This window comes from Brachycentrus maculatus, unplaced genomic scaffold, assembly GCF_059751285.1.
Source record: "Brachycentrus maculatus isolate JH-2025_06_01 unplaced genomic scaffold, ASM5975128v1 h1tg000103l, whole genome shotgun sequence".
In the NCBI taxonomy this organism is placed as follows: Eukaryota; Metazoa; Arthropoda; class Insecta; order Trichoptera; family Brachycentridae; genus Brachycentrus; species Brachycentrus maculatus.
Window position 1 is genome coordinate 144579 of NW_028280857.1, and position 144179 is coordinate 288757.

The 144179-nt window shown below is 30.5% G+C and overlaps 1 protein-coding gene across 1 annotated transcript; it reads right to left on the minus strand.

Annotated features, from left to right (window-relative positions):
* Nucleotides 1-37404: 37404 nt before the first annotated feature.
* LOC148310249 (uncharacterized) lies at nucleotides 37405-115775 on the minus strand. Its single transcript, XM_088258765.1, has 6 exons — nucleotides 115559-115775; nucleotides 60079-60287; nucleotides 50075-50210; nucleotides 41820-41953; nucleotides 39123-39651; nucleotides 37405-37846 (listed from the first exon to the last, which is right to left on the minus strand). Exons 1-6 carry the CDS (start codon nucleotides 115620-115622, stop codon nucleotides 37737-37739), a joined length of 1182 nt encoding a protein of 393 aa, XP_088114891.1. The 5' UTR covers nucleotides 115623-115775; the 3' UTR covers nucleotides 37405-37736.
* Between the last annotated feature and the right edge of the window lie 28404 nt (nucleotides 115776-144179).

Genomic DNA, 144179 nt, shown 5'->3' on the forward strand with positions numbered 1-144179 from the left:
ATAAGCTCTAAAAAATAAAAATAAAATATATATTAAATTAAAAATAAATTATGTAGCTCCATAAATAGCAGACACATTTGTTTAGTCTAATACTTATTGTTTCAAAGACATACCTGTACAAGTACATGTTTTTAATTTAATAGTAATTTTAAAATAAGAACTTTTTAAAGCTTATTTAAGGACGTTAAACGTTTTTAACCACATGATTAAAAACGTTTAATGTCCTTGTAAGCTTTGATAATTTCTTTTTTGAAATTTAATATTAAATTAAAAATAAAATATGTAGCCCCATAAATAGTAAACACATTTATTGAGTTTAAAATTTATTTTTTTCAAAGAGATGCTTATACGAGTACATGTACCTACTATTTAACCGTTTTAGCCTTTCGAATTTTCTTAAAAGTTTTACAAAAGTTTTGAACCGCATTTAGGAGTTTATCGTATGCCATGTGCATAATGATTCCAGATTACGTAAACTGCAATGCATTCTTAAAGGGAAAAACATATCAGCAAGTACAATCTAGGGTTCACCCCCGAGGCGACCCATTGATCACTTTTAATATCCTAATGCGCCACTCCACCCAATAAGTTTGGGCACCCCTGTCTGGCAAGAGGGATGAAAGGCGATTGAATGCTATTAAATTTCAGTACCTTTGACTAGGCCTGGCCAAGACGTCGATTACGGTCCAATGCCAATGGTGTGGCACCGAGGAATTTAAGGGTGAAAGCGTAAAATAAGTGAAATGTAAAAGCAAAGAAGGGGTAGTTTTTCAGCGTTTTAGTGGACAAAAAATAAAAGATAGAATAGTCTACCTACTGTATATTTAAAATTAGGTTTTTTAAAGCTTATATGAGTTTTCTTTCCATTGCTACCACTTTCATTTTCCTATCAATCATTCCTTCTCCATTTCTTTTATTGTATTATACGAGCTCTAAGACGCTACGGAATGTAAAAACGTATCCTTGTATAGGAGCAATTAAAACCAGTTTTAATTTTTTTTTATTAATTTACATATCCAGAAAAAAAGTATTTTTGAAAACATTTCGAGTATGTCCAAATACTTGTTCACAAACTTAGGTTTTTTCCACTTTTGATTTATTTTTACATTTTTGAAAAGAATTTAGAAGTCTGGGTATTTACAGGGTTTATGACCTGTCCTAGGCTGGTGAAGAGATCACTTTACACATGTGCAACATTCACCATTTTGCCCATGATTGACAACTACATAACTCAATTTTTGAAATTCCTTCATATATCATCTACTTATTTTTACTACTATTTAATATATATTTTTTTAAATTACAAAAAATGAAATAACAGGCCTAAATGTTTTGCTTATTACATCCCACTTTTTCTTGAAATCTATTACAACATGTGTTTTGATATTTATACGCATATTTTATTTGTGGCTAATTAATGTTTTTAATATGTTTCAATTGTCCGCCTCCGTAGTGTAATGGTCAGCATGCTCGCCTAACGTTCTGGAGGTCCCGGGTTCGATTCCCAGGGGGGTTTAATAAATATAAGTGATTTTTTCACTCTAATATTTATTCAATATTACACTGGACTGGTACCTGGAGTGAAGGGCTGATCACCTTTCCTTCATGTGTAATCGATCGAGATAACACTGCGTTTATATGAAGCAGTGCCCTATGCACCATTGGGGTGCGGTAAGGGATTTATTATTATATATTTAAATTAATAAATAAAAACTACTCATATTTGGAGAAAACCCAGATTTGTGAACAAGTATTTGAAAGCACTCAAAATTTTATATGTAAGGCATGTAATTGAATACTCAAGTCTTACGAAATAGAAAGACAACTACGTTGTCTTATTGTGAATTTACACACATAAAGTACAGTATGAAAAGGTTGCGGATGTTTTGTGCTAACGGACGAATCTGGACATTACAAATCCCCAGTCAATTTGTTTGAGAGCTCTGGCGACCACAAGATGCTCACTCCTTAATCCTTTCACTTCGTGAATTTATTCAAAATAATTTGGCAGACACTTTGTGGTAAAATGTATCCATTTTAAATTAAAGTTTTACTTGGAAATTGTCACATATTCTTAAAATCTATTGTGACACGTGTTTCGATGCAATCCGCATCATTTTCGGTGTTTTAAAAGTGATTGATACGTTGTGTGAAAATGATTCGGAAGGCATTGAAAAACGTGTCACAATAGATTTTAAGTAATAGTGTTATGCACCTAGAGAAATTAAAGTTAATGAAAGTAAGTATGTAAAAAATTCAAATCTCATGAAATACGTGGGAGGAAAGGCAAAATGAAAATGATTTAATTTTTTTTTTTTTTGTAAATAAAAAAAAATACGTATTTTTCCAAGAAAATGATTTAAATTGGAATTGTTTTTGTAAGAGAGAAAAATATTTCTTTAAGCGTTTCTACCTGGTTGAATATTTGAATGAAATGATACCAATGCGAGTTGAAAAAACATTCATTTTTCATAAGGAAATTTGAAAAATTATGAGTTTTTGTTCTTCACTATGGTTAAATCAACATTAAGTCGTGATAAAATGTGTAGAAGGTCATGGATCTAAAAATAATGAGATTGATATAACTTGAAAAATATTTTTATTATTTATTGATTTGGCAGGAATAACAAGTTGATTATTTTTAAAACGAAACACTTTTTTTATATTATACTACTTATTGAGTTTTATTTCATTACACAGGACTGATTACAAATTTTTAAATACCTTACAAAAACTATAGTTGTTTTCATCAACAAGTTATAACAAAAACTTAAAAAAAATAAAAAAAAAAAACAAATAAAAAATAGAACAACCGTAGTCTTTGTAACTATGTAGTAATAAATAGATTGCAATGAGTGATATTATTTTTTAGAAAATATTTGATGAATAATATCTTCAGGTTTGATTCATGTTTTCAGGTGTCTGCTAGTATGTAAAATAATTCGAGAAGAGTCTTACACACATTTCATTAATGTCTGCGTAGCAAATAAAAATACTTTACTCAAACATATATGGTGCAGAGAAATCACACATGAATGAAGATGTCAATTATTGGATATGTATAATTTCAAAAATTTGAGTAATCACGAGTAGAATGGTGAATGTTGCACTTGTGTAAAGTGATCACTTAATCAGCTTATGACAGACCATAAGTCCTTTAAATACCCCGTCTGCCATATTCTTTTCATCTTTGTTGCAATGTCAATAATGTTCAAATAATTCTTATGTGGAGAAAACCCAGATTTATGGACAGTATTTAGACACACTCAACATGTTGTGAACATTGCTTTTTATTTACATATTGTGTTTAGTTATGTGGAAAAATAATGTGGTGAAATAACGAAAAAATGTAAGGCTGAGATAATCAATATCGATAAAATTAAGAAAGGTGTGTTGAGATGGTTTGGACATGTGGAACGTATGAATGAGAAAAGAACGGTTAAATAAATTTATGGGTCAAATGTAGTTGGAAAATAAAGCACAGGAAGACTGAAGAAAACTTGGCACAGTCAGGTATGTAAAATAATTGAAGGCAGCCGGTTCAGGATTAGAAATTATCAGCGGAGATGACAATAACGTATGAGGAGATGCATGAATGTGGAAGAGGTGAAAAATGTTTGCAAAGATATTGTGGTATGGCATTCTTATCTCTTTGTTTACCTTAGCAGGGTAGTGGCATGATGGTTTGTTAAATAGTTAGTTTAACAATTTGCAATTATTTTTTTTACATTTTTTGGTTAGTTAGTCGAAGTTTCCGCCAAAATCATTATTTTGACAATATCCCTCCGTACATTCTTTCATCCATTTTCACCAGAGATTTCCCTTTGTTTGCCACCGGGACAAGATAGAATAAATATTGCAGAAGAATGAATTGTCTACTTCCCCTTTTATATTGTGGAAACTCTAACCGTCTAACGAAATCTCATCTGGCGATAGAAAAGAATATTTTATTATCGGCCACGATGATAACGTAAGGAAGACTGGAGAATATGTCACGCACTCATACATATATGTATGCAAATTTGGTATTAGATGTATTTATTCAAGGGCATACCATCAAATCATAGTGAAAATATACCTTAAAAATATATTAAGTATGACAATATTCATGAAAGTATTACAATATTCATGAAATCAGTTATAGCAAATAAAAACCTATTAGCGAAAGCTAAACTGGCAGTGCACAACGGAGTCCTGGTTCCAACTCTAATGTATGGAAGTGAAACATGGAGTTGGCAAAAGAAGGATGAAAGTAGACTGAATGCAGTCGAAATGCGATCTCTCAGAAGAATGTGCGGCAAAACAATGTATGATAGATGTGCGAATAGTGAAATAAGGAAGGAATGCAAAGCTGAGATAAGCATTATCGATAAAATTAAGAAAGGTGTGTTGAGATGGTTTGGACATGTGGAACGAATGAGTGACGAAAGAACAGTAAAACGAATTTATGAGGCGAGTGTTAGTGGGAAAAGAAGCAGAGGAAGACCGAGAAAAATATGGAACGATCAGGTATGCCAAATACTTGAGAGTGGTCAGGTTAGGAGTCGTAACAATCGGCGGGTATGTATGAGGAGATGCATGAACATGGAAGAGGCGAAGAATGTTTGCAAGGACAGAGTGGTGTGGCGCTCTATTCTCTCTGCCTACCCCTGCGGGGAAGCGGCGTGATGGTTAGTTAGTTAGTTAGTTATATTCATGTAATGTATTTTTCTGTTTAGCTGTGTATTTATACATAGATTTGGCGTTAAATTGGTAGAAATCAATTTCGATTTAAATATGAAAATCAAACACTGATTTTTAGAGTCTTCTTAACTGTTTATTATTTGTGTCGCTTGCATTCAAAATCCGCCAGATCCAATTTTCTAAGATTAAAATAAATACTCTATTGGAACGCCAATTGTGGGTTCTATTGTTTAAATTATTTATATACTCGTACTTGAAAACCCTGCTAAAAAAATACTTAAAAACAGCGTTGTATTTCAAATGTCGCTATATTAATGGAACTTGCCTTCTGACCCGTATCGGCCAGAGAGATCAGAGAGCGGGGATAGGTCAAAAATTAAGGTGACGTCATTATTGGTTTGTGTCTCGTGTTTTTTTTTTAAATACTGAAAAAAATCGAAAAAAATGGTAAAATTCTCTATTTCATAATATTTTATCTAAGGATAGACAAATCTTTGAAACATAAACGTTACCCGGAGAATTTAGCATTTTTTGTAAAATCGACTTCCATGGACCTAGTGGATTTTGGAAGAAGGCGACACATTTCATTAATTGATTCGGCAGTAACTTTGCGGTAAAATCTATCCATTTTTAATTAATGTTATTATTTGAGGTTGCTACGCAATGCATAGTAAAAATAACATTTAGGATTTTTTACGGAGTGTGTGGAAGTTTTTGTTAAGGTTATTGAATTAATTAATTATGAGTATATTAATGTATTTAATATTTCAGAATTTAATAGACCCTGATGATGGTCAGCACGCTGGGCTACCGTACAGGAGGTCCCGGGTTCGATTCCCAAGGGGGGGTTAAAATAAATGTAAGTGATTTTTTCACTCTAGTATTTATTCAATATTACCCTGGACTAGTACCTGAAGCGGAGGGCTGATCACCTTTCCTTTATGTGTTGACGATCAAGATAACACTGCGTGTATATGATGGAGTGCCCTATGCACCATGAGGTGCGGATAAGGGTTTGAAGAAGAAGAAGAAGATGATGACAAGGTTCTTGTCAAAACCTGTAGGTGTACTTATAATAAAAAAAATGGTTTAAACAAAGTTGTTTTATTTTGTAATGCTTAGACATATTTATTCAATAGTATGCGATCAAATAATTGTGAAAATATCACAAACATTTAAAGAATAAATTTTACCGGAATATATATTTTTTCGATTATTATTTTCCTTTAAAATGTTTTGGGTATTCTAACTAGCCCATCTTAACCTTTTTTAATATTTCTTGAATTTTCTATACGTGGGCTAGACATATCCATAACAAAACTTGTTTTTCAAGTATTTTTTCAAGTTTTATAAATAAAGATGGCTTTGTGTATTTTAGAATAAAATATTCTTGTAGACTTACCCTTAAGTTTGTAAAATAATTAACCATCAATAAAAATACAATCAAGAGCATAAAGAAAAAGTTTTTTCTTTTGTAATTTTTATTTCTTCAAGTAAATCATTAAAAAAAAAATTCACAAACCAATTAGAATTAATTTTATACGAACTAATAAACGTGAAATAAGTTCTTTTGGTTCTAAAGTGTAATGGTTACCGCATTTGGCTGCCATGTCGGTGGTCCCGGGTTCGATTCCAAGGGGGGTTAAACTAAATATAAAAAATGATTTTTTTTTCACTTCATATTTATTTTACAAACCCTGGACTAGCACTTGAAGCGTAAAACTGATCACCTTGCCATGATATAATTAACAATCAACCTCATATTGAATTAATAAAATTCAGTACCCTATGCACCATTGCGCGTTGATAGATGAGAGAAGAAGAATAAATATGTATATAAATAAAATAATACTTACATTAAGAAAGGAGTGTTGAGATAGTTTGGACATGTGGAGCAAATGAGTGAGGAAAGACCAGTAATACAAATGAATGAAACGAATCTATTTGGAAATAGGAACAGAGGAAGACTGAAGAAAATTTAACATAATGAAGTATTTCAGACACTCAGAGTGGACGGGTCAGAAATTGCAATAATCGGCGGATACGTATGAAGAGATTCATAAATGTGGAGGAGGCGAATGTTTCTAAAAACAGATTTAGCGTTCTTTTATCTCTGCCTACCTCGGCGTTGGTTAGTTTGAAAAAAAAATTAAGGGCGTCATTTTGTTTTCAATTCCTTGCGCTAATAATAATAATAAAATATTTAATTTGCTGCACGAAACCATAAAGAATTCCAGAAGTGATCATGTCTTTAAGAACAGTGTCCGTCGATGGTTGCTTTTCGTTGGAAGGGACAAGGTAGAAAGTAAGTTAATTAAAGTCCAGGTGTAATTATTTTATTGTAAAACCTTTATACTGTAAATTTTTAATAAACATATCTATTGTATGTAATGTATTAATATGTAAATATTATATTTCGGCTCAATACAGGCCATGTATCTATGAAATAAATAAATACATAAAAAAAATAAAAAAAATCCATAACTGGGTAACTGTCCATCGGTGGCGCACCTCCCCTACTTCTCATAAGAATTTCATTAGTAAAAACACGATCAAAAATCTCATTGCTTCTCAGAACAATCTCGTATTGTGTATCTTATGGGCCGCATAGTTGAGTTGTTTACCACTCCACTGACAACAATTCCAGAATTTCTCTTTATTCATCAATACAGGCCCCAAAAAGTTCGCCGTTTTACATTTCCCAACTTATTTCATTGAACTTTGTTCAAACAGCGACTGGATTCGGAATAGATTAAATTCTTCGCGTATTTAAAATCGTATTTCTCGGAGAATTTCCAGGAAAAAACGGCAATCAAACGCGACACCTCAAATCAATCTGTCTTCAAAGGCGCTCATTTTTAAATCAAAATTCAATGTGTACCCTCGAGTCTCAGTCTAAAGAAGGTTAGACAATTTTATGGGCTCCTAACGTACCAACCTAACGTTGCGAAAACCACAGCCAGTATCCAACATAGTAAGTGAGAGAATAAAGACTTATCAAACAATATTTTTTTTAACATTATGAGTGTGTCCAAATACTTGTTAAAAAATCTGGATTATCTCCAATTATAGGAGTTACTTTTCATATTATTTTGACATCCCATCAGAGATGAAGAAGAATATGGAAGTCTGGGCATTTACGGGGCTGACGACCGTCATAGGCAGGTTTAATGGTCACTTTACACACGTGTAACATTGAAAATTTCATATTATTATATGTGATTTAAAAAATTCAAGAACACATGTATGGTGTTATTTTTTCGAATTTTTGTGTGAATCTTACGAAAGTTTCATATATTTATGTGTGATTTCAAAAAATCAAATACACATGTACAATTGAAAGCTGTCCAACTGCATTTCCAGATCTGATACAGCAGCATTTAGGTTTCCTGACTGACTATCTCTATCAAAACAATTAACTTGCGAAATTTATTGAAAATGTGAAATAAATTTGTATCCTGATTTTATTGTGAATTAACATTTCAAAGCTTTCAATATCCCTTTACAGTGTAATTTTTTCAACATTTTTTTAAGCACAGTTATCGCGCAGGTGAGTCGGCACGTGTGAAGGGAGCCTTAGGAGGGTGGAGTTATTTATACTGCTTATGTTGTATGACGCAAGCCCACATTTCCCGGGGCGGGTCGCTCCTATTCCCACGACAATTCGGAATCTATCTACTTATCGGTAAATAAAGATTTTGCGGGATAATCAAATTACAACCTACATAAAAGGGTGGTTTACCCAAAACCTTTTTGCGAGAATTCCGTAGTCGGTTAGCGTGTGGAAAATGGCGGAAGCTCAATATGTAAATAAGCTTCAAAGTGCTGTAAAATATTTCGATAATTTGGCTTCCCAGATCGAAGTGATAGCAATAATTAATGAACGATATTTATCATGATACCCTGGTAGAATTTCCATAAATTAACAGCGAAATGTTGATACTTGAGGGGAATAATTGAGTACAATAATAATTATTGGGGATGTTTTTACTAGATTAAATGTTGAAACAGTTATTTCGCTGTGAGTCCGGCCAAATGTAAATTATTCGAGAATTCTTATGATTATTTAAGCAAAATATCCAATATTATAGTAAAACCTTGATATAACGGACCATCTTTTAACTAACTTTGGATAAAACGAAAAAAAATCTTGGTTGATATATTTTTTTTAAATGAAGAATAACCCGCAAAGCCTCAACTTATAGTGGCTTGACTGTGGGTAGGATAGTAAGGATAGGGAAGGTTAATGTAAAAAAAATCTATCACAAACACCCAGACCAATTGAAAATAAATCTTTCTAAAATAGCATTGAAAACATAAAGGCTTAAATTCAAGTGTCGACGCATGTTATTAATTTTAAGCGGCAATGATATAACGCCATACGTCTAGCATTAGAATTTGAAATATAATGCCATCAACAACAACGTTTTTTTCGCGTTCAACGACAATAAACAGAATTTCCTTTGTGTTTTGTATTGTTTATCATTATCTAAATACAGTGTTTTTACAATTTAACTACATTTATCTTAAACCTTTTTTTATATAATAGACATTCGGCTTAAACGCACATCCTTTCTCCCCAATGGTCCGTTGTATTGAGGTTTTACTGGACTAATATTTAACGCATTTACTTTTTGGTTAGTCATTTGAACATTTATTTCAATGAAAATGTCAATAACGAATCCTTACAGAGATTTTTGTCGACCGGTTTCGAGAAGTATCCGTCTCTCCGTCAGGACAATCACTACACCAGCATGTAAACAATACTACAAGTGTACAATATTTTAAGTGATTGAATAGTTTTCATAAAATCTTAATTTCTTCTCTTAAGAGGTATTTTAAATTTTTCTTATTTAAGTCGTGTGTTTGTCAATAATGGTAGAATGGTGAATTTTGGATTTTTATATATTTTTTTTATTTAGCAGAAACCCTTTTTTGTGTGTTTGCAAAATCCGAACTCTGGATTATTTTTACATGCTGGGAATCGCTTATAATTTGACCAGTTATTTTTACAACATTTTGAGTGTTGAAAAGTATTGGGACACAATCAAAATATTGAAAATATAAAATTAAAACTTATATGGAAAAAGAACAGCTACCATAACATATTTCGGTAAAAAGGAATTTCTTGTCAAAAGAATTGAAAATCGAAAAGGATAAAAATAAATTCACGAAGGAAATTGAAAGGAATTTCTCTAATTAATTTAATTAATAAAGAATTTCATTATTTTCAATTAAAATATTTTTTAATTTCACCTTGTTAAGAGTTCTTTTAAAATTCTAAATAGTTTATTATCATTAAACTCCGATAAAGCTTTAAATTTATTTTCAGTTAGCTTTTAAATTGCCTGATTAATTAAAATCTTTAATTAAGTTTGAGAAATAGTTTTAAAAGCTTAATATTTACCTTAACTTGAACAGTTTGCTTTTAGATAAATAATTTGTAACTGAAATATAAATAACCCTTTCTTATATAAAGCCCTCATGTAAGCGCTTTAAAAAAAGCTTAATCAAAAGTGCTGCCAAATTGTTCACAAAAGGATTTATCTTAAAAATTTGTTAATATGTAGTAAGTTATTTTATTTTATTTTATTGGAAGAAAGAACAACAGTTACAATATATGATACATACAGAATACAAAAAATCAAATCATGAGTACCAATTATAGTTCTTCACAACTATACAAAAGAGAGGTCTATATAAAGGAAGAGACATGAGACAAGGATGGGATAAAGAGAAAAGGAGATGGAGTGGTAGGAAAAGAAGAAAAGGAAAGGACAGGGAATAGAATTACCCTTTTAGGTTTATAAGATTTCGAACAATTTAGCGTTAAATTTTGAAAGATTGGAGTAAAACATATCAAGGTGGGTACAACATTCATTAAATTTTCCACAACTTCGATAAATAAAGGATTTCTTTTAATAATTCTTTGTTGGTGCTGGATTATAAAAGGTATGACTTTGTCTATTGGTTCTAATTGGACAGTGAAAAGGTATCTGCTCAAGAAGATAGGGGCTCTCAGTCATACTATTTATAACTTTATACAAAAAACATAAATCTGATATATTCCTACGTTTACTAAGTGAAGATAATTTATGGAAGGCTACAGATTCTTCGTAAGAGTTGAAACTTAAATGAAACTTACCATCCAACATTTTTAGAAATTTATTTTGAATACGATCAAGTTGAGCTATATATATAGCGTACTGAGGGTTCCAAACGACTGAGGCGAATTCGCGGTGACTACGAACATAAGCGTTATATTGAGTTACAAGAGAGGATGTATTTTTAAATGGTTTAGTGGTTCGAAAAATAAAACCTAAGTTTCTGTAGGCCTTATTAACGCAGGCTTCAACATGTGAAGAAAACAAAAGTTTCTCGTCCATTATGACTCCAAGGTCTCTTAATTCAGTTTTCCTGGTCAGCCGACTATTGTTAATGCTACAACATTTATTGACATTTAAAAAAAGCTGATTAAGATTACAATAAGACACTAGATTATCGAGATCGTTTTGCAACATGGAACAATCGTCTATAGACTTGACTCGTATAAATAACTTAGTATCGTCAGCAAACATGAGAAAATTTTGATTGATATATTTGTTAATGTCGTTTATATATATAAAAAATAATACTTTAATTACTTTATGATTTGATGATGAAAATGCTTAGTGGCTGTAAGAGGAAAACACGTTACGTTTGCGACTGATGTAATAAAGAACCATTGCGCCCAGTTTTTTTTAAATTTCTAAACACATATAAAATCTGTTTATTTCTAAATTAACTATCATTTTTAAGTAAATTGTTATATTTTTTGACACCTCATCAAAGATGAAGAAGAATATAGAAGTCTGGGCATTTACGGGGCTGACGACCGTCATAGACTGGTTTAAGTGATGACTTTACACATTACACACGTGTAACGTTTACTAATTCTACCCATTATTGACAACCACACTTCTAAAATTCTTATAAGTTCTATATATATGAACCAATTTCAAAACGTTGTTCTTGAATCTTTAGAACTACACAAGAGGCATCTATTGGTGAGATGGAAAGAAGCTTTTTTATTGAGCAGAAATTATTTTATTAGTATGTGAGATCCGAATCCTGAATTGTATTCACATACATGAGAAATGCCAAAAAATATCATATTCATTTTTTATTATTTTAGATTATAATTTGACCACTTTATTTATTTACAACATTTTGAGTGTATCCTATAATTTATATAATTGGGGATAATCCAGATTTTATGAACAAGTATTTGGACATACTCAAAATGTTATAATTATCATTTGTCCAGTAAATTGTAATATTTTCCATATTCCTGTAATATTTTTACAACGAAAAACAATTTATTAACCTACATATGTAATAACTATCCACCTTCGTAGTGTTATGGTAAGGTGAGGTGTCCTAGGGTGAGGACAGGGGGGTTTTAATAAATATAAGTGATTTTTTCACTCTAATATTGATTCAATATTACCCTGGATTGGTACCTGAAACAGAGGGCTGATCACCTTTCCTTCATGTGTTTTTGATCGAGATAACACTGCGTTTATATGATGCAGTGCCTTGTTCAACATAGGGTGCGGATGAGGGTTCAAAAAATATTGTAACAAAAAAAATATATATTTTTTAAATTTTACCAAAAAAGAAGAAGAATATGAAAGTCCAGGCATTTACGTTGAGAAGTTGATCATCTGTGATCAACTTAAGATAAATAACGTCTATGATTGGAGATAATCCAGATTTTTGTACAAGTGTTTGGACTCACTCAAAATGTTGTAAATAATATATTTTTATTAAAAAAATACAATTCGGAGGATCGAACTTATTTCACCTCGATATGTGAAGATATCTATCTAAGTTTACGGATGAAATTTACTCCTGCATTTTGAAAGCGCAACGTCATAGATTTTCGCTGTTCAAAGTTGTCTATTTGTTGAAACCTTTCTACTAAGTTTACATCCAATACAGCAGAACATAGGAGCGGAGTATGGAAATATGCTGGTATCACAGATTGTTATTATAATTACGACCCATATCTTGTAAGTATCGATGAAACTTAGAACTATCAAGGAAACTGGCAGCAGAAAAGTCTTTTGTGTAATCTATATCCTTCAAATGGCATAGTAAAACGATATTAACCCTTACTGGTCCAATGTCGAATCTCATTCGACATCGTTTTCTTCCTCTTAGGTCCCATGTCGGATGTTATTCGACATTTTTTTCATCATTAGTATTATTATTTAAATTGCAAGCTTACATTTTTGTCACTCGTATCTATTACAACAGCATGTGGAGCAGAGGAGAGAATTTTTTTTTCCAATTGGAATGTAACTGTCTAGATTTTTTTTCTAGATTTTTTTTATTTTTATTTTGGGGGACCGGAGAGGGTTAAAGTATTTGTTGATTTGTCGTTTAATTTGTAGAACTCCATTTTAATTTATATATTAATTGTTAAATCAAACACAGGTTTTTTGAGTCTATTAAGTTATATTTTATTGTTAAAAAATGTAAAAATTAATATTGTGACAATTGTTTCGCCTAGTTATGGCATTTTTAAACAAATATGAAGATTAAATGGACTGAATCTTCACATTAGTTTGAAAATGACATAACTAGGCAAAACAATTGTCACAGTATAAATTTTTGTGTGTTTTTAAAAAATAAAATATAACTTAGTAGACTCAAAATATCTGTGTTTGGTTTAACAATCAATACATAAAACGATATTAAAGTCATGAGTTTTAGTATCTCGATTCTATATATTATACTTGTATAGTAAAAATTTTAAGTGGCATTTATTGGAACACATTGCAGTACTATTAGAGATTTGTCCGATTACGTAGTATAGTGGCTAGCGCGTCCGGTTATCTTGCTGTTGGTTCCGGATACTGAGGTAAAAATCACAATACTTTAAGTGTGTCCAAAGCAAAAAACAGGATATGGAAATTTATTGCCCATTTAAAGTTACTGGACAGAATAAAAGTGAAATAAATTAGAAAATGATGATGAAAGGGGTGTCAATTGAAGTATTAATATCAAAAAAATTAAAGCGAAAAAGTACAAATGCTTAATAGATTTACAACATTTTGAGTGTGTCCAAATACTTGTTCACAAAATCTGAATTATCTCCAATTACAGGAGTTGTTTTCATATTATTTTTTGATATCTCATCAAAGATGAAGAAGAATATGGAAGTCTGGGCATTTACGGGGCTTACGACCGTCATAGGCTGGTTTAAGTGATCACTTTACACACGTGCAACATTCACCAATTCTACCCATTATTGACAACCACACTACTCAAATTCTTGGAAGTTCTATATATATGAACCAATTTAGAACCCTTGTTCATGAATCACTAGAACTTCACTAGAGACATCTATTGGTGAGATGTAAAGAAGCTTTTTTTTTTTTTTTTTTTTAAACAACTCCTGTAATTGGAGATAATCCAGATTTTGTGAACAAGTATTTGGACACACTCAAAATGTTGTAAATAAATTATCTGGTCAAATTATATGCTTAATAATAAAAATGAAAATGGTATTTTCTGGCGTTTCTCATGTGTGTGATTATAATCCAGGATTCGGATCTCACATACTAATATAAGAGTTTCTGCTTAATAAAAAGCTTCTTTACATCTCACCAATAGATGTCTCTAGTGAAGTTTTAGTGATTCATGAACAAGGTTTCTAAATTGGTTCATATATATAGAACTTCCAAGAATTTGAGTAGTGTGGTTGTCAATAATGGGTAGAATTGGTGAATGTTACACGTGTGTAAAGTGATCACTTAAACCAGCCTATGACGGTCGTAAGCCCCATAAATGCCCAGACTTCCATATTCTTCTTCATCTTTGATGAGATGTCAAAAAATAATATGCTTAATAGATAATATATTATTTAATAATTTAATAGATATCCGAGAACGGAGAATTCGCGTGCAAAAGGAGGTGACAGTTAAAAGATTATTACAATTTATGAAATTTGTTTAGTATTGTGGTCAATCATGAGTAGAATGGTGAATGTTACTCGTGCTTATAATAATCACTTAAACCATCCTTTTACAGGTAACAGCCTATAACGCATTACTCAAACTTTGGAAGTTGTATTTATTCTTCAATTGTCACTTTCATTGTAATCCAAAATCACAGATTCGTGAACAAAATTTGGACAAACTCAAAAAATACTTTTTTAAATAAATTATTAAGGAATCACTTGTCCCTTCATTTAGAGTCTGTTTGCAAGTAGAATAGGGAAGAACATCACATTGCCCAAAACAGTTGATCACGAACCTTTCTTAAATTTATTTTGCAATTGGCGGGAGTCTACTACCCTGTACAAGTGAGGAATAACATAAAAACACTACAATGCTCCATAGATAGACGTTACAACTTTTGAAGTTTGTGAAGTCAAACCCTTGAGTTTTGCGTATAAACAGTTGAGAAACTCTTTCAGGGATTCACGAGTAGCAACAGTAAGAGTCAGTTCTATACATTCGCAAATGAAATTCAAACGGGTCCAGTTCACGTTATGATAAATTTTATACGATATATTTACTTAAGAGAATAGATACGCACTGCTGTGCGAATGTATGAATCCCGAAACGAGCTTTTTCCTTCACAGTATTTCACAATACATTATTCACGCTTGTATCACTAACCGAGATTATAGGATTACAGCATTCTACCCTTGATTGTGCTCGCAACCCCGAAGAGTGATACGGAGAGGCTTTCACCAAATAAGGCTCTGCCGGAATACACATGCTCGTTAGACTGACGCAGATATGAATATGTAGCCTTGAATGTAACGACTGAACTTAAATTCTGAACAATGGTAAACGAAATATACTTACTCGGTTGTAATAATCGGAGAGGGTGCTTTCTTGCGTACATAAATTAAGATACATTTCAGACGAATTCGATGAAAAGTGGGTCATTGATATTTTATCTTTCGAAAATATATGTAAAAAATGTGTGTACAGAACCGAACACGTGATAAAAGTGAAGCTTCTAAAAAAATAAAGAATAAGAAATATTAAATCGACGTGCCCTACGTAAAGAGCTCTAACTACATTTTCGTCAATTTTGAGATATTTGGTGATGTTATCAACTGACCGTTATCTACAAATATAAACAAACAAAAAAATATATATAAAATTAATTCCACTAGTTTTCAGGCATATAAGACGCTATCTACATTGAATTTTCTAAATGAACTGAACTCCTAAAACGCTAACTATTTAATTTTGACAAAGCATAAAGTTTTAAAACGATTCAATACATTATTTAATTGTGTTTTTGAATGTATAATACTAGTTTAAAATTTCAGATAAAACTATTAATTAATAAAAAGAATACGTTGAAAAAAATCTTCTTAGCTCTCTCCTGTAAAGTAACAGATTTGCAGATGGAGTACTTTGAGTAGGGGCTGTCAAATTATATAAGAGACAGACAACGAGAAAGACAACATCTCGAAAGAAATTCCATACGAAATTTGCATAAAAATATTATTCTTATTCGATATTTACAGTCATTGATTTCCGCTTAAATTGGTGATACCTACTTAAATTATTGGTTTATGAATAGCTAAAATATGATATGAATATGCGCGATTCGATATTTTTGAGAAAAAGTAAATAATCACAAAACGCAATGTTAAATATTACATACACAACGCATGGTACCTCAACTGTTCAGATATAGCATCTGACGTAAACATTGACACTATATTATTATACGTCGTTATATTCATGGAGCCGAAACGTATAGTTCTCTTTCAATTTCACTCTTAAATCTATCTTCTTCTCTCTCATGTAACGAAATATGTTTAGTAAACATTAGGCATTGAACGAAAGTTAGATTATGGTTTAAATAATAATAATTTTTTTTTTTAAATTGTTTTTTTTTTAATGAAATAATGCCACAATGAACTATGTACTGTTGATATCTCAACAAAGATGAAGAATAATGAAGAAGCACTAGTATTTACATGGTTTACAACCTGTCATGCTGATTTGGGCCGACAAACTGGTTTAAACTTATTATTGACCTGTTAAAGTGATCACTTTACACACGTGTAACATTTACCATTCTACCCACGATTGACAACCATACTACTCAAATTTCGGAACTTGTATTTATACTTCAACTGTATTTTTTTTGACATGTGACTTCTCGGCGCCATATATGGTTAAGTTGAGTATTTTTTATTATTTTATTTATCAGAGACCGTCATGAAATGTATTAAATATTCTTTTCTTTTTATTTAACATACTAGGAGGCGATTGAAAACATGATTTCAATTTTTTTAAAAATTTAAATTAAGATTTCAATTAAAACGCTTGTTTTTTTACCATTTGAATATTATATTGTAACGACTAGTTTCGAAATCTAAAAATGCTGTCATTTACGGGTTTAAATGTAAGCTTTTTTGTGTTTTTTAAAAATTTAGTTATATCATGTCTTACCACAATGTAAATGCCGAAACAATAAAACAAAACTTATATTTTGGCCACTTATTTTGTTTACGAAAGATTGAGAGGATCACAAAATAATTTTTAAGTGAACAAATACAGATGTGTAAAAATAATCCAATCAAAATATTGTGAATTTTTAACTTAATATTTTTTGTGAAATTCGCATTGAAAAAATAATACATTTTACAGTTCCATAGACCTTTATTCAGAAGGAAAAATTTCTTGTTTCATTGAATAATCTCATTTAGCAATCGGGTGGAAAATACATTGCAAAGATTTTCACCCTTTCCACGTCTATTTTTCTTTCACACCAAGGAAACTGCTTCTATTGCGAACCGGAAATTGCAAAATTCAATACAACATCTGCACTTGAATAAGTAATATTCAAGGTAATAAGAATAAGACATTCTGTCCTCACTTCTCGCCTGCAGGTACCGGTGGACAGATTTTACCACCTTTTGTATCATTAAATTCAATCTAAATGTCTTCTACATTTTTTAATCTAGAAAGCTGTGATTTGTGGAAACATTAAATATTTTTTTTTGTAAATCAGAAATAAACATCAAATGAAATTCGGTAAAAATAAAAAATAACATGGAGAGACAGATTAACAAAACACTTATGATCAAACGAGAAGCTGAAACTGAAAATTACTCAATTTAAGTAACTTTGAACACTTTTGTTCAGTTATATTCTCTTATTTAGTTCTTTTAAACATGCTTCTTACTTTATGTATTTCGTATTTGTTTTTTTTTTTAAATGTTTCTCAGCCCATGTTTTTCATTTGTCTCTTTTCTCAATGTTTTTTACACGCTTTTTTATAATACCTGTTTATTGTTTTATATTTTGCCATGTTAATTTTTTTTTAATCTTTTATTTTACCTTCTTATTTGTGTTTCAGTCTTGTTAACCGAATCATATGGCTGATCATTACACTTCGCAGGCGGACAAAACGGAGGTGTTAATATAAACGCTTTAAATTTTATTTAGTATTTTACAAATATGTTAATTTTTACTGAATAAATTTAATTGAAATTGAATTGAATTTTTATAGCAATACAATTATATTTTAGCAGGCATAATGTGTACCTACAGTGCCCTGGAAGGTGCACTTTTCAAGATACGAGTGTCGAGTCAGCTCTCTACAGAGTACACGTGATGGGCCTTACTCTCTCGGACACTTGGCTTGCGCTGCAGCTCTTATTACGTCACTACTGCTGCACTTCACACGGGGGACACTGCAACGGATAACCTTTTTTATTTTATTTAAGGACTGTCACTTTTGCGATTAGCGATAATCTCAAAACATAAAAATAAGTTTCAACGAAAATTTACTAATTAAAACTTAAATAAAAAATAGATAGATTTAACCACAAATTGACTTCCGAATCAATTAATGAAAAAAATATGTTGTACTGATTGAAACATTTAAACTCGAATCAATGAAACTTCATTAAAATTAACAAACTTCATTCGGTGTTCGTCTAACTTTATAATTAACTAACTAACTAACCATCACGCTGTTTCCCCGCAGGGGTAGGCAAAGAAAATAGAACGCCACACCACTCTGTCTTTGCAAACATTCTTTGCCTCTTCCACGTTCATGCATCTCCTCATACATACCCGCCGATTATTACGACTCCTAACCTGACCACTTGCAATAAATAAAACACATTTTAATAAAATAATAAGTTGTTTTAATCAGCTCAATAATGTTGGAGTACAGATACAATGTTTTAAACACCTTTTTATTTGATTTATAATTTAAAATTTAAAAAAACATACAAAAAATGGCTATTCGTCGCACATCGCGTAACATTTTCACTGGAAGAATTCTACAGTGTACTAATATGAGATTTTCTTAGATTTACAAGTGAATTATGCACAGATGTTCTCGGCGTAACCTAGCCACTGTATCGCACACGGAAAAACCACGGTTCGATAATTCGACTTGCTCAAATTCAGCTACTGCTACCAGTCGAGTCGTGGTTATGACAAGAAAACTGGTTGACATGTTGATTATTAAACTTTTCAATGTAAAAAATTAATATTATTTGTGGTCTTTGCGTTTCATCTTATTTTAACATTAAAGAATGCTTCTTTCATTTTACATCAAATTTTTAATAAGAATAAATATTGATTATTGATTGTAAATATTTTTTTTGTATAAACATATATTAACATATCGATAGTATTCGTAATACAGTCTCTAATCATATAAACTGAGACAGCAATGTCTTACTAATGTCAGCAAACAAACTTTCGCTATTAGAAATAATTTGTATTTTATTAATTGTTTCGGCATTAACTGTGTGGTAAGACATGTTACAATGTTTAAAGAAAACACTTGTTTTTTACCACTTGAGTTTTATTATAGACTACATGTTTCAGAAGTTGAACTTCCATCCTTCAGGTCTGTATAATAACTGTTATTAGTCAGAGTCAGAGTTATAGGTTCGAACACACTCTACCTTAATTTGATACCTGTTTTTAATGAACAGCCACTTAAACTTACATAAATATATATGATAAAAACGAAGTATTTTTGAATTCGATCAAAGTTCTCTTTAAAAAAATTAGATTTTTAAGTCACACCCAACACATCACTGGCAGACTAATGTACAAAGTACACATACAATTTGAGATGTATTCAACATTTCTTCGGATGAATATCACCAGATATTCATATTCAAACATGAAACTACTTTTCTTGTCATGTGTAGATTCTGGTGCAGATATGTGCAAGGGGAGATGCACTTGAGAACGAGTGTACTCCAAGATAAGAATACCAATAAAGGGACATTTTCCAGGACTGGACAGTATCACTGATTTACGTATTTCCATGAATATGTCTCTAACAAGATATTTATCAAATAAATATAAAAGCTAAAACAAAGTTACGTTCAACAGATAGCGCTGCCATTGGACTCAATAAAGCTGTTAAAAAAACAACACAGATGTCTGTAAAACACAGGTGTAAAATAAAAAATGAAAATAAAAATTATAAAAATTTAAATGCAACCATTTCTGAAAATTTGAAAACAATCCATTAACTGCTGTATTTCTTTGAAGATTTTGAACAGAAGACCATTTACATGTGGTATTTTTTGATATTTACGTCTGCCTCCGTAGTGTAATGGTCAGCACGCTCGGCTACCGTTCTGGAGGTCCCGGGTTCGATTCCCAAGGGGGGTAAAATAAATACAAGTGATTTTTTCACTGTAATATTTATTCAATATTACCATGGACTGGTATCTGAAGCGGAGGGCTGATCACCTTTCCTTCATGTGTAAACGATCAAGGTAACACTGCGTTTATATGACACAGTGCCCTATGCACCATTGGGGTGCGGATAAGGGTTTTATTATTTTATTATTATATTTTTTGATTTGATTTCTAGATATTTTTTTTTTCATATTCGAAGTAATCCAATAAGAACACTGAACTCGTAGATTCACGGTATAAATAGAATGAATGAAGTATATAGTGAATTCATAATAAATGAGAAATATGAAAAGGCGGGGGAAAATCATAGAAGAACTTTGAATGGAGCAGTCTTCGTAAAATTTCCTGGAATAAAATTTCCCTTTTATATTTGAATACATGGTCCTTTTTCGTTTCTAAGAATATTATTCAAAAATGAAAAAAAAAAATTATGATATGAGAGTACCCAAATATTTCAATTCAATATAATTTTAGATATGCCCAAATGGCTTGCGTCTGAAAATAGGAATCAAGTTTGGTAGGGTGGGGATCGAAATATGCGGGTCTAATCATGACACTTTTACGTGACCAAAACGAAATTCGCATTTGACTATTTGTGAACAAAAATAACGGAAAAGATGAAAACAAGCTATACATATCGCTCACCCCTTTCAACAACGTCATGAATTAAAAAAAATACTTGATTTTTCGGGAGATGGTTTTTAATGTTTAAAAATATAATAAAATGTAAAAAAAATATTTCTTCAAAATGTAAAAACAACACTTTTTACCCTGTAGCGGGTAAATATTAAGTTAAAATATGCCGCTTTTGCTGGGATGAAGTACATTTTCTGGGCATTCTGAAAACATGCACTACTGAAAATTGATGATTTTTAATATATGACGTACAACTACGTCATATATTAAAAATCATCAATTTTCAGTAGTGCTTTCAACAAAGGAGTGAGCGATATATGTAACTCCCCTTTTGTACGGTAGGATATGTTTCACACTGTACCACGTGTACACGTGGTATTTTACACGATATGTGTATCACGGTATACCACGTTTTCACACGGAAATCAGTTATAGCAAATAAAACCCTCTCAGCGAAAGCTAATCTGGCAGTATACAACGGAGTCTTGCTTCCAACCCTAATGAATGGAAGTGAAACATAAAGTTGGCAATATAAGGATGAAAGATGACTTAATGTAGATGGCAATAGAAAAATTATTTAATGCAGTTGATATGCGATCTTTTAGACGAGTGTGTGGCAAAATGATATATGATAGATGTTCAAAATGTGACATAAGGAAGTAATGTAAAGTTGAGCAAATTATTGATAATAGTGTTTAAACTGGCAAATTCACTGCTGAATTAATCAATAAAATCACATTGTTTTAAAGTAAAATAACTCTCAAAGTGATTTGCGATTCAATTATTGAAATCACATTTTTAAAAAAAATTAAAATTACTTTTAAAGTGACTACCAAATCAATGATTGAAATCACATTTTTCAAAAATTGAATAACCTCCAAAGTGACTGCCAAATCAATTTTTATAATCACATTTAAAATAATTAAAATAACTTCCGAAGTGACTGCCGAATCAATTGAAAATTGTATTTTTTTTTAATTAAACTAACTTCCAAAGTGACTGCCGAATGAATTAATGAAATCATATTTTTTTTAATTGAAATAACTTCCAAAGTGACTGTCGAATCAATTATTAGTGTCACATTTTTTGAAAATTGAAATAACTTCCAAAGTGACTGCCAAATCAATTATTAAAATCACATTTTTAAAAAATTCAAATAACTTTCAAAATGACTACCGAATCAATTAATGAATTTTTTTTAAAATTAAAATATCCTTCAAAGTGATTGCCGTATCAATTAATGATATTATATTTTTTTACTAAAATTTATGTTAGTTTTCAATCCGTTGATTGGAATTTAATTATTGTTCAAATAAACTGCTCAGTTACAGTATTTTACCTAACGAATTTGGCAAATAATAATTGAAGTATTCAATATTTATTGGATAATTAAGTTTATGGACCATAAAATATGAATTGGCTAGCTAAATGTTAGTTGTTATTGTTTGAACATATTGAAAGCTCCATAAATACGAGAGGGTAGATATGTTTAATTACTGAATATACATAAATATTATTTATTGTATAAATAGTTAATTTCAGTTTAACCCTTTAATTAAATAAATAAACATTAATTAGGTTTAAATTTTTTAAGACAAATTAATATTATACTACTGTTTAAATTAAATTTTTAGTTATAATATTTTGAGTGTGTCCAAATCAGGGTTTGTCGTGTTAGAAATTATTTATCTTGATATCTCAACAAAGATGAAGAAGAGTATGTGAGTCTGGACATATACAAGGCTTATGGTCTGTCATAGCTGGTTTAAAAGATCCCTTTACACCTATAAAATTCACCATTCCACCCATGATTGACAAATACACACCTCAAAAATTTAACTCATAATGTATAAGATAATTCACACTTTCTTCGTTTCATATGTGAGTTCTCAGTAGCATCTATGGTTGATTTGAGTTAGCTTTCTTTTTATTACAAAGTACCCTTATTTTCAAAAAAAGCATGGAAACTAATCCACAAAATTGTTTGTTTGATGACAAATATTTTCATTCACCACAAGAGGTGATCACATGTCGATGAAAACATTTGTTAAATTAAAATGTAACTTTGTTTTAAAATCACTATAATTATTTTATTATAACGTAATTATAATGTCTGACAGCTTCTTTATCAAGACTGATTAAATAAATTATAAAACTTTTGTAGTTTTCGAAACTAGTCGTATGAAATAAAACTCGATTTGTGTTATAATACAAGTGGTCAATTTGAAAAAATTCAATCTTCATTGAGTTCCGATCATACTCCTTAAATCTCAAACCTGACAGATTTTATCGGTTCTTGTATATCATCATATAAATCTGACGATTTCGGTATTATTTGGTTAATAACCCAGCCTTAAATCGTAAAAATTCTTCAAAGAAAAGGAAAAATATATAAACGTGAAAAAAGGAATCACAGGGAGATGACACATGGAGGTTCTCTAAAAAAACACATCCTTTTCATGAAAGCCTTTTCAATCCTCATTTTCACGATCAAAACCACAAACTTGCAATTGACGGCAGGATATGGAGGCAAACGAAATAACAGGAAATAGGAATTCGTAAAAAAAATCTGTTCCTTCCGCGACATCAGCATTCTACTTCCTTTCAAGTGTCTATAGCTAGACGCGGGAACAGAAATGTAAGTATAATATAATGTAATGCATGCCACAGAAAGCGACGTATATTTTACGAATTCCCAAAAAATTGTGTTTTAAAAAAAAATATACAATAAATTTTTCTAGGTAAAATTCACTTTTTCTTAAAAACTAGTGTCACACGTGTTTCGATGCATTCCGGATATTTTTATGTAAACATTATATCACAAAAAACGACATGTACTTTTTTACGTTTTAAAAAAAAATACTTGTAACGGTGTTTTACTTTTTTAAAATTAAATTTCACTTGGTAAATACCGTTTTTTCTTCAAATGTATTGTGACGCGTATTTTGAGGCATACCGCATATTTTTTATGTATAAATTGTATCACAAAAAACAACACATTTTGTACAATTTTCAAAAAAATATGTGGCATGCTTATTTTACTGCTTTTATTTATAATTTCACTAGGAAAAACACAATTTTTTATTATCTTTTATAATACGTACTTCTATGTATTTTGAATAATTTTTACAAGTAAATTGTGCCACGAAAACCAAAATATCAAATATCCAAATATATAATTTCAAATAAAAAATGTTAAGCTTATATTACGTTTTAAAAATTAAATGTATCTTGGTATAAATATGTCACTATTTCATAAAGTCTATTGTGATACGTGTTTTGATACATTTCCATTCTTTTCAAATACTAAATGTCAACTCTAAATTTAGAGTTGTGTCCTTGAGACGTTGAAGGATGAAGAGAAAGTAGGAGCTGTTTCTTATTTTTATTTTAAATTAAAAAAATATATATATACATATATATATATATATATATATATATATATATATATATATATATATATATATATATATATATATATATATATATATATATATATATATATATATATATATATATATATATATATATATATATATATATATATATATACATATATATATATTGATAGGAGCATGGAAGGGTTTTTTATTATTTATATTTACTACTATCAGTACTTACTATAGTAAATAAAGATATGTTGAGATGGTTTGGACATGTGAATAAAAAAGGTAAGAAAAACTCTTAAACATTAACGAGCCACATATAGTCATGATGCGGTATTGCATAAGCCGTAGCTAGATTTCAGAGTCACTTGGACGTTAGGTAATTCAAAAAATCAGGGGAGATCATTAATGTGGAAGACGCGAAGACAGATTGGTGTAGCGAGAATTGAACTCCCTACCTACCCCGAAGGGGTAGGTAGGGAGTTCAATTCTCCCTACCTACCCCTTCGGGGAACCGGCATAATGGTTAGTAAGTTAGTTTTCAAATGAATATCTCAATAGGGGTCGTACCTTTTGAGAATTTTAATATAATAAAGGAAATGCTTTGTAAATTATGAAAATAAATCATTTATGGTTTACACTATATTATACCTGTATTATGGTAAATAATAGTTAAATGTTTTGATTTTTAAAGATTTTTATAATTTGGATATCTCAACAAAGATGAAGAAGAATATCTGAGTATGGACATATACAACGCTTATGGTCTGTCATAGCTGGTTTAAGAGATCACTTTACACGTATAAAATTCAGCATTGTACACATGATTGACAAATAAACACCACACAAATTTAACTCATAATATATTATATATATTAAATAATTCACACTTTCATTCGTATCATATATGAGTTCTCAGCAGCGTCTATGGTTGATTTGAGTTAGCTTTCTTTTCATTACAAAGAGACCCTTATTTTTACAAAAAGCATGGAAACTAATCCACAAAATTGTTTGTTTGATGTTTTCATCGACCACAAGAGGTGATTACAAAAACTGTGATCACCTGTCGATGAAAACATTTGTAGTTTTCGAAACTGAAAGCATAAAATAAAACTCAAGTTGTGGTATAAAATATGAAAATAAATAATTTATGGGCTAAACTATATTATGCCTGTATTTTGGTCAATGATTGTAAAATTTATATTATCCACTGACACTTCGTGATGGAATTGCATTTTTAATTTATTATTAGATTAAAACCAGTGTGATGATGTCGGTAACGACAAAACCCGGTCGCTGGTCAAATAAAAAAGTGGAAAAGCTAAAAATATTGGTTTTAATCTAATAATAAAAGATTGTAAAATGTTTTGATTTTTAAAGAGTTTATTTTTTGACATCTCATCAAAGATGATGAAAAATATGGAAGTCTGGGCATTTGCGGGGCTGACGACCGTTATAGGCTGGTTTAAGTGATCACTTTACACACGTGTAACATTCACCAATTCTACCCATTATTGACATCCACACTACTCAAATTCTTGGAAGTTCTATTGTATATATATGAACCAATTTTGAAACATTGTTCTTGAATCACAAGAACTTCATTAGAGACAAAATAAAGAGTTTTGTAATTTGGACGAAGTACCATTTTTATTGCTGTTTTTAAAATATTGTGTTTCTCGTAACACACTGTATTCACACTCAGTTTTTTTGTATCAAGCAAACCAAACAAATCAGTACTTACTTATTTGAAAATTGGGAATTTGTCTTCAAATTCCAGACATATTTTTTATGAAAGTCCTGGTGAGTATATGGTGATTAAAAAAAATGTATTTATAAAATTTTCATTTTTAATTTATTTATTTCATAGATACATACATTTTATTTTTTATACTATATATATAACGGCTCTTTAGGCACGGCCTGTGTTGACCCCAATTTCTTACATGTTGATACAATTTTGTTTTTTATTGTTTTTTTTTTATTATTAGATTATATACCTACATTACATACAATAGATACAATAAAAATTTTCAGTATAACGGTTTTACAATAAAATAATCACACCTGGACTTTAATTAAATAACTTTCTACCTTGTCCCTTCCAACGAGAAGCAACCATCGACGGACACTGTTCTTACGCGTTTCGTCTTCTTAGGACATTATCAAATACTGGCTCAGTCGACGACTCAAACGACTTTACTCAGTGTTTGATAATGTCCTAAGAAGACGAAACGCGTCACGTATTAAAGTATACATAAATAAATGTAGAATTCAATCCAACAAAAACCGTGTTTTATTTTGGATATATTACCCAACAATTCAATATGGAATTCTACCAACTGTCTGCAGTTACAATAAAAAAAAGAAATAAAATGACTCAGTTTTTTGATCCACTCACATTTTTATTAAAAACCAAAGAGTTTAAATTTATTCACACGTTCATTTAATATTAGAATTAGGGAACATATGAGATGTCTCAATGATAACAATCTCTCGGAACTTGGAGACCGCATTTTAACAAATAAATAATTTTTATTTAAATTTAAAGATGGGATAGAAATATTACATTTCAATAATAGAACTATTGGGAAAAAAAGCAGAAGAAGACCGAAAAAAACATGGAACGATCAGGTATGCCAAATACTTGAGAGTGGTCAGGTTAAGGAGTCGTAACAATCGGCGGGTATGTATGAGGACATGCATGAACGTGGAAGAGGTGAAGAATGTTTGCAAGGACAGAGTGGTGTGGCGCTCTTTTCTCTCTGTTAGTTAGTTAGTTAGTTTTTGGTATTATTTTATCCTTATTTATAGTAATAGATTCATGAAATTTTTTCTTTAACACTATTTTATCCTTAAATTATTTGGGTAATTTATCGTAAAAAATATTAAATATAAAGATCATTTAATCTAATTTTAGTCTCTTTTTTATAGATAACCAGTTGAGTTCTTCTCTCATTTTTTCTATATTATTATATCTATTTTTCTTGAGTACTTTTCTCATCGCTTTATTTTGTATAATTTCTCAGCCCGAGATGAAACATCTATCGTTTATACGAATGAAGATGGGAGTGTAAGCATCTCAAGGCACTTACCATTCTACCCAATATTGAACATTCATATTGCAATTAATTTTGAAACTGTACGTACATCGAAAGTCAGAAGCCCTGGGATGCTCCGACTTCCGTTTTCTTTCATATAAACGATATATCGCTCACTCCTTTCAAGAACGTCATAAATCAAAAATGGTCAATTTTCAGTTGTGCATGTTTTCGGAAGGCCCAGAAAATGTACTGTGTCCCAGCAAAAGCGGCATATTTTTAACTTAATATTTACCCGCTATAGGGCAGAAAGAGTTGTTTTTGCATTTTGAAGAAAAGGCATTGTTAAATTGTTTTTACAAAAATACTAAATATTTTTCAAATGGAGAAAAAACCTTCAGGTTTTACCTAAAAAATCTGTTGCACAGTAAAAAGTTCAATAAGTTGCTTGATATTTATTTTTAATACATTGTATTATAATATTAAACATTAAAAACGCTCTCCTGAAAAATCAAGTTTTTTGATTTATGTCGTTCTTGAAAGGAGTGAGCGATATGTGTCATCTCAACTCGAGATACCTATAATCTTATCATAAAGCCTGATTTCATTCTACGCTTATCTAAAAAAAATATGTATATACTTATGGTATCGTAACATATGACAGAAAAATATAAAAAAAGTAATTTATTTTATCTAATGTTTTGATGTCTGGAATACGTGCCTCAACTAAATCCGGAAGCTTTCCAAGAAAATCGGAAATGTGATAAAACCTTGATTTTTATTGTTTTCAAACATATTTTCTTTTACATCTTATTTGAGTCGTTCTTTTGTGTTATTTTTTTATAATTTAGTAAAAATAGTAAAAAATGTTTCTAGGTACAATTCTGCCATCTCGAGTATAATTTGCAGTAGCAGCATAACAAATATATGAAAGAGGGTAGGATCCGTTCATTTGGAAAATCTAGATTTGTATCACTTAAGTGATCCGTTTTTAAATGCCGGATAAATTGAACGCCGACATCTATTGGTGAGACGAAGAAGATTTTTAATTTAGCAGAAACTGGTCATTATATTTTTGTATATTAAAAAAGTCTGGGCATTATATTTTTCTGCATCTTAGTTGAGACGTCGAAAAATAATACGATAAATAACTCTTGTAATTAGAATTAATCCAGCTTTGTGAACAAGTATTTGGACACATTCAAAATGTTCTTTTATTTCTATTTGGATACAATCAAAATGTTGTAAATAAAAAAAAAACACACTGAAAACCAATTGCTTTTAAAGCTGATTGTATACAAACGTGGGGAAGAATATCTTATTGAAGAAAGCTTCAACCCTTTGAGATAAATTTTTTGAAGGACACGTTTTTTTAATTCTGAAATAATTGTGTCCTGAAAAGGTCGGGGTTTCAGGGCAAATGGTGAACATAGTGCCCGCGGTCTGTTATGTAAAGAGGGTCCTTTCAGAGATAAATGTTAAATGAACAAAAAGCATACACACGAAATAGAAAAATACAAACTTTGACGAAAAAGGCTGGAACAGCAATAATTTGGCCTGAATTTTAACTTAAAATAACTGGATAACATTTTTCTACGTTGGACGAACTTCGCCAACATTCATGAAGGGTTCGCATACTTTATTATTTTTTTCAAATCATAAATATTTTACAACGTTTTGGGAATGTTCAAATCCTTTTTCAAAAATTTAGGTTTCTATTGGGAGTTATTTTTACATTATGATATCTTGGAAGTTCTTCCATATTCTGCTTCATCTTTGTTGAGATGTCAAAATGTCATACATCTTTGTTTATATTTACTTCTAGTGTAAGTTTTCGATCTCAAATTATAAAATGTATTATAAACTTGAAATTATAATCACTTATATCGCTCAATCCTTTCAACAACGTCATATATCAAAATAACTTGATTTTTTAAGAAAACGTTTTTAAAGTTTAAAAATAAAATGTTATGTATTAAAAATAAATGTCAAGCCTCTTATTTAAAGTTTTACTGTGCAACAGATCTTTAAAGGTAAAACCTTAATGTTTTTTCTCTATTTGAAAAATACAAAGTATACATATTTAAAAATATTATTAAACTACACCTTTTCTTCAAAATGCTAAAATAACACTTTTTGCCCAGTAGCGGGCAAATATTAAGTTAAAAATATGCCGCTTTTGCTGGGATATAGTACATTTTCTGGGCATTCCGAAAACATGCACAACTGAAAATTAACGATTTTTGATAAATGACTTTGTTGAAAGGAGTGAGCGATATGTGGAAAATAAAATACTTTGACCGGTTTTTAAGCTGGCAGTACGCAATGGAGTCCTGTTTCCAACTTAAGAACGTAGAAGTGAAACATGGAGTTGGCAAAAGTAAGTTGCAAATAGACTGAATAGGATTAATGTGTGGCAAAACGATTTATGATAAATATTCGAATGGTGAAATAAGGAATGAATGTTAGGCTGAGATAAGCGTTGCCGATAACATTAAGAAAGGTATGTTGAGATGGTTTGGGCATAGGAATCAAATGAGTAGAAAATTACAAGTAAGAAAATTAATGAGTTGAACAGGTGGGAAATAGAAGCAGAAAAAGACCGAAATAAACTTGGCATGTTCAAGTTTTAAAATACTTGAAAGTGGTAGACAATTAGAAGAATGGACTCCCCTACATTGCACTCCACGGCCAGCCTAAGGTAGACGACTCCTGGGTAGACCACCAAAGATATGGATTGACAGCTGGAAATTTGAAAAAAACTCGAATTAAATAAGTAAAGACTTTTAATATAAATCATTCGGTTTTTTAATTCAATTACCCGTGTCAACTCGTACATAGCGGAGTTTCTTAACTAGGTCATTTAGAGGGGCTTTGTTTAAAAGAAGATGAATTTAGGAAAAATCTTATATATTACATTCTTTTCCATGCGTGATTACAAAAACTGGAAAAGTCCACAAGTTCATAAAAGATATGGTGTATAAGATGTGAACAGTTTCGAAGTTTGGGGGTTGAAAGAAAATCTGATTTGAAAGAAAAGGTTTGTGAACAAAAATTATGCTTGAACAATTAAAGAGAGAATGTTTCCTTTTCTTGGTTTTAAATTTTATTTATTTATTTTTTTAAACTTCATGTACAGAAAATAAATAAGTTCATTGGTGGGCTTATTGCTAAAAAGCGACATTTTCCAACCAACCACCAACACACAAGTGATATTGATTAAAACGATTGATACCTTGATAGTACTTGAACATAAAAAAAACATAAAATACAAATTAACATATAAAAAAACATAAATTGTAAAAGATGATAACAGAAGCAGAAGAAGACAGAGGAAAACTTGGTTTGATCAAGTATTTTAAAAGCTTGAAAGTGGTCAGGTCAGAAGTCGGAATTGTTCAACAAGCCAACTGTTTATAATCCCTGTTTGTTGGATGATTTATGTTGACATGGAATGGGTACTACACACACACACACACACACACACACACACACACACACCAACCAACATAATTTTCTTAAGAATAGCATTATCGGTTTTTTTGATTGGCCATAGTTTTGTTAATTAATGTTGTATAATATATTGTTTCGCTGTAAAAATCCCAAATAAAATGAAATAAAATAAAATAAAAAAATAAAATAATAGGCGGGTATATACTCGTATGAGGTGATGGATGCATGTGGAAGAGATTGTTTGCAAAGGCAAATTAGTGTGGCGTTCATTTTTCTTTGTCTTCCCTTGCGGAAAGTAAGTATTTTATCATTTTTAATTATTTTATTAATGTATTATGCCGTATGAACCATACTTTTCGTAATAAAATAAAATAAATTTAAATCCATTATTTCATTTCTCCATTTCATTTTTTTGGTATTATGTCAAAATGTATGGCTTATTCTCATTTAGTTTTATAAATTTTTATAAAGTAGAGAAAACATTGTGTTTTTTTATTATTTACAAAAATACTTCGATTTCAAACTATTTCTGTGAGCCTACGCGGCTCATTATTAAAAATACGCATCAAATTGTGGTGGAGTGGGTTCGAACCGAAAAATTCTGACTTAAGCGGCTCCACTTTCCTGCCTTCAGACTATCAGACTAAGCCGATTGACGACGTTTTTCATTTAAATATATTTTTTAAATTTCTCACATTATCATTTTCATATCATAATCCATACCTGTATAAGCGCCCTTGAGGTAGTTTTTTTACGAAAATGGCGCTATATAAATCATCCAAAATTATTATTATTATAATTAAGAGTCCGCGACACTCACCACGGGACCACAACGTGACACAGATTTAAGTCAGTTTCGGTATTCAATTGTTAAGTATGTTTACCGAAACCATAAAAAATGAGGTTTTTTCTGCCGGAGTGACGTGTGTATCAATCATATTCCCACTAGCCAATGATATAAAGAGGAAAAATGACTTAACATATTATAAACCTTCGTGATTGATTCGCATACGTGTAGACCTACATCATATTATCTTTACATGTGTGAAAAAATATATATAGAAAGGTCTGGATTTATACACCAAACAAAGGACGATAAAATAAATTTATTATATCCTTCAAGGGAAAATCATGTTTTCTTTAACAGTGAAAAACACATCTAGCTTTTCTGATCCTTTTCCACTCTCAATGATGCAAAAATAGCTGCATTAAATTTGTGGAATTGATCGTATATTGCTTTTATGAATGCAAGGTGATCAGTTTGGCGGTTTTGCACCAGTACAGGGTGACATTAAGTAATATTTTAAAGAATAATATTACAACTGCATAGTTTTTTCCAAATATATTTTATTTGACCAGCGACCGGATATCATCGTAATCAACATCATCAGACTGATGTGAGACTAAACAAAATTTTATGCTATATACAAAATATAGCAGGGGTTGAAAACCATGTTTTTTCTGATTATATGAATTTTATTTGAATGAGTTTAAGTATTATATTATAATAATAATTTAACGTAAGTAATCAAAGTAAAGATAGGAAATAAGATAAATTAGAAATTTTCGATTGTCTAACCTCACACTAGTCTGATAATGTCAGTTAGGATAAAACCCGATTGCTTGCCAAATAAAATTTATGTGGAAAAAACAATATACTTAGTTGTTTTTTAAAATTCTATATAACATATAAATTTTATATTACGGGGTTGGGTACCGGTAATAATAAGTCATTAGAATGCAATCGGTTAATTCAACAGGTCGCTATGACAGTACAAGGACAAGTGTGTGCAGTCTCCTTTGTGTCGATCTCATAAGGGTTGGGTCTAATAACACAAACATTCCCCGCGTACACCCCTGCCCTGCCCCTAGCGGGCGCACAGGGTCATAGTTCAAGTTGTTACTATTATTGAGCCGTAACATTAATATGTATTTTTTTCTCTTTTGTTCTTACAGATCCTCGGATCTGTCTGTACCGTTAACCGTCTCTTATGACGTGGACTGCCAGCTGTTACGCCATCACTTTGGAGGTTTTCCAGGTGGACTTCTTCCGTATGGGTTCTCTTGAAGGGCAATTTTTTTACCTAGGCCTTCGAATGCTAGCCCTGCAAAACCTTGGTTTTCAAACTGTTTTAGTCAAGCCTCCCCTGCTACAATATTCCATCGATTCAGAAAAAGTAATTGTCTGAATGTTCCCTTCTAAAGAGAGGGGAGAAAACAAATATATGGCTACTTTTCACGCCTACATTCTGTATCCAGAGGCTTCTAGTATCTCGCAAAAATTCTGTATCAACCAATTTGAGAATCTTTACTATAAAGAGAAGGATTAATATTTTTTCCATTTTCATGGTAGAATGATGCGAAGAAACGGGTGAAGGGAGTTTTTAATAGTCAATAAATAAAACAGAAACAGTCACATGGTTATCAACGTTTTATTTGCCATATATAAATTTATTTTACATATATTCTAACTTATATCAAATTACTTTGGCATATAATAATATAAATTTGGCACCCTGTCTAATCATATTCTACTTTAATTAATCCAAAACGACTATCTTTTAGGTTACAATTTTGGCATACTTTGTTATAAGGTACATTTAACACTGATTATTTTACTTTATTTACAAAATATTTTTAGGGTTAAATCTATAAATCTAACTTCATTTCACATCTTTAATGGAACAAATACTATACATACATATGTCATCATAAGAGGCAGCATAAAATAAAACATTATTTTGTTTAACCCTCAATTAGTATTGTATCTTTTTTGATATACTATCTAAAACAATATTTGTACGGTAGTTTTCGATACATTTTTAAGGATTTTTTTACAATTTTTATAGATTCATACAATAAACAGATATTTAATTATTTACAAGAAATGCTTTTATTTTCATGTTATACATAGTACACGAAAAAAAAGGGATGAAATTTATTTGTACAAGAATTAAATAGTTATATAAGCTTGTCACAAAATAATATAACATTTTAAATATTCATTATGTAGGTGATTTAAAAACAATATTATTTATCTGAGTTTTGTACTGAAAAGTTTTCGTAAACGTTGAGAAAACTATTGAGTTAAAGTTTTAATTTTTTATTAATATTTTTAAATAAATTTGAATAAACAAAAAATTACAAAGTTATAATAAACACTAAACATGTTTCAATAACAAGTAAATAAACAAACATAAATACTTCATAATTAAAATGTTACTTTGTTTTACAATCACTACAAATATTTAATTATAACTTAATTATAATGTTTACCGGTTTCGAAGCTAACTGCTTCTTTATCAAGACTGATAAATACTATCTTGATAAAGAAGCGGTTAGCTTCGAAACCGGTAGACAGTATAATTTAGTTATTATGAAATATTTCAAGTGATTTTAAAACAACATTTTGAGTGTGTCCAAATACTTGTTCACAAAATCTGGATTATCTCCAATTACAGGAGTTATTTTCATATTATTTTATGACATCTCATCAAAGATGAAGAAGAATATGGAAGTCTGGGCATTTACGGGGCTTACGACCGTCATAGGCTGGTTTAAGTGATCACTTTACACACGTGTAACATTCACCAATTCTACCCATTATCGACAACCACACTACTCAAATTCTTGGAAGTTCTATATATATGAACCAATTTAGAAACCTTGTTCATGAATCACTAGAACTTCACTAGAGACATCTATTGGTGAGATGTAAAGAAGCTTTTTATTAAGCAGAAACTCTTATATTAGTATGTGAGATCCGAATCCTGGATTATAAAAATAAATTGTCTGGTCAAATTATAAGCTTAATAATAAAAATGAAAATGGTATTTTCTGGCGTTTCTCATGTGTGTGATTATAATCCAGGATTCGGATCTCACATACTAATATAAGAGTTTCTGCTTAATAAAAAGCTTCTTTACATCTCACCAATAGATGTCTCTAGTGAAGTTCTAGTGATTCATGAACAAGGTTTCTAAATTGGTTCATATATATAGAACTTCCAAGAATTTGAGTAGTGTGGTTGTCGATAATGGGTAGAATTGGTGAATGTTACACGTGTGTAAAGTGATCACTTAAACCAGCCTATGACGGTCGTAAGCCCCGTAAATGCCCAGACTTCCATATTCTTCTTCATCTTTGATGAGATGTCAAAAAATAATATTTTAAAACAACTTTACATTTTAATTATAAAATGGAAATTCACAAAGTTAGTGCTTCAAATATAAATTATATAAATACTTCAATAATATTATATTAAGTGAGAGCATATTATTATCTTTAAATTGAAAACAACTTGTGTTCTTGTAATAAACATTTTTTAATATTAAATATTTATACTTTGTTATTCCATTTGCTTGACATTAAAAGCTTTTTTGCGTGAGAAGAAAGATTTTTTTATTAAGTTAATATAAAATAAATATTTCTATTTCTTATACTCGTGAATAAAAATGCACATTTATGGAAATAAACGTCAAAATATCAGTAATTCCTGTAACTTTTTGGTATAGCTTGTGACATGAAATTCTATGAAGTCAAGTTGTTGTAAAATAAAGTAAAAACAAGTATATTGTTGAAATTGTAACATATCACCAAAAATATTACATCTATTCAAAAGATTGTCAACTGATTAAATATTTAATTTACATTTTTAATATTTAAGCTTATAATTTGACCAGTTAATTTATTTACAACATTTTGAGTGTGTCCGTAAGTGCCCAGACTTCCATATTCTTTTTCATCTTTGATGAGATGTTAAAAAATAAAGTAATTCTTCTAATTGGAAATAATCCAGATTTGTGAACAAGTATTTGGACACACTCAATATTTTGTTAATAAATTAACTGATTAAATGTAATACTTTTATTTTTTGCATGTTCAAACATATAATTATATTTTTACTATATTCAGGAATATTTTCAACGTTTGCATTTTAACATAAATTGACACGCCTAGGATGTAAATATAAAATATTTAATTTTTAATTAATGTTTTACTTAGTAAATACCACTATTTCTTAAAATCTACTGTGACACGTGTTTCGATGCATTCCCCATCATTTTCAAACACCGTATATATGGTCTTTGAAAATGATGCGGAATGCATCGAAACACGTGTCACAGTAGATTTGAAGAAATAGTGGTATTTACTAAGTAAAACATTAATAAAAAATGGATAGATTTTACCAAAGTGACTGCCGAATCAATTAATGAAATTATTTTATCTTTAAAAAAGTAAATGTAATTGATTTCAGCCAAAATGATGAATTTAATTTATTTTAGTGTTCAATTTTTTTTGTTATTAAGAAAAAAGTAAATTTTCTCATAACACATACAAACATATATTTTTTTTATCTTTTTTCAACTAAGCATGCCTATTTTTTTTATTAGAGACATATTGCAGAGATGCTGTGACATTGAACCATGGATCCCAGAACCAGAAGTCCTGGTCACCACTTTAGAACCATAACTCGTCTTTTACTATATCTGTTTCGAGATTTAGTAATAATAACCGTTATTTCCTGTAAAATTCACACTGGTAATAGATCTTTAATAAATGTTTAACAAATTTTATTTTTAAATGAGATTATAATTATATAAATTAGCCATACTAACGACAAAATGAAAAAAAAAACATATTTTATTTTTTTACATCTCATCAAAGATGAAGAAGAAAATGGTACCTACATATCGCAGGCTCGATTTAAAAATGAATTAACAAAATTTTGAGTGTGTCCAAATACTTGTTCACAAAATCTGGATTATCTCCAATTACAGGAGTTATTTTCATATTTTTTGACATCTCATCAAATATGAACAATTAGGAAGTCTGGGCATTTACGGGGCTGATGACCGTCACAGGCTGGTTTAAGTGATCACTTTACACACGTGTAACATTCATCAATTCCACCCATTATTGACAACTGCATCCACACTAATCAAATTCTTAGAAGTTCTTTATATATGATCCAATTTCGAAACATTGTTCTTGGATCACTAGAACTTAGCTAGGGACATCTATCAGTGACACGAAAAGAAGCTTTTCATCAAGCAGAAACTCTTTTATTCTATAATTGAAGATAATCCCGATCCGTGAACAAGTATTTGGATACATTCAACATGTTGTAAATAAAATATCGCCGAACAAACGTATCACCATTTTAGTACAATTAAGTATGCAAATATTTACAGTAGCAGAATTGAAAAGTAATAAATACATGTCAAAGATTAACAATGAAAAAAAAAAAATTTCTATCATATTTTTAAAATCTTGTACTAGGTACATAATTAATATTCCTAAAACATTGATAAAATTTTTGTTTATTTGTATCAATAGTTAAATTATATGTAACTAAAAATAATGGTTAACAGAAAATAACTATTTTGAAAATCAGATGTTATAATATAATATTATATGTGTTTAAAAAAAATATTTTAAAAAATCTAGAAAAATCGGTTTAAAATATTTTATTTACTAATATTGAGCGTTCATATTTTTTAATAGATTTTATCGATTTAAATTCAGTTATATTGATTATGACACAGATAAACACATTTAAATTTACAGACATTATCGTAATAAAAAACACTTGCAGAAATAAAAAAATAATAATTAAAAAAAACATTAAGAAAAACATAATAATAAAATAAATTGGCACCATATTTTGTTTGTTTTTAATACTTAAATGTGATTATTTTTTATCATATTACGATGTTAGTGAGAATAATAATATATAATACATGTTTACAATTTAACAATATTAAAGTACTCAAAAATTATGTATTTTTATTAAACTAATCCTAAAATACTTGGGTTAGATTTCATCTTCCTGATAACAGAGCTTTCCACACTGTGTAAAGGGTGTCATTTATTCCAGCGAGCAGTAAACTGCAGATGACTACTCCAATTCGAGAGATGTTCGCTGAATTTCCTGAAGGAAAAAAAAAACGTGAATTAGTAATTTAATTTCAGTAATTGGACTTCAGGTGGATTACAAGTTAAATTAGATTTTTTTTATTTGCATTTTTAAATTGTTTGTCGATCTATATTGAATGTTAGTTAAAGTAAATTTCACTTTACAGTGAATTCCCCCTAAAATTGTTGCTTTGTATTTTTAAAAATAATTTTACCTTTATCAGTTGATTTTGCTTACATTGTCCTTAAAAAAAGACAAACAAAATAATACATCAGAAGCAAAAATGATGAATTTTTTTTAACGACATGTTTCTTCAAAGTATTTATTTATTATGTATGTGTGTATAATACTTTCAACATCGATTTTTGCGATTCTTTAGTATTTTCCTTTAAAACAAGTACATAATAATCATGTTTTTACAGAAAATTTGACTATATTTTTTTCATTCATTCAAACCCTTATCCGCACCCCAATGGTGCATAGGGCACTGCATCATACAAACGCAGTGTTATCTTGATCGTTAACACATGAAGGAAAGGTGATCAACCCTCCACTTCAGGTACCAGTCCAGGGTTATATGGAATAAAAAATAGAGTGAAAAAATCACTTATATTTATTTGACCCCCCTGGGAATCGAACCTGGGACTTCCAGAAGGGTAGCCGAGCGTGCTGACCATTACACTACGGAAGCGGACGTTGGCTATAAACATACATATAATCCATATTTCACAGTTACATTAAAGGCAACAATATTTTTTTTAGACTAAATTTTAATCTTTTTGTTTTGGGTATTAGAATAGTTACATTAAGTCATTCACATAAATAAGTTACGTATACACAAAATAAGTACTTCAACTATTCCCATTACAGATATCCACATTTGTAAATTTGTGAAAATACCTGGAAGAAGAACGGTTGGGAGGAAAAGGGGAAAAGGGAAAAGAGGAAAAGGGGAAAAGGGGAAAAGGGGAAAAGGGGAAATGGGAAAGATCAAAGCTCAAGTCAATGACAAATTATATGAAACTAGGGACACACCACGATATAAATGTTGAGTTACAATGTAGGCAATTTCAGCGCTGACAATAACGAGTAGAACATATCAAAATCCCCATGTGATTTAATTACTGTTTATCGAATAATTTATTTTACATTTTCCTTAATTTCAGTTAAATTATTTTTATTTTTCGTTTTTTTTTCTTTCTCTTTATATTTATTAACGTTATTACGATGTATTTTGTTCATAAGAGTGAAAATAACTCTCAAATGAGTCAAAACTAAAAAAAAAGCTTACCTGCAGAGCTTTGTCCCATCACTAACGCGATATGAGGAGTCTCTTCTCTAACGTTTATAACGTCACTGCTTGCCTTGTACACGTCATATATCGTTGCCTCACATCTCAACCGCAACATATGTCCAAACTCTGCCGGCATTTTGACTCTCGTTATCTTCACAGGAACTGCATTTGCCCTCAAAGGATATTCTCGATATCCTTGTTCAATTTGCTTAGAAACATCCTTAACTTCATCCCTAAATCCTGTTCCATCCTGCTTCCAGTCGCTGTATTTGAAAGGATCTTTTTCTATAGGTTTCTTGCTCTGCTGGTTACTTTGAAATGTAGAGAAGGCTGTGTATACAGAGATCTCTGGGTTTGGGCTCGGTATTTTTAGTTGAGATGAACTGATCTCTCGCTGGCTTCCTCCGACTTGGTACTTTGGATGCTGAACTTCCTCTTGCGTTGTGATCTCTATGCCACTGAACGATGAACTAGGCTCCCATAGGTCTGGATTGGGAGGAAAAATTGTTGTTTGTGTTTGATGCACCTATGAAAATATATTATTTTATTAATTTCTTTATTTTTCATCAAACACAATATAAAAATTACAATTAAAAAAAATGTGCGCTCATTAGGTTTTCTCATACCGAAGGCACATTTTACAATACAAATTTACAAAATTATGTGAAAAGTAAATTGTTTTTCAAAAGCAATCAAATAAAACAAGGCCGAATGATACAATCTATTTTTGATCTACCCACATCCATTATCAATTTATGAAAAGCTCTTTTGTATAAAGTTTCGTTATTAAATGACTTTTTAGATAATGAAAGCAGGTTGTAAAATTTTATTTTATAATAATCAAAGCTTCTTTGAGCAAAATAGGTCAATATTAGATTGTTTGATGTGTTTTCATGTTTTGTACCTTGTGGTTCTATGAACGTTTCCATAAAGTGTGTTAATTGTGAATTTTGCTTTTTGTGATAAATGTGAGTAATTCTCAAATGCATTTCTAAGTACTTCTTTCGAAACAATTGTTTGACAGTCATTAGTTATAATTCGTTGAATGTTACTTCTGCGAAGTCGACTTAACGTTAATAATAATTATTTTAGTACGGTGCATCATTAGTACTACAATCAGAGAAATATCTCATGTATGGTTTTGATAAATATGATGTAACTTTGTGTAGTAAATATAACTACTCCTCGTCATTGAACGTTGAAATAATAGTCTCAAATGCGTGTCTCATTATTAAAAGTTTAAAAAATGAGAACTCATGTTTTCAAACTGCGATACCTTATACTCTGTTCTTGAATTAATCTACCTCGTTAAAATAACAAAATAATCGGTTCTGAGAAATTAATTGATTTGGCAGTAGCTAAGTGGTTATATTTAATCCATTAATACTTCGTAATTATCAATTTTTCCTAAAATATACTTTGACACGTGTTTCGATACATTTAGCACCATTTTAAAACACATCGCTCACTCCTTTCAACAACGTCATATATAAAAAAAAAAATGATTTTTTAGGAGATCGGTTTTAAAGATAAAAATATAATAAAATATATCAAAATAATTATCAGGCCACTTATTGAACTTTTTAGTGTACAACAGATCTTTTTAGGTAAAACCTGACAATTTTTTCTCCATTTGAAAAATATTTAGTATATGTAAAAAAAAATCAATACCTTTTCTTCAAAATGCAAAAATAACACTTTCTGCCCTGTAGCGGGTAAACATTAAGTTAAAAAATATGCCGCTTTGCTGGGATATAGTACTTTTATGGACATTCCTAAGCCATGCACAATTGAAAATGGACGATTTTTGGTATATGACGTTGTTGAAAGGAGTGAGCGACATGTAGTAATGTTCTCAAAGCAAGTGTCATAGTACATTTTTTGAGTTTCAAATAAACCAGAAATTTCCAAAGCATATATAATTTATTCGATAAAAACACTAATAAAGTATTATAAAATATGATTATATTCAGGCTTCGCAAAACCCTGTGTTTAATCATAGTTATACATTTAAAAATATGTAAGATTACGAAATACTTAAAAAAACATAGTTTATTAAGGGTTCGTAAAATCCTTTTAAAAATCAAAGTTAAACCTTTAAAAAAATTAAGCCTTCTACTTTAAATAAATTATATACGTAAATTGTAAATTGTCAAGCGCCTTTTAGGTGATTTATCACAAATAGCGCTTTTTTATACACGTAAATTGTATCCATTTATTTAAATCGCAATTTTTAACACATTTTAACATATATATTTTGCAGAGACCCACCAAGCCAAGCCACTTTGTGTGTCTTGACGGTGGAGTTCTTTTTTAATACATTTTTTATTATTTTTAACCATTTTACCCTACACACAAAAAGAGAGAAAAATTAAGAATATATACATTTTATAATTTTCATAAAATTAACTGTTGACCATTTACCCATTCCTTTATTTTGCCTTTGCTCCATATTTTATTTTGACCTCCAACATCCGTCGGCAACAAATTAAAAATGGCACGATATATTGCAGTGTTTGACTCCCATATTTATTGTTAATTCTTGGGACTATCAAACCTTCGTTGTGTGTAAATCGAGTATCAAGGTTGTGAACTAAAGGATTTAGATATTTTTGTCCAGTTTGTGTTCAACGATGATATTCATCCACAATATTCCACGTACCGGCAGTATTTGTCTTACAAATAAATACTTACAATATCATCGTTGATGTACCACGTAAGGTTCGTAGCAGGGTAGCTCATGGGAGAAGAGCAATTAGCCCTTATACTTTCGCCGGGAGAGAACCTTAGTCGGTCGACAGTCAGTTCTGGATGCGACTCCGGTACGTCTAAACAAAAAATATAATTTGAACATTTCGACAAAACAGATGAAGAAGAATATGGAAATCTGGGTATTTACAGGGCTTGTGACCTGTTGTAGGCTGATTAGGTGATGTCTGAACAAAAAATATAATTTTGACATCTCAACACAGATGAAGAAGAACATGGCAATCGTGGTATTTACAGGGCTTGTGACCTGTTATAGGCTGATTAGGTGATGTCTTATAAAAAATATAACTTTGACATTTCAACACAGATGAAGAAGAATATGGAAATCTGGTTATTTACAGGGCTTGTGACCTGTTATAGGCTGGTAAGGTGATCACTTTACACAAGTGCAACATTCATCATTCTACCCGTGATTGACAACCACACAACTCAAATTTATAGATCTCCTAGATGTATAAATCATTTTCTTGACATGGTACATCTTTTCGATGTAAAATACTTGTTAACAAGATTATTGAAGTATTTGGACACACTCAAAATGTTGTGAAGAAAATATAACATTATATTGACTCCAATAATACAGTATGTACTAGCGTTTATGTAATATGATCCAATTTCGAAATATTGTTCTTGAATCACTAGAACTTCACTAGAAACATCTTTTGGTGAGATGAAAATAAGCTTTTTATTGATCAGAAACTCTTTAATTATATAATTTTTAATATGGTTTTGTACTGAAGTTTCTTGGTGGAACTACATTTTGTAAAATAAGATTAAAACTATATAATTGTATTGTAATTTTGTATTTCAGAGAACTCATGATACAAATATGCAGTACAAGAAATTGTTAACAATCTGTTCAAAATTCACCCATGTATCATTTAAATTTACATTCAAAATTTATTTTCCCTTACGTTATCATATAAAAACCCTTAATTTTTTTATGTAATTATTATTAAAATTTATAAAATAAAACAGCTTTGTTTTAACCACTTTTTATTGGTTCAATTATTCCAACCAGTTTCGACAAGAACCTTGTCATCATCAGGGTTTATGTGCTAATCCTAAAACATTAAAATACTCATAGTTAGGTTATAGATAACTACACTTATTCGGTTGGAAAAAGTGTGCCAACAAAAAGTGGTTAAAACAAAGTTGTTTTATTTTATAAAGTTAATTAAATGTGCCACAAAGTATCTGCGAAAAACATTCAAGAAAATATTGAAGTTCGCTCATTGAATTCACATAACTGAAATGATTTTTTTTCTGATGAAAAAAAACATATTTGTTGTATATATAACAAACAATTTTGTCTAGTCTCCTACCAGTCTGATGACATCGGTAACGATGAAACCTGGTCATCGGTCAAATAAAATAAATGTGGAAAAAACTAAAAAGTTTATATTTTATTATATTTACATAATAAAATTTGTTTGAAAGAAGAATACATTTTTTTTATTTTATACCAATTTTGAACGCTGAAAAAATATATTTAAAAATAAAATTACGAGATTACAAATGCTTAATAAAATAAAAGATATTTAAATGAGATTGAATAATATACAAAAAAAAAATTATTCGTAATATTCTGTTAGTTTACAAGTTAATTTGAGTAAGGTCGGGCGAAATCGATTAAAGGACCCTCAATCACTGTCATTGTTAAACCTTTACCTAACCGACTTCAACTATTGACTATTGTTAACATGACTTATTTCAGCTTGGGAAAACGAAGAATTTTTATTGAAATTCTTGAGTTATAAATTTCAAGAAAAATAAATTGCATAATGAGGCCACTTTTTTATTAATGTAAACAAGCCTAGTTTCTAGAACTAAACATATTCTCATCAATAGGTGAAAATACAAACATTTTGCAGTTCAAAACTTCCTTCATAGAATATACCCATACTATACAGTGTCCGCCTCCGTAGTGTAATGGTCAGCACGCTCGGCTATCGTTCTGGAGGTCCCGGGTTCGATTTCCAAGGGGGGGGTATAATAAATATAAGTGATTTTTTTACTGTAATATTTATTCAATATTATCATGGACTGGTACCTGAAGCGGAGGGCTGATCACCTTTCCTTTATGTGTAAACGATCAAGATAACACTGCGTTTATATGACACAGTGCCCTATGCACCATTGGGGTGCGGATAAGGGTTTTATTATTATTATTATACAGTTAACTTTTTATATTAACTTTCTAAAACATGTTCTATTTGGTATCCCTATAATATTAATAAAAATTCAAAAAACATTAGTTAAACAAGATAATCCAGACAACCACACTTCTCAATTTTTTGAACTCGTAATAATAAAATATATTATTAATCTCATGACACCGTATATGTGAGTTCTTAAGAGCCATCCATGTATGGTTGGATTGGCAAAGCTTTGATTAAGCAGAGATCCTTTTATTTGGATGTATGCAAGATTTTTACTAGATTATTTTATATACTGGGAAACACCTGAAGGCCTGATTTACAATTTTTATGGAACTCGTAATTTTACCAATTATTTTATTCACAGCATTTTGATTGTATCCAAATATGTGTGGACAATCAGGTTTATAAACAAGTTTTGGAAACACTCAAACTATTAGAAATACCATATTACTACTAAGACAAGGGGGTTATTTCTTTAAAAAATATATTTGTCGTCGTTGTTGAGTTATTAATGATAATTGCATTCGTTAATTCGACAGTCACTTTGTGGTAATATATAACTTTTTAATATATTTCTTTCTTGATAAATACCACTTTTTCTTGTTTTAAAATCTATTGTGACAGATGTTTCGATGCATTCCGTATCATATTTAAACAACGTACACACCTAAAATGATTTTGTTTGTTTATAAAAACGATAGAATTATGTTTTATTAAACATATTTTACTATTCCATATACAGTATTTGAAAATGACGCAGAATGTATTTAAACATGTGTCGCAATAGATTTTAAGTAATAGTGGTATTTTCTTAGTAAAAATTAAATAAGTAATCAATGGAATTCTTGATATCATCTAACTAAAATGGTTTCGTTTGTTCATCAATTTGATAGAATTAAGTTTTTTTTTTAAATTTTTTACTATACCATATACGGTATTTGTAGAATGCATTTAAACAAGTGTTGCAATACATTTTAAGTAATAGTGGTATTTCCTGAGTAAAAAATAAATTTTAATTCAATAAAAATCTTGATAATATTACCTGTCTAAAATGACTTCGTTTATTCATAAAAACGATAGAATTGTTTTATTATGCATATTTTACTTTTTAAAATAGATTCTTTAAAAATGACGCAGAATATATTTAAACACATGTCACGATAGATTTTTAAGAAAAAGTGGTATTTATTAAGGAAAATTAATACTTAAAATCAATGAAAATCTTGATAATATTACCTGTCTAAAATGATATCGTTTATTCATAAAAACGATAGAATTGATTTATTATGAATATTTAACTATTTCATATGTATTCTTTAAAAATGATGCAGAATGTATTTAAACACGTGTCACGATAGATTTTTAAGAAAAAGTGGTATTTACCAAGAAAAATTAATGCTAAAAATCAATGAAAATCTTGATAATATTACCTGTATAAAATCATTTCTTTTACTCCGAAAAATGATAGAATTATGTTTTTTTACTTAGCTTTTTGCTTAACTGAAAGCACGGTATTTTATTTGAAACCTTTTCAGAAATAATAACAAAATCAATTGTTTATTGGGTATAAATGTCAAAATCAAGACCGACTCCTGGTCGGGCTTCGATCAAAGGACTCTATCGGAAGGACTGGCTTCTTTGTATTGTCTCGGCATTCCTATTGTTGTGTACGTCAGCCGACATTATACGGAGGCGTCCGAAAATAAATCAGGCGTATAAAAATGCGACAAAAGATCGCAATTGTTAAGGAAAGAGACCTTTAAAATGAAGTACCTAAGAACAAAAGAAGCAAACGAAATGTTGTAATTTATATATTTTGAGCAACAATTTTATGAATATTATCAAATGAATAAAACACAAACATTGTTTTCACCACTTAAATTTTTGAAAAAAAATATTTTAAATTTTTATGCAGCTTATAATTTGACCGGTTATTTTATTAACAACATTTTATGTTTGTCAAAATACTTAGGCACAAATTAGATTTGTGAGCAAGTATTTAATGAACATTATCAACACTTTTATGAACATTATCAAATAAATAAAATACAAACGTACTATCAACACTTATATTTTTTATAGTATTATTTTAAACTTTTTTTGACAAGTATTTTGTCTTTTTCAGGGATGGATACGTGCCTGAATCTACAACTTAAAAATTTAAAAAATAAAAATAAAACCCTTGATAATGAAGTATCGAAAGTCCGAAGAAAATATTGTAATTTATATATGTAATTTGTGTATTTTGAGCAACAATTTTATGAATATTATCAAATAAATAGATTACTTGCTTAATAAACCACGTTAATTTTTACTAGTATATATTATTTAAACCGGTTTTCACATTCACCTTGACTTCTTAAGGGATGAATACGTGCCTGAATCTACAACCTGTATGATGCTATTGAAATGACGAAAAAGGCCTTGAAAACGAAATAACTCGAACAAAACGAAGAAAACAAACAATATTATATACATAATTTGAATTGAATATATTTTGAGAATCAATTGAATGCATATTATCAAATAAATAAAACACAATTTTTTTACAGCTATTATTTAATGCACTTTTATTCCAACTGATTTTGATAAGTACCTTGACATCCTTAGGGATGGATACGTATATTTATGTTAAATATGTAAAGGAAACAAACATTTTTTTGAAAAATGATTCCACGTGATCTCAATAGCCGGGTGGCTAGTGGGATACTAACTAAATATATTTAATTAAAGCACCTACAATGGTCATTGTCGAATGTTATTAAACATGTGACAAAGCTTTTCTACTCTGTTTCAAAGCTCTAAAATACAAGCTTTCTCTTATCCTCAAGTCATGTCACTTTCTAACCAAATGAGTGAGGAAGAGAACTAAATATTCAACTAGTTTAAGTTCTTAAATAATAAATTAAGGTTTGTCGAATGATAATAAAGCTCGAAATATCTGTAGGAAGGAAATGGTGTTGCTTTTATTATAAATTGCGTATGTGTGAATCAACGTTCACGTCGGGAAATGTGTCAACAAGTATATCATTTAAATCAAACCCGAATAATTTATATGAACAACGAGTGAAATGATCATTATTTATTTAGTAAACCAACATTTAAATCATTAAATAATAAATAGGAATAAAATATGAAAATTACTTTTTACTTACAACATTTTGAGTATGTCCAAATACTTGTTCACAAATCTGGATTTTCTCCAATTAAAGGAGTTGTTTTTCATATAATTTTTTTGACATCTCATCAAAGATGAAGATAAGCCTATGACGGTCTTCAGCCCCGTAAATGTCCAGACTTCCATATTCTTCATCATCTTTGATGAGATATCAAAAAATAATACTTTTTACTTGACAAATACAACTTTTTTCTAAAATGTTATGTTAAAAATTCGACTTTTTAAGGGTATTTAAAAAAATATAATACAATTTTACATTCTGTACTGACATTTTATATCATAAAACTAAAATGCGTATCTTTTCCACAGTAAGCTTGATAGTTATTTTATAACAAATATAAATAAAAAACGAAAAATAAACCGAGGTAATAGAAAATTACACTTAACGTTTGAAATAGTTTTTTTTATTGTAAATGTTATTATTTTCAAAATACGAATACACAGTTATTACAAACAATCGTTCTTGTTAAAATAAACATTTTTTGAAACAAAAAAATACAAGCCCTGAAATTAAATGTCATGATAAACTGGATTTTAAGAAGGTTGTAATTGACTTAGATTTTTGACGCGTTTTTGTAAAACTCCATATTTTTAATTTGGAAAATGTGTGAGTCGTAATTTTTTTTTAAATTTAATAAATTGCAATATACGAGCATAATAAGTACATTTAACTTTAATGAATACTTAAGCGTATATGAATTTGTCAAAACAAATTATTTCCTGGTTAGCGTTACGAGATACAGTCTCCGACCAAAGAATCACGATTACACTATTTGAGCACTCTTCTCAAATTACAGAATTTGTTTGAATACTTTGATTGATACCTTTTTTGCATCTCAGTTCTCGGGACTATACACAGCTTATTTGAGTCAGATTTTTATTTAACATGTAGAATAATTGATGAGGATATTTGGAGATTTTTAATTAACGTACATTCTATTAAAAAAGTAATTTAATTTAATTTAATTAAAAAGAAATCTAAAAGTATGTTTTTTTATTATTATTAACAAAAGTATTTCAATTTCATACTATTTTTTTGTGCCTAAGTGGCTCATTATTAAAAATAGGTATCAAATGGCTGTAGAGTGGTTTCGAACCTAGAAACTCTGGCTCAAGAGTCCGCGGCCCATGAGACCACAACCTGACACTGGTTGTATTAATAAATAGTTAAAAATACAAAACAAAAATATTCAAAACCTCAAATCAATCATTTAACTTCTTGAGGAGATTTACGATATTCGTCAAACGAAAATTTGCATCTTTATTTACATAAATTTGGTCAAGGACTGTGCGTGGGTGAAATAGTACGAAGGTGAAGCAAATAAATCAAAATAATGACAGGAATGGAGGAAAACAACACAAAACTTCAACAATAAAAGTGAAATTGAGAACAACAGCATGAATTTAGAGCTTTAATTTGTTTTATGAGTGTAAATGTCCGTCAAAAGTTTAGACAGTTTGGATACGGAAAGGTGGTTGGGAAGGAAGAAATATTACACCCGGGGAACAAATATATATCTTGTTATTGAAGAAAGGAGTTTGTACAGAGAATGAGTGTTATATGAGTTAAAGGACACTTTACTTATCATTCATCGTTCACTTTGTATAATGCCACTTAAAAACATAATATCATTCCAAAATCAGGTCAAATGTAGACATCATTTATACATCTAAACGGTTTCGGAAGAATCATTACATAATCAGATCAAATGTAGACTACATGTGAGTCTTCATTTGACCTGATGATGGAATGATTATTCCAAAACCGGTAGTCATAAAGAAGTGTTTTTAAGTGGTATTACACAAAGTGAATGATGAGTGATAAGGTGAGTGTTATATTACCGTACCACAATGTTATCAATGCATTTAAAATACAAGATATGAGTTGAATAATTTAAATTGAAATATGAACAAATGTTGCACTGAAATCAGTTAAAGCAAATTATCAGCGAAAGATACACTAGTAGTGTATAATGGAGTCCTGGTTCCAATCCTTATTCCAAGTATGGAAGCAAAGCATGTTTTCCAGCGTTTCTCATGTATATGATTATAACCTATTATTAGGGCCTCACATAGGTACTAATGGGAGAGTTTCTGCTCAATGAAAAGCTTCTTTCATATCACCAATAGATGTCTCTAGTAAAATTTTAGTGATTCAAGCACAATCATTTAAAAATGGATTATATATACATATATATATATATATATATATATATATATATATATATATATATATATATATATATATATATATATATATATATATATATATATATATATATATATATATATATATATATATATATATATATATATATATATATATATATATATATATATATATATATATATATATATATATATATATATATATATATATATATATATATATATATATATATATATATATATATATATATATATATATATATATATATATATATATATATATATATATATATATATATATATATATATATATATATATATATATATATATATATATATATATATATATATATATATATATATATATATATATATATATATATATATATATATATATATATATAAGTTGAAGTTGGAAGTTGCTGGAATTAGAGTAGTGTGGTTGTCATGGGTAGAATTGGTAAATGTTACACGTGTGTAAAGTGATCACTAAAACCAGCGTTTGACGGTCGTAAGCCCCGTAAATGCCAAGACTTTCATATTCTTCTTCAATTTCGTTAAGATGTGAAAAATAATATGAAAAATAATTGGAGATAATCCAGATTTGTAAACAAGTATTTGCACACACTTAAAATATTTTTAATTGATTTTATAGTTAAAAATATACTTACCAACAATCTCCAGTCTGTCAACTTGAATCTCAGTATGGAACAAAGGAGCGTCTTCTGATACTTCGCAGTGGTATAGTCCTGCCAGCTGTCGATGGACCCCTGTCAAGGTCACTCGTTGATCGTTGGAAGCCGAAAGCTGGAAAAAAACCTCAGGTTAAAAGTGTAATATTGTTGAATGTCAAAATATTTTTATTTTTATGTGATGAATAATTATTAATTATTAAAAAAATAAACAGTTGTATAATACCGCTTATTTAGTTTTATTTCATTGCACATGACTAGTTAAAAAAACTACAGATGTTTTCAACAACAGGTGATTGCAAAAACTAACGAGCAGAAAAATTGTTCGGGTATATAATGAGGCGTGTGAGGTAGTAATTAGAGGGGGGATTAAGGGGTTGAACTTCGTTTAATGGTAACATGGACAATAATAGTGATGTATTTAACAACAGTTTATCATTAAATAATTTTTGAATTTTTATGTGTTTCTAAAGTTTAAAAATTCTTTACAAAATTTATAAAGAAAACAATTCTTTTAAAACATTAAAAAATAATATGTTGTTCCAAAAATACATCACTATTATTGTCTATGTTCCCATTAAACAAAGTCCAACTTCTTAACCTCCTTCCCTTCTAGTTATTAGCCTACCCACCTCTAGGTTCACCTGAATACTGTTTTACTCGTTAGTTTTTGTAATCACCTGTTGATAAAAACATCTGTAGTTTTTGAAACTAGTCGTGTGTAATGAAATACAGCTCAATACGTGGTATTTACAAGTATTTTACTTTAAAAATAATCAACACTTCATTCCACAAAGTGGGTAAATGCCATATCAATAAATAATATATTTTTTATCAATCAAAGAATTGGAACGTTTCAGGAAAAATGATCTCAGAAGAAAACTAATATAATATATTTATACATGGCCAGACTATTTCTAAGTTGACAATAAAAACGTCATAAAACTAGGATATATAAAATTACTGACCATCAATATTTTACAGCAATACTGAACGCTAATACGAGTGATGCATCCATCTCATTTATTTCAATTGTACAAAACACAAGAGACAGAAATAAGAATATGTGTTTGACTATGTACTCACATCCTTAAAAAGCGTTATTGTGTTGTAAAAAAAGTGGATGACTTGTACACCATGGTACGAAAAAAAATGACCGCTAAAATTTTTGTTAGTTGTTTTACCCTTGATTTATTTACTTACATCGATTTTACAGATATAAAATTATAAACTCATATCGAAATATGCATATAAAATTTGTGAGCGACCCATCATGGTATTGCAGTAACAAAAAACGCTGAAGAGTCTAAGAAGCATACAAGAGTCTATGAGATAGAATAAGGAATACCAGGATAAGAGAAATATGTGAGATCGAAGATTTTGTAAGGTAAGGTAGGCAAAAATAAGACAATGGTGTGACCATTGTTAGGAGAATGGCACCATCCAGACTCTTCCACATTGCATTGTACGGCTGGATGACTCCTGGGCAAACCACCAAAGAGATGGACTGACAGCTGGGAATCGACATATCTTAAAAACAAACCATAAGGGCGTAACCAAGGTGTAACCAAGAAAAAGACGAAGAATAAATATCGATTTACTAATAGAGTACAACCAAATTGATAAATCGATTTATTAACATATGCCAGAAGAGTAAAAATATGAAAATGTTGCTATGAGGTAGATAGTTTTGTTTCCTCATAGGATTAGTGGGGAGAAAAGGAAGAGTTCATGTATGCCGATGGGCATCTTTTTTTCTTAGTTTATAAACTGTTAATAAACACATGATCTATCATTTTTATATTTTATTTACATATGTTATTTCTTATTTACTTGTATTAAAAAAAAAATTGTCTGACCTAACAGTAACAGTTAGCTGGGAAATTGAATAAAAAAAATAACAGTATTTCATTAGACTAAAATTTTGTGCTGACATTTCTTGGTGGAACTGTATTATATTCTTGCATCTTTATACACATACCCCCAATTATTCCATCTCTTGACCTGACCACTTTCAAGTATTTAAAATACTTGATAAAGCCAAGTTATATTTAGTATTCCTTTGCTTCTAATACTAATATTCCATATTCAATTCATAAATTTATTTCACTCTTTTCTTCTCACTCATTAGTTCCACACTTCCAAATCATCTCATTATACCTTCATCAATTTAATCGATAATGCTTATCCCAGTGTTACATTCTTTCCTTTTATCACCATTTGAATATCTAGCATAAATCGTTTTGCTGCACGTTTATCTAAATGATCGCATTTCGACGTCATTTAGTCTGGTTTCATGTCTAGTTCTCGAGTTAGAACCAGGAACCAGTTATTCACTGGCAATTCAGTTTTCACTGATAGATTTTTGATTGATATAATTATTTTATTTGCATTTTTATTTGTATTTGTAGTTATTATTATTATTTTTGTTCATACAAAGGGTTCAAAACTTTGCCAATACACTATACATGACTCAATTAGTTAATAAGACAAAGAGAAATAAATGTTTTATTATCCAACTATTTTGCCTAGCTAAGGCATTTGGCGAAATGTTTTATAGGGAAAAAAAGAATTTATCTGACTTTAAGACCGCCAGTAAAATGTCGTCGCATGTTATAGACAGCTAGAGCTTAATGTGAATAAAACATATTTTTATGGCCTCTTTGTTTTGACGAAAGCCAAATTAATTAAATTGAGTCGAGCATTTCGTATAAACATAAAATAACAAATAAACAGCATTTTCCGCGTTTATTTTATTTGACCAGTGACCGAGTTTTGATATTACCGAAATGATCAGAATAGTGATTCATCGTTAATGATATTACGCTAACTTTTTTCAAAGTTTATTTATTGGAAAACCAACACAATATTCACAAAAAATAACAAGAAATAGTTTAAAAAAATATATAATTACAGATTTTTACTATAAAGTAATCGAAAAAAATTGTCATGTACATAAGTATAAGTATATAATATTATTTTTTATTTATTGTTTCGGCATTAACTTTGTGGTAAGACATGTAACAATGATTAAAGAAAACACTTGTTTTTTACCACTTGAGTTTTATTATAATTATTTATAGAACAATTTTATATTTTATATTTAAGTTATTATACAGACCTGAATGATGGAAGTTTAACTTCTGAAACATGTAGTCTATAATAAAACTCAAGTGGTAAAAAACAAGTGTTTTCTTTATTCATTATATAATATTATGACTTATATTTCATTATCAAATAATAAAAATTGTCAAATAGTTATCAAAAAAAAATTCTCTTAAACGTTTTAAAAGAAACATTATTGATGTCTATTTCATTAAGAATCACATTGTACCTACATATCGCAGGCTTGATTTAAAAATGAATCTACCACATTTTGAGTGTCTCCAAATACTTGTTCGCGAAATCTGGATTATCTCCAATTACAGGAGTTATTTTCATTTTTTTTAACATCACATCAAAGATGAAAAATACGGAAATCTGGGCATTTACGGGGCTGACGGCCGTCATAGGCTGGTTTAAGTGATCACTTTACCAATTCTACCCATTATTGACAACCACACAAAATTTAAACATTATTTCGTTTCAATGATTAATGAAAACACTTGTTTTTTTACTACTTGAGTTTTATTATAGACTACATGTTACGGAAGTTAAACTTCCATCATTTAGGTCTGTATAATAACTATATATGTTATTATAAGTGGTAAAAAACAAGTGTTCTCTTTAATCATTGTAACATGTCTTACCACAAAGTTAATGCCGAAACAATAAATAAAATATTATTTCGTTTGTTGAATTTACCAAATTATTACCACTCTACCTCAATTCAATACCTGTATCTAATAATGAGCAGCTTAGGCTCACAGAAATAGTATGAAATTGAAATATTTTTGTATGTAATAAAAACACTAATATTTCTGTTCACAAAGAAAATATATATGGTTATATTCAAATTTATAAGGAAGCATTCTTGAATTGAAATCTAGAATATAGGTGAATATAGGCTCAGATATTTATATACCATAATGCCAACGTAATATACGGCACGTGTAACAGATTAAAAAAATAGTTGTTATATTTTAAGTACTGGAAAGAGCACACGTTTTTTTATCAAGCAAAAAAAAAATGTAATTTAAAAAAAATATTTTTTAACCTGGTAAAAACCACTTTTTCTTATAGAAATAGTGGTAATTACCTTGTAAATTTTTGATCAGAAATGGATAGATATTACTACAAAATGACTACGAAATAAGTATAATCTTTATAACAATTAATAAAAGAGGAGTCATGTTTTTAATTACTGGTACCATTTCACGGCAATGGTTTCAACAAATACCTTGTCTTCTTCAGTGATGATATCAATTAAACTTGAGACGAAGAGGTATTAAAACGAGTTGGAACAATAGTATAAAATCAAAGTGGTTGAAAATGAAGATTTTATTAAAAAAAAATTAAATTTATTAATAAGCCTGAAAGTATCAGAAAAAATATTTTTGTAACATTTTTCAATGCCACAATACTAAAAATGAAGGCCTCTTTATAAACCTTTTTGAATTCAATGGTGCATAGGAGACTGTATCTTATAGAAGCAGTGTTATTTTGGTCGTTAAACACATGAAGGAAAGATGACTATCCCTGCATTTCAGGCAGTAATTTCAGATATTTTATCTTTTACAGTTATTTTGACCAAAAGAACTACATATACTGTTGATGTAACAGTACGATCATCCTGAAAACTCGTTTTCAAAGACACAACTTGTAAGATTAGAACTTATTTCTTTAAAGTAGAAAAAGCTTGAAATGTTCTAGGCCTTGCTTTTGGCAGATACTTAAAAATGAGCTGAAACCTGAAATGAAAGATTAACACTCGGCCGTGTATATCTCCAGGCGGAGGAAAGAAATATTAAAAGTGCGACTGTTTCAGTGGGAAAGTTAGTTCGGCCCACACTATTACAAGTCTTGGGGTAGCAATAAAGCTGTATACAGGGGTGGGCATTAGTACCGTGCGGAGGTGCAATAAAAACGTTTAAAGAATAAATCACCCGAAACGGCTAAACCTTTTGGCAAACCGTGGAGTTAGACTTACTGCCGACTTAGGGACTGTATAGCGCGGATTGCAGGATTGCGAAACAATTTATGTGCGGGACGCAAGTAGCATGAGGTCCGTTCATATATAACATAATACACATTAATTCAAATCTTTTTATTAAGGGTTGACAATGTTTAAAAAATCGTAAAAAACCTTTTTAGCTAAATTTTAATGTCTTTACATTAATGAAGAGGAATATCGTCTACAAGTTTGCCTATTTACAGGGTCTACATAGGCTGGTTAAAGTGATCACTTTATATAATTGTAATTTTTATCAGAATGACGGGATGATGGAAATCTATAATTGACAACCATACTGCTCAATTTTTAGAACGCTTACATATATTTTAAACCTCTTGACGTTTTATGTGTGCCATCTGGAGCTATCAATGGCCTGTTTGAGAGAGCTTTTATATCATAAAATTCACACGTCATTTTATGTGTGAGTTCTTGGCAGCATCTATTGTATTATGCCAAGCTTTCTTCTGCTCCTATTTCCATCTACATTCGCCGATTTTAATTTTTATAAAATATATTACAGTTAGCGAAGTATATACGTACAAGTCGTATCTCTATAATCAATCTATCGTTGTTAAGTTTTTTTTAAACTCATTAAAAAATTTTTGGACCAAAAAAGCTCTTGTGCCAACCCTAATAATTTATTTATTTCTATAATATATCTCTACATTTCCCATATCCGCACTTAATGGTGCATAGGATTGTATTGGAGAACCTTTACTGTAAATCATTTTATGATGTCGATGTCGAGGTGATCAGTCTTATATTATGTTCTTTTTCAGGGTTCTTCAAGCAACTTTATTTTTTTAACTATCCAAACATCAAATGTTTGAGTTAAAATTGAATTTTAAAATTATTTAGAGCAAAAACAAACTTGTATAACTCATATATTATTAGATTAAAACCAATATTTTTAGATTTTCAACTTTATTTTTATTTGACCAGCGACCGGGTTTCGTCATTACCGACATCATCAGACTGGTGATGTCGGTAACGACGAAACCCGGTCGCTGGTCAAATAAAAATAAAGTGGAAAAGCTAAAAATATTGGTTTTAATCCAATAATATATAAAAAATGTAATTCCATCACGAAGTGTCAGTGGATAATATAAATTGTATAACTCATTAGTTTTATGTATTTTTATATATTCATATCTCAATAAAACGAAATAAGTATTTCAGCTACAGCTTTATCCTTTTGCCAGATTATGGAATACATTATTTAAGACGTTTTGTGGAACAAACTTAAAAAATGAAAAATTTGACAGGTTTTGCCATTACTTTACCGAATTATGATCAGAAACTTAAAGTGTTCAAATTGTGAATCTCAGTTTTGCAAACATATTTTTGACATGTGCAGGTACCTATTATTTTGGATAAGGATGAATTTAAGAAAGTCAGTAGCTTGGAAAAGGGGTTGGATGTTTAAATTTGATGGCGGAGCTCCTTGGTCATCACATACTAAGGCTTTGACCATAAATACCTTGGAAAAACCCTCATAGTAAGTTAACCATGCATAAAGGTAGCGAATATCTTAGCAAGACTATTCTTTGATGTAAATATTTCGGAATATTGAAATAAATGCCTTTTACCTGTATTTTGCGCAATAAATACAACCTTTCGTTCTATAATTATAATATCTACATGGAATATTTTATTTAATAACTAGTTTTATGGTAATATATATATTTTCAAGTTTTATTCAGTAAATACCACTATTTATAAAAATTATTGTGAGTCTGAATGAGAACGACAATTCTCAACTAATACATTATTGACGCTGCCTAATTGTGCTACAAACATTATACTGAATAATTTCCAAGTTTTCTTGGAAAGCAAAACAGCTACATATACCTTCAAATAAATCCTTATTCAAATCCTATATCCATTTCTTGTTTAAATTTATTTGGGAAATACCACTTTTTTATAAATCTATTGTAAAATGTTTCGATGCATTTAACATCATTATCAAATACCGTAAATACCACTTTTTCCTAAAATCTATTCTTACACTTGTTTCTTCTTCTTATTGATGATGCATTTAAGTAATAGGGGGTTGAATTAATTCTCGCCGTTTTTTGTAGTATTTTGAATTGAAAATATTTTTTTTATTTAAAGTAAGAATTTATTCAAAGTATTGCCATTCTTTCTCGACTACTTTGGCCCATCTTTCAGGAAGAAGTCGTATTCCCCTATAAACGAAAACCTTGTCTTTTGAGGCAATCTAATTTTCAACCCATAACTCGACTTCTCGATAACTTTTGAAAATTTCTCCCGATAATCCTTGCTGCATGGACCGAAACAGATGATAATCGGATGGTGCGACGTCAGGGGAGTAGGGCGGGTGTGACAGAATCTCTCAGCCGAAGGAGTTTATCTGTTCTTTTACCACTTTGGCAACATGCGGGCGCGCGTTATCGTGGAGAATGAGAATCGACTCGTCCCTGGCTGCGTATTCTGGACGTTTTTCTTCAATTGCTGTTTTCAGTTTGATCATTTGCTGCTTGTAAACCTCTGCTGTGACTGTTTGGCCTGCTTTGAGAAGCTCGAAAAAAAATACTCCCTGCTGATCCCACCAAATGCAAAGCATCGTTTTTGAGGCGTGAATGTTGCGTTTTGCAATGCTGGCTTCAGCAGGGAGTGGCTGACCTGGCTGGCAGATGACGAAAAAGATCCACTTCTCATCGCTGGTGATGACGCGATGCAAAAACCTTTTCTGTGATGCCGTTGCAAGAGTGAATCACACATGCAAAGTCGACTTTCCATATCTCTCTCCTTCAGAGCATACGGGACCCAGTTTCCCTGCCGATGAACAAGGCCCATATCCTTAATTTTGAGGCGGCTTGAGGCGGTTGAAAGTGCCACGTAGGTGTTCGAGGTAGCGGGGGACAGGAAAACAAAAAAACGAAAGGAAAATATGCAAATCACAGAGAAATATTAAATTTTTATAAACGGCGAGAACTAATTCAACCCCCTAATAGATCAATTTCCATAAATATAACATTTTCTGAAAATTTATGGTTGCATTTATTTCGGTTTATTTAATATTATGATCGAATTCTGTAAATAAAATTAAATGCATCCATAAATAATTAATTTATGTTTTAATTGGTAAATACCGTTTGGATACAGTATTCAAAAATGATATGGAATGCGTCGAAACATGAATCATAATAAATTTTAAGAAATATTATTTATGGTATTTACCAAGGAAAATTCAAGTAAAAAAATTAATTTAAATTACTAAAAATGGATAGATATTGCATAGAAGTGACAATTGACTTAATAAATGAAAATTGAATCCGAAATCGTTGTTTTGTTTAATTAATGATTAAAACAATGAGTATTGTTTTAATTCTGTGGTATATTTTTAACCCCTGTAAAATAACAACCCAAGCCACGTAGCAATCCTTCCATTCCAATGGTCTGTCTTTGATGAAAAGCGATTTACCACCCCTAAGTTAAGTTTCTTCCCTTAATTCCGCTTATCAACAGTTCGACAGCACGCTCCGCATTTCTTATTCAAACGCGTCAAGGGGGACAATTCACTATTTTCTGAACATACCATTTCATCAAGTATTGTAATTGCTAGAATTAATTGCAATCTTTAATTTTTTAAAGAATAGCATAAACACAAACGGGTTTTTTTTAAATTATTTTTTAAAACAAATATTTGTACACATTTTGAGGGTGAATAAATATTTGTTTACAAATGTGGGTTCTCTCCACTAAGGAGTTATTTTTACAGTTTTTGACAATTCAAGAAGTTCTATTTTTTTATCGAATTTCGAAACATTGTAATTGAATCACTAGAATTTAAAAAAGAGACATCTATCTATTGATGAGATGAAGAGGCTTTTTTTTATATTTAATCCGTCGTAACCCCTTAAATGCCTATAATTCTATATTCTTCTTCATCTATGTTGAGATGCCAAAAATAAGTACAAAAATAACTCTTACAATTGAGAAACAAATATGAATCTATGAAGTAAATAAATAAAATAAATAAATAAAAATTTCTCGTATCTTGGACCGTGTAATCTTCTTCAAACCCTTATCCGCAACCCAATGGTGCATAGGGCACTGCATCATATAAAAGCAGTGTAATCTTGATCGTTGACATATGAAGGAAAGGTGATCAGCCCTCCGCATCAAGCACCAGTCCAGGGTAATATTGAATAAATATTATAGTGAAAAAAATCACTTCTATTTATTTAACCCCCCCTGGGAATCGAACCCGGGTCCTCCAGAACGGTAGCCGAGCGTGTTGATTACACTACGGAGGCGGGCGAAATCTCGGACCTTGTAAAAAATACACAATAAACGTATTTATATAATAATATACACAAATATAAATTCTGTTATTGTAACTCGTATCTTTGACCACGTAAGAAATACACAATACATGTATTTATATAATAATATACACAAATATAAATTCTGTTATTGTAACTCGTATCTTTGACCACGTAAGAAATACACAATACATGTATTTATATAATAATATACACAAATATAAATTCTGTTATTGTAACTCGTATCTTTGACCACGTAAGAAATACACAGTACATGTATTTATATAATAATATACACAAATATAAATTCTGTTATTATAACTCGTATCTTTGACCATGTAAAAAATACACAATACATGTATTTATATAATAATATGCACAAATGTAAATTCTGTTATTGCAACTCGTATCTCGGACCATGTAAAACATACATATAGTAAATACATACAATATAAATACAAAATACGTGTATTTATGTAAAATTAAAATAATGTGAATAAATTGGCGATAATCCAGATTTGTGAACAAGTATTTGGACACACTCAAAATGTAGTTAAATGAGTAATAGAGATACTTACGTCTACGTGAACTCCTGGGAGTGAGAAGACCAGAGCCGGGGGACTCTCTTTGGGCACGTATCTGTAGAACTCGTCCTCGTTTCTGTACCACTTGATCGAGTAGAGCTGCGCCCCCTCCAGGTCGTAGGAGCACCGCAGCGTCACGGAGCCCCCCGACCGCACGGCGCCCCCGCCCGTGATGGAGATCATGCGTAGCGCGAAAGACGCACCTGAAAACAAATAATAAAAAATTAGCCAAGTTGTCTTTGGTCTACTTCTGTTTCTAATGCCAACAAGATGTTTATGTTTATTTATTCATTATTTTATTTTATTTATTTAATTTTTTTTAAAGTTTTGGAATGGCAGCACCATCTGTTGGACATAAGAGAAACACAGCATGGTTAATATGATATTTTTAAACACGTCTCATAGTGGACTGGGTGCTTCTTGGCAGCTGCTGTCACAAAAATTTCAATGTTTTCGATTGTGTTTTAATTATCTTTGCTTCACAAGCATTGTGAAATTAAATGTACCTGAAATGTGTGCTTATTTTTCTTTCTTTTCCATTTAACCAGGAACTTTGCAACGTAATCCTATAGCTGGGTAAAGCTAATTATGTTTTAAAAAAATATTCATCTGTCTACAGTTTATTATTAAATCCGTGAATCAGTAAATCGATTTATCCGTGATTCAGTAGACAATTAAATAGGTCAAAGCAAGTAATTTTCCACGCAAAATTAGTATCTGATTACTCATAAAATGTCAATGAAAAGTAGTCAGGATCCGTTCGTTCACAAACGACTCATTTCTAAAGGCTATAACTAATACAAAAATAACGGTTATATTATAACACGTTATGAAATACCGTTATGAAAGAACGGAACTGATCCTAAAAATTGAAATATAACTCTGTGGATGCAGAATTTTGATAAATGAAAGATAATTCAAGCATTTTTTTCATTTCTAGAATGGGCGTAATCGTTAAAAGACAAGTCTCCATATAATTTATTTCCATATATAATTTCGTCGTATTTTCAGTCATGTAAAATATCACTTAATACTTTTATGAAGGAAAGTGAAATTGTTACTCAGATTTATATCTCAACTTTTTAAAAACTCGATAAATTACACAGACGGCATTATTACTGAAGTTATGGACGCTATGCATCTTATGTGCGAATATTAGATATGCTCGCATAATTTTGTCGTTTGGAAAAATAATAATGGACCTAATTTAAACTCTCGGAAAAGAAGGAAAACCGAGTATAGTTAAAAAAAAACTCGCATTAATATTATATAATGTGTGATATTAAATTCACTGGAAAATACTCGGTTTTAATATTTTAATATAATGTTTAACATATTATTAAGCATTAATTTTGTGAAATAACATGAGTTTTTAAACGTAAATGTAGATCAATTGTTTAAGACCACATTTTGAGTTTGTTTATGTAAACACTACTACTTTTGAGAACTCAATATAGAACTACATTCTCATCAATAATAGGTGAACAAATAAATTCAAATCAAAATACGAATATAAAAGTTTATATTTTCACCTGTGGATAAGAACACCTGTTGTTCTCGAAACTAGTCAAAAGCAATATCCATTACATCCATACGTGAAAATATAAACTTTTAATTTTTTTACCTGTGGAATATATGTAATATTTTCGGTTAGTTAGTTAGTTTTACACATATAGTTTTTTTACATATGAGCATATGTGCATGTATGTATTTTCTATAATATAAACAATACTTAGCTGAAATGAAAATGATGCCCAAATTTTAAGTTACTGGCAAAATCCGCTACATCCTTGACTGAGAAAAACGAAACCCGCCAGATCTCTTGAAATCCGTTAAATCCATATTTTTTCCATTTAAACATTTTTTTTAATGCTGAAAATTTTTCTACAAAATTTTAATTTCATAATTTAAGACAGACAAATCTTTTTAACATAAATATTACTTATTATAAAATCGACTTACATGGATCTGACGGATTTTGAAGGAAGGCGAGATATGTGTATTCCCATATGTATTGTATACTGAGATAAAAAATATACACAGGATAAAACCTAGACTTACAAAAGGAGTACTTCTCTTTCTGAAAGGCACTCTTACCAATGCATTGTGGAAAAGGTAGATTTTTCGACATTAATATATTTTCAATTTTGCGAAGATTACAAATAATTTACTTAACTCGATTTTCTTGCGGACAAATGAATTTATTTATTACATCGAAGCTCGGCAATTATTTCACATAAATTATTTTCCAAAATACTGATCCGAATACTTTGGTTCTTTGTGTTTAATATTGATGAGAAAAGTTTCAAAATAACGAAATAAAATTAATCAGTTAGCGTTCAATTTCTGATAAATCGCCTGGTCGAAATACCGCAGCAGACAATTGTGCAAAATAATATATTCCTAGTTTTAATAGGATTATTTCGCAAACAAAACGAAATAAATGCGAAATTATCATTCCAACTCAATTTATGATCTTAAATGACTCAAATTTTCGAGTTTTCGTGAAACTTTCAGTATAATTAATTATGCCGAAAATTAAAAAAAATCTACATCTTTTAATGATATACTCGTTTATTTGAATTTTATTTAATCGTGCTTTAAATCATTCCAATAATTGATTCAACGTCTCACAATCAGTTTGTAATAATATCGGTTCATTTTGAGTATAAATTTTACTTGATAAATACCATTTATTCTAAAAAAAATATTGTGACACGTGTTTGATGCATTCATGAAAATGATGCTGAAGGATTTTGAGGAAAAGTGGTATTTACCAATTTTATTTTTTTTCTTTATTTTAAATTCTTTTGCATTATATAGCATAAATTCAAATACAAAAAATATTAATAAAATATAAAAATGAATACAAAAAAAAGATCCCACAAAGGCATGGCCTGTGTGTGGGTATACAAAATAAATAGTCATAGTACAGAGTATAAGGGTATAGGTTTTTAAGTATAATTTGTTAATACAAAATACAAAAAACTTAATATAAAATACAAAAAAAAATACTTGACTCTCAGTTAACAATTTTTTTTAAAAAATAAAAATTACAAACTTAAAAACATAAAAAAGATGATAAAGTAAAAAAGTAAAAAGCTAGCGATCACGTGGTAAAAGAAAAAGGAGCTTAAATCTGTCTCTTCTATAAATAATCTAAGCAATTTTTTTAATTTACACGAACTTAGGGAATTAACATCTAACAAATAGTCTTTGTGGAATAAGTTGAACAAATTCATCAAGTGGAATAAATTGATTTGGCGTTTATTTTGAAGAACTCCATAATTCTTAATTGAAATTTTAAAATCAAACACTGAATTGAGGGTCTACTAATCTGCATATTTTATTTTAAAAAAAAATGAAAATAAAAAAAAACATATTTCGTGACAATTATTTCACTTCGTTATGGTATTATCAAAATATTACCAGTAGAGAATAATGATATAGAATATACCTGATGTTTGTTATTTTCAGTCCACTATCAGTTTCAGTTTTATATCAATGTTTTTTTAAGACCAATCACTTTGAATTGTGAAAATAAATGTAATGTTTCTACTTCCATGGGTGCTGTTTTTAACGATTTCAATACTTTAAAAATAAATATCTTCAAGTTGTTTTCCTTCACTCCGCTATTCTATCGTAATGTTTTTAAAGGTCAATTACCTTGTAAGAGGAAAATAAATATAATTTTTCTACCTTCATGGGTAGTATTTGTGTTTAGCAACAATGCTTTAAGAATAAACACCTGAAATGTTCAAGATGTTTTTTTAGTCCACCGTTTTATCCTCTATGTTTTAAAAGGCCTATCACCTTCTAAAGAGGAAAATATACACAATGTTTCTACTTTCTTGGGTAGTATTTTTTTAGCAACAATTTTTTGAGAATAATCTTCTTAGTTATACTATATAATAAATTAACAACTATTGAATTTTTTCCACATTAATTTTATTTGACCAGCAACCGGGTTTCGTCGTAACCGACATCATCAAAATGGTCGAATGTCGGTTACGACGAAACCCGGTTGCTGGTCAAATAAAATTCATGTGGAAAAAATTAAATGGTTGTTATTTTACTGTATAAAATGCAGTTCCACCAAGAAATGTCAGTGCAAAACATTAATGTAATATAAATTAGTTAGATTAATTATTATCCACTATGCCTTCGGGTTCTTAAAGGCCAATCACCTTGTAAAGGGAAAATAAACATGATATTTCTACCTTCGTGGGTACTATTTTTGAGTAACAATGCTTTGAAAATAAACGTCTAACGAAATCCAAAATATGGTCCACTGTCCTATCGTAAGGTTTTTAAAAGCCAATCACATTGCAAGAAAAAAATTAAGATTATGTTATTACAATTGTTCACTATTACAATTGATTATTGATTATAATGCCTTGAGAATAAACGACTGAAATATGTTTTTCTTTAGTCAACTGTTCTATCTTAAATTTTAAAGGGCAACAATCTTGTAAGGGGAAAATATAAACAATGTTTCTACCTTCACGAATGGGTACTTTGAGAATAAACGTCCGAGTAAATCCAAGATATTGTTAACTTTTCTATCTTGAGGTTTTTAAAGGCCAATTACCCTTTAAAGGAAAAACAAACACAATGTTTCTTTATTCATTGGTAGTATTTGTGTTTAACAATAAAGCTATGAGAATCAACGTATAAAAGAACCAAGATGTTTTTCTTCAGTCCAATGTTCTATCCCAATGTTTTTAAAGGTCAATTATCTTTTAAGGAGAAATACACAAATGTTTCTACCTTCATTTGAAGTATTTATAATGATTACATTACTTTGAAAATAAATGCCAAGAAGATCTTTTCTACCTTCACGTATATCAAATTTGTTGATTATAATAGCTAATGAGAATAAACATCTTAGAAAATCCAAGTTGTTTTTCTTCAGTCCACTGTTCCATCTTAAGGTTTTTAAAGGCCAATCACCTCGTAAGAGGGAAAATATACATAATGTTTCAACCCTTATGGGTAGTACATATTTTTGTTGAGTAACAATGCACCGGCAGGTCTGGCCGCAAGCACCCTTCACAATGCCTCACCGTAAAAGGAGGTTAGATAAATCTTTAGTAGCATTACATAAATAAACCTCTAACATCTAAGTCTTGAAGTATTTGTGGAGCCACCCCGTTCTTCCTTACTCCCCCCAACTTCACCCCCCCCTTCATCCCTCTTCCATTGTCAAACGACAAATAAAACACTTGAAGTGACTTGTTATGACGTAAGAGATTATGTGACGCGAGGAATTTCCCACTGGAAAGCTTGACTTATTTCTTTGCCGTTGTTCATGTTCTTTGAACGCGGAGAGCCGAAAGATTACAACTGTTGTTAACAAACAAACTGGGTACGTGTATACCTACTAATATACTAGGCCAGCGGTTCTTAAAGTGCGCTTCGCAGATACCTGGGGTATCTTAAAACCTTTGCGGGCCGAAAAACAGAACGAACGTCAAATAAAAACGATGGGGCCGAAGAAATACCATGTTGAAAAAGGTGTCAATTGAATCATTACTATAACTTTGACGTTGCCCACTTTATCAAACTGATATACCTTGGGATGTTAGAAGGGGGGTAGTGAAATTAATTTAATAAAAAAGACAATTATCCAGTTAAACTTTAACTAATCTTAGTTGCTATCTTAATCTAACTTAATTTTTTTTAATCTAACTTAAATTAAACGTATTCTAACCTTATAAAAATACCACTGTAGAGCTGAGGGTGGCAAGCTTAAGAACGGGCCGCCTTGCGATGACTTTCTTTCCTCTCCCTACCCCCTTCTAACATCCCAAGGTATATCAGCTTGATAAAGTGGGCAACGTCAACTTTTATAACCAAAATTTGTGTAGTGTGGTTGTAAATCATGGTTAAAATGGTTAATACAGCATATAAAAGAACTAACAATGCAAAATCGTTGCCTTTTACACGTTCATGTATTTCTTCATACATCATATTTTGACTCCTAACTTGAGCACTTTTAAGAGTCTGAAATACTTGAGCATGCTCAATATTCCCACGGTCTTCCTTTGATTCCATTTCAAAGCTTATTTTCTCTATTTAGCTTAGGGATAGTATAAAATCTAAATCACAAACCATCACGCCACCCCTCCGCAGGGCTAGGCAGAGAGAAAAGAACGAACAATCTGTTTTTACAAGCATTATTAGCCTCTTCTGCATTCCTGCATCTCCTCATATATACCTGTCTATTATTCCGTTTCCTAACTTGACCAATTTTAAGTATTTGAAATACTTGATCATGCTAAGTTTTTCTCGGTCTTCCTGTTACCTCGGTCTTGCTTATAATTTGACCAGTTATTTTTAGTACCAACATGTTGAATGTATCCAAATACTTGTTCACAAATAGTTAAGGAGTTGCTTTAACACTTTTTAAACAAAAAATGTGAATATAACACCTAAGCGGAGAAAATCTGGATTTGTGAACAAGTATTTGGAAACACTTAAAATACTATGAGTAAACTATTTTATCCATTTAAAGAGGGATTAATGCAGTTTTAATTTGTGTTTTTAATAGTATTATAATGTTTTGTTTTAAATACTGTTTTAGAATTCAAAACTGCATACGTAAATTGTATCTATTTTTCTGTGATTTTCATAACATGATTTTATTAAAATAATAAACATAAAACCGAGCGTTGCTATTTTAAGGCGGCGTAAAATATTAAGCGTTTTAAAAAGGTTCGGTCGCCAAAAACGTTTGAGGACCACTGTACTAGGGTGTGTCACTTTTTTGTAAACTTTCGACTCAAAACAGAAGATGCAATGATTAAACGTTTGTAACCTAAAAACTGGCAGCAAAATTTCTAAAAACATATCAGTATCTGAATCTGAATCCTGAATATTTGATATTTTGGACTTACGATTGTTTTCCTCTCCCCTGTAGAATCATTGTCTACTATAATTTGTAATGAATACATACATTCTCGTGTATTTTTTGTTGTTGTTATTAGCTCTCACTGTAATGCCTATGACTTCGAAAATTTTATGCATTGGTTCTGAATCACAAAAATTTTTAATTGAATTTAATTTTGTAAACAGTTGAGACGATTGATTATGAATCAATTATCTTATCGATATGCGATTATTCATTGCACAAAATGAGGTCATTGATATTTGTTCGATGAATAGTCCAGTATATGGATTAATTTCTTTAAAAAAGACAAATTAACTGGTGAAAATCCTACTACTGACCCTCTTCTTACCGAATAGTGCATAGCGCACCTATTATTTATTCATTTGATCATTCATTATATGAAGACAAAGCGGTCAGTCTTGCGCTTCAAGTGTCAGTCTGGGGTTGAATTTAATAAATATATTAATATAAATTTTGATATTCAAATCTTACTTTTCATTTGTAAAGATATTATTATATTTTTCGTATAATGTAAATTACAAATTACATACATTCGTAAATTACATCTCACCCATAGATGTCTCTAGTGAAATTCTAGTGATTTAAGAACAAGGTTTCTAAATTGGTTCATATATATAGAACTTCCAAGAATTTGAGTGGTGTGGTTGTCAATAATGGGTAGAATTGGTGAATGTTACACGTGTGTAAAGTGATCGCTTAAACCAGCCTATGACGGTCGTCAGCCCCGTAAATGCCCAGACTTCCATATTCTTCTTCATCTTTGATGAGATGTCAAAAAATTATATGAAAATAACTCCTGTAATTGGAGATAATCCAGATTTTGTGAACAAGTATTTGGACACACTCAAAATGTTGTATATAATCCTTCATGTGTCTTATTTTTTCTCGTTATTTTGTTTTTGCAATGATTTATATACAACCACAATTAAATTTAATCATGTCGAAGCACAAAGTAAATACCAAAACAGTTAAAAATATGAACGTTTATTAAATTGACTATAAATTTGCTTAATTTAATCTTCGATTCATAACGATCTTCTCACCTGAAGTATGAAATATTTCAGGAAATTGAAATCTCGTTAGAGAATTGAATTATTTATTTGTTCATCATACAATTATTCGTGAGCCTTTAAAGCAAATACTAAATTCAGAGACCGAAATTAAATATAGGAGTGTAAAAGGGTTTTGTGAAAGCTCGCTGTTTGTTAGGCAAACACAAATAAAATGTATTCATTTGTAGTGAAATTTGTTTAACCAGGTATTAAAAATTATTTTCACGGTGAATTCAAATCATTTATTTTAACTTAGTATTTAATTTTTTTAAATAGATATAACAGAAGCAAGGAGTAGCGTTTTTGGTGTATTTATTTATTTAAAAAAACATGTTACATTCGCGAGAGTAACAAATAAAAGGTTCCCCATCACATTTTTCCACTACTCATTTTGACATTAAGGTAAACAAGGTACCATAAACAATTTTTTTTTTTTAAAAGAAAGTAATAAAGGTATGTAAATTAAATAAAGTAAAGAGTGGAATATAGTAAAAATAAACATAGTCAGAATAAATAGTAAAAAATAAACAAGACTCAAATACAAACAAGAATGTAAAAAGATTAAAAAAAGTAGCAATAAATGAAAATTTTATTAAAATTAAACACTTGAATATACCACTTTATCGAGTTTTATTTTTATTTACGACTAGTTTCGAAAACGACAATTGTTTTCATCTTCTGGTACAAATTAAAACTAATTATAAATAATATTTATTTGTACCAGAAGATGAAAACAACTGTCGTTTTTGAAACTAGTCGTAAATAAAAATTTAACTCGATAAAGTGGTATATTCAAGTGTTTAATTTTAATAAAATAATCATGTCAATTCACAAAGTTAATGCCGAATCAATAAATAATATAAATAAAAATTGTTAATAGGCATATAAAAAAAAAAAACACAAGGGTACACAGGATGGATATGGACATATTAAACTATCTAATATGTATTTATTGATTTGGCGTTTAATTTGTAGAACTCCATTTTAATTTATGTATTAATTTTAAATCAAACACTGGTTTTTTTATTCTACTAAGTTGTATTTTATTAACAAAAACACGTAAAAAAATAGTATTGTGACAATTGATTCACCTGGTTATGGCATTTTCAAAACTAGCCTAAACAATTGTCACGATATTATTTTTTTATGTGTTTTTGTTAATAATATACAACTTAGTCGACTCAAAAATCTATGTTTGATTAAAAATTAATGTGTTCATAAATATATCTAATATGTGATTATTTCCACGAATGTGAAATAAATATAAAAGGGTTTTTGCTACATAAAAACTTTCTCTAACAAACCAAAGACAGCCGCAGAGAACTCACACATAAAGCGTCATGAGATTCATGATATACGTAAGAGGTCAAAAAAATTGAGTAGTGTGGTTGTGATTCATCGGAAGAGTAGTCAATGTTACACGTGTGTAATGTGATCACTTAACCAGCCTATGGCAGGTCATAAGCCCTGTACATAGACTTACGTAGTATATTTAGACTTGCATAATTTCCTTGAATGTTTTTGCTTGACATTTTGTGGTACATTTTATAAACATTATAAAATAAAACAACACTGTTTTTAACCACTTTTTGATTGGATAGACCAATAAAAAAGTGGTTTAAACCAAAGTCGTTTTATTTTATAAAGTAACATATTTTTCTTCATCTATGTTGAGATGTCAAAATATAAAAATATTTGTTTTTTTATATATATATAAGTGTATATAAGATGATTTTGTACTTATAACACCTAAGTGAAGAAAATCTAGATTTGTGAACAAGTATTTGGACACACTTAAAATATTATGAGTAAACGATTTTATCCATTTATAGTGGGAATAATGCAGTGTTGATTTTTTTTTATATATAATGTTATATTGTGTTGTTTTCAATACTGTTTTAGAATTCAAAACTGCATACGTAAATTGTATCTATTTTTCTGTGATTTTCATAACATGATTTTATTAAAATAATAAACATAAAACCGAGTGTTGCTATTTTAAGGCGGCGTAAAAATTTAAGCGTTTTAAAAAAGTTCGGTCGCCAAAAACGTTTGAGGACCACTGTACTAGGGCGTGTCACTTTTTTGTAAACTTTCGACTCAAAACAGAAGATGCAATGATTAAACGTTTGTAACCTAAAAACTGGCAGCAAAATTTCTAAAAACATATCAGTATCTGAATCTGAATCCTGAATATTTGATATTTTGGACTTACGATTGTTTTCCTCTCCCCTGTAGAATCATTGTCTACTATAATTTGTAATGAATACATACATTAGAGTAGTGTGGTTGTGATTCATCGGAAGAGTAGTCAATGTTACACGTGTGTAATGTGATCACTTAACCAGCCTATGGCAGGTCATAAGCCCTGTACATAGACTTACGTAGTATATTTAGACTTGCATAATTTCCTTGAATGTTTTTGCTTGACATTTTGTGGTACATTTTATAAACACTATAAAATAAAACAACACTGTTTTTAACCACTTTTTGATTGGATAGACCAATAAAAAAGTGGTTTAAACCAAAGTCGTTTTATTTTATAAAGTAACATATTTTTCTTCATCTATGTTGAGATGTCAAAATATAAAAATATTTGTTTTTTTATATATATATAAGTGTATATAAGATGATTTTGTACTTATATTTTATTTACAAATAAATAAATTTCGTACAAAAAATCCTTTTAATTTGCAAATTTAAAAAAAAAAAATCCAACAGAAGTACAAGTTTTGAACTTGTAATTTTAAAAATTCGATTCCCAAGGGGGGTAAAATAAGTATAAGTGAATTTTTCACTGTAATATTTATTCAATATTACCATGGACTGGTACCTGAAGCGGAGGGCTGATCACCCTTCTTTCATGTGTAAACGATCAAAATAACACTGCGTTTATATGACACAGTGCCCTATGCACCATTAGGTGCGGATAAGGGTTTTATTATTTATTATTATTAATTAAAAAAAAAAAACTTTACTTTCACTATGGCAAATATGTTTAAATGTGTCCTGTTTTACCCATTCTCACATATTCCATTATATTTATATTCTCGTTGAGAGATTGTCAGAATTGACGGCCATTGGTGACCCATGTCCTGTGGCCGACATTTTAGGGTTATTTCCTTTAAATAAAGTACTATTCAAATATACGATCTCGTAAGGGTTAGGGATATTTTCCTTTGAATCGAGTCGCCGCAACTAAAACCACGCATTGACGTTACAAGGGCATTAATAGTAATTGATAAATAAAATAAACCCATATTTATTTTCTTATAAGTCCATTACCAATGTGTGTATAAAACGGAAGGTAAAAATATCCCAATTCGGAATATTCTGCGATAAATTAAACGTCGGAAAATGATTACGTTTTTACTAGAATTATATTGTATTTTTATTGAAAATAAATAAGAGGAATGCTATAATAAAGATTACGACGTTTTTTATATCTGAAGATGCTCGTTAGTATATGAAATTGATCATAATTTTAGAAAAAATGTTTTTTTTTATGTACAAAGTTATATTTAAAATCATAAATGAAGAAGAATATGGAAGTCTGGATATTTATAGGTCTGGATATTTATGAGCTGTCATGGGCTATTTTAGTGATCACTTTGCATACATGCAACATTTACCATTCTACCCATGATTGAAAATCGCACTACTCCAATTCTTGGAACTATTGTATTTATTAATATAATTTATCTCATGACGATGTACGTGTGAGTTCACTCGAACCATCTATGGTTGGATCGGGAAAAAATACTAAGCAGAAACTTTCATTTGAATTTATGCAAGATCCTTACCGTATTATTTTACATACTGGGAAACGCCTAGAAACATTATTTTCATTTTTTATTTAGCTCATAATTTGACCATATATTTTGTTCACAAGATTTCGAGTGCGCCTAAATACTATGAGAGGTCATAAGCCCTGTAAATACCCAGACTTCCAGATTCTTCTTCATGTACGTTGAGATGTCATAAATCTAATAAACACCACCTTTACATATACATAATATGTCTGCCTCCGTAGTGTAATGCCTTGTATTAATGATCAAGGTAATACAGGGTTTACATGATTCAGTGCCCTATACACCATAGGGTGCGAATAAGGGTTAAAAATGAATTAGATATACATATTGCGCATAACATGCTTTGCAAAATAATATCTTCACAATATTTATGTAGACGAATATACATTTTAATATACATTACCTCCTTTCCTCCAGAATCCTTCTGAAAATACGGATATTGAAAAAAGAATGTTCTAAATCATAAGGCTGGTAAATAAAAAAAAATAGTTAGACTGACAATGATAAAATCCAATTAAATAACTCCACATACATCACTCCTTTCAACAACGTCATATTTAAAAAATCGTCAATTTTCAGTAGTGCGTGTTTTTGGAATGCCCAGAAAATGTACTACATCCCAGCAAAAGCGCTATATTTTTAATTTAATATTTACCCACTACTTGGCAGAAAGTGTTGTTTTTGCACTTTGAAGAAAAGGTATTGTTTAATTATTTTTTTAAGTATACCAAATATTTTTGAAATCGAGTTAAAACATTCAGGTTTAACCTAAAAAGACCTGTTGCAAAGTAAAAAATTGAATAAGTGACTTGATCTTTATTTTTAATACATTTTACTATATTCTTGAACTTTAAAAAATTCAAGTTTTTTGATATATGACGTTGTTGAAAGGAGTGAGCGAAATGTTATGTATACAGTTTTATATTTAGAGAAAAATGAGTGTGTGTGTGTGTGTGTGTGTGTGTGTGTGTGTGTGTGTGTGTGTGTGTGTGTGTGTTGTGTGTGAGTGTGAGTGTGTGTGTGTGTGTGTGTGTGTGTGTGTGTGTGTGTGTGTGTGTGTGTGTTAGGGTGGGAGTAAAAGGGTGAGGGTATGGTATAAAATGGAGTATGCAGTAAGGAAAAGGAGAGGAGAGGAATTAATAAGATAATATATGGTCGAAAGTGTTGAGTTAAAAGCCAACAATAGAATTGAATCGTCAAAGCACCAAAAAAACAATCAATTCTAATTCACCCAAAAATAATAACGTCTACATATTTTAATCTATAGGTGTGTTAGAAAAACCAGTTTAATTTTTTTTCTAAGTACCTACTTAGGATTTTTTCTCAGTCTTTGGTCCCTTTTCGACCCCCTTAAGGCTCGTGATTCACAGGGATATAGCCTATCAACCCTCTCTCCGAACCCTTGCCCCTTAACCAGATAGATCCCTTGTTTAACTCAAATATTTAACCTTTTCTACCCCCTCCCCCCCGAAGTCAATCTGTGACCACCCCCGAGGACACTTTGGTGTGTTTTTTGACATGATTACTATCGTCAAAAATCACATGGGTTTTAAATCTCATTTTGTGAAGGTGTTATGGGAACGCAGAAAGTGAATGGATTTACTATGTAACTAAGCCTTTTGAAAAGCGAATAGGTCGTATTTTCAATAAACCATAAAATATTACTAAATCCACATATATAAAGGCTGCTGGCGGACGTACAATAATTTAATAATACAATTTATTTAAGTTTTTTTCAAATTTATTGAAGTTTTCAACATAATTTCGTGTGTACATGATAATTTAAAATCATGTTTTCAGGAGTCTTCCAGTATTTAAAATAATTCGGGAAAAATCTTGCATGCATTTAATAATAATAAAAAAGAATTCAAAGCTTACTTAAATCAACAAAAGATACTGCCGTGAATTATATCATATTATTTTTACATATTATTTAAAATTTTGAATATTTTTATCAATCATAGGTAGAATGATGAATGTCACACGTATAAAAGTGTTCACTTCAACCAGTCTATGATAGATCATAGGCTCTGTAAAACCCAGATTTCCGTTTTTTTTTCACCTAAAGTGAATTTTTTTAAAAAAAATTTTTTCACTCTTAAGTAGACCTAGAATCAAAATGCTGTGATCTTAGTGCAAAATCGATTTTTTTTTAGCATAAAAAATAGTAGAAAAATGAGAGGACACAAAATAAGATAAGTGTTTAAAAGTTAGTACGTATTTATATAGCTAGAATATATTAAAGTGATAATTTTTAGTAAGGTTCTAGTATTTTTACATTTCAAAAATATTTTAAACTTTCTTTTATAGAAAAAGTATTAATTAAAGAAAATGGAAATTGAAAGTTTTAATGATTAAAGAAAACATTTCGTTTTTAACCACTTGAGTTTTATTATAGACTACATGTTTCAGAAGTTAAACTTCCATCATTCAGGTCTGTATAATAACAAAAGTTAAAAGTTAAAAGTTATAATAAAAGTTTTACATTTCTAATTTATGTTTTACTCAGAAACTATCATTATTTTGCCGAAAACGGTATTAACCCAGTAAAAATTTTACTAAAATTTTGTATCAGAACCGTCGAGATTCATCACGCCAAAGCCTGAATTTAAATGATTATAAAATATATTAGAACTTTACCAAATTCAGCAGGTGTAATGATAATCAACTGTTTCCTAACTCATTTAACATATTCCGCCAATTTGTAACTCACGTATATAAATTGTACATATCCTAATTACATCCCTGGGAGATCAACATAAAACTTTATTTCGGCGTGTTGATCATTTTCCGTCGATTTGGCTCCAACTTCTGCCTTTCTAATGAGCTAACTTATTCCCCACTTGGATAATTATTAACATCTTTGGCCTTCCTCAATTTCGGTATGGGAAATATTTATATATATATATATATATATATATATATATATATATATATATATATATATATATATATATATATATATATATATATATATATATATATATATATATATATATATATATATATATATATATATATATATATATATATATATATATATATATATATATATATATATATATATATATATATATATATATATATATATATATATATATATATATATATATATATATATTTATTTCGGCGTGTTAATCATTTTCCGTCGATTTGGTTCCAACTTATGATATATAGGAATCAAGTTATAGTCAAGTGAATCAAATCGCAATACTATGTACGATACAACTTTATATAATATATCGAGATTTTTAAGATGGTTTGGGCAAGTCAATCGAATGAGGAAATATGTAAAGTAAAACAAAATTATCAGGTGAATGTGTCAGTAACGATGTAGAAGATGATCGAGGAAAAGCATGATCAAGAATTTCAAATACTTGAAAATACTCAGGTCAGAAGTCGGACTTGTTGGGCAGGTATGCACGAGGAAATGCATGATTATGGAAGAGGCGAAGATTGAGAAAACATAATTCACAAATATGTATATACAATGATTCATAAGAAGTTAAATAAATCGAAACACGTTTCCCATAGATTTTAAGAAATAATGGTATTTTACAAGTAAAATTAAAATTAAACTGTTATGTTTTATTTTTAATTATCACTTTCTTCAGCCTGTCTGAAATAGTACCTCTATACATATTTATATTAAGGAACTATTTTTTTCGTACGATAATACTCCAATCCCTTTTATTTATGAACAATAAAAACTTAACGTTCCCAACAAATTCGAGAAATCGACCAATCTATAAGAATAGTTTCTCTCAAAAATACCGTATGAAACGATTTCGGCATTAAATTTATCGATTCTGTTACAATCTACCTTTCAGAATCACATATGTAACTTTTTTCACGTGAGCCATACAGAAAACATCTAATAAAAGGATGCTAAGAGGGCGAAAATTAAATGATTTCAATCTCAACTGATCACTACTATTTACCTTCAATATGATTTACACAATTAGTTTATTAGGCGACATGAAATTGTTTAACATTTAAATATGTGTCAAATAGAACTGATTCACATATCGCTCACTCCTTTCAACATCATATTTCAAAAAACTTGATTTTTCAGGTGATTGTTTTTAAAGTTTGAAGATATTTCGACGATCAAATCAAATTTTCTATACAAATAATTTAAGGGAACATTCTTATAGAAAAGTCGTTTTTTTTAGAGCTATTGCTGAAGGTTTTTAAACACAAGTATAAATTAAAGTACCTTAGACATGTTTATTGTGATCATCTGGCGATGAAAACATTTGCAATTTTCTAAGATAGTCATGTGAAATAATACTCAATGGATTAATTTTATGATGTGTTGGCTAATACATTAATATGAAAAATCACAAGACTACCGGCAACATTCTTATCGAAATCTGTAGAGAAGCAAGGGAGATATTAAGGTATAAAATTTAGATATTTCAATAAAATGGACACCGCTGTACGTCATCCAATTTTACGTCATCGAGAGTGTTCTGGGGCATATCCCTTTATGTATCTGCTTTATTGAGTTGTAATTGTAGTAGTATGGATTCGTTTCTGTTACGTCATTCATTACCAACTGACGAAAACAAGGTTTTTTTAGCAACAGAAATTGATGAATAAAAAAAAAATACCATTATTACTGTTATAAACACAAAATGAGCCTTACACAATTCTTAACAGGTTGAGTATGTTAAATTTGATATTCCTCCCGAGTGATAACACCCTATTAGCGGTCTTACACAAGTGTTTAATTTTTGATAATTTACCTACATAAGACAATCCTAATTTCCCATAAAGAATTTTAATGTTTTGTTCATCAAATGGAAGACTTAAAATATCAAATAAAATCAAAATCATTTTGAAGCTATGGGTTGGGGAAACGAATCACAATGCTAAGGTTTGTTCATAAATATTATTATCATCAAAGGCGTATGTTAATATCAAGGATCAAAATATGAACATATGATAGTTGCTAACTCTCCTCATTTTGACACAACGCAGAACATTATCAACGTTGTGTTTATATTACGGAAAATTTGTAATACGTTCCTTATAAAATACAGCAAACTTGTATTATATTCTTAATTCATCCAGAAACAATATGTAAGGTTTTGACATGTTGTATTAAAGTTCCTTAACTTATATGAACTTGTGTGAATATTGCCTTAATAATCCGCAAAGGTTTTCAAGTGTGATATTTCCTCACACCGCCATTAGAAGTTTTCCCCGTTTTTGTAAGGCGAGAAATGGGAATCAACGCGAATCAAAAGTGACATACTCCACAAATGTCGAGTTGAGAAAAATCATGTTTTTACGACCTTTCGTATGGAATTTTCTACAAACATTATTCTTTAAAAAAATTTAAAAGAAAATTTTTCGTAAACGAAAAAGTAGGTACCTTAATTAACTATAAATTTCAATATTTTATTTATTGTTTCGGCATTAACTTTGTGGTAAGACATGTTACAATGATTAAAGAAAACACTTCTTTTATATCACTTGAGTTTTATTAAAGACTACATGTTTCAGAAGTTAAACTTCCATCATTCAGGTCTGTATAATAACTATTAAGTTATTATACAGACCTGAATGATGGAAGTTTAACTTCTGAAACATGTAGTTTTTAATAAAACTCAAGTGGTATAAAAGAAGTGTTTTCTTTAATCATTAAAAATTTCCAAACAATTTTTACAATGTTTATACTACCTAACAGAAAGTAAAGCTAGTAAGACGTGAAAACCATTAGTTGAACAAAATACGTTAAGATAATTATATTTTTAGAGTCCAATTTTTTTAGCAACATTTAAAGTGTGTCAAAATCTATAAAATAATCATTCAAATCTACAACATTTTCAGTGTGTCCAAATACTTGTTCACAAATCTGTATTATCTCCGATGATAGGAGTTATTTAACATATATTGTTTGCTTCTTCGTCTCACCAATAGATGTCACTAGTGAAAATTCTAGTGATTTTTGTACAATGTTGCAAAATTTAATCATATATAAAAAACTTCCAAGAATTTGAGTAGTGTGGTTGTCAATCGTGGGTGGACTAGGTGAATGTTACACGTGTATAAATTGATCACTTAAACCAACCTATGATGGTCGTAAGTCCTGTAAATGCCCAGACTTCCATATTCTTCTTCATCTTTGATAAGATGTCAAAAAAATAAAATGAAAATAACTCTTGTAATTGGAAATAATCCAGATTTTGTGAAGAAGTATTTGAACACACTCAAAATATTGTTAACAAATGTGTAAGACTACTAGAGTAAAAAAATAGAACCATTTTCTTCATCATCTGTGTTGAGATGTCAAAAAATATAATCCGTCTTGTCAAGTCTTTGTGTACAAATCAGGGTTTTATTCAAAATAAAATGTTATATTTTTATAATTTCTGTATTTATAACTGACACATTTTTATTGGCCACCAATTTATACTGTAAACTTATAATTGGGTATGTTGAAAAAGTGGATTTATCCAGTGACCGAGTTACTGAAATGTTCGCGAAATACTGTAACAAGTTCGTAAAAACATATTTCTATTTTGAGTGTGTTTCTATGTTGAAAGTTGTTAAAAATTTAACTACGTTTTGAACTTATGTAACCCTTTCAATACTGTAGGGACATATTGCCCCAGAGAATTTCTAATAATTACTAGAATATTTTGAATGCTTACAAATGCATAGGGGTCTGGGATTTTAGTACCGTACGGTCATGATCTCGTAGACAAGTCCAAAGTATTGCTGTTTGCTGTCTGCTTTTTATGTTTTTTACTTTCATAAAATACTGTTGGGACACATTTAATCCACTCACCAATACTATTGGGACAATATGTCCCAATTATTATTTTGCAATAGTCAACTGACTAACCACCACGCCGCTTCCCCGAAGGGGTAGGCAGAGAGAGTCGAACGCCACACCACTCTGTCATTGCAAAAATTCTTCGCCTCTTCTACATTCATGCATCTCCTCATACACACCCGACAATTATTACGACTCCTGACCCCGCCACTTTCAAGTATTTGACATACCTGATCTTGCCAAGTTTTCCTAGGTCTTCCTCTGTTTCTTTTTCTAACTACATTCGCCTCATAAATTTGTTCAACTGTGCTTTCCTCACTCACACGTTCAACGTGTCCAAACCATCTCAACACACCTTTCTTAATTTTATCGATAATGCTTATCTCAGCCTTGCATTTTTATTTAAATATTTATTTAAATATTTGTTTTTACCGTTAAAATAAATAAGAAATTAATATTTTGTGCTTTAAATATTAAATAAATTATTAAAATAAAATAAATCGTATTGTAAAGGTTAAGGTCGCTTTTAAAACGCATTCATTATTTTACATCATAACTGTGGTATCATCTATTCGGAAAATTACACATATCTCCCTTCATTTAGATTGTATGGGGCTGTATAGTAATTAGCATGATGAATTCCAAGTCAGAGTTTCGTGTATTAATTAAACTTGACAGTCATGACATATTAAACCCTTAACCAGCCAATAACAAGTCATAAGCTCTGTCAGGACACCAAACTTCCAAATTCATCTTCTTCTTTGTTGAGATGTCACAATGTAAATCATCTATTGATTTGGAATCAATCTTGTAGAATAACATGATGAATAAATCATACTGAAAATATATTTTGTACATTGTTAACTTTGTCTTATGGTAATATAACACTCTCTTTATAATTCATCGTTCACTTTGTGTAATACCACTATAAAAAAATACTACTTCGTGATTACCGGTTTCGGAATAATCATTCTATCAACAGGTCAAATGTAAATTAAAATATACGAATATATATTTTTTAATTTACTTGTATAAGACCACTATTTTCAGTTTGTTAAAATTGACAATCACGACATTAAGTGATCACTTAACAAGCCTATGACAGGTCAAAAGCTTTGTAAGTACCCAGATATCCAAATTTTTTCTTCATCTATGATGAAATGTCAAAATATGAATTATCTATTAAATTGGCATTTATCTTGTGGACTAACATGATAATTTAAATATATTTAAATAAAATCATTTGTATAAGGCCACTATTTTAAGTATAATTATTTTTTTTTTTATTAAAAATTTGTACTATACCACTTTATGAGTTTTATCTCATTACACATGACTAGTTTCGAAAACTAATAGATGTTTTTATCTACAGATGAAAAGTACAACTTTTACTTTTGCTTTTTACCTGTAGATGAAAACATCTGTTGGTGTTCAAAACTAGTCATGTGGAATGAAATAAAACTCATTAATTGGTATAATGCAAGTGTTCATTTGAAGAAAAAAAATCAACATGCCATTTTACAAAGTTAATGCCAAATCAATAAATAATGATAATATTAACATGACTAGTTTTGAGAACTACAGATATTCTAATCAACAGGTGAAAATATAAACTCAGTTTGTGTTTATAGTCTAGTACAGTTCATTTTTCGCCTTGGAAAAATTATATTTCAGAATTATCGATGGGATGAACAAACGTAATATCTCGTGAATTTGCGTACACAATTAAATCAACCCTAAAGAAGGCTCAAGGGACTGTCGAATGAAGCAAGGGAGGATTTAAAAGCTCTGTGAGTTTGGTCTAAATTTATAGAATGTTATTAGCATCGAATGGGAAGCACAGATAGCTTTATTAAACTTTTAATTAAATAAACTTTAGTGCTATGTTTTAACGCTTGGATAATCAAGACTATGGGTTGGAGAAATCTACTTCTTTGGGGTGATTTTCTGTCACAATGAGCATCAGGGCTGATCGGCGAATATGTGGCGTTTAATAACTGTCCGCCTCCGTAGTAAGCATGCTCGGTTACCGAACTGGAGTTCCCAGGTTCGATTCCCCGGGGGGAGGTCAAATAAATATAAGTGATTTTTCACTCTAATATTTATTCAATATTACCCTGGACTCGTAACTGAAGCGGAGAGCTGATCGCCTTTCCTTCATGTGCTCACAACCATCAAGATAACACTGCGTTTATATATATTGCAGTGTCCTATGCACCATCGGGTGCGGGTTAGGTTTGTGTATATGTAAGTTAATCGGCATGTAATATTGAAAGCTGTTCGCATTCCCAGATCTGATAGAAAAGCACCCAAGCTTCCTGACAGGCCTTCTCACGCAAAGCATTTTTTATTTTGGTTTTATAAACTTTGTTACAAAATTTATAAAAAAACGTGAAACGAAATTGTATCCCGATTTTACTGAGAATTGACATTTAAAAGCTTTCAATATCACTGTCAGTGCCAATCTGCATATAAACAAGTTTGTAAAACCACCACCAAATTTTCAAGTGCTCCGGTTTAGGTAGTGAAAGGGATTCGTAAATAGTTATTTCGGTTAGTCAGCTAGATTTGTTTCCGGCACGAAGTTGGCCGGTACATAGACGCCTCCACAACCCTGACCAGTACAGCAGACACAAACGGAACAGTGCAGTCGGGATGTACGTTACATTACTATTTACAAATTTGGAGTGTGTCCAAATACTTGTTAACAAAATCTGGATTATCTCCAATTACAGGAGTTATTTTTATATTATTTTTATGACATATCATCAAAGATGAAGAAGAATATGGAAGTCTGGGCATTTACGGGGCTGACGGCCGTCATAGGCTGGTTTAAGTGATCACTTTACACACATGTAACATTCACCAATTCTACCCATTATTGACAACCCCACTACTCAAATTCTTGGAAGTTCTATATATATGACCAATTCAGAAACCTTAATCTTGAATCACTAGAATTTCACTAGATACATCTCACCAATAGATGTTCGATGCCCCGTAAATGCCCAGACTTCCATATTCTTCTTCATCTTTGATAAGATGTAAAAAAAAATTCCATTACTATGTTTCAATCAGTACAAGATTGTACCGATATTGAGTGCCAGCGCCGCGACGGGCAATTGTAAGGACCGACAGCCAAGGTGGTTAAAATATAACCCTTATGTCAGAAATCAACCCTGATCAAACAATCATAATAACGAAACATAATTTAAAATCAATTTGGCAAACAATTTCAAACTAAAAATAAATATAAGCATATACATACATGCCCAACAACCCTTGACGTTGAGTAACCAGCGCATCGAAAGGGTCGAGAGTTTCAAGTACTTGGGAGTGTACGCGACTGAAAATGGCAGCCTTCAAAAGGAACTGGGAGTGCGATTAGGACTCGCTGGGTCCGCATTCAACAGTATGAAGGCTGTCTGGAGATCGGATTTATACTCGGCGAAAACCAAATGCCGCCTATACAATGCCTGCATTGCTCCTGTTCTCTTATACGGCTGTGAAACATGGCACCTTACAAGGGCCCAAAGCAGCCGTGTACTAAGCTTTGAGAACAGGTGTTTGCGGAGAATCTTAGGCGTGCGGTGGTTTGACTTTGTGAGGAATGAAGAGATAAGGCGTAGGACGCAGCAAATCTTGGTCACAACTGTCGTCAAAAAAAGGCGATTCAGTTGGCTTGGCCACGTACTCCGCATGCCTCCTGAGAGCCTTAATCAAGCTTCCCTCTTTTACAAGGCATCAGGTTCGCGCCGCCCAGGACGACCATTGCTGACAATTCGTCGGCAGTTCTCGTCAGAACTTCGCGACGCGGATCTGACTTGGGAGGATGCAAGGGAGCTGGCAGCCGACAGAAAAGCCTGGAGACAGTTTGTGGACTCCATATGCTCCACCTAGGGAGCGGATATGGTTATTATATACATACATACAAATCCGATACCATGAAGTTATCCCTTTCAGATCTCATTCTACCATTAAAAAAAATACACGTTTCTAATATAAATACACATTTTTTCAAATATAAATATTACTTTTGACAGGCACTCGACCGTGATACAAGCGTCGTGGGTTCGATTCCCACCTGAATATTTTTTGAAAAATATACATATTTCCAATTTTTCTGGCCATTTTTGATGTATTTTTCACATTTACCTTCCCTATACTTACTATCCTACCTGCAATTAAGACTGTTAATTCAGTTATATTTTAAAAATATTAATAATAAAAAGCAAAACATAAAATTAGGAAAATATTACATTTTCAATAAATCGATTGTGACACGTGACACACAAACACCGCACCGTATAAAAGCATCATACATATTAAAGCAAATACCATTTTGAAAATAATGAAAACAAAACACGTGTCAGAATTGATCTTAAGAATAAGTAATATTTACCAAGTAAAACTTAAATTAATTATGAATAAATTCAATTTGTACGATTGGAGGATAGTAAAAAAGTAGACGGAGCTTAAAACCGTTATTTAGTTTGCTGAAATTACATTATCAAACACAGTAAGATATATTAGTTTGTAATGAAGACGGAATTTAGGTGAAAGTTGGAGTTAACTTGGCGTCAGGGGTGCCCAAACTTTATTGAGGGTAACTGGAAACGTATTTGCATATTGAATGTAGACAAATAATTTATTTTTGAATTTTCACTATTATTATATTTTATATTCATTCCTTAGATCACTCTTCGAACATCTTTGATATTATACAAAAATCCAGTAAACGATCTATAAACTTACATAATAAGCAAAGTAAATATGCATCTCTCATTTTAAAAATGCATCTCTCATTTTAAAAAATCCATTTTACATCGAATAACAAGGGCATTTAGTCGACTTTCATCTTTCTTCAACTCCAAGATTAACCTCCATACATAATACTTAAAAACTAACTAACTAACTAACTAACCATCACGCCGCTTCCTCGCAGAGGTAGGCAGAGAGAATAGAACGCCACACCACTCTGTTCTGCAAACATTCTTCGCCTCTTCCACGTTCATGCATCTCCTCATACATACCCACCGATTGTTACGGTTCCTAACCTGACCACTTTCAAGTATTTGGCTACCTGATCGTGCCATGTTTTTCTCGGTCATCCTCTGCTTCTTTTCCCAATAACATTCGCCTCATAAATTTGTTTTACCGTTCTTTCCTCACTCATTCGTTCTACATGTCCAAACCATCTCAACACACCTTTCTTAATTTTATCGATAATGCTTATCTCAGCTTTGCATTCCTTCCTTATTTCACTATTCGCACATCTATCATACATCGATTTGTCGCACATTCTTCTGAGAGATCGCATTTCGACTGCATTCAGTCTACTTTCATCCTTCTTTTGCCAACTCCATGTTTCACTTCCATACATTAGAGTTGGAACCAGGACTCCGTTGTACACAAAATTAATGCCAAATCAATTAAAAATACGTTGAGGTTACACATAGTATCTAGGAAGTGTTTTCACTATACAGAGGCAAGTGCAACGCAATATATTCAATTATTCTGGAATCCTGGATTGGGAAGCCCCCGTTATCCCGAAACTGTGGAAGGTCGATACGGAGTCTTAGTTTAGAACAATGGTAATGAAAAGGATTTTCTCGGCTTATCAAGGACCTTTAGATTTATTTCAGGACTAAAACAAAGGCTATGTTAAATTATCAAGACATCTATTACGCTCGTCTCATTCGTTAGCTCTTCTAACTAGGCTGTGTTTCAGCTTTCATTGGCTTTTTATTGGGTCGCAATGAACAAGACTGCAAAGAAAGTGTAATTAATTTATATATATATATATATATATATATATATATATATATATATATATATATATATATATATATATATATATATATATATATATATATATATATATATATATATATATATATATATATATATATATATATATATATATATATATATATATATATATTTATATATATATATATATATATATCCGAAATATATATATATATATATATATATATATATATTTCGGATATCCTAAGGAGGTTCTTTTTGTTCTCGCGGTGTAGGGTCTTGTTTCCGTGCCGTATGTCAAGATCGGTCTTACGGAGGTCTTATAGATCCTCACCTTACTCTCTTTCAGCATGTATTCATTTCTCCATACAATTTTTTTACGCATACAGCTACAGCAGAGGCCTTGTTTGCTTACTCTTTTACTTTAAGCGTTGATCAGTAATCTCTCATTTAGGTTGCTCAATATTGGGTCCTTAAAAATGAATATAATGGGTAAGAAAATCACCCCTCATTATAGGAACATTTTCAAATAAAAATATATTTTTTAAAAAATTATCTTGGGAATAGAAAGCAGTCTTATTCTTGCGCAAGAAATAAATTTTAAGAGGATTAATTCTTTGATATTCCTTAAGTTGGTACATATCCTTTTTGGTGAAACCTTAAAACTAACTCTTTTACCTGATAGGTCTAATTTTATGTGTGCAGGATAATTTCCTGTGAAATATTCTCTTGTATTAATTATATAAGAACTACCTTTATATGGCTTTTTTAATATTACAGCATCAAAAGATTTTAAGAACATTTTTTTTATGAAATATCCTTAAATACATTAAGTCTTTCCATTAAGTATTTTCTTCAAATTTCATATACTCAGGCTTAGTGTTTTTTTACTGATATTTCTTAGTAGAACAGCATTTTATTTAATAAAACAACAACTATATAATTTTTTTCCCTCTTAATTTAAACCAGTGACCAACATCATAAGACAGGTAATGTCCATAAAAAGTTGATAGATTATTTACATTAGTAATTTTCCCCCACATGTTTACAGGTAAACTGTTTTTCAACTTTATAAATTTCATTTTTAATTAAAGTTATTCTTGGTTAATACCACTTTTTCTTAAAATCTATCGTGACACATTTTTAATACATTGCAATTTTTTGAATCAATAAAAATAAAAATAAACTCACTATTAATAATACGACAATGACTAAAGCTTCCACCCGATTATCTATGCTCCCACTGATAAAAAATAAAAAATAAAAAAAATATAAGAAACAGCTCCTACAGCACTTCATCCTTCAATGTCCCAAGAGCAAACACAACTCAAATTTAGACTTGGCTTCACATACGATGATTGAAAATGATGCGAGATGCATCGAAACACGTGTCGCAATAGATTTTAAGTGGTGTTTACTAATGTTTTGAACCTCCATACATAATATTTAAAAACTAACTAACTAACTAACTAACCATCACGCCGCTTCCCCGCACAAGTAGGCAGAGAGAATAGAGCGCCACACCACTCTGTCCTTGCAAACATTCTTCGCCTCTTGATGAAGGATGAAGAAGAATATGGAATATGGTCTGGGCATTTACGGGGCTGACGACCGTCATAGGCTGGTTTAAGTGATCACTTTACACACGTGTAACATTCACTAATCCCACCCATTATTGACAACCACACCAATCAAACCCTTGGAAGCTCTCTATATATGAACCAATTTTGAAACATTGTTATTGAATCACTAGAACTTAACTAGAGACATCTATTGGTGAGATGAAAAGATGATTCTTTTTATTGAGCAGAAACTCTTGTATTGGAGAAACTCTTTTATTAACACAAATCTGGAGATAATTCGGATATTTGAATAAGTATTTAGACACACTTAAAATGTTGTTAACAAATATTTATCTTATAAAAAGTTTTATTAAAAATCTATTATGTCGTCATAAACGTATTTTTTTAACTAACAATATTTCTCGACATTTAAAAAAAATAGATACTTTGGACTTTCATATAAGGGGATGATAGTTCTTGCAAGCTTTCATAGAAACATTTCTGGTTTACAAATATATCGCTCTACTTGATTTTCGCTACCCCATCGTGCACCCTTTCCATAATCGCCGCATCAATTACAATATTAATTAAACAGTAATCGGTACCTACTTTCACCCTTTAATGGAATTTAAGACTTCGACCTTTTAGAAAAAGCTCCATCGAAATTAAAGTGGAGAGCCTAATCATCAAATTTATATTGGATTTTATCATTTTTAATTTTCTCCCTCTCAACCCTACTTCTCAATACTATTGGAATGTTTCCGAATACTTAAGAGATACGTACATATATATAAATTTATTATATATATATATATATGTATATATATATATATATATATATATATATATATATATATATATATATATATATATATATATATATATATATATATATATAAATATATATATATACATATATATATATATATATATATATATATATATATATATATATATATATATATATATATATATATATATATATATATATATATATATATATATATATATATATATATTTATATAAATATATAAATAATAATAATAAATAGTATTGGATTTTCCAACGGGTTTACTTTGACGAAAGTCGACTCATTTGGATCCGGAGCACCAAAATAAGACGAGTTATTCGCATAGCGAGAAAAAAAATGTGAAAAATTTGCTTTTTTAACGAGCGACAATATTTATACCGAGTTTTAGAGAAAGGGTCCCTTTTTCGCGACTTCCGTGCCAGTCAAACCAAAAAAACTATTCATTTAACGATTGTTTCGCTTAACGATTAAGTTTATGGAATGCTTTATGCTCGCTATGTGAGGTTCTACTGTTTATATTTTATCTTATTCATTAACATCATATTTATACTTATAAAACAATAGAAAGAATTTGATATTCCATTACCTTTATATTTCATGTCATTTTACAATTTTTACATGCTATTTGTTTTTTTCTTACCTCAAACAAAAACAACCGAAGGCAGTTAGTCAATGTAATAAAATAAAATAAAATAAAATGATATCTCAAAAAGTTAAAATCTGATATAGAAAATCAAAACCAAAAATGTATTAACCTTTTTTAGTTATTTGATGATGGCGTTTTTCTTTCATCCCTTCACAGAGAAATCGTTTATATTCGAAAGTATTATAACAGTGATTTTTTAGTTAAAAAAATATTTACTCCTTTTTCACTAAGGTATTTGAAAAAGACTTAAACTTATATTTTACGAATAAAGTCCTTGATGAAATAAAATGGAAATTTAAAATAATAAAATTTCTAAGAAGGACTTTACAAGGTTGTTCATTAGCTGAAAAAATATAGTCATGGCCAATAAATATTTTATATTACTAAAATATGAAGACAAAAAAATAGTTTTTGTATCTAGCAATTTAGATCTCTCGGTAAAATTTTAAATGAAATATTAATATTTAACGTCATATACTTGCCTATGACCGGACGCTAGCCCTATAAATACAAGGACTTCCACATTCTTCTTAATCTACGTTGAGATGTCAATATAAATAACTCCTAAGTGGGCAAACCTAAATTTCTATATTAAAAGCATTGTCAACTTCGTGGTATGGTAATACAACACTCTCCTTATCACTCATCGTTCACTTTGTGGAGCAAATACCATAGTTTACGACTACCTAGAATAAATCCAGCATTTGTACTCTCTCAATATATTGTGAATCTCTTACTCTCGTACTCTCTCAATATATTGTGAATCCCTGGAATCGAACCTGGGTCTCAAATGCTCTATAGTTAAACGCATTAACCAATACACCATGGAGGTGAAAAGTATAGAAGGCGGAGAGGAACAAAAGTATTTTAGATTATGAACAAGCATTTGGACACATTCAAAATGTTGTAAAAGTAAGTACCTGGTCAAATTATAAACGACACAAAATTAAAAATCATGTTTTCGAGCATTCTCCAGTAATAAAAAATAATCTGGTGTTCAGATCTTGCAAACATGCAAAAAGTTTTCAAACCCTTATCCGCATCCCAATGGTGCATAGGGCACCGTAGCTAAATACTCTAACCAATACACCATGGAGGCGGATAAAATAAAAAGTTGTAATTAAATATTTAGACTACCATATTCTTCTTTACCTCCCAAATAGATAAATCAAATTATGGCATATGAAGTATAGGGTCCGCCATCTAAAGTTTTTTTTTTCAACTAGTGCTTATTTCGTGAATGGTAACACTTAGCTCATGTCTGATTTGACAGATAATTAGTTTTATCCTTCCGCTGAGCGAATATGGTTGTGTATACGCTTGAACAACGCTGGGAAATATTGCGACATTACTTTGAAAATCATGGTAATGTTGCAGAATGTGTGCGAAAATTGCGTACGGTTTTTGGAAGAAGAGAAGCACCGTCAGCTCCGTATGTTCGTTATCTTGTGAAAAAAGTGAAAGAAACTGGCATCCTCATCGATAAACCAAAGCGTGAAAAGCCAAAAACAGTGCGTACACCCGAGAATATCGATGTTGTGGCAGAAAGTGTGCGTGAAGCGCCATCAACATCAATTCACCGTCGTTCTCAACAATTGAACATTTCGGAGACATCATTGAGACGAATTTTGCATAAAGACCTTGGTATGACGCCATACAAAGTCCAATTGGTTCAGGAGTTGAAGCCAACTGACCATCCAATGCGTTTTCGCTTCGCTGAGTGGGCCTGCGATCGACTTACAGAAGATGCCGATTTTGCCAAAAAAATCATCTTTTCGGATGAAGCTCATTTTGATCTTGGCGGGTATGTAAACAAGCAAAATTGTCGTATTTGGGGCACAGAAAACCCGCACGCATACATTGAAAAGCCGGTACACCCAAAACGAGTCACTGTTTGGTGCGGATTTTGGTCCAGAGGCATAATTGGGCCATTTTTCTTTGAAAATGAGCAAGGAGTGGCCGTTACAGTCAATGGCGATCGTTATCGGGCCATGTTGAACGGATTTTTGTTCACAAAAATTGAAGAAGAGGATATTGGCAACATTTGGTTTCAACAAGACGGCGCTACGTGCCACACAGCCGAAGCTACACTCGATGTTTTGCGCCCTGTTTTTGAAAAAATAAAGTTATTTGGCGGACCCTTTATTTAGACACACTCAAAATTAAGTATACTGTTATATTATTCTTCAAACTCTTATCCGCACCCAATAGTGCATAGGGTACTGCATCATATTGTGCACTGCAACGCATCGTTATCTTGATCTTTAACGCGTGAAGGAAAGGTGATCAGCCCTCCACTGCAGGTACGAGTCTAGGATAGTATAAGATACATTTTAGAGTGAAAATTACTTGTATTTATTTGATTCCCTTCTAAAAATTGATCCCTGGACCTCCGGTAGACATATTTAATTAAATTCTTAGACTTGTTTATTCTTCTCTTCTTCTTCCAGAAACAGAAAAATGACATTGAATTTGGACATGCTCAAAATGTAGTATTATATCGTAGATATATTGACAAAAAACGTTAATTCTAAAATCCCAAATATATTGGCCAAACTGCGAAAAATTCAAAGATTAGAATTAAAGAACATCATAGCGGTCTTGTTAGTAATTATTTTTTGGAATTTGCAAATCACATAACAGATACAAATCACTCATTTCACTCTCATAAATTAAAATTATTACACCTTGTTCCATATAAAGGCCAAATTATGAATTATCTTGAAAATTTAGAAATCCAAAAAAACCTAAATTCTAATAATAATTTATTAAATAATATATTGTTTCAAAATTCTTCACCGTTACTTTCCATTTTTCCTTTGTTTTCAAACTCCGCCCCTTGGTTAACCCTTTCCCTTTACTTTCCTCTCTCCTCATATAAATGATTCTATAAAGAACAATTTTATATTTTATATTTTAGTTATTATACAGACCTGAATGATGGAAGTTAAGCTTCTGAAACATGTAGTCTATAATAAAACTCAAGTGGTAAAAAACAAGTGTTTTCTTTAATCATTCTAAAATCCCTGTTCTTTTAAGCTTTAACTCTTAATAAAATACCCGCTATTAAACTTTGATTTACAATATAGAACCAATATGATATTTCAAACAACTTAGTGTGTTTTGCCAGTTTATAAAACGTTGAAAACTTTATGATTTTCATCATTAAGTCAAAATCGTATATTTTCGAGTTAACGTTTTTTGCCAGTACACCTTTGATATTATATTACGAGCAGTAAGTAATTAATTAATACGCCAATACATTTCTGATGAAATGAACATTTCAGGAAATTAATGGCTACCTGAAAAAATTACTCGCGCAGAGCACACGTTAGAATACGTTAAACAAAAATGATTGATTTTTCTTAAGCAAACGTAATTTATTTCCGCGCTGCGGATTTTGTTTACTTTTACTCATAGATAATTTATTATCCCTGCTTTTCAGCGGAAACCTACACGGTATTGCGCCGATTCCCGCTCTTTTTAAAGGAATATTTATAAATCCTCCATTTAAAAAAATACGTTTTAATCACCTTCTCATATTTTTCTAAAAATACATATCTCCGTCCCTTAAACTGAGCCGCACTAAGCTCCATTTTATTTCTGTTGATAAACACAAAAGTCGTTTTGAAATTTGAATACGAATAATACCTTACTTTCCTCGAAAAAAAAATTCATCCAATAAATATACAAATGAGATTCCAAAGTACAACATGAAATTTGTTTATCTTAATATTATTTTTTGACATCTCATCAAAGATGAAGAAGAATATGGAAGTCTGGGCATTTACGGGGCTGACAACTGTCATAGGCTGGTTTAAGTGATCACTTCACACACGTGTAACATTCACCAATTCTACCCATTATTGACAACCACACTGCTCAAATTCTCGGAAGTTTAATATGTATGAACCTATTTCGAAACATTGTTCTTGAATCACTAAAACTTCACAAGAGACATCTATCGGTGAGATGAAACGAAGCTTTTTACTAAGCAGAAACTCTTATATAAGTATGTGAGGTCCGAATCCTGGATTATAATCACACACGTGAGAAACGCCAGAAAATACCATTTTCATTTTTATTATTAAAGCTTATAATTTGACCAGATAATTTATTTACAACATTTTGAGTGTGTTCAAATACTTGTTCACAAAATCTGGATTATCTCCAATTACAGGAGTGAATTTAACTGAAATTAACTCCTGTAATTGGAGATAATCTAGATTTTATGAACAAGTATTTGGACACACTCAAAATGTTGTTTATCTTAAATTGAAATGTCAAAAAACAAGTTTTTGAAGTAAAACCTCTTAGGTGGCGATAAAATAACAAACATATGAGATTATAAATACAATGTTTCAAATAATGGTTAAAACGACTCACAGCTACGCCAAACCAATTTTTAACAGAGAAATTTATCATTATAATACACAAGGACATCATAAAATACACGTGGAGCCGATAAATACAACTACGTTTAGGGTCAGGTCCTTTCAATATGTTGCCTATACGCAAATTAATAAGCTGCCTGACATATATAAAATAGACCCCAGTCAGGGATCCAAAATGAATGAACTGAAAAAATAATTTTATGAAAAGATATTTGTGTTAATGATTTGATGTATTTTCTCTTTTTAAAATGATTCTTACCTTATTTTTTTTAAATGCCTGTTTATTGCACCTTTTATTGCATCATATTTAACATTTTCCCTGTTTTTGTATTTGTTATATTCTTTTTTAAAAATCAGTCTTGTTAACCTTAATCCCATGTCCCAAATAAGTAATGAAAATTACTTTTTGTGAATTTTATATAAGTGTCGTATGTTTGTAATGCGTTTTAATAAATAAATAAATAAATAATACAATTTTTCTTAATAATATTTTTTTATTTAAGCGCAAAAATAGGAGTCTATACGTTTTACGTTAAAAGAGAGTCATAAATATTACGTTAAAAGGTTGTCTTAAATTAAAATGTCTAAAAACAGATTCCTAAAGTAAAACTTCTACAAATTACATAGATCATATAATCGATAATTGGACGAGAATCGAATGCTATTTCAAAGACGCGTCACGTTTATGAGGCACATTTTGTAACATGAGAGAGAAGAAAGATTATACCATAGAAAGAACGAAAAAGAGAGCTATACATTCCAATGCCATACAGTGGAACAAAAGAGGGCGACGATACATAGCAATAGAACGCTATATATTAATAGCTGAGGTACCACGCGCTGGTAAGAAACATTTATCATTGAGCTAACTAACTAACTAACTAACCATCACCCCGCTTCGCCGAAAGGGTAGCCAGAGAGAATAGAACGCCACACCACTCTGCTTTGCAAACATTCTTCGCCTCTTCCACGTTCATGCATCTCCTCATTATCGTTGTGTTTTGACAAACCCATCGAATTAATAACAAAATCCGAAACTACACTTTGTTTGCTACTAATGTACGACAGTACAATTTGTTTTGCACTCATAAATTGTAAGATATGAAAATGGCGTTCTTAATTATTTTGAAGTCAAATGAAAACGGGCTGAAATATATTGGATTATGATTTAAAATAACTTAGAACAATATAAGGTTAACATGATTTTTGTCTAATGATGCACGCTCGTCTATCGTACTGGAGGTCCCTGGTTCGATTCCCAGGGGGGTCAAATAAATGTAAGATAAAATGAAATAAAAATTCTTTAATATTTATTCAATATTACCCTGGACTAGTATCTGAAGGAGAGGGCTGAACACCTATCCTTCATGTGCTTACGATCAAGATTACACTGCGTTTATATGATGCAGTGACCTGTGAGGTTGAGGGTTTGAACATATAATAAACATGACATGACGTAGGCCCCCGGGTGCTCAGACTTCCATCATCAAGTGACCTGTGAGGTTGAGGGTTTGAACATATAATAAACATGACATGACGTAGGCCCCCGGGTGCTCAGACTTCCATCATCAAGTGACCTGTGAGGTTGAGGGTTTGAACATATAATAAACATGACATGACGTAGGCCCCCGGGTGCTCAGACTTCCATCATCAAGTGACCTGTGAGGTTGAGGGTTTGAACATATAATAAACATGACATGACGTAGGCCCCCGGGTGCTCAGACTTCCATCATCAAGTGACCTGTGAGGTTGAGGGTTTGAACATATAATAAACATGACATGACGTAGGCCCCCGGGTGCTCAGACTTCCATCATCAAGTGACCTGTGAGGTTGAGGGTTTGAACATATAATAAACATGACATGACGTAGGCCCCCGGGTGCTCAGACTTCCATCATCAAGTGACCTGTGAGGTTGAGGGTTTGAACATATAATAAACATGACATGACGTAGGCCCCCGGGTGCTCAGACTTCCATCATCAAGTGACCTGTGAGGTTGAGGGTTTGAACATATAATAAACATGACATGACGTAGGCCCCCGGGTGCTCAGACTTCCATCATCAAGTGACCTGTGAGGTTGAGGGTTTGAACATATAATAAACATGACATGACGTAGGCCCCCGGGTGCTCAGACTTCCATCTTCAAGTTGAAACACTTAAGATAAATTTCGAGATGATTTGTGAATGCGGATAAAAATAAAAATTAAATAATCTAAAAATAAATTGGTTTTGTTGGTTTTTAAAAGAAGATAATTGAACGCTCCGTGTTTTATAAATATTTTTTTTACTTGCAGTAAAATCTATGATTGTACATATCGCTCACTCCTTTCAACAACGTCATAAATCAAAAATTGTAAATTTTTAGTTGTGCATGTTTTCGGAATGCCCAGAAAATGTACTATATCCCAGCAAAAGCGGCATATTTTTAACTTAATATTTACTTGCTACAGGGCAGTAAGTGTTGTTTTTGCATTTTGAAAAAAAGGTATTGTTTAATTCTTATTTTAAATATACAAGATATTTTTCAAATGGAGAAAAAACCTCCAGGTTTTACCTAAAAAGATCTGTTGCACAGTTAAAATTTCAATAAGTGGCTTGAAATTTATTTTTAATACATTGTATTACATTTATAAACTTTAAAAACGTTCTCCTGCAAAATCAAGTTTTTTGATTTATGACGTTCTTGAAAGGAGTGAGCGATATATGATGAAGGTTAGTTATAAGAATGATTTGAGCCGTGTTACGCCAAACAGTTGCTTCTTTAGTTACGGCTAGTTGCCTTTACACATAAGAACAATAAATAAAATTTAATACATTAATTAAAAGTATTGTAGCTTGGTTTGAAATAAAGCCACTTTTCAAAGTTTCAGCGAGTATTAGTGGGCTTACATCAAGTTGTGTTATAATCCTACCGACATTAAACTAGGCATCAATGTTTTCCACTTCTCTTTAGTGTGACGTACCTTGATAATCACAGCTTGTAAGCGATTCGGATTACAATTTTCTATACATACATATGCACATACATCTCTATTAAGGACATGGAATTTGTCGTACTTAAGGATAAGCCTTAAGCAAAAAGCCCCGCTAAAAAGGATTCACATGTCTAAAAACATGTAAGGAAATTGAATCTCTCCTAGAAAATAGTCTCACATATGTGTCAGGATTTATTAGGAATTTAATACATTCCTGTTACTAAACCTGTTGACTTTTGTATGCTGACGATGCTGTTCTTCTTACCTGAGAAGATTTGCAGGCGTTGGTGACAAATGTGTATTACGATGCAAGGAATGTGATTTGTTGATGAATGTTGGCAAATCCAAATACATATTTTTTTAAAGAAAATAACGAAGATCAGTGTATCAAATATTATCAAATAAAGATTAAATTTAACAGGTAGATGATATCGTTTATTTGGGTAAGTATATTTTCTAGTGATGGAAAGATTAACAAAAAATTAGAAAGATGATTTATAGATGCTGAAAACAGAGTAAACAGTGCACTGAAATCAGTTAATTCAGCAAATAACTCCCTATCAGTGAAAGCTGAACTGGCAGTACACAATGGAGTCCTAGTTCAAACCCTTACATATGGAGGTGAAGCATAGAGCTGGCAAAAGCAAGATCAAAGTAGAATAAATTCATATTATTTTTGGACATCATCAAAGATGAAGAATAATATGGAAGTCTGGGCATTTACGGGGCTGACGACCGTCATAGGCTGGTTTAAGTGATCACTTTACACACGTGTAACATTCACCAATTCTACCCAATATTGACAACCATACTACTCAAATTCTTGGAAGTTCTATATATATGTACCAATTTTGAAATATTATTCTTTAATCACTAGAACTTCACTAGAGACATCTATTGATGAGATGAAAAGAAGCTTTATACTGAGCAGAAACTCTTTTATTAGTATGTGAGGTCCGAATCCTGGATCATCCAGGATTCGGACCTCGAATCACACATATGAGAAACGCCAAAAAATATCATTTTCATTTTTATGTAGCATAAATTCAGTCGAAATGCGATATTTTAGATGAATGTGTGGCAAAACGTTATATAATAGACGATCAGATGGTGATAAATGGAAAGAATGCAAGGTTGAGATAAGCATTATCGATAAATTTAAGAAAGGTGTTTTGAGATGAATGAGGAAAGAATGTTAAAAACTATATAAATAAGACAAATGTAACTACATTGGAAATAAGAGCAGAGTAAGACCCAATAAAATTTGGCACTATCAATTATTTTAAAAACTTGAAAGCGGTCTGGTCAGGAGTTGGAATAATGTGGAAGGAGATTCATGAATGTGGAAGATGCAAAGAATGTTAACAAAAATACATATTTTTTTTATAAGTTTCATACTGACATTCCTTAGTGGAACTGCATTTTATAGAATAAAATAACATGCACCATTTTAAAAACTTTATAAAATAAAACAACTTTGTCTTAACCAATTTTTATGGTACACTTTATCCAACCGGTTTCGACAAGAACCTTGTCATCATCAGGGTTGATGTACTGAATTCTAAAACATTGAAATACTAATAGTTAATTACCCTTCCCTTACCAAAAACTTCCACGCACTCTGTACACCACATGAAAATACGATTTAAAAAATGTGATTTAAAAACTCCTAAATGTTGTTTTTATCGTGTATAGCGCAGCGAAAACGTCAACTCCGATCAAACTAATCTAATGATATCGGTTAGGACGAAACCCGGTTGCTGGTCATAATAAAATTAATGTGGAAAAAATTTTAAAGTTTGTTATTTCATTTTTAATAAATGTTTCACTTAGTAAATACCACTATTTCTTAAAATCTACTGTGACACGTGTTTCGATGCATTCCGCATCATTTTCAAACAAATTGAAAATGATGCGGAATGCATCGAAACACGTGTCACAGTAGATTTTAAGAAATAATGGTATTTACTCAGTGAAACATTTATTAAAAATGGATAGATTTTACCACAAAGTGACTGCCGAATCAATTAATGAAAAGTTTGTTATTTTATTTAAAAAAAACAGAGTGATATTGCGTTCTCATCCCTCTGCCTACCCTGCGGAGAAGCGGCATAATGTTTAGAGAGTTAGTTAGTACCAAGCTGAGAGTGATTAATTTCCGTAAGTGGGCATTCGCAAGAAAAAAACTTTTTCCCGACCTTTTCACCGAAATCGGAATGCTTGATTTATACCCCTACCTGCGAAGTTTAATTCAATTTAAAATCGTTAGTGAAGGGCATATTTCAAAACTCTGGATTCCGAGGGACGATTAATGTTTGTTTCAAACATTTCCTAACTCGTTAAGTTCATGCGTCTCCTTCCTTCCCTCACCGCCCTTCACTAACCCTTTATCAATATGCATTTCAACCCCTTGCCTACATAAATTACTACACAATTATCGAGCCTGAAATGTAGGGGATATCCTCGTTCGTAAACACTCGAATTTTCAGAATACTGAAACCCGATGAATCAAAATCAGATTAACGTTAGTAATCAATCCCTTGTTTTTATGAAGGTGAGTATATACTTAAGTTGGCAAATTTCGAGCAACTGTCTGCAGATGTCTTAAGCTTATATTTTCATAATGTATATATATATATATATATATATATATATATATATATATATATATATATATATATATATATATATATATATAATATATATATATATATATATATATATATATATATATATATATATATATATATATAATATATATATATATATATATATATTTATATATATATATATATATATATATATATATATATGTATATATATATATACTTATATATATATATGTATATATATATATAATAATATATATATATATATATATATATATATATATATATATATATATATATATATATATATATATAAATTACTACACAATTATCGAGCCTGAAATGTAGGGGATATCCTCGTTCGTAAACACTCGAATTTTCAGAATACTGAAACCCGATGAATCAAAATCAGATTAACGTTAGTAATCAATCCCTTGTTTTTATGAAGGTGAGTATATACTTAAGTTGGCAAATTTCGAGCAACTGTCTGCAGATGTCTTAAGCTTATATTTTCATAATATATATATATATATATATATATGTATATATATATATACTTATATATATATATGTATATATATATATATATATATATATATATATATATATATATATATATATATATATATATATATATATATATATATAAATATATATATATATATATATATATATATATATATATATATATATATATACATATATATATATATATATATACATTATATATATAAATATATATTTATATATATATATATATATATATATATATATATATATATATATATATATATATATATATATATATATATATATATTATATATATATATATATATATATATATATATATATATATATATATATATATATATATATATATATATATATATATATATATATATATATATATATATATATAAATATATATATATATATAATATATATATATATATATATATATATATATATATATATATATATATATATATATATATATATATATATATATATATATATATATATATATATATATATATATATATATATTTATATATATATATATATATATATATATATTTATATACATTATATATATATATATATATATATATATATATATATATATATATATATATATATATATATTTATATATATATATATATATATATATATATATATATATATATATATATATATATATATATATTATGTATATATATATATATATATATATATATATATATATATATATATATATATATATATATATATATATATATATAAATATATATAAATATGTATAAAGCGGAAAACCTCAGAGACAAAACCATCATGTCGGATATATATATATATATATATATATATATATATAAAATATATATAAATATGTATAAAGCGGAAAACCTCAGAGACAAAACCATCATGTCGGATCGCGGAAGGGCGGCAAAAGAGGATAAAAGTGAAGTCCCGTTTGAACTGTGCTAGTCTGGAAGTTGGAAGTTGGCCATCCACAATGACGAGGAGCTCCATAAGTTGCCCTTCAGCGTGACAACCATCGCTCAGGAAGGCGTCCTGCCCAACACCTTGGCCATTCTCCAGCCCATGGGATCAAGAGGAAGGCGTTTTAATTTGTCTGGTCACCTTTTCCCCGCTCCAGACTCGACGGCCCGAGACCGATTGACGACGTTTTAATCCATTTATTTTTTGTAATTCATTATCACCATCATCCTATTATTATTATTATTATCCATGTTTTATAAGCTCCCTTGAAGTAGTGTTTTACGAAAATGGCGCATTACAAAGTATCCAAATTATTAATATTTTTATTTTTATGTACATTATTAACATCATTCTTAGGGTGAAAATCCAAAAATTACTCGTGTTAAAATATTTTTTCTTAAAAATTGACTATATACGTGTTCTCGACGATATTTAAATAAAATTTTTAACCCATTGTAATTTTTGGCATGTAAATAATTTAATAAGTGAAAGTTTTTGAAACGGCACGGGGATTTATCATCTGGAAGCTAACCACACTCTGGGGAGACATAGAATTATTTTTACCGCTCACTTTATGTACTCGACTTAAAGCTCTGAACAGAACTTAATATCATCCTCAAAACTTTAAAGCATCTGTCTTCAAAATATTCTAACGTATTTTAATGGCTGAACTTCCCGAGGAAAGTAATGCGATTATGATTTACATTTTTGGGGAAATTATTTCTGGCTCCCAAGTGTTTATTTGATAAAATATATGCCAGGAGACAGTGCCAGATGTAGGTATTCTATATTTATATATTTGCTAAGGATTAATCTAGATCTGGATGTAAAATAGTGTTGAATGGGGAAGTACTAGATCGTAATTTAAAAAAAAACACAAACATATTATTATTTTTCTAACCCTTGGTGCATAGGGCAGTTCGTCATATTGACGCAGTGTTATCTTGATCGTTACTTACATGAACGCTATGTGATCACTCCTGCGCTTCAGATATCAGTCCAGGGTTAAATAAAACAAATTAAGAGTGTAAAAGCACAAATATTTATTGTCACCCCCCCCCCTGGGAATCGAACCCGGGACTTCTAGTACGGTAGCCGAGCATGCTGACCATTACACTACGGAGGCGGACTGTTTATATGGTGTGTTGAGATGATTTCTCCACATTCACCGAATGAGTGAAGAAAGAATAGTAAAATTAATTTATGAGGCGAATGTGATTGGTAATAGAAGCAGAGGAAGATTCAGGAAAACTTGCCATGATCAAGTATTTCAAATACTCAGGAGCGGTCAGGTAAGATGTCGAAATAAAAGGCGTGTTCGTGTGAGGATATGCATGAATGTGGAAAGGCGAAAATTGTTTGTAAAAACGGATTGGTGCGGCGCTCTATTCTCTCTGCATACTCCTGCCAGAAAACGGCACGATGGTTTGTTATACTCGTACGACTATTTTTAAGTCTAGTTCATATCCATCCCTGATGGACCGGTCGGAGAAAAGTACCGGAGGTCGGAGAAAGATAAAAATGGTTAAAAACAAAGTTTTTTGATTTTTTACAAAGTTTGATAAAATGTACTACAAAGTATATGAAATAAAATTTCAAGGAATTTTGTTATTTTGTTTAAGTATCACATTTCTGATTCAGTCCTGCAAAAAGATGGCTTGCATCGATAAATATTTGTTTAAAATGCTGAATGGTCTAACTTTGAGTTCTATCTAACCTTTGCCGGTCATAACAGGTAGGATACACTGCTAAGATACTAAGTTCATTGGCACATCGCACTTGATCATTTCAAACAGTTTTAAACGCTCCCTATCAAAGCTGAGTCAGCCTTTTCTTTATCATGGTAGTCGATTTTTATCAAGTATGAGCGCTTAGACTAAGTATGTTTATTTAATTGATTGATTTAACACTTACTATGGGATAATATCTATCTATTTTTTAATTTAGTTTTATTTGGTAAATACCACTATTTCTTAAGCACTATTATGACACGTATTTTGATGTATTTAGAACTATTCATAAATGAATAATGATGGGTAGATCCAAAACTTGTCATATTTGATTGCATGTTAAAAACAATTTTCTTCCATATAAATCAGTATTGTAAAATTTCTAATGAATAAGTATTTGAATTTCTTGAACATAAAAAAATCTTTATTCTCTTTCAACTTCTATTACCAACCACATTCACCTCATAAATTTGTTTTACTAATCTTTCTTCACTCGTTCAATTCACATGTCCATATATGTATGTTAATGTATAAAATAATCACTCAAATCATCCAATGACTGGTAGTTAGCCCTGATGATGGAAGAAATTCTTTATTTTTTATTAATTTATGAGAAATCATGAAAAAATTGAGAATTGAGAAATCAAGAAAAAATCTTGTTTTACTAATTAAATTAAAAGAGTATTTAATAGAAATAAATGTAATTTTTGACATCTCAACAAATATGAAGAACAATATGAAAGCCTGGGTATTCACGGGTCTTACGACTATCATATGCTGGTTTAAGTGACCATTTTACACACGTGTAACAGTCATGACAACTACACTACTCAAATTCTTAAAACTTCTTTATATATCGTTCAATTTCGAAATATGGTTCGTGAATCACTAGAATTTTATCAGACACATCTATTGGTGAGATGAAAGAAGTTCTTGATTAAATGACCAGACTTCCATATTCTTCTTCATCTATGTGGAGATGTAAAAAAGTAATGACAAAAATAACTCTTATAGATAATCTTAGAGATATTTCAGATATGTCAGCAAGTATTTGAACACACTCAAAATGTTGTAAATAATAAATGTATTAAAACACTTTTAATCTGATTATTTTTAATCCATATTTTTTTCAGGTAATATTTCTATGAATCAATTTAAATTGGTATCTTTTACAGCTAAAGGCAAAACGTTTGAAGGTCGAGAGACGTTCATGGAAAGAATTAATGAAAAAACTAAGCATGATGGTGAGGAATGAAAAGCGTTTTTCTCTGAAAAGCGAAGTAATATTCTATGGTATCAGAGAAAAATAAATGAAATACTTGACAATATACGAGTGCGTATATAAACGTTCTGAGAATATTCTGGATTATTGCTTGTATTTAAAAACGAAATAGGTATAAGTGTTTTCTTTTTATCAGTAGACAATTAAGGTTTTCTTTCAATAATACAATGTTTTAAAATATATATTTGGCAGAGCTTTTATCCTTAGCTTTTTTGAAGGACGAGTAGACGATATTTTAAAAACGTTTATGAGAATGAAAACAAGTAGCTTATTTTAGAGGACGGTAGAAAATAATCGAAAATACGTAGGCAAATTAAAAAAAATGAGATGTATAATCTCAACATAAAAAACAATTAATTTAAAAGAAAATAAACGTTAAATTAAAATGAGTACAGGTATGGAACATAACAACGTAACTTTTTTTATCATTAATTGATTCGGCAGTCACTTTGTAATTTTATCCATTTTTGTTTTAAGTTTTACTTGGTAAATAGCACCATTTCCTTAAATCTACTGTGACACGTGTCTCGATGCATTCCGCATCATTTTCAAACACCGTTTGTGAAGCTAAGTCTAGCTAAGTCTAATTTTTGCTCGATTCTCGATTCATGACTTAACAAATTTCCCACTGTGCCAATAAAATTTGAAAGCTTAATGTAATTTTAATTCACTACAAATTGTATCGAGATATGAATGCGGTTGTACGAAGAAAACCAAAACAATAAAGTTTTACGCAATCTTATAGCGTGGAGTCCATTATTTATAAATCATTTTTCTTCTCACGTATTTATAGTAATAAAAAAAGAGATTCAATCTTTCTTATAATAAGAGCAAGGCTGTTAGTCTAGCACGTAGATCAGCGGTTCTCAACCTGTGGTACGCGTACCACCGATGGTACGCGAGTGACTCGACGAAAAAATCAGTAATGGCGGACATAAAAAGCATAATAAATCAGTCATTAAATTTTATTTTAAATATTGTATTTTTCATTTATTTTAATATCGGTAGTTTCTGGGAAAAAAAGTCTGCGGCGCATTTAATTTTTTTACACAAATAATTTGATTACAATCAATGAATTTAAAAAAAATAGTTCATTTAAAAATACTTCTTTAAATGTCCTAGTTTCGAATTTCAACAAGAAATGTCTTTCATTAAAAAAAAATATTATGTAAAGTTCAAATGTCTCATTTTTATCAGAAAAATAAACGTTTGGTATTTTTTAAGCAAATTGAGTTTTAGCAAATATAATCACTCTGTCATATTTATAATGTAAATAGAATAACAAATTTCTCGAATTAAAATCATTTTCGCAAAGTGGTACAACTAAGCATGATGTTCTACCAAGTGATACGCCAGCCAAAAAAGGTTGGTAAACGCTGACGTAGACTAAAACAAGAATATAAAATCCACTTATCCCAAAAAAAATGTTGTATGTTACAATCCTCCAAATTGTCTACAATAATTACTAGTAATATTTCAATCAAGATTGATGGACATCCCTTCCGTCAGATTTCGAGATTCCTTTCATAAATTTTCACCTTTCTTTTCGGATTAAACGTATCTAAAATAGTATCGCGCAATCTTTCCTTGCGTATAACAAATTTACCCCTATTTTTCTTAAAGATATTTCATCCGAAAAAGAGTAGGAACGATTACAACTTTCCGCGTAAATCAACTTGTCCGTTTGGGGGAAGTTTTCAAATTTATGACTAATTTATTGCCACCTCCGTGACTGCTATAACGACATCTATAATCTAATATTTAATTTAAACTTTTGCGGTTTCAGTATCAAAAGTTTGTGCCGCGAGAACGTATGGAACAAACTGTACGGTGTTTGCGCACTGAGTAGTCAAGTATTCTCACACTTTCGAGGTTCGACCTTGATCGAAGGATTTTTCACGGTGCTGTGACAGTTGAAACGTGGCCGCTCCACTAACAGTGCGAATAGTTATACATTGCAAAATCGTATTGTAAAGTATGAAATTCTCTAAAGATGTAACCATAAAACAAAAATTTACGAATTTCATAGAAAATTACTTTCGTGCATTTTCAAAATAAAATACTTTAATGTATGACTCGATATATTAGTATTACATAAACTCAATGTGGAGGATCAAACACAGGAGAATAGAAAGTAAAATGAAGATATATGTACAAGACATGACATGTGTTCGACCAATTGCCACTAATGGGATTGAGGCAAGAGCAGATATTTCTAGAACAAAATATCGACTTCAAACCTCCGAGATGAAGACTCTCCGATCCATAACCGGAAACACATTGCAAGACCGAGTAAGAAAAATCGACATCCGGAGCATGTGTAAGACGGAGGATATCGTGGGGTGGGGACGACAATGAAGGCGATACTGAAATGAGCATATAAACAGAATGTCAGAAGACAGACTACCACGTACCGCCCTTCAAGAAAACCCTGAAGGACGTAGACCCCTAGGCAGACCTCCAAAAAGGTGGAAAAATAGCGACAGTCAACATCCCAACAGCGACAGGCGGAGGCACAAACTGATTCTTAGGATCTACAAAAAGAAGAAGATGACATATACTGTTAGTGTAAATATCTGCCCACATATTTTATTCTTAACACAAGCAACTGCGTTAGTTGTCAAGTTGGCAAGCCTACGCGGCGTGCTGTCATAGTATGTGCGCGCGATGTGTACTGAAGTTTGCAGACAAGATATTCAATACTACTTTTAAACATGAGTACTTCTATGAATATTTTTTTTTAATTATCTTTTTTTTTTAAATGCAATATAATTTATTTTTTTTTTTTTATATTTTTTTTATATACAAGCTGTATAATTCCCAGACAAATAAAAAATAAAATAAGCAGGAGTCACTTTCTTGAAAAACAGCTCTTCAGATCCAATATAAGAAGAAGCAGAACTTTATTTTGAAGAAGCGTAGATAATACTATGTAACATGATCTACAAACTAAAACATACTACACAGCAAAATGGAGTTCAAAAGATAGTTTTAGATAAAAACTAATCCAATATTTACTTCGGACCAACAACCACCCCATAACATGTGTGAGTTTAGGAGCAAAGATAGGGAAACATTCGTACACCTATTACAAAGTCAATATTAAGTTTATGTACGGTTTAACTGTGCTAATGGTAGCTCTATTTTGAAAACCGAAGTTCAACTTACGTTTCAAATTTGAATAAAACGCTGACCTACCTTCTTAATTCCAAATTACGATACTAAACGGTAGTGATATTGATTTTTCGAGTTATTAGTTAGTGACATAAAACCTGTTTTTTACACAAACAACAATTTAGGAAATTTTATTAAAAATACCAAAGACATAACAAATAAATTAAACAAATCAGGGGTGTACACAATTACTTGTCACGATTGCAGAGCCTTTTATATAGACAAAACATCGCGTTCATTTCACATTAGAATAAAGGAACATATGAGATGTCTTAATAATAACATTTTTTCTGAATTTTTCGGATCACATCTTGTCAAATAATCATTCATTCAATTTCGAAGATGTTATAGAAATTTTACATTTCAATAATAGAACAAGTCAAATTAATAATTCGGAAGTCTTAGAAATAAAAAAAAAGCTGTTAAAAAATTAGATTATAATTAACAATCAAATAAACTAAAGTCAAAGTCTTATTTTTAATATTTTTCCCATAAAATCAAACCCAACCTAAACACAGTTATCCTCTTCGTTGTTCTTACCCCTCGGTGCTGTCGGTAACGACGAAACCCAGTCACTGGTCAAATTGAATATTAGTGTGTAATATATCATTTTACATAATTAGCTAAGAAATAATAATTGCAACTCCCAAAAAAAATATTTTAAAAAACCTAACATAACCTATGTATATGTTTTGAAAAAGTACTTATTTATCTTTTGCATTGGAATATAGTGCTCATTGTCTAAAATTAATTGGGGAGCCGTGATAATTTCCTTTACAATGACCCCCTAGCGCTTACGCTGTATTGAACGCATATTATCAAATCTCTGTCACCTAGTGTATTAAAGCTTTCAATAATCAAATTACTTTTGAACTACTTCCTCAATTAATGGGTAAATATCCACAAACATTTGGGCAAAATAATACATGTACCGGTGTGTGATATATAAATTGATTGATGTTGATAGTTGGCTTCAAAAGTTTTAGAGTCAGCTGAGTTGCCGTGGTAAAATTAATTTAAAAAATCCATATCCACTCCTTTACAATCTACCTCTATGCTTTTATGTCAACTGCCAGATCCTTTGATAAATATTATATATATATATATATATATATATATATATATATATATATATATATATATATATATATATATATATATATATATATATATATATATATATATATATATATATATATATATATATATATATATATATATATATATATATATGATGGTGCATAGGGCACTGCATCATATAAACGCAGTGTTATCTTGATAGGTAACACATGAAGGGAAGGTGATTAGCCCTCCGCCTCAGGTACCAGTCCAAAGTACCTAGTATTAAATAAATATTAGAGTGAAAAATCACTCATATTTATTTGACCTCATCAAGCGTTTTGACCATTACGCTAAGGAGACGGACATTTATATATAATACACTTAATTACTGTTACTAACGTCACGTTTTGCTGATCGCTTTTATAAGTAGTCACTCATAATTTCGAATCAAGTTCTTTGTGGAATTATCAGTTTTATTTTCACAATAATATGAATTTTTCATTCACCACGACAATTGATGAGAATGAGATAAGGAATAAATAAGAAGTATAATGAGATCGCGAAACTATTTGTATGGAAATGAGGTTATCATTTCTCCCGAGACCAGACGAATTTTATATCTTGAAAGTACCATGTGCAAACATATCGATATAATCATAATAAAGGGAATATTGGCTTTGAGATGTAGCTATAAAATAAAATTTTATACATTTTTCGGGCTTAACTTAAGATTCGTATAGTAAGGTGGTTTGAAAGGGGGATTTCGAAGACCAAATTTCGTATAACTATTTGCACTTGTTTAATTTTATTTTTAATTAGTAAATACAACAATTTCTTAAAAATCTATTGTGACACGTATTTTATGTATTCCGCATCATTTTTAAACGGCGTATTACAGACTTTTATGTATTAATTTTAAATCAAACACAGGTTTTTTTTTGAGTTAACTAAGTTGTATTTTATTAACAAAAATACATAAAAAATTAAAATTGTGACAATTTTTTCGTCTAGTTATGGCATTATCAAACGAATGCGAAGTGTGTTTTTTTATGTTTTTGTTTGTAAAATACAACTTAGTAGACTCAAAAAATCTGTGTTTGATTTAAAATTAAAACATAAATTAAAATGGAGTTCTACAAATTAAACGTCAAATCAATAAATATTTATTACAGACTTATTTGCTAATTATATGAAAAAACTATCATTAAGGCTGAGATCTTGGACGTTCAAATTCAGAAGGCAAACGCTTGCGCTAGAGAATACACATTATGATTTATCTTTTTTTAGAATTTATATTGAAAAAATTAAACTCCTTAACTTTCAATAACTCTTTTTTTTATCGAAACTGTATATTTGTTTCGAAGAAAACTTTTCTTTAATGCAAAAAACGGTATTTTAATAAAAAAAAATCAATTACTTCAAATGGTACAAGGGTTTAAAGAAAATTAAGATGCGATTTATACTATTAACTTAATATATTTTATTTTTTGACATCTCATCAAAGATGATGAAGAATATGGAAGTCTGGGCATTTACGGGGCTAACGATCGTCATAGGCTGGTTTAAGTGATCACTTTACACACGTGGAACATTCACCAATTCTACCCATTGTTGGCAACCACACCACTCAAATTCTCGGAATACCTACATATATGAACCAATTACAAAACCTTGTTCTTGAATCACCAGAACTTCACTAGAGGCATCTATTGGTGAGATGAAAATGAATTTCATCTCACCAAAAGATGTCTCTAGTGCATTTTATTATTCGTATTCTTTCACTGGATTATTCATCCTATGGATAATATGTAAAAATTAAAAGTACTCGATATGAAACATTTATTGTTTTTTTTAAGAAAGAATATGACATTTTAAGCATCCCAGGGCTTACGACCTAGCATTTGGCTGGCTTAAGTGATCACGTTATTTATCATTTGTTCAGGTCAGGAGTCGGAATAATCAACGGGTATAAATTAGGAGATGCATGAATGTGGAGGAGGCAAATATTTTTTTCCAAAACCGAGTGATGTGACGTTATATTCTCTCTGCCTACCCCTGCTGGGAAGCGGCGTGATGGTAAGTAATTTAGTAGTTAGTAATCATCTTATCAGGTAAGTTTGTCACATTTGCATGAAAAAATCGTAAGTGCCTACAGTTTTTTTTTTACAAACAAAACGTCGAACAATATATCAAATGTACCTACTTTCATAGAAAGTCACAATTAATGATTAAACCATTCCTATAAAACATTTCTCAGCTCTTTCAATAGATTTGTCATTAAGGGCCTTAAATCACAAACCCCCCCCCCCCCACGAAAGTTACCATTCCAAAAATTCTCATCCAATTTCACTTAAAAGGGGTTCAAAGGGCCGATAATCCTAGCCCGCATGGCTCACCTTCATTTGCAATGTGCAATTTAAAATGTGAAAAAAAACTAATTTGAAACGACTTAAAAATTGTTTGTAAATTTAGTTTAAAAGATCATTAAAACTTGAAGCATTTGTGCAATTCGTTATATGACTGATCAACACTCAAACCCTCAAGGCTCCTACATTTTTATACGTATTTAATTGTATAAAAAATATAATTTCAACTGGTTAAAAAATTCAAAGATAAGATTTTATCTGGCTAAAAGTTCAAATATAGAATTTTACCTGGCCAAATTTTTTAATTAAATTCATGTATAGATTTTTTCCGGCTTTAAATTCAAATGCAAATAGAATTATGTCTGGCTAAAAATTCATATAAAGAATTTTATCTGGCTAAAAACTCATGTATAGAAATTTTTCCGGCTATAAATTCAAATATACACAGAATTTTGTCTGACTAAAAAATTCAAAGATATCATTTCTTAAATCGGTCAGATGTGGATTTCTTGATCAACTCATTATCATAACATTTTTTGAAATGACTGAAAAATATCTTATATTTTAACATCATGAAATAGCTCAATGAAGAAGCTTAATGAAATAGACATCAATAATGTTTCTTTTAAAACGCTTAAGAGAAATATTGTTGATGTCTGTTTGACTATTTCATTATTTGATTATTTGATAAAAAAGTTACAATATTTCAAAGTTGTAGTAATGTACATGACAGTTTTTTTTTATGATTACTTGTAAATGAAAACCTGTAATTGGACTATTTTTTATTAATTAAATATTTAAATTTTTGAAAATATTATGTTGGTTTTCCAATAAATAAATAAACATAGATGAAGACAAATATGGAAGCCTGGGTATTTACAGGACTTACAGTCTGTTATAGGCTGATTTATGTAAACACTTTATACAAACTTAAGATTCACCATTCTACCCATAATTGACAAACACACTACTTATATTCATCTATTGCTTTCCTTATTTTTCTTCATCAATTTTTAGATATCAAAATATAGCTCATAAGTTGAGAAAGTCCACATTTGTGAACAAAAAATTGGAAACGGTCAAAATGTTGAAGAAAATTTTTCAATAACTTAATTGTGTTCAAACGTAGAGCATTTTTAAAGCTATAAGCTTTTTCCTTAAATGGAAAATCGTAAAGTTACTTTTTTTAGGTTTTATTTAATTATATTTATGTTACCATTTATTTTTCATAAATGTCTGCTTTTGTTAAAAAAAATTACCCCTACCAAGATAGAACAGCATTATTTGCGCTGTATTTACGTATATAAGAAATGGAATAAACCATTATAATTTTTCTCCATTTCAGGACCAACGCCGCAACAACTACTGAAAATCTCGTTAGGGGTGTATAATATCCTATATCATTTTTGCCACATCATTTTATGAGTGGACGTCCTGAAATAAATTTTACCGTGGTACAGACAGCTTGTATTTATAAAAGTATTTTTTTGGGAACTCATATAAATTCTTTCATGTGTTGACCGTTAGAGTACTGAGAATCGATATATCGACATTGGTATTTTTGTCAAAAGAACGATCCGTCGATATACTGACTATGATGCCAGTGTATTTTTGTTGTACCGCTGAGTAACATTTCTAATAAACATAAATATATACATAGCTTTGTAAGTTCTAAGTCGTCAAAAATATTAATACCGTAGAACGGGGCTACTTGAACTTTTATATGTTACTTGAGCCCAGTACAAAAAAGAGATTTAAACCTGTATTTGGTCTACAATAATGAACCTATCTTGACAATAAGTGTCACCTGTCAGGGAAACAATAAATCATGTTAATATATTATTAGATTAAAACCAATATTTTTAGCTTTTTCACTTTTTTATTTGACCAGCGACCGGGTTTCGTCGTTACCGACATCATCAGACTGGTGTCGGACTGATGTCGGTAACGACGAAACCCGGTCGCTGGTCAAATAAAAAAGTGGAAAAGCTAAAACTATTGGTTTTAATCTAATAATAAATTAAAAATGCAATTCCATCACGAAGTGTCAGTGGATAATATAAATCTATAAATCATGTTGATACGCTTATTATTGTAGACCAAATACAGATCTAATTTTTTTATACTGGGCTCAAGTAACACTTTAAAGTTCAAGTAGCCCCGTTCTACGGTACGTAAACAAATTTAACAAATTTTTAGTGAATTATATAAATACAATGTTTTTTTTGTAAAAACTTTTTGTTTTTTTTTTTAATTTTGCTTTCACTTGCTGTCTTCTGAGATTGGAGCTTCCTAAAATTCTAATTCATCAATAATATTAACGAATTTAACTAATTTGTAGTGAAAAATGTACATTTGTTTTCTAATGAAAACCAATTGTTTTCGCCCTTACAATGCCTTTTGAGATTTTGCCCATACAATATCTAAAGAGATCGAAACATTCTTAAATTCCGATTCGTAATTATTTAAAAATATTTATGACTTAAATTTAATTCTTACCAATTTTTAGTAAAAAATATAAATAAATTTTCATTAAAAAAACTTATTGTTTTCGCCAAACAATATCTTAAGAGATCAGAGCTTAATAAAGTATAGATCGTTTAAAATATTGACAAGAAAACAAATTCAGTTTATTTTTAGTGAAAATTTGAATATATCATAGTCATACAGGAGAAAGTGACCAAGTGCATTGTTTTACAATAACGCGGTCATTGACTATTTGATATCTTATTAGCTTAATATTGCCCTGAAAAAATCCCAAAGGATTTTAAACTTGGAAGTATAATATATTGACTAGTTAAAAATGACTAACTGCATTGGTGTTCATTTTCTTGCCAAGCAATAGTGACTTAAATGGCCCTCCTGAACATTTTACGTTTTGGTAGTTGGTCACTTTCTCCTGTACGACTACGATATTTCGCCCTAACACAATGTCTTTGGAGATTTTCCCCATACAACATCTTAAGAGATCGGAACTAACTTTTAATGTTTCAATTCGTCAATAATATTCACAAACAAACAATTTTTAAAAAAAAAATCGTAAAAAATATAAATATATTTCGTGTAAACCTATTGTTTTCGTATAAAAACCTAAAGTTTAAAGCGATTGTCAAACATCGCAAAAATGTCCTTAGTGATAGTGACGATGAAATTAGAATATTCAACAATCGGAGGATGCCCATCGAAAACTTCAAGGACGAGCCAATTTTACTCGACCTTGACACACTTGTGAATGAAAATTTTCTATTTTTTTTATTCGAATTGCATTGGCAAAATGCTGCTTTGTTTGAGTAGTTGGATATTTATATTTATGTGATATTTATTTTTCCACCAATAATAATAATAAAAATAGAACCCTTATCCACACCCCAACGGTGCATAAGGCACTGTGTCTTATAAACGCAGTGTTATCATGATCGTTTTACACATGAAGGAAAGGTGATCAGCCCCCCGCTTCAGGTACCAGTCCATGGTAGTATTGAATAAATATTCCAGTGAAAAAATTACTTATATTTATTTTTACCCCCCTGGGAATCGAACCCGGAACCTCCAGAACGGTAGCCGAGCGTGCTGGTCATTGCACTACGGAGGCGGACTACCAATAATACCAGAAGCAAATACTTACACTACAATTGGTCAATATTTACGATTTTTGATTTTTACACACTTAATTAAAATATTTTTTTTGGAAAAAAAAGTTTAAAGCAATTTTATCTTACACATGTTAAAAAAATAATCTCAATTGTTTGTGTGTGGGTATATATATATGTATATACTTGTATCCCATAATTGCTACAATATTCACCATTTTACAATAATTGATCATAATACCACTCAAATTTCGGAAGTTATGTTTTTGTATCAATACTTATTCTTTCATATTTTAGTTCTCGGCACATATTCTTTCACATGTTGGTTCTTGCCACATATCCTTTCACATGTTGGTTCTCGGCACATATTCTTTCACATGTTAGTTCTCGGCACATATTCCTTCACATGTTGGTTCTCGGCACATATTATTTCACATGTTGGTTCTCGGCACATTTTCTTTCACATGTTAGTTCTCGGCACCATCTATGGTTGAGTTTAGAAAGCGGTATGGCGTTATAATTTCTTAACCTACCCCTATTGTGGAGAAATGGCGTGATGGCAAGTCATTTAGATTTTTCTCGTCACTTTTGCTTTTCCATTTTTTTGTTTAAATAATGGATATTTGATGTAAAAATGATATAGGTACCTATATCAACTGCTGAATTTAAGAAACATAATATCATTGGATTCCCCCGAGAAATCGCCCGAGACTTATATCCCACGGCATCTTATTTCGCGGTCGTTTTTCAAATTTAAATATTAAAATCAAAAAACAAAGTATTTCAAAATACCACGTACGCCTCTAAGTGTTCTGCAGTTATAAAAAACAGTTATCTTACGCAAAATACCTGGAGGATAAATGGAAATATTTGTCTGGCAACTTGGATAGTATTATTATTAATGGCAACGCCGCGACAATAAACTTTGATACAAAAAAAGTACGAAAATATTACGCCGGCTACATTTTAAATTTAGCAATCTTTATTTACAACATTATGAATTTATCCAAATTCTTCTAACCCTTACCGTACCCAATGGTGCATGTGTGTTTATACATTATATAAATAAATATATTTATATGTATGTAAATATATATTTTTTTCAATTATTAGATTTTATGTATTACACACAATAATGATTTACAATGGAAAGCTTTTGCAATAAAATAATAACTCCTCAACCTTAATTAATTCTCTTTTCACCTTGTCTCTACCAACGAGAAGCAACCATCGACGGACGCTGTTCTTAAAAACATGATCACTTCCGGAATTCTGGAATTTATTATGTTATTTTGAGATGGTTTAGAATTGTGGAACGAATGACTGATGATGAAACGGTAAAACAAATGCATGATTTTATCGTCAGTCACTTTTCGGTAATATATCGCTCACTCCTTTCAACAACGTCATATAAAAAGAACGATATTTTTCAGGAGATCGTTTTTAAAGTTTTAAAACCATAATAAAATGTATTAAAAATAAATATATCGCCACCTTTTGAACTTTTTACTGTTCAACAGATCTTTTGAGGAAAAAACTTGAATGTTTTTCCTCCATTTGAAAAATATTAGGTATATTTAAAAATATAATTGAACATTACCTTTTCTTCAAAATGCAAAAACAACACTTTCTGCCCTGTAGCAGGTAAATATCAAATTAAAATATGCCGCTTTTGCTGGGATATAGTACATTTTCTAGGCATTCCAAAAACATGCACAACTGATAATTGACGATTTTTGATATATGACATTGTTGAAAGGAGTGAGCGATAAATATATTTTTATTATTTGTGTTTTACTCGGTTTGCTTCACATACGGTGTTTGTAATGATGCGGAATGCATCGAAACTGATGTCACAATAGATTTTAAGAAATAGTGGTAGTTAACAAGAAAAACTTAAATTGAAAACAAATGTAAAAGACTTATACTTATAACCCTTATCCGCACCCAATGGTGCATAGGGCACTGCATCGAATTGACGCAGTGTTATCTTGATCTTTACTTACATGAAGGCAAGGTGATCACTCCTGCGCTTCAGGAACCAGTCCAGGGTAATATTGAATTAATATTACAGTGTAAAATCACTCATATTTATTTTCACCCCCCCCTGGGAATTGAACCCGGGACCTCCAGCACGGTAGCTAAACATGCTGACCATTACACCACGGAGGCGGACAACGTAAAAGACTCTTGAGTAAAAACGAGAACCAGAAAACACCAAATAAAATTGACATGGCCGAGTACTTCAAATACTTTAAAGTGTTCAGGTCAGGAGTCGGAATAATCGCCGGGTATGTATGAGGAGATTCATGACTATGGAATGGAGAATGTTTGCAAAGACGGAACGGTGTTCTCTCTAGCGTTCTCTCTGCCTACCCCTGTGGAAACCGGGATGTTTAGTGAGTAAGTTTTTTTTTAATTTTCCACGTTCATAGTGTGGTGATAGGCAAGCTTAGCAGTCGAGATGGAGGTCACAGATTCGATTTCCTGGAGGTTCAAAATAAACATGTATAATTTTTGTATTTACATTAATTAAATAATCCCAATGATATTAATTAAATTTCATCCTAGACTGGCTCTTGTAGCACAAGACCGATCACCATACCTTCATATAATTAACGATCACGCTATCATTGCATCATTTTAATCTAGTGCCGTAAGCATCATTGGGTGAAGATGAGAATATTTACGTGACTTTTGACAAACAAATAATCATTATTTTTTTTAAATAATGAACAATTATTTTTATTTTGTGTATTTTTGAAAATGATACCTAGTACACACGCGTGTCACTTTAGATTTAAAAAAGAGGTATTTACTAAGTAAAACATTAATTCAAAATGGATAGATTTAGTGACCTCCGAGACCTCAATTAATATATACTCGTATTTATATGTTTCTATATATTTATATATTTATATATATATATATATATTTATATATATATATATATATATATATATATATATATATATATATATATATATATATATATATATATATATATATATATATATATATATATATATATATATATATATATATATATATATATATATATATATATATATATATATATATATATATATATATATATATATATATATATATATATATATATATATATATATATATATATATATATATATATATATATATATAAAAAGATTTCTGCAATATTTTTTTATTTAAACAATAAATTAACATGTCATTATTAAAGAGGAAAGAACGTTTTTTGAAAATGTAATAATGAATTCTAAGCATAAACAATATTCACGACTTATACAAATTTTCAAAAGTTATTTATGACAGATATCATAACATATCCATAAACACATCCGGTATTTATAGGGCTTACGACCTAAACCAAATAATGATAGACATAATAATATTTGTTCGAAATTGAATATTTTTTAAAGATTGTCACTTACCATTCAAAAAGTGTAGAATAAGTATCCCTACTAGAATCCTCTTGATTTTTAAGATCAGAACCATTTTAAAAAACAAATCAGTCTTTACTTTTCCAAAAAATTAATTTGGGTTTAATCAGATAAATCAAATGAAATCCCATGAAAGTTCCCGTAGATCATTTCTGCTGGTATCAGATAAAGCCTTCGCACCGTACATTTTACGCGAAATTATAATAAAACTTTTCAACAAGGGATGATTTAGGTAAAGTACATGCAGAAACAGCAAATAAAGCTTCACAGATAAAGTAAATTTCACACAATAATACAGTTTGTGTTTAACGTAGCGAAAAACTTGTTTAATTTACTTCTCGGTCTGCGAGGATGTAACCCTCGAGGGCTCGGAGGACAGACGTGCTCTCCGCTCGGCGTAGCGACGAATACTGAACAAATATAGCGAATCTGACAGTACCACTGAATTTCGCGAGTAATACGTACTTTTAAGCGTCACACAGTATCTGATAAAGTATAACGTAATACAGTTTACAGATTTTGTTCTCCACGGACGCGCTGAAAATTGTTTCAGGATTTTCAGGGGGCGTTAAAGGTTAGATTTGATGAAAAAGAGGCTCGCTGAAACTTTTGAGAGCTTTGTAAATGCGCCAATATGTGTTTTATGTGATTCTAATGGAAACTATAATTGTGGAATATGTAAGTATTTTGGGATAAGACTGTAAATTCACTCCTTTTTTACAATTTGCTCGCATAAAGCGTCCTTTTCGTAAGAAATCGCCTCAAGAGTGCTTTTTAATTTACGCTAATTTTAATATTAAAAAAAATTACTTAGCTAAATAATTATTTTTATCACATAACATAATTTTTTTTTTAAAGGAATAACCCTCAATAGCTCTTCTTTTAGAGGCAGATAGGATAGTAAGGATAGGAAAGGTAAATTTGAAAAATACATCACAAACACCCAGACCAATTAAAAATAAATCTTTCTTTACTTTATGTAGCACTGTTCAAAATGTTTTTTTTAAAAGATACCTTTTTATTTTCTTCTCGATTTATGTTGATATTTAAAAAAAAATTGTGAAAAAATAGAAAAAAGTGAAAATAACAAAATTCAGCCCACTCGGATTTGCATATCCGTATTCATTCAGCTTGTTTTCGGCTCCACGCTATTCAATCATTCACAAGTGTTGGTACTAGGAAACCATTATGCGCTGCTTAATAAGGTTTCACCGAATTTCATTTCATTTAAAATATCTGATTTCTCTGTGCTTAGCACTTCTTCAACCTTTCCATCTCCCGAAAACATAGTTTGCAGATAAACAGCTTTGTTTACTTGTATCAGATAATCCCTCAATGCAAGTTTTTTGGTTTGAGCCCACTCTACCACAATTTGACTCATTTATTGTAACTGCAGACAGTTGGTAGAATTCCATATTAAATTGTTGGGTAATATATCCAAAACAAGGTTTATTGGGTGGAATTCTACATTTATTTATGTATATGTTGGACGCGACGTATTAATACGTGACGCGTTTCGTCTTGTTAAGACATTATCAAACACACACAATTTGACTCTTTTAATAAATACTAAGCCATAGAGACTTCTAACGAAGTAATACGAAAGTCAGAGCATTCAAATAGCAACTGTCATTAGCTGGTTTGAGTGATCACATTATACAATCTGTTACCTTAGAAAATTTTAACAATTGTAACTTCAAACTCGCTTATGGGTCGTTTCTTAACTAACCAACTAACTAACCATCACGCCGCTTCCCCGCAGGGGTAGGCAGAGAGAATCGAACGCCACACCACTCTGTCTTTGCAAACATTCTTTGCCTCTTCTACATTCATGCATCTCCTCATACACACCCGACGATTATTACGACTCCTGACCCGGCCGCTTTCAAGTATTTGACATACCTGATTGTGCCAAGTTTTCCTCGGTCGTCCTCTGCTTCTTTTTCCAATTACATTCGCCCCATAAATTTGTTTAACCGTTCTTTCTTCACCCATACGCTCCACATGTCCAAACCATCTCAACACACCTTTCTTAATTTTATCGATAATGCTTATCTCAGCCTTACATTATTTCCTTATTTCATCATTCGAACATCTATCAAACATCGTTTTACCACACATTCGTCTGGGAATCACATTTCGACTGTTTCGTTTCTTATCATATGGAAATTATAAATAGATATTCAAATATAAATCATTTGTGTGTTTTATCATTTAAGTGTATAAAACGTTCAACTACCATAACTTCTGTTAATATCCAGAGTTTCATATTCCCTTCATCAGCATTTTTATTGTTTTATCGCGAATGCGATGTTCCAAATACTATTTCAGAATAAAAATTAATTTAGCAAATTTATTTTTTTGTTTGTTTTAAAGCGAGTTTTCCGAGAGTACAGATGGAATTTAAATTAAAGCAAAGTAAAGCATTTTCATTAATTTTGTGGAAAATTTATGTAAAAAGACAAGAAAAATAAAATAATCCGAGAATGATATAAAATTTCCAACCATTTAATATTTTAAAGTGAAAATATATTATTTTAATTTTTCCTTTTTATAATTATTTCAATGTCTGTCAACACTAGCGATAATGTGGTTTTTCGTTTGTAATGTCAGTTTAATTTTTCTGTTTGTAAAGTATTTTTTTAATCAAAATGATATTTAAATATAAATTATTTTATTTTGTTTTGTGCGCTTCCGTAGTAAAATGATAAAACTTTCATGCTGGAGATCCCTGGTTCGATTCCAAGGGATGATTGAAATAATTATTTGTGTTTTTTCATAACAATACACAACATTTTGACTGTGTCCAAATACTTACTCACAAATTTAGGTCTCTCCATTTGAGAGTATTTTTTACATATCCATATAGATGAAGAAAAACATGGAATTCTGGGTATATATTACAGGGCTTGTGACTTGTCATTGTCTGGTTAAGTGATCACTTTACATACGTCACATTTTTCACTTCACATTTTTCAAATTCATAAACGTGTATATTTCATCAATCTCATGACGCTTTACGCGTAAGTTCACTAGAGCCATCTATGGTTGGTTAGAAAAAAAAATATTTAGTAGAAAAAAATTTATGTATGATGATCCAAACCGAATATTTTAAAATAAGATTTTAAATTATCCGCTGTACAATACTTTAAGTGCGTCCAATTACTTATACACATTCGTGTTTTTGAATAATTCATAAATGCACATATAAGGATTGTTTTAAATATAGTTGATTGACTGTCATGAGTTGTAATTTGATAAATATTTGCTTTGTAAAAACCTCGGAACTTTAAGTATTATAATCACTTTTAATTTTTGTTCATTATTTTATTGTTTTGTAGTACCAAAATTTCAAAAGGCAATATCTTGCAGTGGCGTGCACAGTAATAAATTAGGTAGGCAGTAGAGATAGGTAGTAAGATAAGCTATATCGCTCACTCCTTTCAACAACGTCATATATCAAAAATCATCAATTTTCAGTTGTGCATGTTTTCGGAATGCCCAAATAATGTACTATATCCCAGCAAAAGCACCATATTTTTGACTTTATATTTACCCGCTACAGGGCAGAAAGTATTGTTTTTTGCATTTTGAAGAAAAGGTTTTGATTTATATTTTTTTTAGATATACTCAATTATTTTGAAATGGAGTAAAACCTTCAGGTTTAACCTAAAAAGATCTGTTGCACAGTAAAAAGTTCAATAAGTGGCTTGATATTTATTTTTAATACATTTTATTATATTCTTAAACTTTGAAAACCATCTCCTGAAAAATCAGTTTTTTATATATGACGTTGTTGAAAAGAGTGATCGATATGTCACACGGTAGGATAGGATAGGCACTGCTTTTCTGCCTAAATGGAATGCACGCCACTGAATTTTTGGTACAGGAAATGCAGATTGTAAATATTCTGATTTACTAAAAACATGACTTTTGATCCTTGACTATGCAAGGATATCAGTCTTAATAATTGACAAGCATAATTACCCATTTTTGTCACGAAATATGTTGTGGAAATTTATAATTTTCTATTTAAATTGTAATTTAGTTTTGGCCATTTTAAGAAGGATTTAATCACACATTTACCGAAAATAAAAAACAAACGCAATTTAATTTGTAAATTAAAAGCATTAATGTATTAATTTTAAATCAAGTCTACTTACTTGTATTTTATTAACAAAAACACATAAAAAATTAATATTGTGACAATTGTTTTGCCTTGTTAGGGCATTATCAAACGAATGTCGAACATTCGTTTGATAATGCCCTAACAATGCGAAACAGTTGTCACAATATTAATGTATTTTGTTTATGAAATACACCAAAGTAGACTCGAAAAATCTGCATTTGATTTAAAATTTACACATAAATTAAAATGGACTTCTAAAAATTAAACGCCAAATCAATAAACAAATTAAAAGCATTGTTAACTTTGTGGTATGGTAATATAATAGTCCCTTAAACATTCATCGTTTACTTTGTGTAATTTTTTTAAGTGGTAGTGCACAAAGTGGACGATGAATGATAACAAACGTAATTAGTCTTACGTTTCAGGGATCCTCTATTACAGATATTACTGAAGTTATATATAAATTAAATTATTCAATGCGGAAGATTACAGTTCCCAGAGGAATAGCGAAAATAAATATGAGACCTTTCTTGAGATCATCGACAGCCTAGAGCTTTCAGTCAACATAATAATATTTACAAACTATTGTCATCGATATTGTGCCTCGTCTCTAACTAACTACCTAACCATCACGCCACTTCCCCGCAGGAGTAGGTAGAGAGAATCGAACGCCACACCACTCTGTCTTTGCAAAATTTCTTTGCCTCTTCTACATTCATGCATCTCCTGATATATACCCGACGATTATTACGACTCCTGACCCGGCCGCTTTTAAGTATTTGACATACCTGATTGTGCCAAGTTTTTCTCGGTCTTCCTCTGCTTCTTTTTCCAACTACATTCGCCTCATAAATTTATAAATTTGTTTAACCGTTCTTCCTTCACTCATACGTTCCACATGTCCAAACCATCTCAACACAAAATGCCTCGTCTCTTGTTGTTTATTTCTCTTTTCTGATCACGGTCTATCACTTCGTTATTCTCTGGAGAGAAAATTTCATATTCTTTGACATAACATATGATTTTTCAGTTATTCTTGCAATTTACAACATTTTGAGTGTGTCCAAATACTTGTTCACAAAATCTGGATTAACTCCAATTGCAGGAGTTATTTTCATATTATTTTTTGACATGTTACACGTGTGTGTAGTGATCACTTAAACCATGACGGTCTTCAGCCCCGTAATATGTCAAAAAATAATAAAAATAACTCCTGTAATTGGAGATAATCCAGATTTTGTGAACAAGTATTTGGACACACTCAAAATGTTGTAAATATTATCTGGTCAAATTATAAGCTTAAATAATAAAAATGAAAATGATATTTTCTGGCGTTTATCATGTGTGTGATTATAATCCAGGATTCGGAACTCACATACTAATAAAAGAGTTTCTGCTCAATCAAAAGCTTCTTTTCATCTCACCAATAGATGTCTCTAGTGAAGTTCTAGTGATTCAAGAATAATGTTTCAAAATTGATTCATATAAATAGAACTTCCAAGAATTTGAGTAGTGTGGTTGTCAATAATGGGTAGAATTGGTGAATGTTACACGTATGTAAAGTGATCACTTAAACCAGCCTATGACGGTCGTCAGCCCTGTAAATACCCAGACTTCCATATTCTTCTTCATCTTTGATGAGATGTCAAAAAATAATAAGTTTTTATTCTCACCTGTCAACAAGAACATCAATTGTTCTCGAAACTAGTCGTGTTCACATTATTAAATTGAAATGTAGTATTTAATAAGCAATTTTTTTTGGTATTTAAATTATCATGTGACTGCCAAGTTAATGCCATATCCATAAATAGCATTGACTTGAAAAGTAATTTATAAGTATAACACACTTCATCTCATATCCGCTCTCTATTTGGAGTTTACGAAGCCTTAAGCTCTTCTGTCAGCTCTTTGTAACCTACCAAGTTATGTCCACGTCTCAGAGTTCAGACGAGAACTGCTGACGAATTATTAGCAACAGGTGTCCTGGATGGTATAAACTTAAAGCTTAGTTATCTTAGAAACCGCTTAAATCAGATTATTCTTAAAAATAAGAATAAGAATTAAAAATCATTTTTTCTTGACTGAGGGACGCGGACTGCATCTGGAAGAACACGAGAGACCTGGCAGCTGATAGAAGAACTTAGAAGCAGTTTATAGACTCCATATGCTCTACATAGGTAATGATGGGATATAATAATAGGATGATGAATGAAAAATTAAAGTTAACCAATAAATATTGTATTTCAAAAGCATTGTTAACTTTGTGGTATCTCCTAATCATTCATCGTTCACATTATCCACATCGTTCACACTACACACTCCATTTTCAACAAAGTATTAAACGACAATTTGTAATACCACTTAAGTGGTTTTACACAATATGAACGATGAATGATAAGGATAATTTAATACAAATAAAAATTCTAAGACCAAAGAAACGTTAAAATTTAAAACGCATTAATAAAAGAAATTTCGTTCTGAAGAAAACTAAATTAATGCACGTGGATTTTTTTCTTAGACAAATGTTCTTAAGGATATTTTTTCACAGTTTATTATTTAACGAATTCAAAATAAATTCATTGCATATCACCAGCCAGGATTTTCTGTAATATTACTGTAACAAAAATACATTTTAAAAAAGTGGTGGCGGTTTTCACCATTTCAAAAGGCTACAAGATATATTTTTAACGTTCCGTGAGTTTCTTTACTTTCTTTCATGTTATCGCGTCGATTATATCAAATATTTAACTAACAGGCCATCTTCTAGGTGTAATAACACTCAATTATCCAAGAAAGGGTTCATATAAACAGAATGTGCGTAAACTCGTTAGTTCTAAGTACTGCGTCAGATTTAATAAATGAAAGTCTAATAAAAATCTCCATTTTATACTGTGAGCGTCGTTAAAAATAGCCATCCCTAAGAACATTATTTTTTCAATTGACAAAGAGTGAGAGATGAACTAGTCTAGGCAACTAGAAACTACTGAAATTTGAATGCTTGGATGGTCACCTGGAGGATCCCTGAGAGATAAAATAAAGATACGCGTGAAGCCTGGGTATAACTGACATCAATAGTAATATAGAGGAAAGGCAATTGAAATGGTATGGACACTTAAGACGAAGAGAGCCTGAACATATTGTAAACCAGGCATTCGCCATAGATTTTCCTCGAAAGACATCTAGAGGAAGACCAAAAAATTCATGGATGCTACAGAAAGATAACATGATTCAAAGGCAAGACCTAGGTGACGTTGTATGTGATAGAAGGACCTACAACCTGAGGACGAGGAGAGCTGATCTTAACAGTTAACAAAGAAGATTATTTGGGATATAGCCAGGAAGCAGAGGAGCACAAGCCATACTTATGTAGGATTTTATTTAAATTTCAAATATGCATAAATTATTGGATATAAGTATTATGAAATAACGTTGTATGTGATAGAGAAACCTATAACCTGAGGACGAGAAGAGCTGACCGTAACAGTCTACAAAGACGATAAGTTGGGATGGAACCCGGGTTGTGGTCCCGTGGTTAGTGTCGCGGACTCTTAAGTCAGAGTTTCTCAGTTCGAACCCACTCTACCACAATTTGATACCTATTTCTAATAATGAGCTGCTTAGGCTCACAGAAATGGTGAGAAATGGAAATATTTGTGTAAGTAAAGAAAAACACAAAAATTTCTTTTTTAAAATTAAAAAATAATAATAACAGGAAGAAGAAGAAAACATGATGTAAGAGATGACTTCCATCTTCTTTCATAGAAAAAAAACGATAGATGTTTCATCTCAAGTTACACTTATATTGTAACACTCTCTTTATCATTCATCGTTCACTTTATGTAGGTACGTATTACACAAAGCGAACGATGAATGATAAGGAGAGTTTTTGGAACGATGACTGATAAGGATAGAACAACATACAATCTAGATTATCTCCAAACACAGGAGTTATTTCTATAATATTTTTTGACGTCTCATCAAAAAAGTATTTGGACATACTCAAAATATTGTAAATAAATTATCCGGTCAAAGTATGAGCTTAAATAATAAAAATGAAAATGATATTTTTTGCGTTTCTCATGTGTGTGATTTTAATCCAGGATTCGGACCTTACATATTAGTAAAATAGTTTCTGCTCAATAAAAAGCTTATTTTCATCTCACCAAAAGATGTCTCTAGTGATGTTCTAGAGATGCAAGAAAAATGTTTCAAAATTGGTTGATTTATATAGAACTTCCAAGAATTTGAGTAGTGTGGTTGTCAATAATGAGTAGAATTGATAAATGTTACACGTGTGTAAAGTGATCACTTAAACCAGCCTATGACGGTCGTCAGCCCCGTAAATGCCCAGACTTCATCTTTGATGAGATGTCAAAAAATAATATGATAAGGAGAGCGTTATATTCGCATACCGCAAAGTTAAAAATGCTTTCATTATACAAAATACTTAAAATGTATCTTAAAATTAGTAGTATAAATCCTAATTTATTTAAAATTATCTTCACAGACATACGAAACAAGATTTTTATGCACTACTCATCTGTGTTATGAATCCTGAAAATGATTTTTCATTCCCACTGAAACGGACTGAGGTTGGAATAAAACCGTTCATTATACGAGAGAGGATTTCAAAGAAATCTCTTTTACAAATTTTACTAACTCCGTTCGGAAGTGAATTTGCCTTTTGTGTTTTGGAAATTTGAAAATATGCAATGGAGTGAATAAAAATATCCGGTAGACCAACGCTAGAGTGAAGAACTAAAAAAACTAACAAGGAAAGGATGAATTGTAAAGTAAAATAGGTACTAGTATTTTCAATTCGTTTCCTGCAAAGCTTCGATTGTATTTAATTTTTATATTTTTAATCTAAGTTTTATTTGGTAAAAAACATTATTTCTGAATTAGTAATATCTACCAAGAAAAACATTAATTAAAAATGAATAGATATAACCACAAAGTAACTGCTGTAGCAATCGATATTTTTTTTTAAATATTTTAACCTATACTTTTACAATTATAATAAAAAAACCCTTACCGCACCCCAATGGTGCATAGGGCACTGCTTCATATAAACGCAGAGTTATCTCGATCGTTTACACATGAAGGGAAGGTGATCAGCCCTCCACTTCAGGTACCAGTCCAGTGTAATATCGAATGAATATTAGAGTGAAAAAATCACTTTTATTTATTAAACCCCCCTGGAAATCGAACCCGGGACCTCCAGAACGGTAGCCGAGCATGCTGACCATAACACTACGGAGGCGGACAGAATACTTTTACAATTAGGCAAAGCTTTTATTTAAAGTTCGGTTTTCGACATTTCATTTTGATTATTTTTTTTCTTAATTTATACAGCTAATGACCTGTCTTAGGTTGGTTTAAGTTATCATACACTTGTACCCATGAACTTGTTATTCTGCCCATGATTACATACACCACATTACTCAATTTTCGTAACATTTATTTATGCTTCAATTTACACACAATTAAAAACAACAATGTACCTCGCTGACCCTTCCTGTGCCGAGGGCACATTTTGCTTTACTTTATTATTATTAAACTATATGAAGAAAATTTGTTTATGTCGTTCAATCAAGTACGACATGGCCGAATATTGCAATCTTTTTCGAACCACTCACCTCCATTATCCATTTATGAACAGTTTTTTTTTAACTAATTTTTATAAATGAATTTTCGGATAATTGACATCATCTAAATGCAATGTATCTTTATGATTTCAATAAATAAATTGAAGCATAAATAAAAGTTATAAAAATTGAGAAGTGTGGTTGTCAATAATGGGTAGAACGATTAATGTTACAAGTTAAACCAGCCTATTTCCTCATTCGCCTTTACGTATGTTGAGATTTAAACATGCAAAAATACCTGGAGAATAAGTGGAGAAACCTAGATTTGAAAACACACAAAATGTTTAAATTTATCGTAAAGTCAATAGAGACAAGACTCCTTTTCCAATTTAATTGATAATATCGCATGCACTTATCATTGTATTGCAAAGACGGTCAGAAAATTGTTATCATTAAAAAAACACACACAAAATATTGAAATGAAGGGATTTTAAAGAAATAGAATTGCAAAATATATCAAAAAAGATATAAAATATGGATATTTGGTACAAATATAATGTTCAATATATATTATGGGAAAAAGATTTAATTTTTATGGGTAAGGTAATATAAAGGGGTTGATTTTTATAGCTCAATACGATATTGGTCATATAAAAACATGAACGATATATGTTTATTTGAAATTCATATTGTTGTATCAAATACGCATAAACAAAAACCATGTGAGATAGCTTGCAATCCAATAATCATGTACTAGCTCTGCCTGACCATGCGTTGTTGTGGCTCAGACAGGTTAAGAAAAAATACAATATGTTTAGTAGATTTTTTTTATATTTTCAAATAAGTACTACCTATACCATCAGTGTGAATACCTGCCACGTGTTTTATTCTCAAGACAATTTATGTTGTATGTCTGCGCGGCACGCAGTCATAGTTTGTGCGCAACATTTATACTCAAGTTTTCAGACTTTATTTTAATGCTACTTTGAATCATAAGTACTACTTTGAATTTATTTTTAAAAATCTTTGTAAAATACAATATGACGTTCAATTTGTTTCGTAAAACGTCCAATTTGATTTGTTTAACGACCAATTTTATTTGTTAGGCCTCCAATTTGATTTTTAAAACGTCTTATTTGATTTTAAAGTGTCCAATTTATTTGTTAAGTGTCCAATTTAATTTGTATAAGTCCAATATATTCCTTAAACGTCGAATTTAATTTATATGTGCCCAATTTATTTGTTAAATGTCGAATTTAATTAGTAAGAGTCCAATTTATTTGTTAACGTCCAATTTGATTGTTAGGAGTCCGAATTGGTTTGTGACTCGTCCAGTTTGAAGGGAAAAATCTTCAAAAAGTTTTATAAAGCTCTTAGGATTTATCATAAATATAAGGACTTAAAATAAAACCTCCTCAATGGTAACTCACAATGTATTTTAAACACATATTTTTCCGCTTATGATAATTTCCCATCCCAACAAAATTTGCCGTGAATAAACAAAGAAACGGGAATCCTAAAACAAATAGATTTGTTTGGAAAACAAACTCTGTTTATGTAATACATACATATATACACAAATTTAGGATCATACAGCATTCGTATATAGGGACGTATTCTGAATCTGAAAAAAAAAACTTTTTATTTTAAATGTAATGAAATTTATACAACGTAATTCAAACATTCACAAAATTTCGCAAACGAGCTTCTAAGAATAATCCTTTTAGATTTTTAGATTATTTTTGGTAACAAAGACAATATTAATGATTTTTTAACCTAATATTTATTTGATCTGTATTCTGGACTAAAATCTGAAGCGCAGGATTCATCGCCTTGCTTTCATGTTAGTAAAGATTAAGTAACACTGTGTCAATACGATGCAGTGCCCTATGCACTGTTGAAGAAGAATAATATGTAATTATTTGGTTTTCGAGAGATCCAATCCTGCAGGCAAAAATTAGTTTCACTAATTGATTTGGCAGTCACTTTGGGGTAGAATCCATCCATATTTAACGTATTTTTTACTTAGGAAATACCACTATTTATTCAAATCTATTGTGTCGCTTTTTTCAATGCTTTCCGCATAATTTTTATTTATTATGACGCGAAATCATAAATGAAATTTTCTGAAAATAATTTTAATAACTACTACTCTAAGGGAATAATAAAAAAAAGCTCTTGCACAAATTACGGAGATTTAAAAATTACTTTGATTTGTAAAAAAACTGAACATTCATACGGCAAAACTTGTGTGATTTTTCTAAATTATTTTTAAAAATAAATAGAGTATCGACGAATATAAATGAAAAGTTTTGAGGATTGAACCAACAAAGGTTTAAAGAGAATTTTGGTCTCATTTGTAACTCTGCGATTTAGCTGTTTGTTTTTATAATATGTCTGCTTTTTACTGGTTTCCTGATAATTCAAACGCGGAAAAGCTTTATTTCACATTTTATTCAACGATTTAAACGCTTTTCCTAGAAAAAGATAATATTTTTCGCTATTTAGTAAGGAGGGAATACTAATAAGTTGATGAATGCTGACCGAAGGCAATTTAAAAAAACATAATTAAAAATATGAAATGCAAATTTACTTTACAAACTTATCTGTCTATTCTACACACAAAATTTTGTTAACATAAAAAAAATTGCGACTATTAACATATTCTTATACGAGTATGCTATTTTATTTACAGTTTCGGGATTCGACACTTTGAGGTGAGACATGATGAAAATGTCAATAAACTGGTTTATTATATATGTACATACATGTATACACACACACACACACTCACACATATATATATATATATATATACATATATATATATATATATATATATATATATATATATATATATATATATATATATATATATATATATACATAAATATATATATATACATATATATATATATATATATATATATATATATATATATATATATATACATATATATATATATATATATATATATATATATATATATATATATATATATATATATATATATATATATATATATATATATATATATATATATATATATATATAAATATACATATACATATACATATATATATATATGTATATATATATATATATATATATATATATATATATATATATATATATATATATATATATATATATATATATATATATATATATATATATATATATATATATATATAAATATACATATACATATATATATATGTATATATGTATATATATATATATATATACATATATATATATATATATATATATATATATATATATATATATATATATATATATATATATATATATATATATATATATATACATACAGGGTGTCCCATAATCCGACATATTCCTTTTAAAGAGTATTAGGACAGCTTATAACTCACCTGTAAAAGTGCCTTAGTTTACCAGATATTTCCACTTTCTTGAATTTTCCGAACATCCAATGTAGTAAACAACTATCTTTATTTACAATTGAAATATGTTTTTTTAAATATCAATTAACACGAAAAAAAGATAAATGTATTTCTAAATATTACTTTTTTGTCTTTCCACTGTTACCAGTTGCCATTAAAACACATTTCCAACAGCTTTCTCATCCCTAACTAGTTTGAAACTAATACCTTTATAATACCTGAGCACACGTCTGCAAAGTTGTAATCATTAAAACACTCGTTATATATCCGATTACAGATTATAATTAATGAAGTTTAAATCTTCCATACTGCGCACAAGACAAATGGTGTGAAAATAATACTAGACTTAAGATGACTCTCCACTCTCGATATATTTTTTTAATCATTTACACTTGATAAGAAATGGAAACGCTTTGTAAGGGGTCTGGCAATTGGGATTTTTCTTTAAATTTGATCTTTAAAATCAATTATCTTCGTTTTTAATTTTGTCAATCAAACGAAGATATAAGAAAGGAATGTAAAGCTGAAAAACGAATAATTGAAAAGGTTAGGAAGAGTTCTTTACAGTGGTATGGACATGTGGAGCGAATGGATAACGAGAGAATGTTTAAGAAAATATATGTGGCGAATGTGAGCGGGAAAATAGAACGAAGACGACCGAAAAAGACTTGAAGAAGAAAAATTGCTCGATTAGATCAATCAGAACCAAAATCTGGTGGTGTCAAAAGTCTGCGTAATCGGAGGGTATGCATGACTAAATGTATGGATGAGAAGGAGGCGAAGAATGTATGTCAGGACAGAAGAGTGTGGTGTTACATTCTTTCAGCTTACTCTTGCGGGGAAACGGCGTGATGGTAGTAGTAGTAGTAAATTCAATTAACACATTCACTATGTTCAGTATATCGTGAATTGAGAGATGTTTGCGAAAAAGCAATTTACAAAACGTTAAAACTATATATAAAAAAAACACCCCAACCCCATGCAGAGATTCCACACTCCATCAATGACTGACTTAAAGCAAAACATACAGTTTACAAGGTTTGATTACTAAGTATGTTCCTAAGGGCCTGAAAAACGTGTACAAGTATTTTAACTTTTTCTTGACACTTCAATAATATTCCTTGCAATCTACAGTTTCATTAGAAAATCTAAATTAATAGCAATAAAATTTAGAATTTACAAAAAAAGACACCATCATTTGAAAATAATTTTTGGTCATTAGTTTTGGCAATATGCGATATTCACAATTTAAAAATTACATAAAATTGTGTTTACATACCTAAAAATATTTCATTACTTATTGTTTATTGACAATACTCATAAATTTTCACAAGTTAGGTACCTATACGTACAAATGTATATATATATGTACATAAAAAAAATCCAAAAAATCATTTAAATGCAAATCTGTTATGTTTAATTAAATTAAATTCGCAACAAAACGTGACCAATCCTGTATTAAACCAATATGAAATCATTAAATTGCACCAAAACGTAACAATTTTACAAGCTGGCATTCCTGATTACATTTATAATGGAAATGTAACGTTTTGGTGAGGACCTCCACATATAAACTAGCATTAATACATATAATAGTTGAATATATGGTATAAATACATATCATAGTAGGGATCTCCATTCGTAAATCATCGAATCAATTTAGCGGTAGCGTGCTAGCAAAAAAAACCTATTCAATATCTCTCAAATCAAAGGCAGGTAACTCCAAAATATTATTTGTTGACATATCATCAAAGATGAAGAAGAATATGGATCTCCGGTCATTCACGGGGCTGACGACCGTCATAGGCTAGTTATTGACAACCACAGTACTCAAATTCTTGGAAGTTCTATATATATGAACCAATTTTGAAACGTTGTTCTTGAATGATTAGAACTTCACTAGAGACATCTATTGGTGAGATGAAAAGAAGCTTTTTACTAAGCAGAAACTCTTTTATTAGTGTATGAGATCCGAATCCTGGATTATAAACACTTACATGAGAAACGCCAGAAAAAGCCATTTTCATTTTTATTATTTTAGCTTATAATTTGACCAGTTAATTTCTTAACAACATTTTGAGTATGTCCAAATACTTGTTCACAAAATCTGGATTTTTTAAATTTTTTGACATCTCATCAAGAATTGGTGAATGTTACACGAGTGTAACATTCACCAATTCTACCCATGATTGACAACCACACTACTCAAATGCTTAAAACATCTAGATATATTGATGAAACTCGTAATACAGTATGCGCTACTTCACAATAGTCATCTATGGAAGGATGAAGAAAGTTTTTTAAGCAGTGACTCATTCCATTTGTATGTGAGGTCCAAATCTTGGATTACAAGAAGTCAAAAAAATGTAAGAAAATAACTCCTAATTGGAGATAATCAATATTTGTGAACAAGTATTTGGACACATAAAAAATGATGTAAAGATTTTTTTCTCTATTAATAGTAATTTCAATTTGAATAGCATTTGAATTTGAGTAGTGTGATTGTCAATAATGGGTAGAATTGGTGAATGTTACAAGTGTCTAAAATGATTACTTAAACCAGCCTATGACGGTCGTCAGTCCCGTAAATGTTCAGACTTCCATAATTTTCTTCATCTTTGATGAGATGTCAAAAAATAATATGAAAAGCACAATGAAAAAAATGGAATTATTCCACTTGAAACTGAGCAATGCAACACCTACGAGTCTCGGAGGGTTATTGTATTTTTCTGAATAAAATAGTGGAAATCGTTATTTTATCAATTCAGTATTTCGTTAGCGATGCCACAAAACTAGGTAAATTCATGAGAGGTGTTGAAAAACTTGATGTGGCGGCTTCCGAATTTCTCCTTAACATTGTACCTTCTTTTATTATGCAAAAAAATCATTCGAGTTAATCCAGCAAACAAGAATGGACCTTGTTATAATATATCATAAGAAAGATATCCTTGGTTGAAGTAATTTTGTTTGTAAAAATAAACATATTTAATTTTTTTAAATTCTACATTTTCTTTGTGTTCTGTTTTTCGTGTTGTATTTAATAAATATTTTATTGCAGATTTGTGATCATTCTTGTTAATTTTTTTTTCATTTTGACTCTCTTGGATACATTGTATCGTGTTTTAAATGTATCCGTTCTGTAAATAAACTGGAAATTTATATGTAAAACTTTTGCAGTAATTGAAAATTTCAGAATAGCATTACAAAATATGAAATTGGCTGAGAAAAAAAATCTATGGACATTTTTTTTATTTGTCCATTTTTTGTAGATTTCTAGGCATCTTCTTTTTATCCTTTTCCATCATAAGTGAAATTCATCTACTTGAAATGCTTTACATATAGAAAATATCATTTAAATACATTTCTAGCTTATTTGAACGAATCTTGAGCTCAGGACTAATCACCTTCTTTTCATATAATGAACGATTAAATAAACATCACCCAGATCCTATGTGGTGCCTTAAGCACCATTGAGTAGGAGTAACAAAACTGTATTTCATCAAAATGTTTCTCTAACAACGCAAATGGAGAATGCTAGACTATCATGAAAGATTCAACGAAAAAAAGCGTTCGTTATTTCTAGAATATTTTAAAGAATACTCAATTCATCGAACTGCGCTGTTAGCTTCATCTCACTTGCTATATTATTTATCGAAAGTCTTTTTAGTAAATTAAACAGTTGTTTTCAATCGCCTGGGAGCATTTTAGCTTGATTTGGTCATTCGACAAGAGCAAATATGAAGATGGTACAAAATAAACAAAATTACATATTAATAAACATTTTTTAGGTGGTATGCACATATAGAGCGAATGAATAGTGAAAAAATGACTAAAAAAAGCATATTTGGTAAACGTGAACGGAAGAAAAATACTAAATAAATAATAAAGAAGAAATATAACTATTTATTGATTTCGCGTTTAATTTGTAGAACTCCATTTTAATTTATGTATTAATTTTAAATCAAAAACAGATTTTTTGAGTCTACTCAGTTGCATTTTACTAACAAGAACAATAAAAAAATATTGTGACATTGTTTCGCCTTGTTAGGGCATTATCAAACGAATGGTAATGGACATTGGTTTGATAATGACAAGGCAAAACAACTGTCACAATATTAATTTAATATTAAATATTAATTTTTGTTAATAAAATACAACTTAGTAGACTCAAAAAATCTGAGTTTGATTTAAAATTAATACATAAAAGAAATATAAAATTTAAAAGTTGAAGAAATGAAGATAAGAGAAAGAAATAAAGGGCCAACTAGGGGTAATTAAGTGAAAAATTAAGAAAAGCTTTTAAAGTGGTATGGGCATGTGGACCAAATGGATAATGAAAAAATGATTAAAAAAAAGTATATGTGGCAAATGTGATGGGGAAAACAGAACGGGGACGGCCAAAAAAGACTTGGCACGACCAGATCAAACAGAACCTAAAATCTGGTTGTGTTAAAAGTCTACATAACCGGACGGTATGTAAGACTGGATGTATGGATGTGAATGAAGCTAGGAGTGTATGTCAGAACAGGAGAGCGTAGCGTTCCATCCTCTCTGCATCCTTTGACATTCACCATTTAACCCGTGATTGACAACCATACTACTCAATTTTTTTTCCACGATAAATTTCTGATATCATCGAACGATATTTGGATGATACACTTTGTGAGAGTTCTTTCGTTAGTATGAAAAAAAAGCATTAAACAGATTTGAAAAATGTGGAAACCTAACTCGTGCTCAAAATTTGGAAACGAAGTGTTTAAAATTATCGTTAAATATTTGATATCGCACTCTGCTCTTGAGTCGTATACACTAACCTACACGGGACTATGAGGGGTATTATTATCCCCCTTAAACCGACAGAGAAAAAATTGGCATGATCAGGTATGTAAAATACTTGAAAAGGTTCAGGTCAGTAGCCGAAATAATTGGCGGGCATGTATGAGGAGATACGTAAATGTGGAAGAGGCGAAGAGTGTTTACAAAGGCAGAGTGATGTGGCGTTTAATCATCTCTGCCTACTACTGTAGGGAAGCAGCATGATTGTCAGTTAGCAAATTAATAATTTTAAGCAAAATATGGTCGATTAAAATATTTTCATTTAGTATCAACCACTTAGTCGAACTGAGATAAAAACTATAATTAGACTAACTAACTAACTAACCATCACGCCACTACACCGCAGGGGTAGGCAGAGAGAATCGAATGCCACACCACTCTGTCTTTGCAATCATTCTTCGCCTCTTCTACATTCATGCATATCATCATACATACCAGACGATTATTACGACTCCTGACCCGGCCGCTTTCAAGTATTTGACATACCTGATTGTGCCAAGTTTTTCCTCGGTCTTCCTCCTTCTTTTTCCAACTATATTCGCCTTATAATTTTTTTAACCGTTTTTTCTCACTCATGCGTTCCACATGTCCAAACCATCTCAACACACCTTATTATAATTTTTTATTTAAGATTTACTTCGTACATACAACTTTTTCTTAAAATCTATTGTGTCACTTGAATTCGATGCATTCATTAAAAATGGCAAAAACATTATTATAACAAACAATATTTCTAAGAAAACTACTGGGGTCTTTCAAATACCCCCTTTGGAACAATGAGAAATTTTTAGCTACACCGGGTGGGGAGGGTTAAACCCGGGTTATTGCAAATTGGATCATGTTGATGAATGTAGATTTCTCTGATGTGATAATGGAATGGATTCTGGATGGTCCTATAATAGCCTGAGCCTTGATGCTAGAATTCTAACTAATTGGACGACGGCTAGACACTTCTACTCAATTATTTCAAATCTATCTGGCCGAATAATATTCCCGGGGGAATATTATTCAGGCGCACCTCATCTAACGACCCCCGGACATAAAACCAACCGAGGATGCGACCGAAATTTATTAATATCCCCACACCACCTAACAACTGTTCTACGGGGAGTAGAAACTTTAATCTGTGTCAGATTGTGAAACTTAAAGACAAAGAAATTCAACAACATTTTTAGTGTGTCCAAATACTTGTTCACAAAATCTGGATTATCTCCAATTACAGGAGTTATTTTCATATTATTTTTTGACATCTCATCAAAGATGAAGAAGAATATGGAAGTCTGGGCATTTACGGGACTGACGACCCTCATGGGCTGGTTTAATTGACTGGTTTGACCAGCCTATGACGGTCGTCAGCCCCGTAAATGCCCAGACTTCCATATTCTTCTTCATCTTTGATGAGATGTCAAAAAATAATAAAATAATAATAATAATAAATTCAACAGTAGTTGAATGTTTGAATATTTTTATTATTTTCGTAATAAGAATTTTATCACAGTTTTTTGACATCTCAAAATAGATGAAGAAGAGCATAGAATTCTGGCATTTACAGCATATACGACCGTTAAGTGATCATGAGTAGAATTGGTGAATATTCATTAAAAAAAAACTAAGCATAAACACATGTTGTGTTTTGAACGCTTGAGATCTAGGCTTTATCAAACTTCTTCTTCTTTTTCAAACTCTTACCCGCACCCCAATGGTGCATAGGGTACCGCATCATATAAATGCAGTATTATCTCAAGATAATATGTGTTATGTGTTTAGGTTCAAACCTAAACATATAAGGGAATGTGATTAGCCCTCCGCTTCAGGTACCGGTCCAGGGTTATATTGAATAAATATAAGAGTGAAAAAATCATTTATGTTTATTTGACCCCCTTCTTTGGAAATTGAACCCGGAACCTCCAGAACGGTAGCCGAGCCTGCTGACCATTACACTATGGAGGCGGACTTAATAAACTAATGAAATTTAAAAAGAAGTACTAAATGGATAAATTGATTTTTTCATTAATATTAAGAATTTTTTATAAATCATTTTAAATCCTTGGTAAATTCAGCTACTTTTATGATTAATATACTGGGTGACACGCCGCAGTAGCTACAAGTAGTTTGGCGCCCATTGTACTGCGTGTCGTCGCGCTAGCCGAGATTCGAACCCGGAAATTAAACTGTCTGCGATGCCATCTACCATCTCCGCTACACAACTGCCGGGGTCGGGAGATACAAACAAATTTAGGGGCTGTACGAGAGCCTTCCGCTCCACAAACCGACACTAATGGTTGCTTATACAACAGATTTTAAAATATAAAATAACAAAACGTTTGTAAATTAAAGTGTTTGCTGTTTAAACACCTGATCATCTAAAATGTAGTAATAAATATAGGTTTTTACACACACACACACACACACACACACACACACACACACACACAAACACACACACACACACATACAAACACACACTCACACACACACACACTCACTCAAATACACACATACACAAATACACACACACACAAATACACACACACACACACACGCACAAACACACACACATACACAAATACACACACACATATACACGCGCACACACACACACAAACACACACACTCACAAATACACACAAACACACACGCACACACACACGCACGTACACACACACACACACACACACACAAATACACACAAACACACACACACACACACACGCACACACACACACACACACAAACACAAATACACAAAACACAAATACACACAAACACACACGTGCGCACACACACACACGCATACACACACACACACACACAAACACACACACACACACACACACACACACACACACACACACACACACACACACATACACTCTCTACGCCGGTAGTGAAACAGCGGGATAGTATATTATATCAAGAACCGAAAATGAAACCATCTGTAGCTGCCGAAACCAGTCGTTTAAATAAATGTAACTCAAGTGGTAAAAAATGATTATTTTATTTTCAATGTTTTACCACACGAGTTTTATTTTTTTTTATTACAACTGGATTTCGAAGCTATAGATACTTCTAGCTACATGTATAAATGTAATTTACATGGTAGCTTCTAAAACTAGGCTAATAAAATATAAAACTCAAGTGGAAAAAAAAATGCACAATTATGTACAATTTTCATTTTACATAATTTGATATTTTTAAAGTGACCTCTTCCACGCCCATCACATTTCCCAAATTCCCTTAATAAATACCCTATTTTCAAAGCATAACCCATGACAAATAAAATTGAAAAACCATTTGTTTTTGTCACCAGAACTTTAGAATTTATTCTTGGAACATAGTGAATAGGTAATTCAAAACTTTATTACCTTTTAAATTTTAGATAACCGGTTACAGTTAGTTTTGGTTAGCACGCCTCAAGTGAAATTTTTCTTCGAAATTTTTGTGTTATTAAAAATTAACCCTTTATCATGCGAAATAATTTCCCCAGGGAATTTCAAAGTGTGTTACCGGAATATGTTTAAAATCTTCTTTTTGTACTATTTTTTTCATCTTCATATTTCCTAAGGAAAAAAAGGAAAAAACGTCCAAAAAACAGATTTATGTAATTTTAAAAAACAAGAATAAAATTAAATTATAATGTAATTTTTTTTTAATAAAATTTTAATTCATCAATACATATTCCTGAAAAATAAACATGCTACATTTTCGTACCTGATATTTGAATTTTTCAAGTCGTATACACTAACCTACCCGGGACTATGAGGGATATTTAAAATCCCCCTTAAACCGAAGACAGAAAAAATTGGCATGATCAGGTTTGTAAAATACTTGAAAACGGTCTGAACAGGAGTCGAAATAATCGGTGTCCAAGTATGAGGAGATACGTGAATGTGGAAGAGGCAAGGAGTGTTTATTTACATCTAAGTGTCATTTTAAATAACATGAATAAAATTACATTTTAATGTTATTTCTTTTTATTAAAATTTTGATTCTATCAATATATATTCCTGAAAAATAAACATTCATTCTAAAATAAATATTCTCGTACCTAATATTTGAAATTTTAGACTATCAATACAAACCTTTGTTATATTTTTTTTTTATACTCTTTTTTCCTAAATAACATATTTTAATACCCTATGCTGTTTTTTTTTTTAAATAATTAAAAACAAATATTAATTGTTGTTTAACTAACTTAGTAACTTGTTTCCTTTCGGGGGTAGGAAGAGAGAATGGAATGCCAGGCCACTCTGTCTTTTTAAACATTATTCGTCCGTTCCACATTCATTAATTTCCTCATACACACCCCCCGATTATTCAGACTCTTGACCTGACCACTTTCAAGTATTTGAAATACTTGGTCATACCAAGTTTTCGTAGATCTTCATCTGCTTTTATTTCCAACTACATTTGCCTCTTGTATTTGTTTTATTATAATACCCTTGCTTATTCATTCCACGCATCCAAACCAACTCAACATATCTTTTTTAGATTTCATTGATGATCATATGGTAATCTTTGTCTTGCATTATTTCAGTATTTTCATTTTGTATTTAAACCATGAGTGTATTATTCCATCTCCGTAGTGTAATGTTCAGCACGCTCGCCTACCGTTCTAGAAGTCCAGGGTTCGATTCCCAGTGGAGGGGTCAAATAAATAAAAGTGATTTTTTCACTCTAATATTTATTTAATATTACCCTGGACTGGTACCTGAAGCGGAGGGCTGATCACCTTTTCTTCATAAGTTAACGATTAAGATAACACTGCGTTTATATTACGCAGTGCCCTATGCACCATTGGAGTGCGGATAAGGGGTTTGAAGTTGAAGTTAATGTAGTATTAACCATTTTGCGGCACATACGTGTATATTCATCTTCAATCTTTCTTTTGCCGACTTTATGCTTCTCTTCCATACTTTACTTAGATCAGTACCAGAACTCCGTTGTAGACTGCCAATTTAATGTTCATTGTTACACATTAAATTAACTAATATCAGTGCAAAATTCTATGTGCCAAATTTCCAGCAATCTCCTTTCTCTTTTTTAGTAAATCTTTCAACCCTTAGAAAACATACTTATATATATTTTATACAAACCTTACAAATAGTTAAATGAAATTGTTTGAAATTGATATTAATAATTGATGTAATTTTTTTTCAATTTTCTTTTTAGTAGTTTATGGATAGTCTGGGTATTATAGGGCTTGCGACATGCATGGGCTGGTTCAAGTTATCACATGTGTAACATTTATCATTCTACCCATAATTGACAACCACACTACTCAGTTTTTGAATGTCATATGATATCAATTAAATTTTATAATAGCTTCCGAAATTCAAGTACTGTGGTTCTCAATCATAAGTTCAATGGTGAATGTAACACGTGTATAAAGTGATCACTTAAACCAGGTTTATATCACGCTGTAAGCCCTGTAAATCCCAAGACTTCCATATTTTTATACGTACATCTTTGTTAAAATTATCAATATAAATAACTCCTAAGTTTGGACTCTCAAAACATTGTTAATAATAATATCCTTGAAATAATAATGAATGTACGGAAGCGAAGCATGGAGTTGGCAAAAGAAAGAGGAAAGCAGACTGAATGCAGTCGAAATGCGATCCCTCAGACAAATGTGTGGCAAAACGATGTTTGATAGATGTTTGAATGATGAAATAAGGAAAGAACGCAAGGCTGAGACAAGTATTATCGATAAAATTAAGAAAGGTGTGTTGAGATGGTTTGGACACGTGGAACGTATGAGTGAGGAAAGAACAGTCAAACAAATTTATGAGGCAAATGTGGTCGAAAAAAGAAGCAGAGGAAGACCGAGGAAAACCTGGCACAATCAGGTATGTCAAATACTTGAAAGCGGCCGGGTCAGGAGTCGTCATATGTATGAGGAGATGCATGAATGTAGAAGAGGCGAAAAATGTTTGCAAAGACAGTGTGGTGTGGCGTTCGATTCTCTCTGCCTACCCCTGGGGGGAAGCGGCGTGATGGTTAGTTAGTTAGTTATAATATCCGTACTGATAAGATGTGAAAATTCATATCGCGATAAAATTCTAACGAACGTCGTATTTTATTTTCAATTTAGGATAATAAATAATAATTATTTGCGTCATAATATATCTTGCCTTCGCTTACCGACTTAACATAAAATATAAAGATATCCTGACAGCTGAGTGTTAATCCCGCCATAAATTTACATCCCGTCATAAAGAATTTTGAGTAAGAAATTAATCATTCAGTTACTCTTAGTTGGCTGAGGCTTGTTCGAGGTCACTTAATGGTCAAATTCCGCAATGCTTAGAGCGCTTGTGCACTGCACACAATTTTACTGTCCGGCAGTCCGATTAACATGATAAAACGGACGATTGGCTTGTGCTTTTTGCAGTCTTTCTTCGGATCGGTGCTTGATCACGGTGCGCGTAAATTCGATCAAGTTAAACTGTCGTAGTCGCTTTTATTTTAAAAAGAAACGGACTGCAGGGCAGTAAAATTCCGTGAAGTGCACAAACGCTCTAAGGGCGCTTGTGCACTACACGGAATTTTACTGTCTGGCAGAATTACTTCAATGTTTGACATTTTGGCGTTATCAAGTTCACGTGCACCGTGATTGTGCACCGATCCGGAGAAAGACGGACAAGTGCACAAGCCAATCATCCGTTTTCTTTCATGCTACACCGGACTGTAAAAATAACGGTCAGTAAAATTCCACATAGTGCACAAGCGCTCTAAAGGCGTTTGTCAACTACCCGGAATTACACAGAATTTTACCGTCCGGCACGTCAGTTAGCGTTTAAATACGATGATTGGCTTGGATTGGCTTGTGCTTTTGTCCATTTTTCTGCTCTTGATCGGCGCGTGAAAACGTTGCGCCTAAATTCGATCACGCTAAACTGTCGCAGTCGTTTTCATTTTTCAAAACCGAACTGCCGAACGGTGAAATCCCGTGTAGTGGACAAACGCCCTAAGGGTGTGATTTAAGGGTTGGTAATTGAAATCCCCTCTACGGGTAAAATGTGGACAAGACCTCGTAGCTAAATCGGTATCTACATTTATTCAGTGTTCATTGTACGGTATATGTAAGTTTGGCAACTTGTACCAGGAGATAATGTGTACACACACGCATAATAGAGAAATGGAAGCATGTTTGGAATATTGTTGGTAATTTGAAATACCACAGAATCTTTGTCTGAGATAGCAAAAATTACCAAACAATTTTGTTCAAGCATTTGGACACACACAAAGTGTTGTAAATAAAATAACTGGTCAAATTACAAGCTGCAGAAAAATTATGTATTTTTTTTACAACATTTTGAGTAATAGACCATGATCAGAAAAGAACGAAATAAACAACAAGAGACGAGGCATAATATCGATGACAATACAACATTTTGAGTGTGTACAAATACTGGTTCACGAATCTGGATTATCCAATTATAAGAGTTATTTTTCATATTATTTTTTGACATCTCATCAAAGATGAAGAAGAATATGGAAGTCTGGGCATTTACGGGGCTGACGACCGTCATAGGCTGGTTTAAGTGGTTATTGTGTAAGTGGTGCGTAGAATTGGTGAATGTTACAAGTGTGTAAAGTGATCACTTACACCAGACTATGATGGTTGTCAGCCCCGTAAATGCCCAGACTTCCATATTCTTCTTCTTCTTTGGTAATATATGAAAAAATAATCTTATCAATTTTGTTTTAAGGCTTCTCCTATTATATAAAATAATCCGTTAAGGATTTTGCATCCATTGTAATAAAAAAGGTATGTGAAAAGTAAAAGCTTTCTCAAATCAACCGTGGATTCTGAGATCTCCCAAGGACTTGGTTAAATGGAAACATATACAATGATGGTGAGGAATTTTGGAATTTATTAATTAATGTTTTATAAGGATTCGTAAATTTTCGAAATTGTTCATGACTTGCCGTTTTTACGTGATTGAGTGTAATAATTTGAATATTTGTGTGAAAAATAAATGGTTAGGTTTCATTATATGATTCGCAAACTCCGGAAAATATGTAATTACTAGTAAGTCTACGGCGATGTTCTTTGATTTTATTTATTTTTTATTTCTCGCAGTTTGGCCAGTATATTTTTTGTTGCAGTCTCCACAATGAATTTCATTAACACCGCTTCTATCTAATAAATTTACTTTTGATTTTGCGTTTCCAAGAATTTCACTTAATTTTTTAATAGTAAAATAGTATAAACAATATGTCACTCCACAAAGTTAGTGCCAAATAAATAAATAATATAGTGATGAATAGTACTATGGTAGTGACATGTAGTATTGTTTGCAGGGTGGTGTAGTGATTGTCCTGACGAAGAGATGAATACATCACGAAACCGATAGACTCAAATCTCATTATAAACTAACATTACTAACATTTTGTGAATATTTAAAGGTTATATTCGTGAAAAGCCAAACGTTCAATTATCGGGTAAATGTCTCTGAGCAATTCCGCAATAATATCAATCAAGTTACCGAAGCTTTGATGAATTAAAGACAGGGGTGCTAAAAGACAAATGGTGTAAGAATATTTCAACCCCTAGGATATTCGGGGTCCTTTAATCATTGATTTAAATTAATGACCAAGACAGGAGCTAAGAGGGTGCGTATTTCGTATTTAAATGCAAAAGTATGTACAAGGGTAGGTGCCTGAAATGAAGGTGACGAATGCATCGCTCCCCAAATGAATTATTGGCTGGCATTTGTTATGAAGCGAATATTTTAAGGCCATTATTTCCCAGTTTTCCTCCCTCTGTTGTATATTTCTACATTTGTTTGATGACTCTCAAAATCCACCCCTTAATTACGGTACTAAAAATATCAATCGAAATTATTTTTATGTTTAAATAAATTATTATTCTTCTAAGCATTATCCGTATCAAAAAATGTTGCTAAGAGCACTGCATCGTGTTGAAATAGTATTGTATTGATCATTAATCATATGAAGAAGGCTGAAGTAAATAAATATCGAAGAGAAAAAATATAGTCGTTAATTGATTAGACAATCACTTTGTGATAAAATTTATCCATTTTAATTTAAATTTTAGTAAGTAAATACCACTTTTTCTTAAAATTTATTATGACACGTGTTTCGATGCACTCCACATCATTTTCAAACACTGTACGTAAAACAAAAGATTTCAAGAAATAGTGGTATTTACTAAGCAAAACTTAAATTAAAAATACATTTTTTTTAATTAAATATGTATTTTAACATCATCTTAAACAGGCCTGGCCAACCGAAATTGCACCTTGGGCACATCAATGATTTAAAATTTTCCTAAGGGCCGCATACCACATTAATAATTTTAAAAAAATATTACAACTAATTTCATACTGATTTTTTTTGTAAGTACAATTAGAGTACAATGATTAAAGAAAACACTCGTTTTTTACCACTTGAGTTTTATTATAGACTACATGTTTCAGAAGTTAAACCTCCATCATTCAGGTCTGTATAATAACTAAAATATAAAATATAAAATTAGAATTAGAGTAATTGTGAAAAAAATATCAACTGTGCTTTTCCAAATAAAATTTTCCAAGCGAAACTTTTAAATTTGATTAAAAAGTTATCTTAAATTTTTTTTAAAAATAAATTCACAATTAAAACAAAAGCGAAATAAACATATATCGTGAGATTAAATAATTATATATTTGTAATGTTTATACCCATTAATCATATCATGATTGTGTCCACAGAAAGTAATACTTAAACAATAGCCTTAATTTATTTATTAAAAAAGGTTTTTAGCGGACCCTCATCTTTCGCAAAATAATAAGGTCATGATTTATGACTTGTTCTCTAGGTTCCAAAGTTGTGAGACAAAACCAGTGCCTGAGATTTGCATATTTCCCCAACTAATTTCATTATTTCCTGTCCTTATTCATGCAGCACCGACCACACTTGGATACAGCCCGACACTGTATCTTCACGCGTCCTCTGTACGAGAACTTTACATGAAATATAGGGTAATTATCAAGTTATTCATAATAAAGACATTTCTGTAAGTCGCTTCATTAAATTAAATGTTAGTTGTCCCCAAATTCACTTTCATTGAGACATTCATTAAGATAATGGCACTAAATTTTTCAAGATGTTCGGTATAATACCGATTAACATAAATTTGTCATATCTACATTTTAATTACAATAATTTTGTGTACAGTTGGGTCTCTTTTTGTGCGATAGATACGTTACACGCATAAAAAAATCGCGTAAAAAAACGTGAAGTAATACAAAACTGGGGGATAGGTTCAGTTTTATTTTTTTAATCCGCATAAATTAAAATCAAAATGATAGAGTGTACCAAAATCGCATAAATAAAGTTGTTAAAAATATTATAAAAATAAAAATAGAAGAGCTTCTTCCTTAATTAAATATCCACATATCGCTCACTCCTTTCAAGAACGTCATAAATCAAAAACTTGATTTTTCAGGAGAACGTTTTAAAAGTTTGAAAATATAAAATAATGTATTAAAAATAGATATCAAGCGACTTATTGAACTTTTTACTATGCAACAGATTTTTTTAGGTAAAACTTGAAGGTTTTTTCTCCATTTGAAAAATATTTATAATATCAACAACAAAATAATTAAACAATACCTTT

Coding starts and splice junctions, on each gene's coding strand:
- LOC148310249 (XM_088258765.1), bottom strand. CDS start 115,622: ATGGTTCTGATCTTAAAAATCAAGAGGATTCTAGTAGGGATACTTATT. Junction 41,954..50,074: donor TGACAGACTGGAGATTGTTG/GTAAGTATATTT, acceptor TTTTTTGTTTAG/ACGTACCGGAGTCGCATCCA. Junction 39,652..41,819: donor GGTACATCAACGATGATATT/GTAAGTATTTAT, acceptor ATATTTTCATAG/GTGCATCAAACACAAACAAC.